Source organism: Schistocerca cancellata, chromosome 12 (assembly GCF_023864275.1).
Source record: "Schistocerca cancellata isolate TAMUIC-IGC-003103 chromosome 12, iqSchCanc2.1, whole genome shotgun sequence".
Classification (NCBI taxonomy): domain Eukaryota; kingdom Metazoa; phylum Arthropoda; class Insecta; order Orthoptera; family Acrididae; genus Schistocerca; species Schistocerca cancellata.
The window spans coordinates 33,785,340-33,929,518 of record NC_064637.1 but is presented as its reverse complement, the minus strand read 5'-3'; the positions used below and the strand labels follow the sequence as shown (position 1 = coordinate 33,929,518).

Genomic DNA, 144,179 nt, shown 5'->3' with positions numbered 1-144,179 from the left:
TATTGTATTTACAGGTAATCACGCTGTAACAGCATGCGTTCTCAGAAATGATAACTTCACAAAGGTACATGTATCACATTGGAACAACCGAAATAAAATGTTAAAACCTACCAACGGTCTGTATTTTAATTTAAAAAACCTACCTGTTACCTACTGTTCGTCTAAAATTGTGAGCCATATGTTTGTGACTATTACAGCGCCATCTGTTACAAAGCGAAAAATGTGGTCCAACTAAAACATTCATATTTCTTTACGTACTACACAAATATGTAAGAAAAAATGGAGGTTCCTATTTTAAAAAAACGCAGTTGGTATCCATTTGATCTATGGTAGCGCCATCTAGCGGGCCAACCGTAGCGCCATCTGGTTTCCCCCTTCAAGCTAGACGAGTTTCGTTCTTTGTAGTTTTTTCGTTTGATGCTTATTTCGTGAGATATTTGGCCCAGTCACTATCAATGGGCCACCCTGTATACTGTTAAGATTGAGATAAAATGTATAAGTCCTTGAATTGTTACTGGTACCTATAAGATGACTGCAGTTGAATATTATGTGTTATTCTTACTTGTTGCCTTTATAAATCAGTATTTTATTTCTAACTGGTAAGTTTCTCCAAAACATTATTCTGTAAGAAATTACTGATACAACCAAACACGTTAGGAGTTAATTCTTATATTTCTGAGGCTAGCAAAAATATGAAGAGCAAAAGTAACTGAACTTAATTGTTTGAGAAGCTCAGTAAGATGTTAAAAGAGCGATCACCTAATATCGCCTATTGAATCGAATACTGTTGTTGGCGGAGCAAAAACGTAAGTGAAGTTAAATGCAGACTGAGGAAATGAATGAGGGAGGATCATGCAAAAAATTCCTTGATTGTGGTAAAAATTTCTTCAAAGTCAATAACGAATTAAACACATTTAAGTAGGGACAGGCTGTGCAGAACTACGACATTCTTTTAAATATGTGAGGTGAATCAGCTGACTTGTTGAAAATCGTCGAGTGTATGGCAGTTGAGGCAGCACAAATGTAGACCAATGATTCCATTCCAGTTTCCACTACATATGTTGGCTCTCGAGTTCCATATCAAAAACACGTTTGACAAGACGCAAAAAAGAAGTGATAAGCAGCAACAGCCACTGTCAAAAGTCAATAAACTTCTCAAAAAGTGAAAATAGACAGCGACGACAAATGATGATGGACATTAAAAATTTTAAAATAAGATAAGAACACAAAAAGAAGCAGAATAATGAAGTTTAGGCAAATGTAAAAGAATGTGTAGAGAAAATGGCTAGTTGTCAAACTTCATACATATCATACTACCCTTCATTTGACTATTTAATATGGTCGCATTTTATGCAAAGTTATATTGTTGCTGCATGCTTCAAATTCCCTCTCTGCTGGCAGAAATTGAAAGCTAGGGGGAAAAAATCAAGTTTTCATCTGCAAATTATTGATCTCAATCATGTTTTGTGTCATCTTTCTGCAAGGTAACACTGTATGTCACTTTTCTTAGAACCTTAAAAAGAGTAAAGCAACAATTACATACATGGATAATGGATGGATGGAGAGGGTTGTATGGGCGCACGACGGCAAGGCCTTCAGCGTCCGCTCAGTAACAGAGTGAGACGGGTGTCAAGAAAATACTCAGAACAGTAAGATGAAACAGAACGTAAAACACGGGTAACAAGGTTGGGAAAATATGTGCCTACCCACACCGAAACATGTGTGTGTGTGTGTGTGTGTGTGTGTGTGTGTGTGTGTGTGTGTGTGTGTGTGGTTTGAGGTTTTCGGGCGCTAAACAGCGTGGTCATCAGCGCCCAAACGCAGAAATACAGGAACACATGCGGTGAAGGGACGAAGACGGACAGCGAACAAGGAGAACGGCTAAAAGACACAGACCTGACGCAGTTCCAAATCCTCACATACAGAGACAAAACTAGAGGAGAAGAAACGCAGTAAAAAAGGAAAGGAAACACAAGGAAAAGAGAACAGAAACCGAAGTGAAACAAGGAGGTAATCGTGACTGGCGGACCTCTTACCTAAAACCTGGGTGAGCCAGTCACCAGCAGCACACTAAAACCCTCTCCCTAAAATCCGAGGCAACAAATTGGACAGGACACAAAACCGTAAGACCTTAACCACAGTCGTTGCGTCGTCTTGCAAAATAGAGGGCAAATCCGGTGGCAAAGAAACCACCGCCCTCTGGTCAGAGAATAAAAGACATCAAGTAAAATGTGGCGGACAGTAATCTGCAGATTGGGGGGTCCTCCCGCCAGAGTAAAAAACCATGCGTTAAGGGACTGTGCCCGATGCGGAGGCGAGTGAGGAGAGCCTCATCCCGCCTGCATGACTGGTAGGACGTACGCCAAGGCCGCGTGGTGGCCTTGGCCAGACGCAGCTTGTTTTCACCGACTGCCAGCCACTCCTCTTCCCACTGACGCAGAACACGAAAACGCAAAAGGGAGGTAACAGCATGGAGGGGGACGGCACGTTCAACAACGTGAGGGAGGGAACATGCATCTTTCGCAGCCACATCGGCCAGTTCGTTTCGCCTAATACCCACGTGCCCCGGCACCCAGCAGAAAGAAACCTCCTTCCCCCGCCGTTGCAGGTGGAGTAGGGCATCGTGGATGTTCTGGACGACCGTATCCGCTGGGTACAAGTGTTGCACGGTCTGAAGGACACTCAGGGAGTCAGAACAGATGAGAAACTTAAGACTGGGAACACATCTCATCTGCTCCAATCCCGCAAGATCGCAAACAATTCGGCATCAAATATGGTAAACGCAGCAGGAAGCCATAACTTGACGACTCGGTCAGGGAAAACAGCACAACTGACAGAGTCCCCCTGTTTAGAGCCATCCGTGAATACTGGTACATGGTCGGGATGCTGGTTTAAAATATCGTAAAATAAGGAGGTAAAAACAAACGCAGGAGTGCAGCTCCTCCGGTACTCTGACAAGTCTAAAAGGCCGCTGGGCCTCTGGAGCAACTAGGGAGGCAGGCGGGTAAGACCTTGGAGTTGGGGTGCCACACGCTCCATACCAAGGGACTCGAGCAAATGCTTGGCACGAATCCCAAATGGTCTCGTTGCCCTGGGACGACTGGAAAAGAGACGTTCCATAGGCGGTCGGGCAATGGTGGGGCACGCAGGGGAGGTAGGACAGGCAAGGAATTGACACACCCGTCGCACCATGAGGAGTTTCCGCCGGATGGCGAGCGGTGGTTCCCCTGCCTCAGCACACAGGCTGGGGATGGGACTGGTACGGCAGGCACCAGTGGCCAGCCTGACACCCTCATGGTGTACTGCGTCAAGAATCTTCAGATAGGAAGGCCTCGCTGACCCATACACGGTGCAACCATAGTCAAGACGCGATCGGACGAAAGCCCTATAAAACTGCAGCAGACGCGCCCGATCTGCTCCCCAGGACCGATGACTCAGACACTTCAAAATATTCAGTGCCTTCAGGGCCCGCGCCTTGAGGTCTTTAAGGTGCGCCAACCACGACAACTTGGAATCAAAAGTGAGGCCCAGTAACCGCACAGTGTCTCTAAAAGGAAGAATGGTGTCCCTCAGACGCAATTCAGGGGAGGTAAAGAGGCGTCGAGAACGATTAAAATGAACACACACACATTTGTCTGCAGGAAAGGTAAAGCCCGTCTTCGCAGTCCATGCCTCTAATCGTTTTATCGTAAGCTGCAGCTGCCGACTAGCAGTGACGAGACCGGAGGAAGAACAGAAAACAGCAAAATCGTCCACAAACAAGGAGCACTGGGCAGGACTCCGGATAGTGGACGTGATACTGTTAATGGCGACGGCAAAGAGGCTGACACTTAAAACGCTTCCCTGAGGAACACCATTCTCCTGCACGTACAAATCAGATAGCACATTACCAACCCGATATCGAAAGAGGCGGCGGGAAAGAAAGGGCCGAATTAAGATGGGGAGACGGCCACGAAAGCCCCACTCATGGAGTTGATTGAGGATAAGGCGGCGCCAAGTAGTATCATACGCCTTATTAATGTCAAAGAATACACCTAGACAATGCTGGTTACGTAGGAAGGCCTGCTGGATGGCCGCCTCAAGCAGGGTCAAGTTGTCTATAGTTGAACGACATCTCCGAAAGCCACACTGAGAGGGGCTAAGGAGCTGCCTGGTCTCGAGCAGCCAAACCAGGCGACGGTTGACCATGCGTTCCAACGTCTTCCCCACACAGCTCGTCAAAGCAATACTTCGATACCTACTGGGATGCGTTCGGTCCTTCCCCGGTTTGAGGAGGGGAATCAAAATCGCCTCCCTCCACGAGTCAGGGAACGTGCCGGATAACCGTATCATATTAAAACAATTCAGGAGAACTTCCTTGGATGGCAGCAACAAGAGCTGCAGCAAGCTTGGAAAAATATGTGCCTACCCAGACCGAAACGTGGGACGAAGCATGCCGTCAACAGTAAAACACGGACAACACAAAAAGAAAACAATATAGCAGATGGAAGTGGCCGGCCGACGGCAAGGAAAAAGGGAGGAGCCAGTCACTTTGCAATACACTAAAACCTCCAGCCTAAAAGTTTAGGCCAGAGTCCAGACACACACGTCTCATCATTAGCTAAAACAGAGGGCAGATCCCCATCAACTTGTGCTTCTGCCCTTGCATCACGGTATAAAATGCAGTCTGCTAAAATGTGGCGGACAGAGATGTGCACACCACAAGCATCAGAAAACGGGGGACCCTCCCGCCGTAATAGAAAGCTATGTGTGAGGGAATACGCGTGAGGGTCACTTCCTCCCACCTGAGCAACCGGCAGGAGGAACGCCACGGCCGAGTTGTTGACTTCACCAACCGCAATTTATTGGCCGTCACCTCCAGCCATTCTTCGTCCCACAACTCCGTGCACTTCTTGTGGAGTGCAGAAATGACACACTGTAAGGAAATAGGACACTGGACCACATCCTGCTCTCTGCAGGCCTCCTTGGCAGCCCGATCGGCCTGTTCATTGCCCAATATTGCTACCCAGCAGGACGACACCTCCTTACCCCGCCGTTGGAGCAACTACAGTTGGTAATATATCAGCTGGACCATCTCCTCAGTTGGGTACAGATTCTGCAATGATTGAAGGCACTAAGAGAATCGGAGTGACGGAGAAATCGATTGCCCTGAACACGATTCATCTGCTCCAGTGCCTTCAGGATCGCGTGGAGCTCCGCTGCGAAAATGGCATATTCATCAGGGAGGCGAATCCGGGTAACATGGTCAGGGAACACTACAGAACAGCCAAGGAAATTCTCTTGTTTGGAGCCATCAGTGTAAACGACGGAAATGCACATCTAAAATGTTAAATAACTGAGGTTGGAATGTAAAATCTGGTGTACTATTTTTCTTAAAATTAGTCAAATCTAAAGTAAGTCTGGGTCTCCGCAGGAGCCAAGGTGGAAATCTGATCCAACCGCGACGGAAAACATGAAGACCAGTCATATCCATCGCAGTAAGTAACCTATAACTCTTAAAGCATAACTAGTAGCTGGTATTTGTAGCTGTATCTGAATGTTCGCAAGAATACTTGGAATACCATGTGACAAAGTACATTTGTACATACATAGTTTTAATAATCAGAGCTGAAGCAATCTATGTAAAAATACCAGTAACAATTCCATTTTTAAAAACTTACCTCAATATAGGCTATGTTTTCTCTCTTTGGGACAAAACTATCATTTTGGAGAAGATTGTTTCGTCTAATCACTAACACTTTGGACATGGATCTGGCTTTGGACAGGGATCTGGTTTTGGACAGGGATCAGGTTTCTTGCATGGGTCAGGTTTTGGACAAGGATCTGGCTTCTTGCATGGATCAGGTTTTGGACAGGGATCTGGTTTGGGACAAGGATCTGGTTTCTTGCATGGATCAGGTTTTGGGCAGGGATCTGGTTTCTTGCAAGGATCAGGTTTTGGACAGGGATCTGGTTTCTTGCATGGATCAGGTTTTGGACAGGGATCTGGTTTTGGACAAGGATCTGGTTTTGGACAGGGATCTGGTTTTGGACACGGAGGTGGTTTCGGAGGACAAGGATCTGGTTTCTTGCAAGGATCAGGTTTTGGACAGGGATCTGGTTTTGGACAGGGATCTGGTTTTGGACATGGATCTGGTTTCTTGCATGGATCAGGTTTTGGACATGGATCTGGTTTCTTGCATGGATCAGGTTTTGGACATGGAGGTGGTTTTGGAGGACAAGGCGGTGGTTTCTTGCACGGATCAGGTTTTGGGCAGGGAGCTGGCTTGCACGGCTCAGGTTTCTTGCACGGATCCTTTTTCTTAGCACAGTTGCTGTTCTTCTTCTTCGATGAGCAGCCTCCCGAGTATCGAGCTATGGTAGACTCGACAGCAGCCTGAAACAAATAAAAAATTCAGATCGCATTATAAGACACTAAAATGCCATTATATTCTCCTTAGTCTCAAAAAAGATATCGTTCAGTAGCTTTTTTACCAAAAAAATAAAGCACAGGAATCACATTGGTCACTGGTTTATTGAGACACGTTGCACCTGAAATGGGCAACGTTCGGTGACTCACGAGCCCGATTCATTTCCTTAGCTAAGCTCGCCGGCTACCTCGTCACATGACCTGAGCTCAGCGCTCCTATTGCAGAAAGTCAAGACTAAGGCGTTCGTAACTTTCATGTTTATGGGGTAACGCACTAATGACAATGCTGCTCCCTTCTCGACACAACACGTCAGCAAAATATGTCTCAAAACACACAGTTTTGAGAGTAAATTCATTTTATGTTCATCTCATCTTCAGACATTTACATTTACATACGCGTCGTGAACATTCTTTACTTCTGTTATATGTTTTGCAATAGGTATCTCAGAAACATCCGTTGCAAAATTCTACACCGCCATTAGTAAAGAAACAACATTCACGACATGTAATAAATGAGCGGCTGAGTGTACAAGTGATACAAGTGTAATTCACCAGAAAATGAGCTAAATGCACATCTAGAAAGCTAAAGTGTGTGTCTCATCCGAGTAAAAGAACTAAAAGCGAGTTCCCACATAGTGCTACACCCTGTGCTGATAAAGCTTAAGCTCTAAGCCAATGACTGGACTGTATTTTGAATATAACTAGTATAACTGAAAAGGCAGAGAGAAGGAGAATTCCTGTTGTCTTTAAAGAAGATTCAGGTATGTATTTTTTGAGAACATAGCAATAGTCTGATGTGTATGCTTTTAAGAGTACCTATATAATATTTAACGCATGTTTAAATGAGTCACATTTTGAAATACCGCTAGTACATCTCGACGCAAAATCCGCATACTGACACAACAGATCATAAGGTCCTAGGGCCTACAATATGTATATGGAATATTATGAAGATTTTGGTCTCTCTGAAAAGGCAAATAAGCGCATCAAACACGTATTTTTTACCCAAGACAGGATGGAATAAGGTGAGCAGAGAGTTTTCCGTAGTGGAATTGGAAACAGGAAATTTTCTTTCACTGAAAGCCATGAATGTCATAACATAGGATATAGTTCCTAAAGGCACAGAAGGAAACAAAATACAATAGATTAATATCAAGTGGACCTGAATCAGTGAAGAAAGTCCTGCAACAGCGCAGTTCAGTACACACTAAGCCTGATCTTGAGTTTATGGAAGCGGATTTTAGGAGGCCCAATATTGGTCCCCCGTCGATACCTCTTCCGTAGCCTTTGCATCAACATGAGTTTGAAAAAAAATCTGAGAAAAGGAAAAATCTGGAGTAGATGATGAATTACATCCCTCCACTTTGGCACAAGTATTATAACAATATTTCCCATCTCCAGTTACCAAGGGTGTAAGAAGATGGAGTGGAGGAAGAAGAAGATGTAGTCAAAGAAGGGCACGAGGAAGACTGAAAAATGCACACAACACAATGGCACAGCATCACGCGTGTTGCCTAGAAAGGGCATTCTTTAAGAAATACCACAGAAGGGCATAATTACGATTTTACAGACACTGTGAGAGATTTATAGAAAGTGACCATGAATAATCTCTTGTATGGTGTTAGGACCGCACCAATATATTTTCGTTTTGGTATTTCAATGTAATTTGCTATTTACGTATTGTTTTCAGCTTGTTACATTAATTTCGCGTTCATTACGCACATATCCTTCTTTTATAATGAATATGTATTGTACTATGTGTGTCATGTGTATTGTACCAAAAAATCTTGAAAATGTAGCACAGTAAATAAAGTTACGTCTTACTCTTGTACCAGAATTACTCTAAAAAGTTTTAAGAAGTAAGGAGGAAAAGTGTTTTTAATATATTGTAAAAAAATAATGCAGGAACACCTCAATCTCTAACCATGTCTGCAACTATACACAAACTTTGTCCTCGGCAGGCAAGGACAGTGGGGACGTGTGTGTGAGTTATATTCGCAAGAATATGTGTATATATGTTGTCTAATTCAGAAGGCCTTTTGGCCAAAAGCTTTCTTATTTAGCAGTTTTTTGTAGTACCTGTCTGAGACTCAACATCTCCATTATATGGTAAGCAGCGATCTACCATTTTCATAATGTTGTCGTTCTTCCATCCTGCATTTTCCATTGCATGAATAACGACAATGATGACCATAAAAAAATCAATAAATCTCAGCTTATACGTGGAACTGTGGCAGAAATATTCCACCTGAAGTGCAAGATATATGAGAGAGGCGAAATACCCTCAATCTTCAACAAGAGTGAAATAATTCAATTTCCAAGTGAGGCAAGTGCTTGAAGGGTGCGAAAATTATCAGACTATCAAACTGTGTTGGGAAAGTACCAGAGCTCCAAGCGCTAATAGAAAGCACTGATGCTCAAATCGTTAGAGGCACTGAAGCTGGCTAAAGCGGGATATAAGCTTAGCCGAAATTTTTGCGAAGAACCTAACGGTGTTCCGAAAAGATAGCCTAAACATGGTTGGCGGTGGGGTGTTTGTTGCTGTTAGAAGTAGTTTAACTTCTCGCGAAATTGAAGGAGATACTTCCTGTGAGTTAGTGTGGGCAGAGGTCATTGTTGGCAACCGGAATAAAATAATAATAGGATCTTTCTACCGACCTCCCAGTTCAGATGATACAGTTGCTGAAAGGTTCAAAGAAAACTTCTGTTTGATTTCAAACACGTACCCGACTCATACGATAATAGTTGGTGGTGACTTAATTTACTCTCGATATGTTGGCGAAAATACATGTTTAATTCCGGAGGTACGCATAAAATATCCGAAATTGTGCTCAACGCATTCTCTGAAATTATTTCGAGCAGTTAGTTCATGAGCCCACACGAACAGTAAACGGTTGTGAAAACACACTTGACCTCTTAGCAACTAATAAACCTGAGTTAATAACTAGCATCAAAACCGATACAGGGGTCAGTGAACACAGGGTTGTCGTAGCGAGATTGAATATTGTAATCCCCAAATCCTCCAAAAATAAGCGAAAAATATACCTATTCAAAAAATCCAATAAAAATTCGCTTGACTCCTTCCTGGGAGACAATCTCCACTCATTCCAAATTAATAATATATGTGTAGATCAGATGTGGCTTGAATTCAAAGAAATAGTGTCGGCAGCAATTGAGAGATTTATACCAAATAAATTAACAAACGACGGCCTGATCCTCCTTGGTAAACAAAGAGGGTTAGAACACTGTTGCAGAAACAACGAAACAAACATGCCAAATTTAAACTGACGCCAAATCCCCAAGATTGGCGATCTTTTACAGAAGCTCGAAATTTGGCTCGGACTTCAATGCAAATGCTTATAACAGTTTCCACAACGAAACTTTGTCTCGAAACCTGGCGGAAAATCAAAAGAGATTCTGGGCCTATGTGAAGTATGTTAGCGGCAAGAAACAATCAATGCCTTCTCTGCGCGATAGCAATGGAGATACTATCGAAGACAGTGCTGACAAAGCAGAGTTACTAAACACAGCCTTCAGAAATGCCTTCACAAAAGAAGATAAAGGAAATATTCCAGAAATCGAATAGAGAACGGTTGCCAATATGAGTAACGTAGAAGTAAATATCCACGGAGTAGTGAAGCAACTTACATCACTTGATAAAAGCAAGTCTTCTGGTCCAGACTGTATACCAATTAGGTTCCTTCGGAGTATGCTGATGCATTAGCTCCATACTTAACAATCATATACAACCGTTCGCTCGACGAAAGATCCGGACCCAAAGACTGGAAAGTTGCACAGGTCACAGCAGTATTCAAGAAAGGTAGTAGGAGTAATCCACTAAATTACAGCCCCATATCGTTAACGTCGATATGCAGCAGGATTTTAAAACATATATTGTGTTCAAACATTATGAATTACCTCGAAGAAAACTGTCTATTGACACACGTCAACATGGGTTTAGAAAACATCGTTCCTGTGAAACACAACTAGCTCTTTATTGGCATGAAGTGTTGAGTGCTATTGACAAGAGATTTCAGATCGATTCCGTCTTTCTGAATTTCCGGAAGGCTTTTGACACTGTACCACACAAGCGGCTTGTAGTGAAATTGCCTGCTTATGGAATAGCGTCTCAGTTTATATTTTATGATTTCCTGTCAGAGAGGTCACAGTTCGCAATAATTGATGGAAAGTCATCGAGTAAAACAGAAGTGATTTCTGGCGTTCCTCAAGGCAGTGTTATAGGCCCTTTGCTGTTCCTTATCTATATAAACTATTTGGGGGACAATCTGAGCAGCCGTCTTAGGTTGTTTGCAGATGACGCTGTCGTTTATCGAATAATAAAGTCATCAGAAGATCAAAACAAATTGGAAAATGATTTAGAAAAGATATCTGAATGGTGTGAAAATTGGCAGTGACCCTAAATAACGAAAAGTGTGAGGTCATCCACATGAGTGCTAAAAGGAATTTTTAAACTTCGGTTACACTATACATCGGTCTAATCTAAAGGCAGTAAATTCAAGTAAATACCTAGGTATTACAATTACGAAAAGCTTAAATTGGAAGGAACATACAGAAAATGTTGTGGGGAAGGCTAACCAAAGACTGCGTTTTATTGGCAGAACGCTTAGAAAATGTAACAGATCTACCAAGGAGACTGCCTACACTACGCTTGTCCGTCCTCATTTAGAATACTGCTGCGCGGTGTGCTGACGGAGTACATCGAAAAAGTAGAAAGAAGCGCACCACGTATTGTATTATCGCGAAATATGGGAGTGAGTGTCACAGAAATGATACAAGATTTGGGCTGGACATCATTAAAAGAAAGGAGTTTTTCGATGCGACGGAATCTTCTCACGAAATTTCAATCACCAACTTTCTCCTCCGAATGCGAAAATATTTTGTTGACACCGACGTACATAGGGAGAGACGATCACCACGATAAAGTAAGGGAAATCAGAGCTCGTACGGAAAGATATAGGTGTTCGTTCTTTCCGCGCGCTATACTAGATTGGAATAATAGAGAATTGTGAAGGTGATTCGAAGAACCCTCTGCCAGGCACTTAAATGTGATTTCCAGAGCATCGATCTAGATGTAGATGTAGAACTCGTTGTTGCGAAATACTGATACGACTGTTTACAGAATGGTTTTCTTTCTCATGGACGATATTAACGATGGCAGGGTATTTAAAGCATCGGGATAATTTTTCTCCCATACAATATATTGTTTCTCTGTACACATAAAAAAATTGTATACGCAACTATCTTACTTGTATCTCGGAATTATTTCCCAGTTCTCTAAATTATCGTAATCTAAACTGACTTCGTATTTAGACCTCAAAATATTACACGGGAAGCGACGCTATACGTTACGTCGTATGACACATGGTCAGTAGATCACTGTCCAAAACCCACCTTAGTGTCGTAATTTCCAATTTATTCTGTTTTATCCATCCATAAGTCGGCACAAATAACAATTTTGAAAATAATTGAAGTTGCCATAATACAGACGATTAGCAAATATCATTATATTCATGTGCGTGAACACCCAATTGAAAGTGATCTGTAATGTTGGAAATTTCACGCGCCATGCAGAGACAGGAATCGAGACGTAAATTCTGAGGGCCCAAAGAAATCGGCCAATCTCTAGCACGGGTAAAAAAAAGGCATACTAATTTAGAATAACAACGTAAGTGTAATTACATTTCATCCCGCTCGACGAAAGTTCCGTACTTAATGTTTGGAAGTTGCAGAGATCACACCAATACACAAGAAACCAAACAGAAGTAATTATAGAGCCATGTCACTGACATCGATTTGTAATAGGATTTCCGAACATGTACGCATTCAAACATTTCGAAATACCTGCATTGCATACTGCCCTTTATGCGACTTTGTGCTTGAAACTTTGAGCTGAAGGTGGCGCTAAGCTATGAAAAGCAACAACTACAAATTAAGAAGCCAGACAGGATATCTGGAAGAAAAAGCGTCGAACACATTCGCTATATTTTTTCTTTGACCCAATACAACACTCATGACTCTCTCCGTTATTTCTAATGAATTTTTTTCTGTTTGTGTGCGTAGATGATAAAGTATTTGTCTGTGGAAACAACAGTTCCCTTTAAAAATTTCTTTGCTCGCTACTAAATTAGGAGCCGTAGCCCGATTCTTAAGTACTCCAGTATGAAATTAAAACATAAAGAATGACTCTTAAAATAATTTTAAAAGAATTACACGAGAACAGTGTTATTCTGCTATCAATTTTCGTAATTCGTAATAGGACATTAATTCCTACAAAAGAATAAAATGTCATTTAGGTTTCAGACAGCTACGCTATCGGCTAAGCAAATAGCTAGACTTCGTCATAGGAACAAAACAGGTATGACGCGCTTGCAAACACAAATTGAGAATAAGAAATAATCATAATAAATCACACAACCCATATAAAATGTATCATCAACGTATGTTCTTCAAATTAGAACTTATGTCCAAGATAAAACTACTTGATGCTACTGTAAAAACGTAGAGTGCATTTCATATCCAAACTTAACGACAAGTAGGCTAAAAGACGGTATAGCACGGAAATAGGTACGGTATGTTTAATTAACACTTTACGTGGTGTACATTACACCAAGAATGGGATATTTATGCGGATCAACACAAACAAACATTGAACTACGTCCAATTGCTGTGTGAGTCATTGGGAAAAGAACTAGTAGCGAACAGAGAACTGTTGAACTGTTAGGTCAAGAGCAAAAAAATTTCGCTCACTTGTCAATTGTCGAAACACTCTAGATTGCTACTGCGTACCGTATTTTATATCAAGCGGTAAGCTACGTATGTGTGGCTGCCCATTCGCAACAGTAAGCCTAATAATAACGAATACATAATTTTTTACTTCACTGTCTTACCTCTTGAAATGCTGGATACAGTTTTAGTGCAAGATTGAAGAACCGTGACATTTTTTACTGAAATTTTGACAATAAAAATTAGGTCTAAAATGAATATCCTTGAAGACTGGGACTAACAGCGTAGCATTTGTTCCAGGCGTCTTCTGTTCCAAAGATAACTGTGCACGTCCACATTGTGCTTTGCTGTCCGTTGCACGCTGAATACAGTTCTTGAAATTTTACCGTCTGCTAAATAAATCATTCGTAATTCACTTCTTTCGTTATGCATGAATGGAGAGCGACGACAATGTGTATTCCATAATTAAAATCAAAAACAGCTGCGAACATGAGTAACTAGGAAGCAGCTTAATGAAGGCAATTCTTCTGGTCCAGATTGTAAGTCAGTTATGGTGCTTTTCGCCTTTGCTGATTAAATAGCTCCATTATCAGCAACCATGTTCAACCGCCCGCTCGACGAAAGTTCCATACTTAATATTTGGAAGTTGCACAGATCACACCAATACACAAGAAACCAAACAGAAGTAATTATAGAGCCATGTCACTGACATCGATTTGTAGTAGGATTTCCGAACATGTGCGTATTCAAACATTACGAAATACCTCGAAGAAAACGACATATTGACACATAACCAGTACGCATTCAGAAAATATCGCTCTTGGGAAACCGACTGCCTCTTTATCACACAAACCAATGAGTGCTTTTGACAGGAGATCTAAGTTCATGTTTCTAGATTAACGTAAGTATTTTGAGATCGTTGCTCGCAAACAGCTTCTCATTCAAGTGCGTGACCATACAATATTGTCCCAAATGTGTGTCAGGGTTCGTGATTTCCTGTCAAAAAGGTCGCAGTTCGTAGTAAAAACTAAACAATATCTGAGATTTTTCAAGAAAGTATTATAGGTCATCCGCTGTTTTTAATCTGAATAAACTGTTTAGAAGGTAATTTGAGCACACCTTTTAGATTTTTGCAAATGCTGCTGTCGTTTACCGTTCGGTAAAGTCGTCAAAAAACCAAACCCATATCATAGCTAATCATTTACACAAGATGACTACATGGTGCGAAATGTGGCAATTGACCCTAAACAATAAAAAGTGTAAGATTCTCCTGATGGGCTGTAAAAAAATTCCTTTAAATTTCGGTTACACGATAATTTAAAGACTGTCGACTCAATTAAATACCTAGGCTTTACAATTACAAACGGCTGAAATTGAAACCATCAAATATAAAACGTTGTAGGGAAGCCGAACTAAAGATTGCTCTTTATTGGCAGAACATTCAGAGGAGGCAACAAATCTATTAAAGAAACTGCTTACACTATGCTTGTCTGTGCTCTTCTGCAGTACTGCTGTGCGGTATGCTATCTTTACCGACTGGAATCAACAGAGGACATCGAAAAAGTTTAAATTACGCCAGCTCATTTAGTATTATTGCCAAACAGAAAACAGATTGTCACGGATATGATAAGTGATCTGAGGTGGCAATATTTAAAATAAAGAGGTTTTTTGGCTGTTGCAAGATCAGTTCACGAAATTTCAATCATCAACTTTCTCCTCCGAATTTCAAAATACACACTAAGACAAAAAAAGACGCACCACGAAAAAATGGGATGGAAATCGGTAGATGTTACGTACATGTACGGACAAACAAATTATTAGAATTTCAGAAAAACTGGATGATTTATTCAAAAGAAAGAGCTTCGCAAACTGAGCAAGTCAATAACGCGTTGGTCCACTCTGGTCATTATGCAGTGAGTTATTCGTTTTGACATTGATTGACAGAGCTGGTTGTCCTCCTGAGGGATGTCGTGCCAAATTCTGTCCAACTGACGGGTAAGATCGTCGAAATCCCGAGATAGTTTTAGGACCCTGCTCATAATGCTTTGTAGACTTAGAGAAAGCTTTTGACAATGTTGACTGAAATACTCTCTTTCAAATACTAAAGGTGGCAGGGGTAAAATACAGGGAGCGAAAGGCTATTTTCAATTTGTACAGAAACCAGATGGCAGGTATAAGAGTCGAGGGGCATAAAAGGGAAGAAGTGGTTGGGAAGGGAGTGAGACAGGGTTGTAGCCTCTCCCCGATGTTATTCAATCTGTATATTGAGCAAGCAGTAAAGGAAACAAAAGAAAAATTCGGAGTAGGTATTAAAATCCATGGAGAAGAAATAAAAACTTTAAGGTTCGCCGATGACATTGTAATTCTGTCACAGACAGCAAAGGACTTGGAAGAGCAGTTGAACGGAATGGATAGTGTCTTCAAGGGAGGATATAAGATGAACAGCAACAAAAGCAAAACGAGGGTAATGGAATTAAGTTGGGTGATGCTGAGGGAATTAGATTAGGAAATGAGACGCTTAAAGTAGTAAAGGAATTTTGCTATTTGGGGAGCAAAATAACTGATGATGGTCGACGTAGAGAGGATATAAAATGTGGACTGGCAATTGCAAGGAAAGCGTTTCTGAAGAAGAGAAATTTGTTAACATCGAGTATAGATTTAAGTGTCAGGAAGTTGTTTCTGAAAGTATTTGTATGTAGGGTAGCCATGTATGGAAGTGAAACATGGACGATAAATAGTTCGGACAAGAAGATAATAGAAGCTTTCGAAATGTGGTTCTACAGAAGAATGCTGAAGATTAGATGGGTAGATCACATAACTAATGAGGAGGTATTGAATACACTCCTGGAAATGGAAAAAAGAACACATTGACACCGGTGTGTCAGACCCACCATACTTGCTCCGGACACTGCGAGAGGGCTGTACAAGCAATGATCACACGCACGGCACAGCGGACACACCAGGAACCGCGGTGTTGGCCGTCGAATGGCGCTAGCTGCGCAGCATTTGTGCACCGCCGGCGTCAGTGTCAGCCAGTTTGCCGTGGCATACGGAGCTCCATCGCAGTCTTTAACACTGGTAGCATGCCGCGACAGCGTGGACGTGAACCGTATGTGCAGTTGACGGACTTTGAGCGAGGGCGTATAGTGGGCATGCGGGAGGCCGGGTGGACGTACCGCCGAACTGCTCAACACGTGGGGCGTGAGGTCTCCACAGTACATCGATGTTGTCGCCAGTGGTCGGCGGAAGGTGCACGTGCCCGTCGACCTGGGACCGGACCGCAGCGTCGCACGGATGCACGCCAAGACCGTAGGATCCTACGCAGTGCTGTAGGGGACGGCACCGCCACTTCCCAGCAAATTAGGGACACTGTTGCTCCTGGGGTATCGGAGAGGACCATTCGCAACCGTATCGATGAAGCTGGGCTACGGTCCCCCACACCGTTAGGCCGTCTTCCGCTCACGCCCCAACATCGTGCAGCCCGCCTCCAGTGGTGTCGCGACAGGCGTGAATGGAGGGACGAATGGAGACGTGTCGCCTTCAGCGATGAGAGTCGCTTCTGCCTTGGTGCCAATGATGGTCGTATGCGTGTTTGGCGCCGTGCAGGTGAGCGCCACAATCAGGACTGCATACGACCGAGGCACACAGGGCCAACACCCGGCATCACGGTGTGGGGAGCGATCTCCTACACTGGCCGTACACCACTGGTGATCGTCGAGGGGACACTGAATAGTGTACGGTACATCCAAACCGTCATCGAACCCATCGTTCTACCATTCCTAGACCGGCAAGGGAACTTGCTGTTCCAACAGGACAATGCACGTCCGCATGTATCCCGTGCCACCCAACGTGCTCTAGAAGGTGTAAGTCAACTATCCTGGCCAGCAAGATCTCCGGATCTGTCCCCCATTGAGCATGTTTGGGACTGGATGAAGCGTCGTCTCACGCGGTCTGCACGTCCAGCACGAACGCTGGTCCAACTGAGGCGCCAGGTGGAAATGGCATGGCAAGCCGTTCCACAGGACTACATCCAGCATCTCTACGATCGTCTCCATGGGAGAATAGCAGCCTGCATTGCTGCGAAAGGTGGATATACACTGTACTAGTGCCGACATTGTGCATGCTCTGTTGCCTGTGTCTATGTGCCTGTGGTTCTGTCAGTGTGATCATGTGATGTATCTGACCCCAGGAATGTGTCAATAAAGTTTCCCCTTCCTGGGACAATGAATTCACGGTGTTCTTATTTCAATTTCCAGGAGTGTAGAATTGGGGAGAAGAGGAGTTTGTGGCACAACTTGACAAGAAGAAGGGACCGATTGGTAGGACATGTTCTGAGGCATCAAGGGATCACAAATTTAGCATTTGGAGGGCAGCGTGGAGGGTAAAAATCGTAGAGGGAGACCAAGAGATGAATACACTAAACAGATTCAGAGGGATGTAGGCTGCAGTAAGTACAGGGAGATGAAGAAGCTTGCACAGGATAGAGTAGCATGGAGAGCTGCAGCAAACCCGTCTCAGGACTGAAGACCACAACAACAACAACAACAACAATTCATAATGCTCCAAACCTTCTCAGTTGGGAAGAGATCCGGTGACCCTGATGACCAAGGTAGGGTTTGGCAAGCACGAAGAAAGGCAGTAGAAACTATAGGCGTGTGTGGGCGGGCATTGTCTTACTTAAGCTTGGAATCTCATTCACTGGAGTGGAATTGTCTTGAGTGATGAGTCCCGCTTTTAATTCTACCCCGATGACAAGTGAAGGCTCGTCTGGAAACTCCCCAGACAGTGGTGGAATACCAAGGCGGCCGTCGCCCGCCATACGTATCGACACCCAGGAGTGATGGTCTGGGGTGGCATTTCTTTTCATAGCAAGACCCCTCTGGTTGTCATCCGCGTTATCCTTGCAGCACAGCGGTACGTCGACGATATTCTACGCCCCGTTTCTTTTTTTGTTGTCCTTTATGGTAAGTGTCCGCCCCCATAGCTGAGTGGTCAGCGCGGCGGTCTGTCACGCCAAGGGGCCCATGTTCGATTCCCAACTGGGTCGGAGATTTTCTCCGTTGGGGGACTGGGTGTTGTGTTATCCTCATTATCATTTCATCATCATCAGTGGAAGGCAACGGGAAACCACCTCTGGAATCACTTCCCTAGTCGCTCATGCGGTGGACCTCTCTGACGAGGCTTCCCCTGAAACATCCCCTCGGAAAAATGTATCATTTGATTTTCAAACAGCTGAGCAGAACTGAACGTACTCAGACATTTCTCTCTTTACTTATTCTGATCAACACTAAACTGACACAGAATATTTTTAACGCAACGCAATCTGACTTTCAATAATCCCTACAATAAAATGGCCCTGACTAACAATAACATATACCTTTCATGAATCACTTACCTCACAAAAATCTTCGTTACTCAGACTTCTGCAGTACAGCATGCGCCAATACTGCCAGCTGAATAAAAAGAGTCTAACTACTGAAGGCACTAACTACTGATAGGCATAGTTAGCAAATGAAAGATTTTGATAGAGAACAAACAATGTATTTACCTTAATAGTGTTGAAAAGTCAGTTCATGACATCCAGTCTTACAAATTTCGTTTTTCTGACGGACACACGTCCAGATTGTCCGCTCTCAAACCTCTGCCATCTCTCTTCCCACAGCCACCACTGCTGGCGGCTCACCTCCAACTGCGCAACGCTACGCGCTGTTAACAGCCAACTGTCCAACACTACAATGGCAAATATTCCAACAATGCCAACCAGCCACAGACTGCACACAGCACAGTCAGTGATTTTCATACAGAGCGCTACGTGGCGTTACCAACTCAAAAACCTAAACAGCCTACTTACACCCCCATGACATGACCTGCCGTAAGGCAGAATACAAATTTTTTTTTTCATGGTAAGTCACCCTGGACTTACATTTCAGCAAGATAATGCCCAATCACACGGCGAGAATTTCTATGGCTTGTGTGCGTCCTTGCCAAACCCTACTTGGACCAGCAGGGTCGCAGCGTCTCTCCCTAGTTTGGTGCAGTAAGGGCAGGGTCCTCCAACTAGCTCGGAATTTTGATAAACTAACGCGTCGATTGGGCAATATTTGGCACGGTATCCCTCAGAAGAAGAACCGGTAACTCTGTCAATCAATGCCAAGCCGAGTAACCACCTGTCTAAGGTCCAGAAGTGGACAAACGCGTTACTGACTTGATAAATTAGTTACGCTCTTTTTCTTCAAAAATCATTCAGTTTTTCTGAAACTGCAGTCATTTGTTTGACTGTAGATGTACATCACACATTTACGGAACTCCTCCCATTAGAATAATTCCTTCGTGCGGCGTCGGTACGTATACACTATGTGACCAAAAGTATCCGGACATCCCCAAAAACATACGGTTTTCATATTAGGTACATTGTGCTGCCACCTACTGCCAGGTGCTCCATATCAGCGACCTCAGTAGTCATTACACATCGTGAGAGAGCAGAATCGGGCGCTCCGCGGAACTCACGGACTTCGAACGTGATCAGGTGATTGGGTGCCACTTGTGTCATACGTCTGTACGCGAGATTTCCACACTCCGAAACATCCCTAGGTCCACTGTTTTCGATATGATAGTGAAGTGGAAACGTGAAGGTACACGTACAGCACAAAAGCGTACAGGCCGACCTCGTATGTTGACTGACAGAGACCGCCGGCAGTTGAAGAGGGTCGCAATGTGTAAAAGCAGACATCTGTCCAGACCATCACACCGGATTCCAAACTACATCAGGATCCACTGCAAGTACAATGAGAGTTAGGCGGGAGGTGAGAAAACTTGGATTTGGCTGCTCATAAGCCACACGTCATGCCGGTAAATGCCAAACGAAGTCTCGCTTCTACATCTACATCTACATGGTTGCTCTGCAATTCACACTTACGTGCCTGGCAGAGGGTTCATCGAACCATTTTCATACTACTTCTCTACCATTCCACTCTCGAATGGAGCGTGGGAGAAAGGAACACCTAAATCTTTCCGTTCGAGCTCTGATTTCTCTTGTTGTTTTATGATGATCGTTTCTCCCTACGTAGGAGGCTGTCAACAAAATATTTTCGCATTTGGAAGAGGGACTGAAATTTCGTAAATAGATCTCGCCGCAAAGAATACCGCCTTTGTTTCAGTGACTGCTACCCCAACTCGCGTATCATAACAGTGACACTCTCACCCCTATTGCGCGATAACACGAAACGAGCTGCCCTTCTTGCACTTTTTCGATATCCTCCGTCAATCCTACCTGGTAAGGATCCCACACTGCGCAGGAATATTCCAGCAGACGACGGACATGTGTAATGTAGGCTGTCTCTTTAGTGAGTTTGTCGCATCCTCTAAATGTTCTGCCAACAAAGCGCAGTCTTTGTTTCGCCTTCCCCACGATATTATCTATGTGGTCTTTCCAATTTAAGTTGCTCGTAATTGTAATTCCTAGGTATTTAATCGAATTGACAGCCCGTAGATTTGTGCGATTTATCGTATACCCAAAATTTATCGTATTTCTTTTAGTACCCATGTGGATGACCTTGCACTTTTGTTTGTTTAGTGCCAATTGCCACTTTTCGCACCATACAGAAATTCTCTCTAGATCATTTTGTAATTGGATTACTAGACGGTAAATTACAGCGTCATCTGCAAACAATCTGGGGGCTGCTCAGAATATCACCTAGATCATTTATGTAAATCAGGAACAGCAGAGGCCCTATGACACTACCTTGCGGAACGCCAAATATCACTTCTGTTCTACTCGATAATTTACCTTCTATCACTACGAACTGTGACCTCTCTGAGAGGAAATCACAAATCCAGTCACACAACTGAGACGATCCTCCATATGCACGCAATTTGATTAACAGTCGGTTGTGAGGAACAGTATCAAAAGCCTTCTGGAAATCTAGGAATATGGAATCTATCTGAGATCCCTTGTTGGACAAGAACAATTTTGTCTGAATCTGTCTTGGTTATGTAAGTCATTTTCTTCAAGGTGATTCATAATGTTCGAGTACAGTATATGCTCCAAACTCCTATTGCAAATTGAGGTCAGTGATATGGGTCTGTAATTCAATGGGTTACTCCTATTTCCTTTCTTGAATATTGGTGTGACCTGTGCTACTCTCCAGTATTTAGGAACAGACCTTTCGTCAAGTGAGCGGTTGTATATGATTGCTAAGAAAGGCGCTATTGTGTCTGCATACTCTGAAAGGTACTTGATTGGTATACTATCTGGACCGGAAGACTTGCCTTGCGTAAGTGATTTGAATTGTTTCGCAACACCTATGATACCTACTTTTATGTCACTCGTGCTAACAGCTGTTCTGTTTTCGAATTCTGGAATATTTATTTCGTCTTCCTTCGTGAAGGAATTACGGAAAACTGTATTTAGTAACTCCGCTTTAGTGGCACCATCATTGGCAACATTTCCATCGCTATCGCGCAATGAGCGGTATTGAATGTTTTTTCCACGACCAGAATCTCTTTGGGTTTTCTACCATATTTTGAGACAATGTTTCATTGTTGAAAGTATTGAAAGCATCTCGTACTGACGTCCGCACTAAATTTCGAGCTTCTGTGAAACTTAGCCAGTCTTGGGGATTTTGCGTTCTTCTGAATTGGCACGCTTTTTTCGTTGCTTCTGCAACAGTGTTCTGGCGTGTTTTGTGTACCATGGTGGATCAGTCGCTTCTCTTGTTAACTTATGCGGTATCAACCTATTTATTGCTGTCGATATTGTATCTTTCAATTTGAGCCGTATCTGGTCTACACTTACATAATTAGCTTCGAAGGAATTTAGACACTCTCTTAGGAAGGCCTCAAGCGAATTTTTATCTGATGTTTTAAATAGATACATTTTGCGTTTATTTTTAGTGGTTTTGTTTGATATGGTTTTGAGCTTCGTAAAGTAATTCTCAGAGAAAGCATTTAGTACAATTTCGGAAGATGTTTTCTGTCTACCACGGGCTTTCAAAAAAATATGGTTCAAATGGCTCTGAGCACTATGGGACTAAACATCTGTGGTCATCGGTCCCCTAGAACTTAGAACTACTTAAACCTAACTAGCCTAAGAACATCACACACATCCACGCCCGAGGCAGGATTCGAACCTGCGACCGTAGCAGCAGTCGCGCGGTTCCGGACTGAGCGCCTAGAACCGCGAGACCACCGCGGACCGGCTTTGAACATGTATTTTCGCCAACAACTCGAGGGTAGATTGAAGTCTCCACAAATTATAACTGTGTGAGTGGGGTACTTATTTGTAACAAGATTCAAGTTTTCTTTGAAGCGTTCAGCTATTATATCATCTGAGTCGGGGGTCGGTAGAACGAGCCAATTATTACTTTGGTACGGCTGTTGAGTATGGTCTACCCATAGCAATTCGCAGGAACTATCTATTTCAGCCTCACTACAAGATAAACTACTACCAACAGACACAAACACACCTCCACCTACTTTATTTAATGTATCCTATCTGAACTCGGTTTGCGCCTATAACGATTTCAGCATAAGTGCTTTCTATCAGCGCTTGAAGCTCTGGTACTTTTCCAACACAGCTACGACAGTTTACAACTACAATACCGACCGTTGCTTGGTCGAGTCCCGTCGTTTCTTTGCCCTGTACCCTTTGAGACTGGAGCCCTTTTTATCTTTCCCGAGACTGTCTAAGCTAAAGAAACCGCCCAGTCCACGCCGCACAGCCCCTGCTACCGGTGTAGCCGCCTCCTGTGTGTAGTGGACACCTGACCTATTTAGCGAAATCCGAAACCCCAGCACCATATGGCGCAACTCGAGGAATCTGCAGGCCACACGGTCGCAGAACCGTCTGAGCCTCTGATTCAGACCCTCCACTCGGCTCTGTACCAGAGGTCCGCAATCGGTCCTGTCGATGGCGCTGCAGATGGTGAGCTCTGCCTTCGTCTCGCTAGCAAGACTGGCAGTTTTCACCAACTAAGGCAGCCGCCGCAAACCAGAGAGAATGGTGTAAGGAGCGTAAACATTGGACGATTGAACGGTGGAAAAACGTAGTGTGGAGTGACGAATCACAGTACACAATGTGGCGACCCGTTGGCAGGGTGTGGGTATGGCGAATGCTCGGTGAACGTCATCTGCCAGCGTGTGTAGTGGCAACAGTAAAATTCGGAGCCGGTGGTATTATGGTGCGGTCGTGTTTTTCATGGAGGGGGCTTGCACCCTTTGTTGTTCTGCGTGGCACTATCTCAGCACAGGACTACATTGATGTTTTAAGCATCTACTTGTTTCCCACTGTTGAAGAGCAATTCGGGGATGGCGATTGCATCTTTCAACACAATCGAGCACCTGTTCATAATGCACGGCTTGTGGTGGAGTGGTTACATGACAATAACATCCTTGTAACGGACTGGCCTGCACAGAGTCCTGACCTGTATCCTACAGAACACCTTTGGGATGTTTTGGAACGCCGACTTCGTGGCGGTACTCACCGAGCGACATCGATACCTCTCCTCAGTGCAGCACTCCGTGAAGAATGGGCTGCCATCCTCGCAAGAAACCTTGCAGCACCTCATTGGACATATGCGCGCGAGAGTGGAGGCTGTCCTCAAGGCTAAGGGTGAGCCAACACCATACTGAATACCAATGGAGGGCACCACGAACTTGTAAGTCATTTTCAGCCAGGTGTCCGGATATTTTTATCACCCTTTTAGGATAGATGGTTACATGTACAAGGCGTGCTGCATATCAGATGTAATAAAATCGAAAACAAAACGCCATTTGTGTCCTACCGTGATCATCCTCCCTGACATGGAAAAAATATGAGAAAACACAGTCAGATACTCTGCAGAACTTGATAAAATCACGAAATTATAAGAAAGGTGTACTGGTAGCCGCCTTTACTGCCATTGAACCTAAATCTGCCGGCTGCCTTACCTGCGACTGAGCCTGTGTTGTCACCCCATTTTACAATCGGTATACATACAGGGTGTCCACCGCAGAAGCCCCTACGCCAACCAAGTACCGTAATATGGCGTAGGAAAAAAGAAACTACACAAATAGCAAAATCTGGCCCCAACACAGTTGTCGAAGACGTTTGTGGGTATATTCTGGTAAATTCAGAATGAGATTTTCACTCTGCAGCGCGGTGTGTGCTGATATGAAACTTCCTGACAGATGAAAGCTCTACTTGGAAAAGGGCACAGGTCATCCCCGTTTTCAAGAAGGGACGTCGAACAGATGTGCAGAACTATAGACCTATATCTCTAACGTCGATCAGTTGTAGAATTTTGGAACACGTATTGTGTTCGAGTATAATGACTTTTCTGGAGACTAGAAATCTACTCTGTAGGAATCAGCATGGGTTTAGAAAAAGACAATTGTGTGAAACTCAGCTCACGCTATTCGTCCACGAGACTCAGAGGGCCATAGACACGGGTTCCCAGGTAGATGCCGTGTTTCTTGACTTCCGCAAGGCGTTCGATACAGTTCCCCACAGTCGTTTAATGAACAAAGTAAGAGCATATGGACTATCAGACCAATTGTGTGATTGGATTGAGGAGGTCCTAGATAACAGGACGCAGCATGTTATTCTCAATGGAGAGAAGTCTTCCGAAGTAAGAGTGATTTCAGGTGTACCGCAGGGGAGTGTCATAGGACCGTTGCTATTCACAATATACATAAATGACCTGGTGGATGACATCGGAAGTTCACTGAGGCTTTTTGCAGATGATGCTGTGGTGTATCGAGAGGTTGTAACAATGGAAAATTGTACTGAAATGCAGGAGGATCTGCAGCGAATTGACGCATGGTGCAGGGAATGGGAATTGAATCTCAATGTAGACAAGAGTAATGTGCTGAGAATGCACAGAAAGATAGATCCTTTATCATTTAGCTACAAAATAGCAGGTCTGCAACTGGAAGCAGTTAATACCATAAATTATCTGGGAGTACGCATTAGGAGTGATTTAAAATGGAATGATCATATAATGTTGATCGTCGGTAAAGCAGATTCCAGACTAAGATTCATTGGAAGAATCCTAAGGAAATGCAATCCGAAAACAAAGGAAGTAGGTTACAGTACGCTTGTCCGCCCACTGCTTGAATACTGCTCAGCAGTGTGGGATCCGTACCAGATAGGGTTGATAGAAGAGATAGAGAAGATCCAACGGAGAGCAGCGCGCTTCGTTACAGGATCATTTAGTAATCGCGAAATCGTTACGGAGATGATAGATAAACTCCAGTGGAAGACTCTGCAGGAGAGACGCTCAGTAGCTCGGTACGTGCTTTTGTCAAAGTTTCGAGAACATACCTTCACCGAAGAGTCAAGCAGTATATTGCTCCCTCCTACGTATATCTCGCGAAGAGGCCATGAGGATAAAATCAGAGAGATTAGAGCCCACACAGAGGCATACCGACAATCCTTCTTTCCACGAACAATACAAGACTGGAATAGAAGGGAGAACCGATAGAGGTACTCAAGGTACCCTCCGCCACAGTTGGCTTGCGGAGTGTGGATGTAGATGTAGATGTAGATGCATGCTTCTGTAAAGTTTGGAAGGTAGGAAACGAGGTACTGGCGGAAGTAAAGCTGTGACGACGGGGCGTGAGTCGTGGTTGGGTAGCTCAGATGGTAGAGCACTTGCCCCCGCAAGGCAAAGGTCCCGAGCTCGATTCTCGGTCCGGGACACAATTTTAATCTGCCAGGAAGTTTCATTCTGGTAAACTGTTCGAAGATTTTGTAAGCCAGGGAATCTCTACTTTCACAATGAATGACTGCAGTTGCAACTCACCAATATTTTAGTCATGGCTGGCAGTGACGACCAATAAGCTGCGGTTGGTGAAGACAACAGCCGGGCCATGGCGTTGCTCCTGCCGGTTGCTCGTGCGAGATGAAGTCACACTCACTCGTCTTACAATAGGGCACTGTCCTCTCACACGCAGTTTCTGTTACGGCGGTCGGATCCCTCGTTTTGTGATGCTTGTGGTGAGCACATCTCTATCCGCCACATTTTAACGGAGTGCATTTTGTACCGTGATGCAAGGGCAGCAGCAAAAACTGGTGGGGATGTTCCCTCTATTTTATCTGATGATGAGACGAGTGTAACTAGGGTTTTAAAATTTTGCGTTGTGTCTGGACTCTGGCCTAAACTTTTAGGCTGGAGGTTTCAGTGTGTTGCAGAGTGGCTGGCTCCTCTTTTTTTGCGGTCCGCCAACCACATCCAGCTGCTATATTGTTTTAGCTCCTTCTACCCCTTTCGTCCTGTGTCGTTCTTGTTTTACTACTGACGCCATGCTTCGTCCCCTGCTTCTGTGTGGGTCCTGAAACCTGATAGTCAAGGAAGGCAGAATTCTGTTACGATTGTGGACGGGGGCGTAATCAGTTACTATTGGTTCCCTTTTGCAATTACGCACATTACACATTACACTCAGCAATAATAATCACACGTTATTAGTGAAGGAATGCCGGCCGGGGTGGCCGAGCGGTTTCAGGCGCTACAGTCTGGAACCGCGCGACCGCTACGTTCGGAGGTTCGAATCCTGCCTCGGGCATGGATGTGTGTGATGTCCTTAGGTTAGTTAGGTTTAAGTAGTTCTAAGTTCTAGGGGACTGATGACCTCCGAAGTTAAGCCCTAAAGTACTCAGAGCCATTTGAACCATTTGAGAGTGAAGGAATAAACAACTCTGTAATTAATAGTGCTTTCAGTGCGTTACAATTTACCAAATGAGCATAAAATACATACACAGTAAATAACATTTTAAAAACAATCCAATGTGATCCCAATTAGAATTTTAAGGCAAGTAACCACAGTCACGGCTGAAGGCCTTTAACGCCAAGAACGGCAATTATAAAAAAATTGAACAAATATACTTTAAAACAAAAATGCAATAGCAAAGGTTAATTTAAAAAGAGAGGCAACTGATCAGCAAGCGGGTGAGACAAAATGATGGTAAACTTAGTAGCATAACCATTTAAACCTGCTGTAACGTCAAGAATGGCAATTATATAAAAAATTTAAAAAACATACAGTAAAACAGCAAATACAATAGGAAAGATTAATTTAAAAGGACAAGCAGCTGATCACCAAACAGGTGAGACAAAATGATGGTAAACTTGGTAGCACAATTATTTAAACCTGCTGTAACACCAAGAATGGCAATTATATAAAAAATGAGAAACATACAATAAAACAGCAAATACAAGAATGAAACACAAGGGCCAGTCACAGACGGTGCAACCCTCTGAGTAGGTCCGGGAGAAAACACTTTCACGAGCGATGAGATAGGCAGCCGAGAGTTGCATTCACTCCACAAGTTGGTAACTCACACTAGTCTCAGTCTAATGAATGACTGATGATAATCTTGCTGAGGCTAGCTGACGTCCAATAAACTAAATGCAGAGATGTAAAAATACGCCAAAGCTGGAACTGGCAGTCTGGACTAAACCCAGGGAATACTGTGCCCGGAACGAGAAAGGAACCACTACCACCAGAGTAGAAGAATCGCCAACCAACCTACAATGAAGAAAGCTGTCAAAACTACACACTTCACCGGACAGCAGCGGCAAGGCGAGGAAACGTACACTGCCGTTACGTACACTAACCCTCCCAGGGCAGGTAACTGGGGCGTTAGTGGCCACCGGGCAGGAAAAATACCGCTGGTTGAACTTTGTAACCTCCCAAGAAAAATAGTTTGTTGATTGAAAATAATGAAAAATGGTAGCTTCCCACAGTAATAAAACTCAATGATAATAAAAATGTGCAAAAATGTTAAGTTCCCACAAAATTAACGTTAAGGTGAACCTGATAAATTTTATAAGACCAGCTGCGCTGACCTTAGGCCCTGTGCAATATTTAATATGATAAATTGATTCAGGGAGGAAAAGCATAGGAAATATTGTTTCAATTGTAATGATTCTTTTCTTAAAAACGATTGCTTTGAGAACGAAATTACACTCCTGGAAATTGAAATAAGAACACCGTGAATTCATTGTCCCAGGAAGGGGAAACTTTATTGACAAATTCCTGGGGTCAGATACATCACATGATCACACTGACAGAACCACAGGCACATAGACACAGGCAACAGAGCATGCACAATGTCGGCACTAGTACAGTGTATATCCACCTTTCGCAGCAATGCAGGCTGCTATTCTCCCATGGAGAAGATCGTAGAGATGCTGGATGCAGTCCTGTGGAACGGCTTGCCATGCCATTTCCACCTGGCGCCTCAGTTGGACCAGCGTTCGTGCTGGACGTGCAGACCGCGTGAGACGACGCTTCATCCAGTCCCAAACATGCTCAATGGGGGACAGATCCGGAGATCTTGCTGGCCAGGGTAGTTGACTTCCACCTTCTAGAGCACGTTGGGTGGCACGCGATACATGCGGACGTGCATTGTCCTGTTGGAACAGCAAGTTCCCTTGCCGGTCTAGGAATGGTAGAACGATGGGTTCGATGACGGTTTGGATGTACCGTGCACTATTCAGTGTCCCCTCGACGATCACCAGTGGTGTACGGCCAGTGTAGGAGATCGCTCCCCACACCATGATGCCGGGTGTTGGCCCTGTGTGCGTCGGTCGTATGCAGTCCTGATTGTGGCGCTCACCTGCACGGCGCCAAACACGCATACGACCATCATTGGCACCAAGGCAGAAGCGACTCTCATCGCTGAAGACGACACGTCTCCATTCGTCCCTCCATTCGCGCCTGTCGCGACACCACTGGAGGCGGGCTGCACGATGTTGGGGCGTGAGCGGAAGACGGCCTAACGGTGTGCGGGACCGTAGCCCAGCTTCATGGAGACGGTTGCGAATGGTCCTCGCCGATACCCCAGGAGCAACAGTGTCCCTAATTTGCTGGGAAGTGGCGGTGCGGTCCCCTACGGCACTGCGTAGGATCCTACGGTCTTGGCGTGCATCCGTGCGTCGCTGCGGTCCGGTCCCAGGTCGACGGGCACGTGCACCTTCCGCCGACCACTGGCGACAACATCGATGTACTGTGGAGACCTCACGCCCCACGTGTTGAGCAATTCGGCGGTACGTTCACCCGGCCTCCCGCATGCCCACTATACGCCCTCGCTCAAAGTCCGTCAACTGCGCATACGGTTCACGTCCACGCTGTCGCGGCATGCTACCAGTGTTAAAGACTGCGATGGAGCTCCGTATGCCACGGCAAACTGGCTGACACTGACGGCGGCGGTGCACAAATGCTGCGCAGCTAGCGCCATTCGACGGCCAACACCGCGGTTCCTGTTGTGTCCGCTGTGCCGTGCGTGTGATCATTGCTTGTACAGCCCTCTCGCAGTGTCCGGAGCAAGTATGGTGGGTTTGACACACCGGTGTCAATGTGTTCTTTTTTCCATTTCCAGGAGTGTATTATTGGGGCATTTCTTGAACAAATTAATTACAATTACCATACATTATTAGCTGAGAGCAACGCTGCTTCATTACCTTATTTAACAATATACCTCGTCCTGAATCGTGACCAGAGACCCATGTCGACGCCCGCCGACTCCTCACACACGACTCCGTCCGAGTACAACTCGCGACCACTACTCGCTCTGCCGGCTCCACACACTACTGAACTCGACTACTACTGTCGTCTCGCGCGGTCAAGCGCAGACTAGCAACGATAAATAACTCTCTGGTCAGAGATTCTGTCATGCCTCGCCATCGCTGTCAATGAATACACTGAATACATACGTGTTTCAACTTAACAAATAGTAACAAGCTGAAGGCAATAAACAGTAATTAGAAGTCCAGGAAAGCTAATCAAATCCGCCTTCCCCAAGCACTCCACTCGCTGCTCTTCGCCTCGGCGACACGACGACCAGCAACACGAACCCAAGTCACTGGAGAATCGCGAGATATCGCAATGGTGGAGGTTCCTCTACTCGGACTGAAATGCACTCAGAGCTTGCAGGATGGGGCTTACGACGAGGTCGTGCACCGTCGTGACCACAGGCCTTCCATTCGGCAGTCCACGCGCACCACCAGCGGTCCCAGTGTGTTCCCGCACTGCGCGGACCTGCCTCCCCCTGTGTCCCCAACAGAACTCGCACACTCACACGACCCAGAACAACAACGTCGCCCCAAAGATAGGGGCATAGTTACCACATATCTATAACCGCCGCTGCTGCCACTAGCGGACAGGCAACGCTTGCGAAACCGAGTGGCGCCAGGCAACACAAGTAGAAGACAAACAACCACAACCATGTCAACTAAACGATACGGTCTGGCTTCCAACAGAGGACGGAAACCTACAAACAACACCAACGCGAGCCGCAGCATGGCTGACGTTCAAATGGTTCAAATGGCTCTGAGCACTATGGGACTCAACATCTTAGGTCATAAGTCCCCTAGAACTTAGAACTACTTAAACCTAACTAACCTAAGGACAGCACACAACACCCAGCCATCACGAGGCAGAGAAAATGCCTGACCCCGCCGGGAATCGAACCCGGGAACCCGGGCGTGGGAAGCGAGAACGCTACCGCACGACCACGAGATGCGGGCCATGGCTGAGGTCCGCATAGTTTTCCACCCTTTGTTACATGCGTTTTACTTGCTGTTTTATCTTTCTGTGCTGGTTATTTTACTGACACTCGCCTCAATCTGTTTTCGCGCGGGCGCTAAAGACCTTGCTGCCGTGCAGCCTTAACACCATTTCCATCTATCCAAAGAAATCGCGTTCTCTAGGTACCACAAGGGAGTGCTGAAAAGTGATGTCTCCGCGTTTTTTTATATTAGAACTGTCAAAGATTTTTGGATAAAACAATCGCTACTCATGTTCTACATCTCTATTCTTCATATCTACATATTTGCAGCCCTCTGCCGTTAGACGGCTCGGAATTAAAGCGTGTAACATGGCGGTGTAACGTAACAATTTGGATTCGTGAGAACAGTCTGCTGTAATTTAGCTTCGAATTCTTAAAGTCCATCCGCACACGGAGCACGCTCTTCTTCAGCATGACAATGACAGCAATCCTACGACTTGGGTTCACTGCCATCACTGATCCTCCGTACAGTCTCGACTTCATCCCATCCGATTTTCCTTTATTTCCGTAACTTCTTCGAGGACTTCACTTCAGTAGTGATGAAGCGGTGATAGGTGAGGTTGGGCTGTGACTCCGTCAACAAAGTCAAACATTTTACAGTGACGGTATCGACCAATTGGCCTCGCGTGTGTGTGAAATCTTCTGGGGCTTAACAGCTAAGGTCATCAGTCCCTAAGCTTACACACTACTTAACCTAAATTATCCTAAGGACAAACACACACACACATTCCCGAGGGAGGACTCGAACCTCCGTCGGGACCAGCCGCACAGTCCATGACTGCAGCGCCCCTGACCGCTCGGCTAATCCCGCGCGGCAACCAAATGGCCTCCCGTTGGGACAAACGTGTTCGTCACTACGGTGGTTATGTTGAGAAATAAATTTGTAGACATGAAGAATAAAGACGTAGAATGTTAATAACGTTTGTTTTATTTACAGGGTGTTTCAAAAATGACCGGTATATTTGAAACGGCAATACAAACTAAACGAGCAGCGATAGAAATACACCGTTTGTTGCAATATGCTTGGGACAACAGTACATTTTCAGGCGGACAAACTTTCGAAATTACAGTAGTTACAATTTTCAACAACAGATGGCGCTGCGGTCTGGGAAACTCTATAGTACGATATTTGCCATATATCCACCATGCGTAGCAATAATATGGCGTAGTCTCTGAATGAAATTACCCGAAACCTTTGACAACGTGTCTGGCGGAATGGCTTCACATGCAGATGAGATGTACTGCTTCAGCTGTTCAATTGTTTCTGGATTCTGGCGGTACACCTGGTCTTTCAAGTGTCCCCACAGAAAGAAGTCACAGGGGTTCATGTCTGGCGAATAGGGAGGCCAATCCACGCCGCCTCCTGTATGTTTCGGATAGCCCAAAGCAATCACACGATCATCGAAATATTCATTCAGGAAATTAAAGACGTCGGCCGTGCGATGTGGCCGGGCACCATCTTGCATAAACCACGAGGTGTTCGCAGTGTCCTCTAAGGCAGTTTGTACCGCCACAAATTCACGAAGAATGTCCAGATAGCGAGATGCAGTAATCGTTTCGGATCTGAAAAATGGGCCAATGATTCCTTTGGAAGAAATGGCGGCCCAGACCAGTACTTTTTGAGGATGCAGGGACGATGGGACTGCAACATGGGGCTTTTCGGTTCCCCATATGCGCCAGTTCTGTTTATTGATGAAGCCGTCCAGGTAAAAATAAGCTTCGTCAGTAAACCAAATGCTGCCCACATGCATATCACCGTCATCAAACCTGTGCACTATATCGTTAGCGAATGTCTCTCGTGCAGCAATGGTAGCGGCGCTGAGGGGTTGCCGCGTTTGAATTTTGTACGGATAGAGGTGTAAACTCTGGCGCACGAGACGATACGTGGATGTTGGCGTCATTTGGACCGCAGCTGCAACACGGCGAACGGAAACCCGAGGCCGCTGTCGGATCACCTGCTGCACTAGCTGCGCGTTGCCCTCTGCGGTTGCCGTACGCGGTCGCCCTACCTTTCCAGCACGTTCATCTGTCACGTTCACAGTCCGTTGAAATTTTTCAAGAAGATCCTTTATTGTATCGCTTTTCGGCCCTTTGGTTACATTAAACCTCCGTTGAAAACTTCGTCTTGTTGCAACAACACTGTGTTCTAGGCGGTGGAATTCCAACACCAGAAAAATCCTCTGTTCTAAGGAATAAACCATGTTGTCCACAGCACACTTGCACGTTGTGAACAGCACACGCTTACAGCAGAAAGACGACGTACAGAATGGCGCACCCACAGACTGCGTTGTCTTCTATATCTTTCACATCACTTGCAGCGCCATCTGTTGTTGAAAATTCTAACTACTGTAATTTCGAAAGTTTGTCCGCCTGAAAATGTACTGTTGTCCCAAGCATATTGCAACAAACGGTGTATTTCTATCGCTGCTCGTTTAGTTTTTATTGCCGTTTCAAATATACCGGTCATTTTTGAAACACCCTGTAAAAAGCTTTAAGAGTTTTGACATAAAAATTCGACGGCATTACTTTTGAGCATGTCATCCTCAAAATATTACGAAAATAAAACCTTGCTGTCCCGTGCTCACAAAATAGAAACAGCTGATTTAGAGACACCATTCGTTTGAAACAACCGACACGGACGGCACATCGAGTTGTAGACTCACACGTAAGCAGGACAGCGAAAATCGATTTCTGTCTTCCGCAAGCTGTGTCGAATGTGAATACAGTGATTGAGCATATGCCTTGCACTTCTTTTAGACTCGTATGTCAGTCGTATGCTCTTACTGAAAAGGAGAAGATTATGTGAAGTAACTAGTTAGTTACGTGTCACTAACCGACGATAAATAAAATCTTTGCCGTTGTCTCATCCTAAATTTTAAGGATAGAGGAACAGGGCTATCGAAGTCTGGGGCTTGAATTTGTAAAATTTCCCGTTGTTGGAGGAGCCAGCTGCACGCCTTAGACGTTGGGTGGCCGAGTCCTGGATATTCGGGAGATTTCCTTGAATCCCCTCAAGGACGATGTAGCAGCGTGAGAAGGCTGCTACAGGTAAGGTGACCCCAGGCTGGGGTACGGCAAAGCGCCTTTTCAGAACTGTGCGAACTACGAGAGGTCCTTGTGGGGCAGCCACAAATGTTCACGGACTTTCCTAGAAGCATATCCAGATAACAAGCTATCGCCATTTTGATATACAGAGCATGGGAAACGAGTTGCATCCAGCGCTAAATTCTCCACCGACAGAAAAAAAATCGCAATCCCAGGAAGGAGTTTTGCGCCATAAACGAAAGTTGCTAGACCCGTTTCCATATCTGAAAGGAGATGTCTGTTCAAATTTCACGCCAGTGGCATAAGAGTGGCGCTAGTAGTGCCACTATGAAGATGCGAATCAGGTTTGCTTTAAATACCCGCTGTAAAGGACGTGACCGTTAGTTATCTTTCAGACTGGAAGTGGTGAGTTGATATTAGTCAAGAATGCGTTTAAGGCGACAAAGACGCCGTTATCAACACCTCGCTGAGTTTGAACAAGGTCGCGTAATGGGGCTACGAGAAGCTGGATGTTCCCTCTGCAATACTGCAGAAAGACTTGACAGTAATGTAGCCATTGTACGAGGGCAGTTCAATAAGGAATGCAACACATTTTTTTTCTCGGCCAATTTTGGTTGAAAAAACCGGAAATTTCTTGTGGAATATTTTCAAACATTCCCGCTTCGTCTCGTATAGTTTCATTGACTTCCGACAGGTGGCAGCGCTGTACGGAGCTGTTAAAATGGCGTCTGTAACGGATGTGCGTTGCAAACAACGGGCAGTGATCGAGTTTCTTTTGGCGGAAAACCAGGGCATCTCAGATATTCATAGGCGCTTGCAGAATGTCTACGGTGATCTGGCAGTGGACAAAAGCACGGTGAGTCGTTGGGCAAAGCGTGTGTCATCATCGCCGCAAGGTCAAACAAGACTGTCTGATCTCCCGCGTGCGGGCCGGCCGTGCACAGCTGTGACTCCTGCAATGACGGAGCGTGCGAACACACTCGTTCGAGATGATCGACTGATCACCATCAAACAACTCAGTGCTCAACTTGACATCTCTGTTGGTAGTGCTGTCACAATTGTTCACCAGTTGGGATATTCAAAGGTTTGTTCCCGCTGGGTCCCTCGGTGTCTAACCGAACACCATAAAGAGCAAAGGAGAACCATCTGTGCGGAATTGCTTGCTCGTCATGTGGCTGAGGGTGACAATTTCTTGTCAAAGATTGTTACAGGCGATGAAACATGGGTTCATCACTTCGAACCTGAAACAAAACGGCAATCAATGGAGTGGCGCCACACCCACTCCCCTACCAAGAAAAAGTTTAAAGCCATACCCTCAGCCGGCAAAGTCACGGTTACAGTCTTCTGGGACGCTGAAGGGGTTATTCTGTTCGATGTCCTTCCCCATGGTCAAACGATCAACTCTGAAGTGTATTGTGCTACTCTTCAGAAATTGAAGAAACGACTTCAGTTTGTTCGTAGGCACAAAAATCTGAACGAACTTCTCCTTCTTCATGACAACGCAAGACCTCACACAAGTCTTCGCACCCGAGAGGAGCTCACAAAACTTCAGTGGACTGTTCTTCCTCGTGCACCCTACAGCCCCGATCTCGCACCGTCGGATTTCCATATGTTTGGCCCAATGAAGGACGCAATCCGTGGGAGGCACTACGCGGACGATGAAGAAGTTATTGATGCAGTACGACGTTGGCTCCGACATCGACCAGTGGAATGGTACCGTGCAGGCATACAGGCCCTCATTTCAAGGTGGCGTAAGGCCGTAGCATTGAATGGAGATTACGTTGAAAAATAGTGTTGTGTAGCTAAAAGATTGGGGAATAACCTGGTGTATTTCAATGCTGAATAAAACAACCCCTGTTTCAGAAAAAAATGTGTTGCATTACTTATTGAACTGCCCTCGTACATGTATACTGGCAGTGGTGGTCAGGAGAATGTACGGCAGCAAGAAGACCGGGTTCTGCACGGCCACGTGGCCCTACCGAGAGATAAGACGGTATATGGCTCTGACGCAACATGCTGCATCTGCAGCAGCAATTTCAGACTCAGTTGCCACCACAGTGACACAGCAAGCTGTTGCTTCAAGGACAGTTCCGAACCAGACGACCTATAGCGTGCACTCCACTGACCTTAAACCACGATCATTTGCGACAGCAGTGATGCCAAGCGAGAGCTCATTGTACAGCTGGATGGAGGTCTGTTGTGTTTTCTGATGAAAGCTGGTTCTGCCTCCGTGCCGGTGATGGCAGTCATTAGAAGGAGGGCAATTGAGGGCCTGCAACCTCTGCGTACTATGAATGGCATACCAAGGGGTGTTTTCCAGCAGGATAACACTGGACCTACGCACATAGTTATTGTCTGGGGTGCGTTTTAATATGACAGCAGGAGCACTTGTAAGTAGGCTGTTTAGGTTTTTATATTGGTAACGCCACGTAGCGCTCTGCATGAAAATCACTGACTGTGCTGTGTGCAGTCTGAAGCTGGTCGGCATTGTTGCAAAATTCGCCATTGTAGTGTTGGGCAGTTGGCTGATAAAAGCGCGTAGCGTTGCGCAGTTGGAGGTGAGCCGCCAGCAGCGGTGGATGTGGGGAAGTGAGATGGCGGATTTTTGAGAGCGGATGATCTGGACGTGTGTCCATCAGAAACAGTACATTTGTAAGAATGGATGTCATGAACTGCTATATATATTATGACTTTTGAACACTATTAAGGTAAATACATTGTTAGTTCTCTATCAAAATCTTTCATTTGCTAACTATGCCTATCAGTAGTTAGTGCGTTCAGTAGTTTGAATCTTTTATTTAGCTGGCAGTAGTGGCGCTAGCTGTATTGCAGTAGTTCGAGTAACGAAGATTTTGTGAGGTAAGTGATTTATGAAAGGTGTACGTTAATGTTAGTCAGGGCCATTCTTTTGTAGGGATTATTGAAAGTCAGATTGCGTTGCGCTAAAAAATATTGTGTGTCAGTTTAGTGTTGATCAGAATAGGTAAAGAGCGAAATGTCTGAGTACGTTCAGTTCTGCTCAGCTGTTTGAAAAGCAAATAATGTAAGATGTTTATCAGCACAGTCATTCATTAATTTTTCTAAGGGGACGTTTCATATGTCGACCCTTAGCCGAGGATACCTCTCTGGAATCTTCTGATTTTTTCTTGTAGTTTGTGTAATTAGTGTAGCTTTTGTTGTTGTAGAGAGGATCTCCATTGTAGTTGCAGTCTTTCGTTGTTGTACAGTAAAACAGTTGTGGCATGCATGTAGATTTGCACCAAGTATTTTGCAACTGCGCTTGCAATTAACTAGATATTATTTTCAATGCTGTATTAATGTGTTTTCTTATTTTGCTCTTCAAATTGTGCTATCGTGTGAAATATTGTGACAATAATGGCGTGTGAAAAACGTAATACTAGGCTCCAAAGTAAACTGAGAAATGACAGTGAAGCCGAAAGCAGTGCGTCAGCGCCTCCGTGTAATGAATTAACTAATGTTCAAAGCAGTAATTTGGCAATTGTGCATAGGGAAATGGAGCGGGCTGCAAATAATGGTGTAAACAGTGAAACAATTAGTGAACAGGGAAGCATTATCGATCGATTGGTCGGCAACAGCTCGCCTCAGGAATCCGAAATGACAGGACACAATCTCGCAAATACTGTGGATTCAGGTTTTGGGTCCTCATCGTTTTCTCAAATAAGTCAAGACACATTTTCTGCTTTTCAAAATGCGAATATTGCCGGTTCAAATGCACTGCCGAATAGCACTGAGAAACATGTTTCAGACACCACTGCATTGTTATTACAGTTAATGCAACAAATGGGACAAAGGCTACAAAAGTTAGACACAACGCTTGACCAAAATCAGAAACAAATGGGACAAAATCTTCAAAAGTTAGACACAATGGAACAAAATCCGAGACAAATACAGCAAAAGTTTCAAAAGTTAGACACAGTGGAACAAAATCTTCGAAAGTTAGACACAATGGTACAAAATCTTCAAAAGTTAGACACAAGGAAACAAAATCTTCAAAAGTTAGACACAATGGAACAAATTTTTCAAAAGTTAGACACAATGGAACAAAATCTTCAAAGGTTAGACACCACGCTTGAACAGACACGTGAAGGTTTAACTGCTGAGTTACTTAAAATCGAATCGAAATGTCAAAAAGTCTGTAATGACGTAAAAACACAAATTTGTGAGCATTTTCAACCTGTTTTTTCACGTCATGAAAATGCATTACAGAGTCACGAAGCAGCCATAAAAGAACTGCAAACTATTGTTCATGAAAATCATGACACCTTGCAAGCTAAAATTAACTCAGTTGCATCTACCGATTCGGTTACGCAACTTGCAAAAACTAAGGAAAACTTAAAGGACATAGTAGATACGATTTCAACACAAATGGACACTCTGAAACTTGGTTCAGAAAAACACACTGAGGAAATCTATTCACTATCGAAGAAAGTAGCCGAACTTTCGGATCAGTTCACTAAATAATCTACAAAGGTAGATGATGATCTGAATGACACAAGACCCGTAGCCTTCACTGACACAGAAGAGTATGAACAAATTAGAAAATTCAAACATAATCAAAATCAAATCAATACACAGTAAAAAAGAGAAATCCGGGAAGTACAAGATCAGTTGACGCAGGTAATACAAGAATTACATATTTCAGAGGACACTCGCGCTCCAATACGGGAAGAGGGACATAGAAATACGGAACAGCCACAAAATAATAACACGAGGCACTTCGGAACTAATGAAAGAAATTGGCAAGGTACACCGAATTTTGAGGTGGAACCTCCGAAACGAAGTAACAATGACCGATATGCGACTCGCCGACATGATGATTTTGACTATAAGCTGTTTATTACTACACGTAAATTAAAAACATTTAAGAATTCCGGCAACGACATTCATCCACAAGCGTGGCTTCATCAATTCTCTCATTGTTTTCCTCCCAACTGGTCAATAGAACACAGATTAGAATTTATGTGTGGCTATTTAGAGAATGAACCAGCTGTAAGAATGCGAACCGTCATTCACGATTGCCACAGTGAAGGGGAATTTCATCATGCCTTCCTCTCAGCATATTGGTCTCAAGCTACACAAGACCGAGTAAAACATAGCATCATAATGATGAAACATTTCGAACAATCTGAATTTTCCAGTCTTGTGAAATACACTCCTGGAAATGGAAAAAAGAACACATTGACACCGGTGTGTCAGACCCACCATACTTGCTCCGGACACTGCGAGAGGGCTGTACAAGCAATGATCACACGCACGGCACAGTGGACACACCAGGAACCGCGGTGTTGGCCGTCGAATGGCGCTAGCTGCGCAGCATTTGTGCACCGCTGCCGTCAGTGTCAGCCAGTTTGCCGTGGCATACGGAGCTCCATCGCAGTCTTTAACACTGGTAGCATGCCGCGACAGCGTGGACGTGAACCGTATGTGCAGTTGACGGACTTTGAGCGAGGGCGTATAGTGGGCATGCGGGAGGCCGGGTGGACGTACCGCCGAATTGCTCAACACGTGGGGCGTGAGGTCTCCACAGTACATCGATGTTGTCGCCAGTGGTCGGCGGAAGGTGCACGTGCCCGTCGACCTGGGACCGGACCGCAGCGACGCATGGATGCACGCCAAGACCGTAGGATCCTACGCAGTGCCGTAGGGGACTGCACCGCCACTTCCCAGCAAATTAGGGACACTGTTGCTCCTGGGGTATCGGCGAGGACCATTCGCAACCGTCTCCATGAAGCTGGGCTACGGTCCCGCACACCGTTAGGCCGTCTTCCGCTCACGCCCCAACATCGTGCAGCCCGCCTCCAGTGGTGTCGCGACAGGCGTGAATGGAAGGACGAATGGAGACGTGTCGTCTTCAGCGATGAGAGTCGCTTCTGCCTTGGTGCCAATGATGGTCGTATGCGTGTTTGGCGCCGTGCAGGTGAGCGCCACAATCAGGACTGCATACGACCGAGGCACACAGGGCCAACACCCGGCATCATGGTGTGAGGAGCGATCTCCTACACTGGCCGTACACCACTGGTGATCGTCGAGGGGACACTGAATAGTGCACGGTACATCCAAACCGTCATCGAACCCATCGTTCTACCATTCCTAGACCGGCAAGGAAACTTGCTGTTCCAACAGGACAATGCACGTCCGCATGTATCCCGTGCCACCCAACGTGCTCTAGAAGGTGTAAGTCAACTACCCTGGCCAGCAAGATCTCCGGATCTGTCCCCCATTGAGCATGTTTGGGACTGGATGAAGCGTTGTCTCACGCGGTCTGCACGTCCAGCACGAACGCTGGTCCAACTGAGGCGCCAGGTGGAAATGGCATGGCAAGCCGTTCCACAGAACTACATCCAGCATCTCTACGATCGTCTCCATGGGAGAATAGCAGCCTGCATTGCTGCGAAAGGTGGATATACACTGTACTAGTGCCGACATTGTGCATGCTCTGTTGCCTGTGTCTATGTGCCTGTGGTTCTGTCAGTGTGATCATGTGATGTATCTGACCCCAGGAATATGTCAATAAAGTTTCCCCTTCCTGGGACAATGAATTCACGGTGTTCTTATTTCAATTTCCAGGAGTGTATTTTGAAGACATTTTGCACAAGAATCAGTACCTGACAAACCCATACAGCCCCTCAGAACTCATCCGCATTTGCTGCTTAATCACATTACCTGAACATTTACGACATATTATTTTGGCAGGACGTTGCAAAGACGACATTGAAGCTCTTCAGGGACTCACACAAGAGTTAGAAATTGACAATGACAATCGCGGAACGCGAAAACAGGAACACAGCAATTACCGGTCACATCCGTAACAATTCCGCGATGAAAGAAATAATAACTGGACACGACAAGGCTATTCTTACAATGTAAATTGTGACCAAAACAGACACCACCAGTATGACAACCGTTGGCACAGTAGTAAGAGTTACAGAGAATGATCGCATTTCCGTAGTAATGAATATAACACAGACAATCATAGAAACAGACAATATGGCCACCAGAATTATTATTATCGCGGGAGACAGAATAACTTCAGACGCAACGGTCCACCGTGCAGTGATAATTCAGGGAGAAATTCTCCACCGCTTAACCGACAAGAAAGAAACTACAGGAACTACCGACATGACGACACATGATATAATCGTAACGACAGACTTGAATTACATCAGAACTGGCGAGATTCAAACAGAGCAGGGCACTCTCGACAAGGTAAATTTGTAGAAGTTAGGTCTCCTCATCCTAATAACGACGAGCGCCAACAAAGAGATAGCAGACAATGACTCGCACCACAGGCAGCCACGTGCGCCGGTTGGCTAGACGCTAACCTTGAGAAAAATTTTAGCATTCCTTACCGATGTATACAACATATTTGCTTTGAAGTTAACTCTGAGCACTAGGAAGAGTAAAGGCTTGCACCACATTTCCCATGTAAAACCGTTTATTGAAAGATAATCTGCTTTTTAACTTAGTCTTTGCCATAAAATTTTTCACTTCACGCTACTAGTAGAATTTGTCACACTGAGAAACTGCTAACATGCAACAATGTTTTGAAGTTAACTATCCAGTCTATAACCTAGGGAACATATTTAGACAGTATTTAGGAGTGCATTGTCATAGTGAACAGATGACACAGTGTTATTGTGTGTGTACATTCTTGCTTGTTAGTTGCACGATTCGTAACGACTATAAGGCTCACATACTTCGAACATGTACCAGTACTGCTAATGAGATTTTAATGCAACATTTTGGTTTACTTGAAAATACATTCTGACTTTAAAGTACTTTCTGAGAGATACCAGATGACACAGTGGTTAGTTTATTTGACAGCTACACGATTATATCACGACGCTACTAATGTGTGACACAATTTACACTGTTGCTTTTGTGCTGTATCTGTTTTAGATCTGCACAGTTTTTCTGTAGTATTCTGGAAAGTAAAACATGTTTTAGTAGTAACTTTTGTGGTATATCTACAATGAGACAGCCTTTTCCATAGAACAACAATACGTTACAGCACAGTACTTTCTTCATCACGGCAATAAACGTAATAACTGCGATGTCTATACGCAAAGCATTTCACTTTTGTTTATAATGAAGTGAGTACATTGACTTCAGCAGAACTTTGCTTACAGAGGACGATAACTACGACACTTCCACATAATTATCTTACAGCAAGACGCACATTTAGCGCTACAGGACACGCATTTGAGTGATTAATTTTGTACTTAAACCATTTATTTTTAAAGATTTTTGAATTACAAAGAAAGTTTTCCGTGATACATTTCATTCCATAGCTGTAGTCTGTAACACCTGAGCGTATAATTACATTAATCCTCAGGGGGGGTACACGCTTACATTGTGTACCATGCGTTTGGCAAGCACAAGGAGCCCTAGCTAATATGGTATTTGCTTATGCAACTTTACACATCGGCACCATATTTCTCTAACACATAAATTACACAGCTACCTGATCATTTAACTGAGAGAGACAAACATTTCTTTTTACTACATCAGTGACAGATGTTTACGTAATTACACAGTTGGATAACTTCACACTTATGAAATTGTATTTTGTATGCACTTTGTGAACTGTTCATATTTTTTTGGAACCATTGTGATACTATGAGAGCTTTGAATGATATATTTGGTATGGGATCACGATTTTTAAAGTACGATTGAGGTAGATGACATTATTTAAATGAGCAGAGAATTTTTTTAGGTTTTGACATTATTGCAGAAAGCTACGACATTTTTAAGATTTGGTTGAGGTGCTATGATGTTATTGTTACGATGACTATGTGTATTATGCTGTTGAGGTATGTTTATGATGAATAAGCTGATGCTATATGAGGAATTTGATTATACTATGTATTTATTATGATGAAATATTGAAGTGTCGACGAATATGTATAAAGGTAATAAGGTAAGGAATAATGAGTAGTGGTTGGGCACTCTGATTTGAGAAAAAGGATGTTGGAAACCAAGAATCGTACTTTAACAGTTATGAAATGTGTGTAAATGCGTGAATGTATCACAATGCCGGCGAAAATTTTTAGGACACTGTTATATTTATAGGATTTTGTTTCTACACATTTCTACTATAACTTATCGACTTGTGAAATTTTATTTGTATCAAACTGTCACTGTAGCGGGAACTTCTGTTGTAAATTTCGGTAAGAAAGCTAAATGACCTCGACGTAATGTGTCGTTGACGCCCAGCTGTGCGTCGCCTGGAGAAAAAGCTATTAGGTGGAGAAAAAAAGAGGCCATTAACCTCGATATTGACAGTTCTTTGTAGAAAGTATCGCAAATATGACACGCTCAAACTTGAAAACATGATTACACTGTAGAGTTCTTAATTTATGGTATTTACTGAAATGAAATGATGAGAAACATTTCACGTCTATTGTCTTGCTAGTTGAAAGATTGTTTACTGCATTATAAAATGCCATATAGCTAGTGAATGACGTTTCACGCCTTGCTTTGCCTATTTTGTTTAATATCTAGTTTCTAGCTGCACTGCAGCATTGGTTAAAATAAAATTTAATAGATGTATTAATATAAATATTTTCTGTCTACAGATCCAGTAAATAATAATTTTATGATATACTTCCAAAAAAATGAGGGAGCACAAAAAGACATTTCCCTTCACAGGAACTGCATACATAATTTTCTTTTCAAGTACTTTGTAATTTTTTGTAGAATAAGTTTTTGTGGTGCACCGCTTTAGTTACATGGACATTAAGATGTGAATAGACATTTCCCTTATCTGCATTGTTGTCTTTAGTGTAATATTTTTCCTGCTTGAGCTTTGTCATGTTTAGATATAAGTTATTGGATTTGCTGCTGCTGTGTGCCAGGCATAGTGCTACTGAATTTCACGTTGTATTACTCTGTTAAGCCAGTTTTACTACTGATTTATTTTTCTTTTTGCTGCACATCGGTTCATATTAGTGATAATGTTGCATTTGCTTTGCTAATTTATATTTATTGCTGCTTGCTTTGCCAATTCACATTTTCTTGTCACTGCTGTTTGTGATAATTGTTTTGTGCTGCTGCATTGCCTCGTCCCTTAGTTTATGCATCTGAGCTCAGTAGATTTAAGCTAGCTTAAGAGGGGGTAGACTATATAAGAGAATGAGATGCGATGAATTGGAAGAAATGCATTGAGAAGTTTTACGAAAAAAGTACAGAAAGCAGGTATAGATAGCTCTTTTTGAAATAATGAAGAACGAAGGGAGATCTCCAAGAAGTAAAGAAAGTTTTGTTTGCAAAATACTGCAGTAAAACAAACCCTGTCCTTTCCTTGTGTTATCCCACTATGTGTTTGTGTACCCTCAGGTATTTGTGTTCTTCCTGTCTTTATGTGTTTAGCTGATGAGAGTTATGCAGTAGAATTTTTTTTTCTAATACTATGCTATTTACTTTGTAAAGATGTTTAGACATTATTTATCTGTTCTGTTTTGTTACTCATGTCTCAAGTTGATGTTTCAAAAGTTATTCTTATCTTTTATGTATGTACTTATATCATAATTCCTGTAACACTGATGTATATGTTATTTCGATTCTTTTGTAAAGCCCGTATTACTACAAATGTTATCTGTATTGTTATGTTCTTTAATGATGTATTTTGTACCTTTGTTATTGTATTCTCATGTTATAAAATTGTAATTGACACCAGTTCATCAAATTAAGTAACTTGTAAGCATTCATTTCACTGCACATATTTCTGTTGGTCATAGTATATGCACAATATGTAAAAAAAAAGAGGACTGTTAGTGTTTGGACGTGTGTTAATAACTCAGCAAGGGACTGGTTAACAGCATTGCTGGTTCTAAGGACAATTCCAAAAACTTTGCGAGTGCACAAGTGGTGGTTTATGGACTTGCGATACTGTCTGCAAGACTTCTAAGGACAATTCCAAAAACTTTGTGCGTGCACAAGTGGTGGTTTATGGACTTGCTATATTCTCCGCAAGACTCTTCGATGGTGATTGTGCACCTGCACAGTCGCAACAGATGGCTGCTGGCCGTCTCCACAAGGACTACAGTGGGTCTGCACCTTTGATGGCCCACCAATAGCATTATTTCTACAAGGACTGCACTGGGTCTGCACCTCTGGTGGCCCACCAATACCATAATGTCTACCAGGACTACAGTGGGTCTGCTCTGTGATGACCTACTTACCAATATTCTTCAAACCTTCGACTGACTTTGCTGTGGGTTTGCTCTGTTGTGACTATTACCTGTCTGCATGTCAAGAGTCAGCACTGTCTTTCCGTTGGAAGGACAACACTTCTTCTTCAAGACTGCATGGAAATCCACTACTTCCATGTGCATTTTCTTTTACTAATGAGACTTTGCGAAAAAAACTGTACTTACTACTGTGGTGAATGATTAGGACTGTCTTTACGGACTGTAAGAAAATTTTAGCTTTTGACCAACATTGTATCAATAAGTGTGTGCATATGATATCTTTGTTATTGTAATTATGAAAAAAATTTTCAAATCTGTATTGGCCAGTGCCCAAAACAATTTGTAAATTTTTTTGTGGGGAGCATGGGTGCTATGTAAGTAGGCTGTTTAGGTTTTTATATTGGTAATGCCACGTAGTGCTCTGTATGAAAATCACTGACTGTGCTGTGTGCAGTCTGAAGCTGGTCAGCATTTTTGTAATATTCGCCATTGTAGTGTTGGGCAGTTGGCTGTTAAAAGCGTGTAGCGTTGCGCAGTTGGAGGTGAGCCGCCAGCAGTGGTGGATGTGGGGAAGTGACATGGCGGATTTTTGAGAGTGGATGATCTGGACGTGTGTCCATCAGAAACAGTACATTTGTAAGAATGGATGTTATGAACTGCTATATATATTATGACTTTTGAACATTATTAAGGCAAATACATTGTTTGTTCTCTATCAAAATCTTTCATTTGCTAACTATGCCTATCAGTAGTTAGTGCCTTCAGTAGTTTGACTCTTTTATTTAGCTGGCAGTAGTGGCGCTCGCTGTATTGCAGTAGTTCGAGTAACGAAGATTTTGTGAGATAAGTGATTTGTGAAAGGTATACGTTAATGTTAGTCAGGGCCATTCTTTTGTAGGGATTATTGAAAGTCAGAATGCGTTGCACTAAAAATATTGTGTGTCAGTTTAGTGTTGATCAGAATAGGTAAAGAGCGAAATGTCTGAGTACGTTCAGTTCTACTCAGCTGTTTGAAAAGCAAATAATGTAAGAGGTTAATCAGCACAGTCATTCATTAATTTTTCTAAGGGAACGTTACACAGTCTCGTGGTTATCCCACGAACCCTCCAATGGTTCAAATGGCTCTGAGCACCATGGGACTTAACATCCAAAGTCATCAGTCCCCTAGAACTTAGAACTACTTAAACCTAACTAACCTAAGGACATCACACACATCCATGCCCAAGGCAGGATTCGAACCAGCGACCATAGCAGTCGCGCGGTTCCGGACTGAAGCGCCTAGAACCGCTCGGCCACACCGGCCGGCGCCACGCACCCTGACTACAAATTGGTATGTCAATCTGGTGATTCGACCTGTTGTGCTGCCATTTCTGAACAGCATACCAAGGGGTGTTTTCCAGCAGGATAACACTCGCCCACCTGCCGGTGTTGTAGCCCAACATGCTCTACAGGGTTTCGACATGTTGCCTTGGCCTACCCGGATCACCAGATCTGTCTTCAATTGAGCACATATGGGACATCATAGGACGACAACTCCAGCGCCATCCACAACCACCTACATCTACATGGATACTCTACAAATCACATTAATGTGCCTGGCAGAGGGTTCATCGAACCACTCTCACAATTCTCTATTATTCCAATCTAGTATAGCGCGCGGAAAGAACGAACACCTATATCTTTCCGTACGCGCTCTGATTCCCCTTATTTTATCCTGGTGATCGTTTCTCCCTATGTAGGTCGGTGTCAACAAAATATTTTCGCACTTGAAGGAGAAAGTTGGTGATTGAAATTCCGTGAGAAGATTCCATCGCAACGAAAAACGCCTTTCTTTTGATGATGTCCAGCCCAAATCCTGTATCACTTCTGTGACACTCTCTCTCATATTTCGCGATAATACAAAAGTGCTGCCCTTCTTTGAACTTTATCGGTGTACTCCGTCAGTCCTATCTGGTAAGGATCCCACACCTCGCAACAGTATTCTAAAAGAGGATGGTCAAGCTTAATGTAGGCAGTCTCTTTAGTAGATCTGTTACATTTTCCAAGTGTCCTGCCAATAAAACGCAATCTTTGGTTAGCCTTCCCAACAACATTTTCTATGTGTTCATTCCAATTTAAGTTTTTGGTAATTGTAATACCTAGGTATTTAGTAGAATTTATGGCTTTTAGATTAGACTGATTTATCGTGTAACCAAAGTTTAACGAATTCCTTTTAGCACTCACGTGGACGACCTCAAACTTTTAGTTATTTAGAGTCCACTGCCACTTTTAGTACCACTCAGATGTCTTTTCGAAATCGTTTTGCAATTTATTTTGATCTTCTGATGCGTTTATTAGCCGATAAACGACAGCGTCATCTGCAAACAACCGAAGACGGCTGCTCAGATTGACACCCAAATCGTTTACATAGATTAGGTACAGCAAAGGTCCTATAACATACCATGGGGAACGCCAGAAATCACTTCTGTTTTACTCGATCATTTTCCGTCAATTACCTCGAACTGTGACCTCTCTGACAGGAAATCGCAGATCCAGTCACATAATTGAGACGATATTCCATAAGTACGTACTATCACTACAAGCTGCTTGAGTGGTACAGTGTCAAAAAGCCTTCCGGAAATCCAGAAATACGAAATCGATCTGAAATCCGTTGTCAATAGCACTCAACACTCCATATGAATAAAGAGCTAGTTGTGTTTCACAGGAACGATGTTTTGACTATGTGTCAATAAACAGTTTTCTTCGAGGTAATTCATAATGTTTGAACACGATATATGTTCTAAAATCCTGCTGCATATCAACGTTAATGATATGGGCCTGTAATTTAGTGGGTTACTCCTACTACCTTCCTTGAATATTGGTTTGACCTGAGCAACTTTCCAGTCTTTGGGTACGGATCTTCCGTCGAGCGAAGGGTTGTATATGATTGTTAAGTTGAAACGTCCACTTAGAACAATTTATACACGACTGTGCTTAACCTGACACACAATATTATTTAGCGCAACGCAATCTGACTTTCAAAAATCCCTACAAAAGAATGGCCCTGACTAACATTAAACTATACCTTTCACAAATAACTTACCTCACAAAAATCTTCATTACTCGAACTACTGCAATACAGCGAGCGCCACTATTGCCAGCTAAATAAAAGATTCAAACTACTGAAGGCACTAACTACTGATAGAGATAGTTAGCAAATGAAAGATATTAATAGAGAACAAACAATGTATTTACCTTAATAGTCATAATATATATAGCAGTTCATGACAAATTACAAAAGTCCGCCATCTCTCTCCCCACATCCACCACTGCTGGCGGCTCACCTCCAACCGCGCAACGCTACGCGCTGTTCACATCCAGCTGCCCAACACTACAATGGCAGACAACAATACAAACTAGCCACAGACTGCACACAGCACAGCCAGTGATTACAGAGGGCTACGTAACGTTGCCAATAAGAAAACCTAAACAGCCTACTTACGAAGTATGGAGCTATTGCATCAGTATTAACCGTCGCCGTACTGACCGACCAAATGCAAAAGGCATGCAACTCCGTCCGGCAAACTCACATCCGGCACCTGTCGCGCGCGTTCGTATTCTTGCATTCAACACATTGGCGGGTACACCGGTTATTAATGTACCAGCTGGCCGAGTGGTTCTAGGTGCGTCAGTCTGGAACCGCGAGGCCGCTACTGTCGAATCCATCCTCGGGCATGGATGTGTGTGAAGTCCTTCGGTTAGTTAGGTTTAAGTAGACCTGAGTTCTAGGGCACTGATGACCTCAGATGTTAGGCCCCGTAGTGCTCAGAGCCATTTGAACCAATGTACCAGCATTTCACATTTGCAATGGCTTATTTTGCACTTACATTAACCTATGGTCTTGCAATGTTAGGCACTTAAATATCTTACCTAGACAAATAGATTCCCGAAGTTTCACTGCTCTACATTAATTACTTTTTGGTGTTGCGATTTTTTTTCACCACTGTAGCTGGTTTACGGAAAAACAACAAATGCTTGTTGAGGAAATTTTGCGCAGTTCCCCTGCATTTCGGAAACTGCGGAGAAATTCTCAGTTAAATTTTTAGTAAACATTTATGGGAAAGAGCGCTCTTGTACGCTTTTTAAAATTAGTTAAAAAACTGTCCAGATCACGATGGTTATTTTACTTAAAATGGCCGGTTTCGGCCTAGTCTTAGACCATCTTCAGAATAGCACCGTCAGCTGAAGTTGACGATGTCCAGAATAGTCGGCAGACCTCAGTCGCTGCCGGCCGCGGTGGTCTAGCGGTTCTGGCGCTGCAGTCCGGAACCGCGGGACTGCTACGGTCGCAGGTTCGAATGCTGCCTCGGGTATGGGTGTGTGTGATGTCCTTAGGTTAGTTAGGTTTAAGTAGTTCTAAGTTCTAGGGGACTTATGACCTAAGATGTTGAGTCCCATAGTGGTCAGAGCCATTTGAACCATTTTGAACCTCAGTCGCTGAAACTGAGCAGTGTCAGCGACTGAGGTCTACTGACTGTTCATCTACATCTACATCTACATCTACGTGATTACTCTGCTATTCACAAAAAAGTGCCTGCGGAGAGTTCAATGAACCATCTGCAAGCTGTCTCTCTACTGTTCCAGTCTCGAACGACACGAGGGAAAAACGAACACTTAAATTTTTCTGTGCGAGCCCTGATTTCTCTTATTTTATCGCGATGAACATTCGTCCCTACGTACGTGGGTGACAACAGAATGTTTTCGCAATCGGAGGAGAAAACTGGTGATTGAAATTTCAAGAGAAGATCTAGTCGCAACGAAAAATGCCTTGCCACTCCAATTCACGTATCATGTCTGTGGCACTATCTCCCCGTACTTCGCGATAATACAAAACGAGCGGCCCTCCTTTGTACTTTTTCGATGTCATCCGTCAGTCCCATCTGATGCGGATCCCACACCGCACAGCAATACTCCAGAATAGGATGGACAAACGTGGTGTAAGCAGCCTCTTTAGTAGACCTATTGAACCTTCTAAGTGTTCTGCCAATGAATCTCTACCCACAACATTATCTATGAGATCGTTCCAATTTAGGGTATTTGTAACTGTAATCCCTAAGTATTTAGTTGAATTTACAGCCTTCAGATTTGTGTGACTTATCGCGTAATCGAAATTTAGCGGATTTCTTTTAGTACTCATGTGAATAACCTCACGCTTTTCCTTATGCAGGGTCAATTTCCACTTTTCGCACCATACAGATATCTTATCTAAATCATTTCGCATATCGTTTTGGCCATCTGATGACTTTACAACACGGTAAATGACAGCATCATCTGCTAACAATCTAAGACGGCTAATCAGATTGTCTCCTCTGTCGTTAATATAGATCAGGAACAATAGAGGGCCTACAACACTTCCTTGGGGAACGCCGGATATTATTTCTGTTCTGGATATCGACAACTTCTGCTGACGGTGCTATTCTGAAGATGGCCTAAGACTAGAACGAAACTGTCCACTTAAAGTAAAATAAGCGTTGCGATCTATACTGTGTTTTCACTAATTTCGAATTCTCAATTGCCACGGTGGCAAAAATCAGCAAATCCTCCGCTCGAACCAGTGTTGTTCAGGAATAGGGTGGAACGTAGACAAAACACTACACTTGGTGTTTGGAATCACAGGGTGACGGTTTGTCACGGTCTCGAAAAATGTCTGGAAATCTGGAAACTTGTGATTAGGTCTTATGGGACCAAACTGCTGAGGTCATCGCTCCTTAAGAAATGTCTGGCCTCATCTTGGCGCTTCTTTCGCTGACTTTTGTTTAAATGTCGCGTTTAGCATTTATGCTAATTTTTATCTATGCAGCTCACAATTTCTGAGTTTATTGTGGTATGTGAGTTTCATTTTTGTAGAAAATTTTTTTGTACTGTGATCGTGAACTTCGCAGTATTATTGCTGTCTCCCTGGCACTAAAAAATACGAGATCCTGGAATTACATTCTGATTTTTAGATGATTGTATGTAAGAAAAAAATTAATTTTGAATATGCAAAATTAAAAACTCTGTTAATGATACAATTTGTACCATAAATGAATAACTATAGCTTAGTGATCTTACGGCCTTCTCAGGAGACTACAATAAAATTTTCAGTTTAATTGGATGATTAAACTTTGAGTTATAGCTTTTTATAAAAAAAGACAATAAAAATTCACATTTCTGGTAAAATATTAATCCTGCATATTTTATTCTATTTTTCCGTTAAATCACAGCTCCTTTGCTCTACACACGCAAAATCTTAGATTTGTACATTAATAAATATGGCTGTAATGATTTTTAAATAAATCTTGATAACCTGCCAGTGTAGCAGCAGTAACCGATCTAACAACTGCGGCAGTCACTTGTTGTCTTATGTAGGCGTTGCTGACCTCAGCGCCGTATTCTGGCTGTTTACATATCTCCGTATTTGAATACACATGCCTACACCAGTTTCTTTGGCGCTTCAGTGTATAATGAGTATTGTTTTTATTTCCAGTTTAGAATTTTATGAATAATGTTTTTGAGTCTGCTTCTTTTTTTGTTCCTCAGATGTTCTACATAGGCTATGAAATTGAGCAAACAATAAATTTCAAATGTCTCACACGTAATAAAAATGGAATTTAAATCAGGTTAAAATATTTTTAATTGCTAGATATTCGCTTTATATAGCGCAGATATACAGTGTGGATATTTTGTACTGTTCAGGAGATACAGAATTTATATTTATTACCACGTAAGTTTATCGATGCTGAAGACACAATAATTTTTCAGATAGATATGCTAGAACACTATGCATGATCAAAAGAGTGAATGTTATTTATTTTTGTCAGCTTCCAGCAAAACACATCTGGAAATCATCATCCAGCACGAACCAAGAATCATTTAACATGATAAGCATTATAATTGCCATAGGCTCTGAAATTGGTGAACTTTACAATAGATAAATTCATCTGTAAAAAAATCAAAATACATTAGTACACTGCAATGTACATATGTTGCATATGCCTTTTGGAACAACACAAAAACACAAACTTCTAGAAATATCAACTTTGTCATAATGAACATCTTTTATGCATAATAACTTATGAACAATATTTTTTGACAGATGATTGCAGCATGTCACTTAGGGAGTGTATGATGCGATATTTCCACTTTTCATAAAAATACTGTTGCCCACTCGTTAGGTACCTCTAATTATAAATACCAACCAGCAGGTAACTAAAACGAAACTCAGTTATTGTGTTCCATACATCCCACCATGGACATAAATTAAAATCAGAGAGAGGAAGCTCCAGTAACTATCACTTTAAGATATATCAACAATTAAATGTCTCCAAGAGCTGTCACACAATAAATAGTTTGGAGACAAGTTGCATTAACAGAGAAGAAAATTTTGCAAGACAAGAATTGAATGAAATTTGCAGACTTTTTATTGAGTAAAGGAACAATATTTTTTTTTAAAACTGAAGCTTCAAGAAACACATTAAAATTTGGAAAAGATATTTGCAACACATCTGCTTTCAACAGCTCATTTGTCAATTCAGACTTATGCAATTAGCTGAAAAGTATTATGTTTGTCATAACAGTTACTGAGAGTAATAATTAATGATTAGTATATTTGATATAGAAATTTGCCTGATATACAACGTTTATTTTTGGCCTTGCTTCATATTTCTGTTCATCACTTACATTTATTTTAAATTTTAAATGATATATTCATTGGAAAATTTGAAACTCTGTATAAAAAGTAATGAAAAGGATGCAAAATGTATAATACAGTATATGAAAGATTTAGAAAAATAAATTGTATTTCATTAAGAGATCTAATGACGTCGAAAGTGACATTTCTATTGCTGCCGTTGGAATGCATAGGAAAATGGTCAGTCAATGTAAAATTATCTCTTATTGACATTGGAAACGCCAATTTCTTTACCAATTTCTGGGCATATAACAAGAAAAAAAGATTTTTGGGTCATGATATGGTTGCACACACAAGAAGTATTTCCTCAATTATAAATCATCTAACATTCAGCACAAATTGCAACAGCAGAGTAAAAAGTCTCTGCCACATGATATTACTCATACTGTTACCAACATTCAACATTTTTGTACTATAGAGGAACATACTGTATACTACATCAAATCTTTGGTAAGTGGACTATCAGTTTACACTGTCGATTTATTGAACATATTTAGTCCACATTAAGAATAATTGGAAATATCAATTGTAAGTATTTCCACCAAAGAGTTACCAAGAAGTGCTAGGTAACATCAGCTTCACATCAGCTATTTAAGTGTGAGAAAGTCTTGAGGGTAACATGTCTTGAATGCAATACTATTTTCTGCATGACATGTATATTGACAACATCTTCCCTTCCTCAGGTGATATCCTCTACTTGCCATACGCATTGAAGTTCACAGCTCTATACCATGCTAAAGTTTCACATTGTGAAGTCGTATGTTTCTAACCCATTCAATGTAGTATGAATATGTTCCATATTCCAACGCACATACTAATGTTTACACCACCCCACAAACCGTATATTTTCATCATATACTTGTCAGTATGATGATGTGTCAGGTGATGTAAATATTCTCCATATGCTTTACACATGGATGACATTTTGAGACATGAGTAATGTTCTATACACACAGATGTCCTCAGCACATGCACTATTCCAGAAATATTTTGTCTCGAGCACATTCACTGTGTTAGTTTGTGATTCATAGTATTCGAATGTGCAATGCACTAGTACTAGTGTTCTATGTCATGACACGTATATCTTTAGCATACAACATGCACCAGCTTTATTTAGCGGACAATATAACATGTTTTTGTTTCTTGCACACAAAGACGTTGTTTAGTATGGTGCATGGCTATTCAGTTCTTGTGCTAATGCAATAAGACATTGAGAACAGGGAGACACACACACACACACACACACACACACACACACACACGCACACACACACACACACACACACAAACTTCATACTTGCACACTATGCCTATAGCAGGGTGATATTTTGCAGATAGCAACAGGACGAAGAGATACAGATTGCCTTGTCCTGTGTGCATGAATAGTTTCTCGCACACTCCACTATATAGCAGTCACAATCACACAATTATTCAACATGTCTGCCCAGTAGCTGCACTCCATGGCTGGCACCTGTCATTCTGCAGGTAGTAGAAGGTGCAAGACACGCAAATGGCAATTCTCCTTTGGGCTTTCTTGAGGCACTCCTGCCTGGTGGCGACCGTTTGGTGGAAGACATGCAGACAGCCCTGCCCCATGGGCACGGAAGGATCCTGGTGCACTCCACCAAGTGGTGGTCACATTAACACAATCTGAAGCCTGTCGCTGTAGCTTCACTTCAAGGCTGCCAACACGGAAGGATGATGTCTGCAGGGTGTATATAATATAAGACGTGCCAATGGTTGTTTGGTTAAAAGAGGGGGGAAAGGACCAACCTACTAGGTCATCAGTCCTGTGCTGATGGTAATTGTCCTTTGTGTATGGGAAGTCTCTGAAGCAGTTCACCAGGCAGTGATCACGATCACACTGTCGTCTCGAACACTTGCTACAGTAGTTGTGCTCCTGGGCTGTCACTACACCAGGATGAAGTTCTGCAGGTACTGGAGTTTCCTGAGACACCCCACCAGGCGACGGTAGCTTCACACAGTCGTTTGGCACCCCACCCCAGTAGCTCTAGTTCAAGGCTGCCAACATGGAAGAATGATGTCTGCCAGTTGAATACAGTTCCAGTCCCACAGTTCCTGTCGGCACAGGAAGTTCCCAAGGCACGCTGCTAGGCGGCGACAGCAGTCACGTTGTCAGCTGGAGCACCTGCTCCAGTGGCTCTGCTCCAGGCGTGCCACTACCCCAAGATGACGTTCTGCAGGTAGCGGAAGGTGGAGGAGGTGCAGACGGCCTTGCCCCGTGGACACGGGAAGTTCCTGAGGCACTCTGCGAGCCGGCGATCGCAGTCACACAGTCGCTGGGCGCACCTGCCCCAATAGCCGTGCTCCAGGGCTGCAGACACACCAAAATACCAGTTTGTTAACCAAACACAAGATTATTTTCTTTGAAACAGTAGAGAATGAAACAGCTTAGTCAGTGCCGCCGTCGAGTGCTCTGCAGATGAGTGGTCTCCAGCCAACTGATACACTACTAGCCATTAAAAATACACCAAGAAGAAATGCAGATGATAAACGGGTATTCATTGGACAAGTATATTATACTAGAACTGACATGTGATTACATTTTCACGCAATTTGGGTGCATAGATCCTGAGAAATCAGTACCCAGAACAACCACCTCTGGCCGTAATAACGGCCTTGATACGCCTGGGCATTGAGTCAAACAGAGCTTGGATGGCGTGTACAGGTACAGCTGCCCATGCAGCTTCAACACGATACCACAGTTCATCAACAGTAGTGACGTGTATTGTGACGAGCCAGTTGCTCGATCACCAATGACCAGACGTTTCAAATTGGTGAGAGATCTGGAGAATGTGCTGCCAAGGGCAGCAGTCGAACATTTTCTGTATCCAGAAAGGCCCGTACAGGACCTGCAACACGCGGCCATGCATTATCCCGTCGAAATGTAGGGTTTCGCAGGGATCGAATGAAGGGTAGAGCCACGGGTCGTAACACATCTGAAATGTAACGTCCACTGTTCAAAGTGCCATCAATGCGAACAAGAGGTGACCGAGACGAGTAACCAATGGCACCCCATACCATCACACCGGGTGATACGCCAGTATGGCGATGACGAATACACGCTTCCAGCGTGCGCTCACCGCGGTGTCGCCAAACACGGATGCGACCATCGTGATGCTGTAAACAGAACCTGGATTCATCCGAAAAAATGACGTTTTGCCATTCGTGCACCCAGGTTCATCGTCGAGTACACCATCGCAGGCGCTTCTGTCTGTGATGCAGCGTCAAGGGTAACCGCAGCCACGGTCTCCCAGCTGATAGTCCGTGCTGCTGCAAACGTCGTCGAAGTGTTCCTGCACATGGCTTTTGTCTTGCAAACGTCGCCATCTGTTGACTCAGGGATCGAGACGTCGCTGCACGATCCGTTACAGCCATGCGGATAAGATGCCTGTTATTTCGACTGCTAGTGATACGAGACCGTTGGGATCCAGTAGGGCGTTCCGTATTACCCTCCTGAACTCACCGATTCCATATTCTGCTAACAGTCATTGGATCTCGACCAACGCAAGCAGCAATGTGGCGATACGATAAACCGCAATCGCGATAAGCTAGAATGTGACCTTTATCTACGTCGGAAACGTGATGGTACGCATTTCTCCTCCTTACACGAGGCACCACAACAACGTTTCAACAGGCAACGCCAGTCAACTGCTATTTGTGTATGAGAAATCGGTTGGAAACTTTCCTCATGTCAGCACGTTGTAGGTGTCGCCACCGGCGCCAACCCTGTGTGAATGAAAAGCTAATCATTTGCATATGACAGCATCTTCTTCCTATCGGTTAAAAATTTCGCGTCTGTAGCACGTCATCTTCGTGGTGTAGCAATTTTAATGGCCAGTAGTGTATTTCCAGACTGAATATAATATCAGGTTAACATAAACACTTAAAATTATTTCGCTACCTTTGTAGTATCAGATAAAAATTATAAATACCGATAGTATCACAGGGTAATGATAGCTTATTTATGAGTGGTATTCAATAAGTAATGCAGCACACCTCTTTTCTGAAAGCAGGTTGGTTTTATTGAGAATTCCAATACACTATACTATTCCCCACTCTTATGGTTACAAAATTCTATTTTCCACATAATCTCCGTTCAGTGCGACAGTCTGACGCCAACCTATTGTGGAGGCCTGTCTGCCCACACGGTAACACCCTACTGGTCGACGTCAGAGCCAATGCCTTGTTCCATCAATAACCTCCCCAACGAAACTTCCTGGCAGATTAAAACTGTGTGCCGGACCAAGACTCAAACTCGGAACCTTTGCCTTTCGCGGGCAAATACTCTACCAACTGAGCTATCCAAGCACGACTCACGCCCTGTCCTCGCAGATAGGAGACGAGATACTGGCAGAAGTAAATCAGTGAGGATGGGGCGTGATTCGTGGTTGGGTAGCCCATTGGTAGAGCACTTGTCCGCGCAAGGCAAAGGTCCCGAGTTCGAGTCTCGGTCCGGCACACAGTTTTAATCTGCCAGGAAGTTTCATATTGCACTCCGCTGCAGAGTGAAAATCTCATTCCGAAAACCTCCCCATCATCTACGTACCGCTATCCACAGAGTGCATCTTTCACTGGGGCAGACAGATGGAAGTGGGGAGGTCCGAGATCTGTGTTGTATGGTGGATGAGGAAAACAGCCCAATGAAGTTTCATGCCGACCATAAGTGCTGCTTTACAGTTGTCAAGCTATTGCAAGCTGCTGACAATGAATGCATTGTAAGGGTACTGGAGACTTAGATTAGATTAGATTAGATTAGATTAGATTAATACTAGTTCCATGGATCATGAATACGATATTTCGTAATGATGTGGAACGAGTCAAATTTTCCAATACAAGACATAATTAAGTTAATTTGACAACATACTTAAGTTAATATAACAACTTTTTCATTTTTGTTTTTTATTTTTATTTTTTTATTTTTTATTTTTTTATTATTTTTTTTTAAATTTATATCTAAAAATTCCTCTATGGAGTAGAAGGAGTTGTCATTCAGAAATTCTTTTAATTGCTTCTTAAATACTTGTTGGTTATCTGTCAGACTTTTGATACTATTTGGTAAGTGACCAAAGACTTTTGTGCCAGTATAATTCACCCCTTTCTGTGCCAAAGTTAGATTTAATCTTGAATAGTGAAGATCATCCTTTCTCCTAGTATTGTAGTTACGCACACTGCTATTACTTTTGAATTGTGTTTGGTTGTTAATAACAAATTTCATAAGAGAGTATATATACTGAGAAGCTACTGTGAATATCCCTAGATCCTTAAATAAATGTCTGCAGGATGATCTTGGGTGGACTCCAGCTATTATTCTGATTACACGCTTTTGTGCAATAAATACTTTATTCCTCAGTGATGAATTACCCCAAAATATGATGCCATATGAAAGCAACGAGTGAAAATAGGCGTAGTAAGCTAATTTACTAAGATATTTATCTCCAAAATTTGCAATGACCCTTATTGCATAAGTAGCTGAACTCAAACGTTTCAGCAGATCATCAATGTGTTTCTTCCAATTTAATCTCTCATCAATGGACACACCAAAAAATTTGGAATATTCTACCTTAGCTATATGCTTCTGATTAAGGTCTATATTTATTAATGGTGTCATACCATTCACTGTACGGAACTGTATGTACTGTGTCTTATCAAAATTCAGTGAGAGTCCGTTTACAAGGAACCACTTAGTAATTTTCTGAAAGACAGTATTGACAATTTCATCAGTTAAGTCTTGTTTGTCAGGTGTGATTACTATACTTGTATCATCAGCAAAGAGAACTAACTTTGCCTCTTCATGAATATAGAATGGCAAGTCATTAATATATATTAAGAACAGCAAAGGACCCAAGACTGACCCTTGTGGAACCCCATTCTTGATAGTTCCCCAGTTTGAGGAATGTGCTGATCTTTGCATATTATGAGAACTACTTATTTCAACTTTCTGCACTCTTCCAGTTAGGTACGAATTAAACCATTTGTGCACTGTCCCACTCATGCCACAGTACTTGAGCTTGTCTAGCAGAATTTCATGATTTACACAATCAAAAGCCTTTGAGAGATCACAAAAAATCCCAATGGGTGGTGTTCGGTTATTCAGATCATTCAAAATTTGATTGGTGAAAGCATATATGGCATTTTCTGTTGAAAAACCTTTCTGGAAACCAAACTGACATTTTGTTAGTACTTGTTTGTTACAGAGATGTGAAGCTACTCTTGAATACATTACTTTCTCAAAAATTTTGGATAAAGCTGTTAGAAGGGAGATTGGACGGTAATTGTTGACATCAGATCTATCCCCCTTTTTATGCAAAGGTATAACAATAGCATATTTCAGTCTATCAGGGAAAATGCCCTGTTCCAGAGAGCTATTACACAGGTGACTGAGAATCTTACTTATCTGTTGAGAACAAGCTTTTAGTATTTTGCTGGAAATGCCGTCAATTCCATGTGAGTTTTTGCTTTTAAGCAAGTTTATTATTTTCCTAATTTCAGAGGGAGAATTGGGTGAGATTTCAATTGTATCAAATTGCGTAGGTATTGCCTCTTCCATTAACAGCCTAGCATCTTCTAATGAACACCTGGATCCTACTATATCCACAACATTTAGAAAATGATTATTAAAAATATTTTCAATTTCTGACTTTTTGTTCGTAAAGTTTTCATTCAATTTGATGGTAATACTGTCTTCCTGTGCTCTTGGTTGACCTGTTTCTCTTTGAATAATATTCCAAATTGTTTTAATTTTATTATCAGAGTTGCTGATTTCAGACATGATACACATACTTCTGGATTTTTAATAACTTTTCTTAATATAACACAGTAGTTTTTATAATGTTTGATAGTTTCTGGGTCACTACTCTTTCTTGCTGTCAGATACATTTCCCTTTTCCGGTTACAAGATATTTTTATACCCTTAGTAAGCCATGGTTTGTTACAAGGTTTCTTACGAATATATTTAACTATTTTCTTGGGGAAGCAGTTTTCAAATGCGTTTACAAAAATGTCATGAAATAAATTATATTTTAAATTGGCATCAGGTTCACGGTACACCTCATCCCAGTCTAACTGCTGTAGGCTTTCCCTGAAATTTGCAATTGTTAAATTGTTGACTGCACGTACTACTTTGGAGGACTGTTTAGTATTGCTGAATGGAGATATGTCATATATTGTAACTAGCTGTGCACCATGATCAGAAAGACCATTCTCAACAGGCTGAGCATTTATCTGGTTAAACTTATCTTGGTCTATAAAGAAGTTATCTATCAGTGAGCTGCTATCCTTTACCACACGAGTAGGAAAATCAATAACGGGTGTCAAATTGAAAGAACCGAGTAATACTTCAAGGTCATTTTTTCTATTACCCTCTTTCAGAGGATCTACATTGAAGTCCCCACAAATAATAATTTGCTTCCCCCTGTCTGACAGATAGCACAACAAGGAGTCCAAATTTTTCAGAAATAGATGAAAATTTCCTGATGGGGACCTATATACAGTTACAATTATAAATGTGCCTTTATTTAATTTAAGCTCACAGGCACATGCTTCTATATGTTTCTCTACACAAAACTTTTTTGTTTCTATACTTTTTGCACAATGATGACTTTTGACATATATGGCAACTCCTCCTTTCTCCATATTTTCCCTCATTACATGTGCAGAGAGCTTATATCCGCTTACATTTACCTTATCCATATCAGTAACAATGTGATGCTCAGACAGGCATAGTATATCTATTTCATCCTCAGCTTCTAAATCTTCTAAGCAAACCAGAAGCTCATCTATTTTATTCTTTAAACTCCCAATATTTTGATGAAATATACTTACATTATTTTTAATTATACTTTTATGAGAACCTTTCCTTATTCTAACATTTGCAGTACTCTCCTGTCTGAGTTTCTCATTGTGCTTAGACCTAGTTGCTATACCAGTGGTCACATGGTGTTCAGAGAGGCAGATTATGTCAACTGGGTTGGGTGACTTTAATTCATCAATGCAATTACCTAGGACTGAGATACAACTTGGTGGAGATAAAATTTCTGGTGATTGGTGAAAATTTATAATTGACAGCTGTGATTGGTGATCCAATGTGCTAGAATTGTGCTGTTTAATTTCTTTCCTAAACTGAAGATTTGTTTCAATCCTGACCTCTCGTAGAACTTGACATCTTTCTGTCTTACCTATCCTAAAAAAGGTGCTGCTCCAACACCTGTAACCACTGGTATTTTACCATTCATGGCAGTGCCTCCCCCCCTTAAATTTCCTGCTATTACCCCAGCCAGTTTCCCCTTCCCTTTCCTGTTGAGATGTGGGCCGTGCCTGGTATAGTCCCACCTACTGAGAGAATCAACAGGAACCACACCAATATGAGCCCCCGCACCCGACCCAAGCAGCCGTTCCAACTCCAAATTAACTCTCCCAACAGAAGAGTTCAAATGAGGCCGGTCATGGCGTCTCAGGACAGATACAAATTCAACACTGGTGTGTCTCGATGCCGACGCAATCTTTACCAGGTCACACTCTATACTGTACCCAGGATCTCTGTCGATGCTGTTCCCTGGCCCTCCCACAATAACCACGGTGTCTTCCCTGGTAAATCCTTTACAGAGTGAACCTAAATCCTCTGTCACCTGATCCAGACTTGGTTTGAAAAAATTTGTGACCTGGTTTTCTGGTCCTAATTCCTCCTGCAGAAGTTGGCCTACACCTCTGGCATGAGAACTGCCTAACAACAAAACTTTCTTCCTTTTCAATGGCTTTCCTACATTCTTTTTCAATTTCCTATTGAAAGTTTGTTGTGTCCTGTCTACTCCTACCTCTGCTAGAGGCTCATCAGTTTCTAACTGAAGCAACAGGTCAAACTTATTTTTGACATTCATCACAAGACTGTCAGACTTAGTTCTAGGCCTGTTCCTTCTGCTACCTGTTGCCACTTCCCACCTCTCTTTGCCCTTCTCCCTCCTTAACCTGTCCAGATCTTCCCTAGCCTGATCTAGCTCAGCCTGAAGGGCAGCAATTTTCCCCTCCTGTTCCACTATCTTCCTATCTCTGCTGCAAATCCTACAGAACCACTGATGAGCCTGATCCACTTTCCCAACACCCACGCCACTGCAGTCCCCCCAGTGAAAAAAACTACTGCATCCATCACACCAAATCCCGGAACTAACAATTCTACGGCAAGTCTGGCACTTCTCACTCATGGCAAAAATAATACTTTAGCTAGAATAAATCAATTAAATTACCAAAAATCAAAAAAAAGACGTTACAAGAATTAAGCCTATTCACAAATGTATATAAGCAAGTTGTAATACAGACTCCTAAGGGACCAAAGTGTTACTCTATGTTGTGAATAGTGCCTCCTCTCCAGAAAATGCGGGACCTCCCACCACTCGACAAGAAGACTGAGTGGTGAGTCAAGGCAGGTCTAGGGGTCTCGTGCAGAGGAGGCAGCGACCAGGAAAACTCAAGGTGCTGCGCGTAGCCCCTCAGCAATAGGTCTGAGATGGTGTCTTCAACTGAAACTGAACCAGCGTGATACATTTCAAGAATCTGAATATACTCTCACCCGAGAAGAGCACGCGACCCCAACTCTCGTTGGTTCAGTCCCTATGCTCTTGGTACCGTCGCAAATATTGCCCGCCCGAGCGGTTCTAGGCGCTTCAGTCCGGAACCGCGCTGCTGCTGCAGTCACAGGATTAGATTAGTACTTGTTCCATAACGCGAATTCTTTACAGACGAATGGAAAAACTGGTAGAAGCCGTCCTCGGGGAAGATCAGTTTGGATTCCGTAGAAATATGCGAACACGTGAGGCAATACTGACCCTACGACGTATCTTAGAATATAGATTAAGAAAAGGCAAACCTACGTTTCTAGCATTTGTAGACTTAGAGAAAGCTTTTGACAATGTTGACTGGAATAATCTCTTTCAAATACTGAAGCTGGCAGGGGTAAAATACAGGGAGCGAAAGACTATTTACAATTTGTACAGAAACCAGATGGCAGTTATAAGTCGAGGGACATGAAAGGGAAGCAGTGGTTGCGAAGGGAGTGAGACATGGTTGTAGCCTCTCCCCGTTGTTGTTCAATCTGTATATTGAGCAAGCAGTAAAGTAAACAAAAGAAAAATTCGGAATAGGTATTAAAATCCATGGAGAAGAAATAAAAACTTTGAGGTTCGCCGATGACATTGTAATTCTGTCAGAGACAGCAAAGGATTTGGAAGAGCAGTTGAATGGAATGGACAGTGTCTTGAAAGGAGGATATAAGATGAACATCAACACAAGGAAAACGAGGATAATGGAATGTAGCCGAATTAAATCGGGTGATGCAGCGGGAATTAGATTAGGAGGTGAGATACTTAAAGTAGTAAAGGAGTTTTGCTATTTGGGGTGCAAAATAACTGATAATGGTCGGAGTAGAGAGGATATAAAATGTAGACTGGCAATGGCAAGGAAAGCGTTTCTGAAGAAGAGAAATTTGTTAACATCCAGTATAGATGTAAGTGTCAGGAAGTCGTTTCTGAAAGTATATGTATGGAGTGTAAACACGTATGGAAGTGAAACATAGACGATAACTAGTTTGGACAAGAAGAGAATAGAAGCTTTCGAAATGTGGTGCTACAGAAGAATGCTGAAGATTAGATGGGTAGATCACATAACTAATAAGGAGGTAATGAATAGGATTGGGGAGGAGAGAAGTTTGTGGTACAACTTGACTAGAAGAAGGGATCGGTTGGTAGGACATGTTCTGAGGCATCAAGGATCACCAATTTAGTATTGGAGGGCAGCGTCGAGGGTAAAAATCGTAGAGGGAGACCAAGAGATGAATACACTAAGCAGATTCAGAGGGATGTAGGCTGCAGTATATACTGGGAGATGAAGAAGCTTGCGCAGGACAGAGTAGCGTGGAGAGGTGCATCAAACCAGTCTCAGGACTGAAGACCACAACAACAACAACCATAGATCATGAATACGACGCTTCGAAATGGTGTGGAACGTGTCAGGTTAGTAAAAGGTGCCTACAGAAGATATTACATTACACAAAATATTACATGACACTTAATATTTTTAATTTTTTTGTGGTGGTTGGGGAAATTACCCACTAACTATATCCAAAATTCATCTAATGAGTAGAAGGAGTTGCCATTAAGAAATTCTTTTAATTTCCTTTTAAATGCTATATAGCTATCTGTCAGACTTTTGATGCTATTAGGTAAGTGACCAAAGACTTTTGTGGCAGCATAATTTACCCCCTTCTGAGCCAAACTTAGATTTAACCTTGAGTAGTGAAGATCATCCTTTCTCCTAGTGTTGTAGCCATGTACACTGGTATTACTTTTGAATTCGTTCGGATTGTTAATAACAAATTTCATACGTATATATATATATATATATATATATATATTGCGAGGCTACAGTGAAGATCTCTAGCTCTTTTAATAAGTGTCTGCAAGGTGATCTTGAATGAGGTCCCGCAATTATTCTGATTACACGCTTTTCTGCAATGAACACTGTTTTACTCAATGATGAGTTACCCCAGAATATGATACCATACGAAAGCAGAAAATGAAAATAGGCGTGGTAAGATACTTTACTGAGATGTATATCGCCAGAATTTGCACTGACGCTAATAGCATAAGTAGCTGAACTCAAACGTTTCAGCAGATCCTCAGTGTGTTTTTTCCAGTTCAACCCCTCATCAATGGATACACGTAGAAATTTTGAATATTCTACCCTAGCTACCGATTTCTGATCGAGGTCTATATTTATTAATGATGTCATTCCATTTACTGTGTGGGACTGTATATACTGTGTTTTGTCAAAGTTTAATGAGAGCCCATTTGCAGACAACCACTTAATGATTTTCTGAAAAACATCGTTTACAATTTCACCAGTTAATTCTTGTCTGTTGGGTGTCATAGCTATACTTGTATCATCGGCAAAAAGTACCAGCTTTGCAATCCTGGCTCGGGCATGGATGTGTGTGATGTCCTTAGTTAAGTAGTTCTAAGTCTAGGGGACTGATGACCTCAGATGTTAAGTCCCATAGTGCTCAGAGTCATTTGAACCATTTGAACAAATGTTGCCAGCGACGTGCGATTGTCAATGGAACACAACGTACTGGTTGTCGGGCAACAAGACTACCCCTATGCTGTCGTCATGCCACTGTGGAGCACCAGATTGCGTCATTGCAGTACTGATAAACGTGGTTTCAATTGCACCCACTGCCTGACATGGATCCCTTCTCTGTCTTTCGCAATGTAGCCGTCATCCGCTGCTGTAGTTGACCATGGTCGAACACCTCATTTCCTTTGGGCATCAGTCATTATGATTCAGACTGCTCCCTATGCACGTGAAACAATGTTGCAGTCCAGGGGTAACGAAAATGATTACTACTCGAAACATCTTCAGTCGCGTTTTCAAACTCCATCACCGTCAGGAATGGCGGCCGAAGACTTCCGGCGTAAGAAATCATCGTCATTCTGCAAACGGCGTCGCTAAGGAGGAGGATACAGAAGTTCAGGGCACTCTATTGTACTTGGGGTGGGAAACTGCCCGTAAAGAAGAAAGAATCAGCAATGATCAGTGGTATGCGATGCACAAACACTGGACAACATGTAGGCATCCCCGCGTTGTAGTCTACGCTGCTGAGTCAGCCGCACCCCCACGCCTTTGACAGGTTGGTCCTTTACTGCTAACTCTGTTCGCAATACATTTCGAAACAAGTATTATCGTACGGCATATAGTTCAGGAGATATGACGTCATAAACACTGTGATGCATGAGAAATTGCAGCATCATCCATGACGCCTTAATTTATTACATCTTTACTACTCACTCTAATCACAATACATTTCGCAGAGAATAGGCACATATACCACTCGATGTACCTGCAAAATTATGCCATTGTCCAGGAGATGAGACGTCATAAAAATTGAATTGCGTCAAATTGAAACTGAAGGGCGAAATTCGCTACGCACACAAGTGAAATACGTGTACAAATACGTACGAAATATGTTATATATAATTGAAATACGTTTCACATACGCCTATGCGAGCAAAGCACGGTAAAAAACTCGTCCTGAACCCTCACAACGATTTCAATTGAATTTGGTACTCGTATTAGTCGTAGTCTAGAAACAAATACTGTGGGGACAAGAACACCAGACTCCTATTGGGGTGATGGATGGACAGATGGAGAGGGTTTTAAGGGTGCCCGACGGCAAGGTCTTCAGAGCCCGATCAGTAACATATTGAGACGGGTGTCAAGAAAAGACTCAGAACAATAAGATAAAACAGAACGTAAGACACAGGTAACTATCTTGGAAAAATATCAGCCTAGCCACACCGAAGCGTGGGACGAAGCATGCCGCCAGCAGTAAAACATGGACAACCCAGGAAGAAAGTGGTAGAGGGAGCTAAAACAATATAGCAGATGGTAGTGGCTGGCAAGGAAAAAGGGAGGAGCCAGTCACTTTGCAATACACTAAAACCTCCAGCCTAAAAGTTTAGGCCAGAGTCCAGACACATCACAAAACTTTAAAACCCTAGACGCACACTTCTCATCATTAGCTAAAACACAGGGCAGATCCCCATCAACTTGTGCTTCTGCCCTTGCATCACGGTATAAAATGCAGTCTGTTAAAATGTGGCGGACAGAGATGTGCACACCACAAGCATCACAAAACGGGGGACCCTCCCGCCGCAATAGAAAGCTGTGTGTGAGAGGACAGTGCCCAATCCGAAGACGCGTGAGGGTCACTTCTTCCCGCCCGAGCAACCGGCAGGAGGAACGCCACGGCCGAGTTGCTGACTTCACGAACCGCAGTTTATTGGCCGTCACCGCCAGCCATTCGTCCTCCCACAACTCCGTGCACTTCTTGTGGAGTGCAGAAATGACAGCCCGCAAGGGAATAGGACACTGGACCACATCCTGCTCTCTGCAGGCCTCCTTGGCAGCCCGATCGGCCTGTTCATTGCCCCATATTCGTACATGACCAGTGTGATAACGTGGAGAGAGAAGGGAGTTCGACTAGAAGCAACATCTCGTATATTGAAACTTCCTGGCAGATTAAAACTGTGTGCCGGACCGAGACTCGAACTCGGGACCTTTGTCTTTCGCGGGCAAGTGCTAGAGCACACTCCACTGCAGAGTGAAAATATCATTCTGGATCTCGTATATTATTTTCAATATTTTAACTCGGAATCATGTCAACGCAATTTCAAAATCCAAGACGTATATGAAGAACATGGCAAACGCTCAAAGACATATGAGGAGAATTCCAAATAACCACAACAAACAAAAATAGAAGAGAAATTTTGACTGTGAGGACACGCAAAGAATACTTCGACGGCGACCATCACCTGCTACAAGTAAATATAAGGTAAGCCCCAGGAAACAGAAAGACAGCACAGAACACCTGAAGATAAACAAAGACAAAATTATTCTAAAAAATTAATCAAAAAGCACCCGAAAATAGCGCAGATCTCGTGAAAACAGTTCAGAAGGCAGTGCTTTGGAATCAGCCTCCCAAGAAACCGAAATACAGATCGTGCAACGCAATTTGTGGTCAGGCCAGTGAACGTAGAACCTATGGTTCAAATGGCTCTGAGCACTATGGGACTTAACATCTGAGCTCATCAGTCCCCTAGAACTTAGAACTACTTAAACCTAACTAACCTAAGGACATCACACACATCCATCCCCGAGGCAGGATTCGAACCTGCGACCGTAGCAGCAGTGCGGTTCCGGACTGAAGCGGCTAGAACCGCTCGGCCACAGCGGCCGGCCCCTAGAACCCATGTTTGGATGAAGTTTAGCAATAACAGAACATCAGAAACACGGTGGGATTTCCGTGAAGTCTAGAAGTATTGCTCGAAAGATATTAGACCAGTGAAAAGCGCATAGGACACAAGAAGGCTAAATGAAATAGAGGAAGATTTAAAGAGAAATAAATTGAGGCACTTCTACAGAATATTCTGGGAAAATGTAATGGGTTGTCAGCCTATAAATATGTGCTTCAAAGGAACAAACGGCTCTGTAGAAATCAAGAAAAACTGCAAAATTCTAAAAATATAGTTTGTTTAGTTCCTCAACTGCGAGAAGCCTAAAGAAAAATTAAAATTCACGAAAAAGGTACAGAATGCTGACTCGAAACCGCGCACTATCACAGAGGAAGTGGAGAACGTAAAACAAGTAAAAAACAGCAATGCCCAGGAGAAAATGGCCTTATTGCCTAGATCTGGAAACTCAAAAACCAAAACATCACAAGGGAAATCCATAAAATTCTCACAGGAATATGGAGTACAGAGAAAATCCTACATAAATGGAAATGCGTGTTGATCCACCCGCTGCACAAAAAGCGCGACGATGCTGTGGGGATTATAATTACAGAGTTAGAAGTATCTTATTATTACCGGTCACAAAAGTCTCTTCAAGGCATTAATAATCAAGACATTCTATGGACACATGTATAAAACGAGAAACAGGAGCTGCACAAAGACGATATTAAATGTAGTAAACAGTTCAAATCAAAATATCAACCGGCTTCAAGAAATAGAAGAAGACATAAAAGAAACAGGTATCAATAAGAAAGCAATAATTAATGAAAGAGATAAATTCAGAAACAAAAGTGTGAACAAGAAAACTGATCTAAAAGAAAGGAAGAAAACTGGATAATATGGGCAGAACAATGGAATCCAGGTGCACAATCTATTAACAAAGAGATTTTGGGAACAGAAAAAGGGGGAAACAAAAAACTGAATAATCATTTGACTTTCAAGTTCAAACTATGTCTTAAGAGTAAATAAGTGTAATAATAATAATAATAATAATAATAATGTATGACGTAATGTACACTGAAGCGCCAAAGAAACTGGTATAGGCATGCGTATTCAAATACAGGGATACGCTCCTGGAAATTGAAATAAGAACACCGTGAATTCATTGTCCCAGGAAGGGGAAACTTTATTGACACATTCCTGGGGTCAGATACATCACATGATCACACTGACAGAACCACAGGCACATAGACACAGGCAACAGAGCATGCACAATGTCGGCACTAGTACAGTGTATATCCACCTTTCGCAGCAATGCAGGCTGCTGTTCTCCCATGGAGACGATCGTAGAGATGCTGGATGTAGTCCTGTGGAATGGCTTGCCATGCCATTTCCACCTGGTGCCTCAGTTGGACCAGCGTTCGTGCTGGACGTGCAGACCGCGTGAGACGACGCTTCATCCAGTCCCAAACATGCTCATTGGGGGACAGATCCGGAGATCTTGCTGGCCAGGGTAGTTGACTTACACCTTCTAGAGCACGTTGGGTGGCACGGGATACATGCGGACGTGCATTGTCCTGTTGGAACAGCAAGTTCCCTTGCCGGTCTAGGAATGGTAGAACGATGGGTTCGATGACGGTTTGGATGTACCGTGCACTATTCAGTGTCCCCTCGACGATCACCAGTGGTGTACGGCCAGTGCAGGAGATCGCTCCCCACACCATGATGCCGGGTGTCGGCCCTGTGTGCCTCGGTCGTATGCAGTCCTGATTGTGGCGCTCACCTGCACGGCGCCAAACACGCATACGACCATCATTGGCACCAAGGCAGAAGCGACTCTCGTCGCTGAAGACGACACGTCTCCATTCGTCCCTCCATTCACGCCTGTCGCGACACCACTGGAGGCGGGCTGCACGATGTTGGGGCGTGAGCGGAAGACGGCCTAACGGTGTGCGGGACCGTAGCCAAGCTTCATGGAGACGGTTGCGAATGGTCCTCGGCGATACCCCAGGAGCAACAGTGTCCCTAATTTGCTGGGAAGTGGCGGTGCGGTCCCCTACGCCGCTGCGTAGGATCCTACGGTCTTGGCGTGCATCCGTGCGTCGCTGCGGTCCGGTCCCAGGTCGACGGGCACGTGCACCTTCCGCCGACCACTGGCGACAACATCGATGTACTGTGGAGACCTCACGCCCCAGGTGTTGAGCAATTCGGCGGTACGTCCACCCGGCCTCCCGCATGCCCACTATACGCCCTCGCTCAAAGTCCGTCAACTGCACATACGGTTCACGTCCACGCTGTCGCGGCATGCTACCAGTGTTAAAGACTGCGATGGAGCTCCGTATGCCACGGCAAACTGGCTGACACTGACAGCGGCGGTGCACAAATGCTGCGCAGCTAGCGCCATTCGACGGCCAACACCGCGGTTCCTGGTGTGTCCGCTGTGCCGTGCGTGTGATCATTGCTTGTACAGCCCTCTCGCAGTGTCCGGAGCAAGTATGGTGGGTCTGACACACCGGTGTCAATGTGTTCTTTTTTCCATTTCCAGGAGTGGTTGTAAACAGGCAGAATACGACGCTGCAGTCGGCAACGCCTTGTCTTATAAGACAAGCGTCTGGCGCAATTGTTAGATCGGTTACTGCTGCTTCAATGACCTGTTATCAAGATTTAAGCGTGGTGTTATAGTCGGCGCACGAGCGGTGGGTCACAGGATCTCCGAGGCAGCGATGAAGTGGGGATTTTCCCGTACGACCATTTGACGAGTGTACCGTGAATATCAGGAATTCGGTAACACATCAAATGTCCGACATCGGTGCAGCATGAAAAAGATCCTGCAAGAACGGGGCCAAAGGCGACCGAAGAGAATCGTTCAGCGTCACAGAAGTGCAGCCCTTCCGCAAATTGCTGCAGATTTCAATGCTGTATCATCAACAAGTGTCAGCGTGCGAACCATTCAACGTAACATCATCGTTATGGGCTTTCGGAGCCGAAGGCCCACTCGTGCACCCTCCATGACTGCACGACACAAAACTTTACGCCTCGTCTGGGCCCGTCAACACCGACACTGGACTGTTGATGATATTGTAGATGTTGCCTGGTCGGAAGAGTCTCGTTTCAAATTGTATCGAGCGGATGGACTTGTACGAGTATGGAGACAACCTCATGGATCCATGGGCCCTGGACGTCAGCAGGGGACTGTTCAAGCTGGTGGAGGCTCTGTAATGATGTGGGGCGTGTGCAGTTGGAGTGATATGGGACCCCTGATACGTGTAGATCCGACTCTGACAGTTCACACATACGTAAGCATCCCGTCCGATGAGCTGCATCTATTCATGTCCATTCTGCATTCCGACGGCCTTGGGCAATTCCAGCAAGACAATGCGACACCCCTCACGTCCATAATTGCTACAGAAGGCTCCAGAAACACTCATCTGAGTTTAAACACTTCCGCTGGCCTCCAAACTCCCCACACAAGATCATTATTGAGCATAACTGGGATGCCTTGCAACGTGCTGTTCAGAAGAGATCTCCACCACCTCGTACTCTTGTGAATTTATGGACAGCCGAGCAGGATTCATGGCATCAGCTCACTCGAGTATTATTTGAGACATTAGTGAAGTCCATGCCACGTCGTGTTGCGGCACTTCTGCGTGCTCGTGGGGGCCCTACACGATATTAGGTAGGTGTATGAATTTCTTTGGCTCTTCAGAGTAAAACACTGGAAGTTCCATGAAACTTTTCAGGAATGATGGTATTGTGTAAGAGAAGTCGCAACGTTAGAAAATGGTAGGGAAAGTGGGTAAAATGGAGAGGATAGCCGCTTGGTGCAGGGAGTGACAGCTGAGCCTCAAGTTTTACAAATGCGCTTAAATAGGTAGAAAGACACATTATTGTATGATTTCTTGATTGCAGAACAATCACTGGAAGTACATCCGTAATATATCTAGGAGTGTGACTACAGGGCGATTTAGAGTGAAACGGCTACACATAACTAATCTCAGATAAGGCAGATGCCAGGCTGAGATTCATTAGGACAACACTCAGGAATTCAGTGTGTGTGTGTGTGTGTGGGGTTTGAGGTTTGCGGGCGCTAAACAGCGTGGTCATCAGCGCCCAAAAGCATAGACACAGGAACACATGCGGTGAAGGGACGAAGACGGACACCGAACAAGGAGAACGGCTAAAAGAGACAGACCTGACGCAGTTCCAGATCCTCGCATACAGAGGCAAAACAAGAGGAGAAGAAACGTACTAAAAGAGGAAAGGAAACACAAGGAAAAAGAGAACAGAAATCGAAGTGAAACAAGTAGGTAGTCGTGACTGGCGGACCTCTTACCTAAAACCTGGGTGAGCCAGACACCCAGCAGCACATTAAAATCCTCTCCCTAAAATCCGAGGCAACAAATTGGACAGGACACAAAACAGTAAGACCTTAACCACAGTCGTTGCGTCGTTTTGCAAAATAGAGGGCAAATCCGGTGGCAAGGAAACCACCGCCCTCTGTTCAGAAAATAAAGGACAGTCAAGTAAGATGTGGCGGACCGTAATCTGGACGCCACAAGCACTGCAGATTGGGGGGTCCTCCCGCCGGAGTAAAAAACCGTGCGTTAAGGGACTGTGCCCGATGCGGAGGCGAGTGAGGAGAACCTCATCCCGCCTGCACGACTGGTAGGACGTACGCCATGGCCGCGTGGTGGCCTTGACCAGACGCAGCTTATTTGCACTGACTGCCAGCCACCCACGAAAGAGGTAGCTTAGAAAACTCTCGTTCGACCTACACATGAATACTGTTCGTCAGTCTGGCGCACGTACCAGACATGATTGACTTAAAAAATAGAGACGATGCAAAAAGAAGCAGGCTCAGCACGCTCAGTGTGCAGACGCTGCAGGAGGGGCGCTCTCCACCACTCTGTGGTTTGCCGTTGAAGTTCCGGGAGCGTACGTTCCTAGACGACAGACGAGTCAGCCAATACATTACTTCGTCCTATGTATAACTCGCGAAAAGATCGTGAAGGTAATACTAGAGAAACTGCAGCTCACACAGAGTCTTACCACCAATCGTTCCCCCTCCCCCCCGCGAACTATTTGCGATTGGATCAGGAAAGCGGGGAAGTGATAGCATTACACAAAGTACACTCCTTCACACACCGTGAGGTGGTTCGCAGAGTACAGATGTAGACGTAGATGATGAGTGCAACTTTCTTTTTTGTGTGTTTGTCCTGCCACAGAGCGTAAATAAAGTTGCCGTTTTCTGAACATCCATCCATTATAACTAGAGTTGTACGAGGGCAGTTCAATAAGTAATGCAACACATTTTTTTTCTGAAACAGGGGTTATTTTATTCAGCATTCAAATACACCAGGTTATTCCCCAATCTTTTAGCTACACAACACTGTTTTTCTACGTAATCTCCATTCAATGCTACGGCCTTACGCCACCTTGAAATGAGGGCCTGTATGCCTGCACGGTACCATTCCACTGGTCGATGTCGGAGCCAACGTCGTACTGCATCAATAACTTCTTCATCATCCGCGTAGTGCCTCCCACGGATTGCGTCCTTCATTGGGCCAAACATATGGAAATCGGACGGTGCGAGATCGGGGCTGTAGGGTGCATGAGGAACAACAATCCACTGAAGTTTTGTGAGCTCCTCTCGGGTGCGAAGACTTGTGGAGGTCTAGCGTTGTCATGAAGAACGAGAAGTTCGTTCAGATTTTTGTGCCTACGAACACGCTGAAGTCGTTTCTTCAATTTCTGAAGAGTATAACAATACACTTCAGAGTTGATCGTTTGACCATGGGGAAGGACATCGAACAGAATAACCCCTTCAGCGTCCCAGAAGACTGTAAACGTGACTTTACCGGCTGAGGGTATGGCTTTAAACTTTTTCTTGGTAGGGGAGTGGGTGTGGCGCCACTCTATTGATTGCCGTTTTGTTTCAGGTTCGAAGTGATGAACCCATGTTTCATCGCCTGTAACAATCTTTGACAAGAAATTGTCACCCTCAGCCACATGACGAGCAAGCAATTCCGCACAAATGGTTCTCCTTTGCTCTTTATGGTGTTCGCTTAGACAACGAGGGACCCAGCGGGAACAAACCTTTGAATATCCCAACTGGTGAACAATTGTGACAGCACTACCAACAGAGATGTCAAGTTGAGCACTGAGTTGTTTGATGGTGATCCGTCGATCATCTCGAACGAGTGTGTTCGCACGCTCCGCCATTGCAGGAGTCATAGCTGTGCACGGCCGGCCCGCACGCGGGAGATCAGACAGTCTTGCTTGACCTTGCGGCGATGATGACACACGCTTTGCCCAACGACTCACCGTGCTTTTGTCCACTGCCAGATCACCGTAGACATTCTGCAAGCGCCTATGAATATTTGAGATGCCCTGGTTTTCCGCCAAAAGAAACTCGATCACTGCCCGTTGTTTGCAACGCACATCCGTTACGGACGCCATTTTAACAGCTCTGTACAGCGCTGCCACCTGTCGGAAGTCAATGAAACTATACGAGACGAAGCGGGAACGTTTGAAAATATTCCACAAGAAAATTCCGGTTTTTTCAACCAAAATTGGCCGAGAAAAAAATGTGTTGCATTACTTATTGAACTACCCTCGTATAACTACCCTAGACTACCGAAAACTATCATAAGGAAGCGTAGACTACAATAGGTTTCGTAGTAGGTTTGATCAGTTAAGGTCGTACCCACGTTACCTATATGTTACATGTGTTGCATAACTATCGGGCGTTATCTCATACCGAGCGTTTAACTTACATATGCGATCAGTGTCTTGCAACAGTCCCCTAGAAACTGCAAGCACTGAACCGTCTAGCAAATGAGTGAGGATAACGAGGGGCGTTTGCAAACACTGCGCAAAAATAAAAACTACTTACGTGTTTGGGGTAAACCTTTTTTTATTTTTCGACATAGTCTCCTTTTAGACTTTTACACTTCGTCCAACGCTGTTCTAATTTGATTGAATAATAGGAATTGTCCAAGTCTGCAAAATAGCTATTAGTTGCTGCAATCGCCTCCTCGTTTGAATAAAATCTTTGTCCCCCCAGCCATTTCTTCAAATTGGGGAACAAACAGTAGTCCGAGAGAGCCAAGTATGGAGAATAGGGGGATGTGAAACGAGTTGGAATCCTATTTCCATTAATTTTGCGACCACAACTGCTGAGATGTGTGCTGGTGCACTCTCGTGATGAAAAAGGACTCTTTTACGGTCCATTCGCCGTCGTTTTCTTGCAGCTCGGTTTTCAGACGGTCCAATAACGATGAATAATATGCACCTGTAATAGTTTACCTTTTTCCAGATAGTCGATGAGGATTACCCCTTGCAAATCCCAAGAGACAGTCGCCATAACCTTTCCGGCCGAAGGACTGGTCTTCGCCTTTTTTGGTGCAGATTCTCCCTTGGTAACCCATTGTTTAAATTGTTGTTTGGTCTCAGGAGTATAATAATGTATCCATGTTTCATACACAGTGACGAAACGACGCTTATAGTCCTGCAGATTGTTCCTGAACAGCTGCAAACCATCCTTGCAACACTTCACACGATTCCGTTTTCCGTCAAGCGTGAGCCATCGTGGACCCATCTTGCGGATAGCTTTGTCAAGTCCAAATGTTTATGCAAAATATTATCTATAAAGGACCATGTAACCTAAGGAACATCTTTGTTCTACACAGTTATCGTCCTGCCTGTTACTTAAAAATAAACCGTATTTATGGCAAAATTGAAACTGTCAATGCTTAATTCACGTTTTACTTGAAAATTGTTGATTTGTTACTTGAAACTGAGGGATGTTGTAGTAAAAGTAAAAGGCACATTACAGATGATGATGTACTGAAAATAAAGGAAACAATACAGATTTATCATATAGCCCTAGAAAACATAATTTCTAATAATGTAAAATAAAAAAAAGTAAAACAAAAATGTATCAAACATCGCTTCATGAAACATGATGCATTTCTTCATAAATAACTTCCACATTTATCAATAATAGCAGGAAAATCTTGCCATCGATCATATAGAAGAACGTTCTATTGAGTACAAAATAACAACAATCTTTATATATACTATTTATGTTTGTACATGTAAACTGTATTTGCATAAAAAGTAATTGCTTTGGTTATATAAAAAAGGAGAAGTAACACAATAAACTAATTTTCATTATGAAATGCAATTTATATTATGGAAGGACATAAAGTACACACTTTTATAACGCTGAATGATGTGCAGTTCTAATAATGTGCAAAGCAAACAATCACCCCGACAAACAAAGAAACAAAGAGAACTCGTCTGCTGCCATTTTACACTTCTTTCGCTCCAACGCTACCTGTAGTAGCCGTAGTTTCGGTAGGGCGCAACAATAATTATGAGATACTAAACCACAGTGTGTGATCTTCTTAGCTGTTGTGCGACAGTGAAGTCTGTTATAATTTCTCTGGTACAAGTAGATTTCTTTCTCTCGTCATTAAGGAGACTTTCGTCATATAATAGCGGCACAGTCTGATGCACGCGGATATGTAAAATAGCCTGAATACAATAAGGCCTCGCAAAACGCAAAGCTGTCGGAAGGAAAGCGCTATCAAAGGAAGCGTGCAGGTTATCTGGAAAAGGGATCGCTTACCTGACGCAACAACAGTGCGTTGTGAAAACGCTGGGAAATGGCAGCTTACAGTGAGAAACGCAGAAATATTCCAGTACGTTAGCTAGCTGCACAGCGGTTTGCTTTTAGAGCCCAGGCGCTACAACCATCAACATTGTTGGTAGTTGTTCAGAGCAGTGCAAGTAAAATTATTTCTTCGGTCAAGCACCATTTTATCAGGGGGGATTAAAAACAGTTTTACACCGGACTTAAAAATTGCATATTGTCGACAATGTAGCACATTGCAGCAACATATTCGGCAACATTGCCAGCTACAGTTTCCTAGCAACTACACTCCTGGAAATTGAAATAAGAACACCGTGAATTCATTGTCCCAGGAAGGGGAAACTTTATTGACACATTCCTGGGGTCAGATACATCACATGATCACACTGACAGAACCACAGGCACATAGACACAGGCAACAGAGCATGCACAATGTCGGCTCTAGTACAGTGTATATCCACCTTTCGCAGCAATGCAGGCTGCTATTTTCCCATGGAGACGATCGTAGACATGCTGGATGTAGTCCTGTGGAACGGCTTGCCATGCCATTTCCACCTGGCACCTCAGTTGGACCAGCGTTCGTGCTGGACGTGCAGACCGCGTGAGACGACGCTTCATCCAGTCCCAAACATGCTCAATGGGGGACAGATCCGGAGATCTTGCTGGCCAGGGTAGTTGACTTACACCTTCTACAGCACATTGGGTGGCACGGGATACATGCGGACGTGCATTGTCCTCTTGGAACAGCAAGTTCCCTTGCCGGTCTAGGAATGGTAGAACGATGGGTTCGATGACGGTTTGGATGTACCGTGCACTATTCAGTGTCCCCTCAACGATCACCAGTGGTGTACGGCCAGTGTAGGAGATCGCTCCCCACACCATGATGCCGGGTGTTGGCCCTGTGTGCCTCGGTCGTATGCAGTCCTGATTGTGGCACTCACCTGCACGGCGCCAAACACGCATACGACCATCATTGGCACCAAGGCAGAAGCGACTCTCATCGCTGAAGACGACACGTCTCCATTCGTCCCTCCATTCACGCCTGTCGCGACACCACTGGAGGCGGGCTGCACGATGTTGGGGCGTGAGCGGAAGACGGCCTAACGGTGTGCGGGACCGTAGCCCAGCTTCATGGAGACGGTTGCGAATGGTCCTCGCCGATACCCCAGGAGCAACAGTGTCCCTAATTTGCTGGGAAGTGGCGGTGCGGTCCCCTACGGCACTGCGTAGGATCCTACGGTCTTGGCGTGCATCCGTGCGACGCTGCGGTCCGGTCCCAGGTCGACGGGCACGTGCACCTTCCGCCGACCACTGGCGACAACATCGATGTACTGTGGAGACCTCACGCCCCACGTGTTGAGCAATTCGGCGGTACGTCCACCCGGCCTCCCGCATGCCCACTATACGCCCTCGCTCAAAGTCCGTCAACTGCACATACGGTTCACGTCCACGCTGTCGCGGCATGCTACCAGTGTTAAAGACTGCGATGGAGCTCCGTATGCCACGGCAAACTGGCTGACACTGACGGCGGCGGTGCACAAATGCTGCGCAGCTAGCGCCATTCGACGGCCAACACCGCGGTTGCTGGTGTGTCCGCTGTGCCGTGCGTGTGATCATTGCTTGTACAGCCCTCTCGCAGTGTCCGGAGCAAGTATGGTGGGTCTGACACACCGGTGTCAATGTGTTCTTTTTTCCATTTCCAGGAGTGTAGTAGCACCATCCTTAAATACGTCAATTCACTCACTGTAAAGTAAAATTAGATCGGACGTCATTTGTTACGTTATTACTACAATGATTAATTTTATTAGCAGTGGCTGCAGTTGTATAAATTTGTTCATAATCATAATGGTTATACAGCAGTTGCTGTTTCATACTATCTGAATCAAAAAATTTGTGAACATACAAAATATACAGGGTGTAAATTTTAAGTTGAGAAACCTGAATAACTCGAAAAATAAGCTTCTCACGAAAAAATGTGTAGAATCCAAAGTTGATTATTTTCGAGGGGGACATCTGCTGGTGATAAAATTAGCCAGCCCGCTTGGGGTGAGGCTAGAGGCATCTTTAAAATTTCAAATGAGACCCCCCCTTTTTTATTGCAGAATCAGATTCTACATAAGAAACGACGTATATTTTGTTATAAAAATTTGTTTTGATTGTTGGTAATTGGCGCTGTAATTCAAGAAAATCCATGTTCTCATTTTTGCGCGGAAAGCGGTATCGGATAAATAAAAAATACTTATTTACTTCGTAAATTTTGTTTCGCTGAAACTAAAACTCTCCCAAATATTTGGGTCAACATTTTTAAATATAGGGTTGGGTTTGAGAGAGAGGAATTAGATGCAACAGGTCTACTAAAGAGAATGCTTACACTACCTCGTCCATACTCTTCAGAAGTATTGTTGTGCGGTGTGGGATCCGCATCGAAAAAATTCAAAAGGGAGACGGAAGAGAGTGAAAGATGTGATACGCGAGTTGGGGTGGTAATCATTAAAACGAAGGCTTTTTCGTAACGGCTTTAACCTCTCACGAAATTTCAATCACCAAATTCCTCCTCCGAATGCGAAAATATTTTGGTGACCCCATCTAAATAGAGAAATACTGTCATATTAATACAATAAGAGGCATCAGAGTTCGCACGGAAATATTAAAATCTTAGTTTTTTCAGCTTACTGTTCGAGAGTTGATCGGTAGAGAAATAGTCTGGAGATGGTTCGATGAAAGCTCTGTGTAGCGGTGAAGTGTGAATCGCAGAGTAGTCACTTAGGCCCGTTACACACCATTTGAACCATTTGAACGGTTGACACGCACTGTAAGCGAGTGCTTTAATCAAGGGGACAAGCGAACAAACTTAACCGTTTCGGAAATGTTTCCACCCTTGGCCCAAAAGTCAATGATCGTGCCCTTCTGACCGTCAAATAAATCGGCGCGTTTCCGCATTACGACCACCAGTGCACTGTTTTCTGTTTCCCTAACACAATTTATATACACCCCCTCCCCCCCTCCCCCCCCTCCGCCCCCCCCCCCCCCCCACGCCCACTGTTAGTGCTGCTTCCTGCCGTCTGTGAGTGGTTATTGCACGTTCACGTCGAACATTGGCATTTTTCACATTAATGTGACTGGGCCCTGTATAGGAATTGAATCTAAACAGGTAAATGAAACAACTGTAATTGTACACTGAAGCGCCAAAGAAAATAGTGTAGGCATGCATTTCAAATACAGAGATATGTAAACAGGCAGAATACGGCGCTGCGGTCGGCAACGCCTGTACAAGACAACAAGTGTCTGGCGCAGTTGTCAGATCGGTTACTGCTGCTACAATGGCAGGTTATCAAGATTTAAACGAGTTTCAACGTGGTGTCATAGTCGGCGCACGAACGATGGGACACAGCATCGCCGACGATCGATGAAGTGGGGAATTTTCCGTACGACCATTTCACGACTGTACCGTGAATATGAGGAATCCGGTAAAACTTCAAATGTCCGTCGTCGCTGCAGCGGGAGAAAGATCCTGCAAGAACAGGACCAACGACGACTGAAGAGAATCGTTCAACGTCACAGAAGTGCAACCCCTCCGCAAATTGCTGCGCATTTCAATGCTGGGCCATCAATAAGTGTCACCGTGCGAACCATTCAGCGAAACATCATCGATATGGGCTTTCGGAGTCGAAGGCCCACACGTGCACCCTTAATGACTGCTCGACACAACGCTTTACGCCTCGCCTGAGCCCGTCAACACCGACATCGGACTGTTGATGACTGGAAACATGTTGCCTGGTCGACCGAGTCTCGTTTGAAACTGTACGGGACGGATAGATGTGTACGGGTATGCCGAAAACCTCACGAATCCATGGACCCTGCATGTAAGTAGGGGACTGTTCAAGTTGGTGGAGGCTTTGTAATGGTGTGGGGCGTGTGCAGCTGGTGTGATATGGGACCCCTGATACGCCTAGACACTGACATGTGACACGTATGTAAGCATCCTGTCTCATCACCCGCATCCATTCGTGTCCATTGTGCAATGCGACACCACGCAAGTCCACAAATGCTTCAGAGTGGGTCCAGGAACACTTCGGCTGGCCACCAAACTCAATAGACATGAACATTCTTGAGCATATCTGGGATGCCTTGCAACGTGCTGTTCAGAAGAGATCTCCACCCCGTCGTACTCTTACGAGTTTATGGACAGCCGTGTAGGATTATGGTGTCAGTTCCCTCCAGCTCTACTTCAGACATTAGTCGATTCGATGCTACGTCGCGTTGCGGCACTTCTGCGTGTTCTAAACGATATTACCGAGTTATACCAGTTTCTTTGGCACTTCAGTGTACAAACTAAATTTTTTAACTGAACACATGAAGCTACAGTAGATGAAACAGAGGAAAAATGGGAGCATGTGAGTGTGACGGGTAATTTACGAAGTGGTTTGGTTCAAATGGTTCAAATGGCTATAAGCACTATGGGACTTAACATCTGAGGTCATCAGTCCCCTAGACTTAGAACTACTTAAACCTAACTAACCTAAGGACATCACACACATACATGCCTGAGGCAGGATTCGAACCTGCGACCGTAGCGGTCGCGCCGTTCCAGACTGAGGCGCCTAGCACCGCTCGGCCACAGTGGCCGGCAAGTCGTTTGGGTGGAAATATTAGCAGTATCTACAGCTAGAAGTGGCGAGTAATGTCTAGTCATTCAGTACTAAAATTGGACAAGCAGACATATGTTTATTAACTTCCATTATTTCAAGGTAGTTCACCTTCCTCCCTTTATGGATTTTATGTAAGACCTCATGCAGAAACGTGTTATTGTGGCCTTCTTTAAGCGGCTGGTCAGCAGAAGTAAAGTCCCATTTCTAAGTCTCCAACTTCAATGGTGTTCCTCCATGTGGGTAGGTAGGTATTGCCCTGCTAAACTCGCTCTTTTCCAAAGGTGAAGTCTTTTCCAATGGGAAAAAAGGGTCCAATAGTGTTGTGCACAAAACAATATGTTTTAACGTTGCTCAATTAATCTTCTGGCCACATTCAGAGAGGTGTTTCCTAAATATGGAACCGTGCACCATTTATTAAAGTCTTGACATGTTGGGTCGAGCACATGGTAAGTATAGACTCCACCAAGACAGGAGTGTAGCCAAGACTTCATGCTGTTTGTTTGATTGTATTTAAGTCAGTTTGGAAGTTATCATCACTCATGGGATTGGATATTGGGTGATGTACCATGGAATCGAAGGCGCATGTTTGCAGGTAACTGGATGTTGAGTATCGACAAGTATTACAAGCCAGAGGTGGTGGTCTTCCAGTAAATTTTGAAAATACAGGTATGAATGTGATCACCAGTATCAATGGGTGTTGTTGTTGTTGTGGTCTTCAGTCCTGAGACTGGTTTGATGCAGCTCTCCATGCTACTCTACCCTGTGCAAGCCTCTTCATATCCCAGTACCTACTGCAGCCTACATCCTTCTGAATCTGCTTAGTGTATTCATCTCTTGGTCTCCCTCTACGATTTTTACCCTCCACGCTGCCCTCCAGTACCAAATTCGTGATCCCTTGATGCCTCAGAACATGTCCCACCAACCGATCCCTTCTTCTAGTCAAATTGTGCTATGGTTAGGGCTCAATAATTTATGGAGTTATCCCCGAACGCCACTGTGAATTTGATACCGCTGTGTTTATAATTTAACTGCCTGAGAAATTTTTGGAGTTGTCTACTCAACATACCTAAACCAGTATAATACCTTGGAAGAGAGTGTGTTATTTCCAAGAACTGCCCATGAAGAGTAATGCTACTACTGGATTGAGGGAGAACCCATAGCTAAATAGTCTATTTGTATGTCGCCACTGAAACGGAAATAGTTTTCTGTTAGACAAGAGTGTGTTGCTAACCGTTTACCATCTGTACAACTGGATTAACTCCTGGGTTATGAAGTACGTCTGTGAGATTTATTTCGTATATTTCTCTTAAATGCTATTCTGCAGCTACAAGTTGTATGAGAAACATTGTAATTCTTTATTGACACTGGTTTTGAGCATGGTTGATTTTCAAGTGGTGTATTACAAAGCTGTAAATACTATTTTTAAAATATGATGTGAAACGGGGATGAAGAAATAAAAGTCACGTCTTATGATGACGATGCAGTTCTACTGACAAACAGTGCAGATATATTTAATGTGGCAGCGAAAAATCTAAATATGGACATATACAGTAAGAAACCAAATGTATGACGACGTCTTAGAGCGACACAGGAAGTGGATGGGAAAAATATTCAACAGGCAATGACATTTAAGTATCTTGGTACTGAAATGTCCAGTAGCGGAAATGTCGAAGAAGCAACAAATGCAAACCAAGTGACAGGGTGTTTAAATTATACTCTTTGGTAAAACAACCATATAGGAAAAGATGCAAAGGCAAAGGCAAGACCCATTACGACATAAACAGGTGAGACAAGACTGGAAACATAAAGAGAAGGAGACTTTTGGAAACTATGGCAATGAAATTTCTGCGAAGGATTATAGGGAAGACACTGAGAGACAGAGAGGGAAGTGAAAGGATTAGAAAAGAATGTGAAGTAGACTCCATTCATAAGTGGGTAGATAAGAGACAGATGAACCGAAGGAAGACAGAGACAGAATGGATGAAAGGAATATTGTGAAAATTTCAAAATAAATAAATCACCAACTAGTAAAAGAAATACCGGCCGTCCAATGGAAAGATGGAGCGACAACTTCAGGATGGACTGAGGGCTACTGAGGGAAATGGGCTTTAGCCTAGGAAGAAAGGAAGAAGAAGAAAAAGAAGAAGATATGATGTACACTTTCGTCATTTCTGTGACATTGTTAGGCACTCCAAAAAGAGTATATTAGTGAATAAGCTGCTTACATCAAAAGCAACTAGCTTGGCACTAGACACTATTTGGAGGCCTTTTGGCTTTTTCACTAAGTCAGTTGAATTCAGGATGGCATGAGTAGGTTTAAAGTTGGTTTTGCTTGTTGATTAGGTCGTTTAACTCTCTGGCTAATTTGTAACATGGAGCTGAGAATGAACACACAACAGGACGAATTTGTATATTGCCTTTGTGGAGTTTGGAGAGGCCAAACTATTTGTGATCTATTGGTTTCATGCTGTCCAAAAAGGAAGCATCAGAGTCAGGTATTATACTTTTGTATAGTTTAATAACTTTTTATTTTATCATTATAAGATTGTGTGTGGTCTCTCTGTATCTGTTGGAAGCCATTTACAAAGCGTACATATGATGAACAGAGAGGCCTTCCTTCTGAATCAATCAGTTAGATACAGATAGAATGGTCTGTGATTTATGGAAAAGTAGATAATAAAATGGAATTATAGACCGATGAGCCAAAACATCATGACCACCAGCTTAAGTGCATGTTGGTCCGTCATTCGAACGTGGCACAAGGTGACTATGCACAGATTCGCAATTCCCATAAATTACGGGCTGGACTGGTAGTTTGTGGGTGGGACACTGGCGACTCATAGCGTCCCTGACAAGTTCCATCGGATTCAGATCAGGTGACTTTGGTGGCCAAGACATCGAGAGCACTACCATGATCCTCGGATTTTAGCAGGATTCTGGCCATCTAATACAGAAAGTTGTCCTGCTAGAAGATGCCATCTCAGTTGGGGAAGACATCTAGCACGAAGGGATGCAGGTGGTCGGCTGGAATTCTCACTTAGTCCACAGCTGTCATGATGCCTTCGATTATTACCAGAGGTCCTATGCAAGCACAGGTGAATGTCCCCCATTCCATATACCTTACACTTTGCACCCGCGGCACAGTGTGTGTTTCGAGCAGCTGTTTGTCTGCATGATGGCGTACCGCGACACGACACGGTGGATCAAGAAACTTCGACTCATCCCACCAGGAGACTCGTTTCCACTGATTCGCGGTTCGGTCTCAGTGATTCCGTGCCACGTGGAACGGTGACTGACGACGACGTTGGGTCAACAGGGAACACGTGTGGGTCATCTACTGACACGTGTGGGTCGTCTACTGCAGAGCCCTATGTTCAGCAATGTTCGCTGATAGGATGCAAAGCAACACTTGTCCCTTTAGTAGCATTGTCGGGATATCTGCCACAGACGGCCGCCTGTCCTGTTTTACAAAGCGGGTAAGCCCCCGGCCTCCACTTTCTGTGACAAGCCGTGGACGCCCAACATCTACTCGTGGCTCGGCCGTCGTTCAGCCACTCACTTTCCATGGATCCTCACGACAGGTGGACGCAAACAGCCGACGAGGTTCGCCGTTCCCAAGAGGCTCGTTCCGAGGTGCTGGGCCACTACAATCTGCCCTTTGTGAAAGTCGCTTACGTCTGTGGTTTTTCCCACTAAAATAAATGTAAATGTCGTGTGATTAAGGCCTCCCGTCGGGTAGACCGTTCGCCTGGTGCAAGTCTTTCGATGTGACGCCACTTCGGCGACTTGCTTGTCGATGGGGATGAAATGCTGATGATTAGGACAACACAGCACCCAGCCCCTGAGTGGAGAAAATCTCCGACCCAGCCGGGCTATCGAACCCGGGCCTTTCTTTTTCGATATTGTTCGTTGCATTTGTTGGGTGCGGATGTCCCGTGACATCCGTTAAACTTCAGTGTTGGGCCGTTCACTCAGTTTTTTACTGCAGAGGGCACCCAACCCTCTCACCGAACACGCTGAGCTGTCGTGCCGGTGGCCATTAGGATTGACATTCTGTCACACTGACCACTCACCTACTGGGGGCGGACATTTTTCCGATTATAAGGAAACAAAAGAAAAATTCGGAGTAGGTATTAAAATTCATGGAGAAGTAAAAACTTTGAGGTTCGCCGATGACATTGTAATTCTGTCAGAGACAGCAAAGGACTTGGAAGAGCAGTTGAACGGAATGGACAGTGTCTTGAAAGGAGGATATAAGATGAACATCAACAAAAGAAAACGAGGATGATGGAATGTAGTCAAATTAAATCGGGTGATGCTGAGGGAATTAGATTAGGAAATGAGACACTTAAAGTAGTAAAGGAGTTTTCTTATTTAGGGAGTAAAATAACTGATGATGGTCGAAGTAGAGAGGATATAAAATGTAGACTGGCAATGGCAAGGAAATTGTTTCTGAAGAAGAGAAATTTGTTAACATCGAGTATAGATTTAAGTGTCAGGAAGTCGTTTCTGAAAGTATTTGTATGGAGTGTAGCCATGTTTGGAAGTGAAACATGGACGATAACTAGTTTGGACAAGAAGAGAATAGAAGCTTTCGAAATGTGGTGCTACAGAAGAATGCTGAAGATAAGGTGGGTAGATCACGTAACTAATGAGGAGGTATTGAATAGGATTGGGGAGAAGACAAGTTTGTGGCACAACTTGACTAGAAGAAGGGATCGGTTGGTAGGACATGTTCTGAGACATCGAGGGATCACCAATTTAGTATTGGAGGGCAGTGTTGAGGGCACAAATCGTAGAGGGAGACCAAGAGATGAATACACTAAGCAGATTCAGAAGGATGTAGGCTGCAGTAGGTACTGGGAGATGAAGAAGCTTGCACAGGATAGAGCAGCATGGAGAGCTGCATCATACCAGTCTCGGGACTGAAGACCACAACAACAATTGTTGATAGAATGAGTCGCCGTTCGCACTGCTGCGCTTATTCTAAGGAACAAAAGAAACAAGGCGCACACCAAGCAGTTAAGTAAATTGGTCACAAACTGATATTTATACAGGTATCGACGGACGCTGTAAAATTGTAAACTCTGGCGTGTGATGGAGGAACGTGTGACCCTGTAGCACAATTTCACTGCACAGCTGGCAAGGATAGTAAAGAGGGAACATATCGATACCATCGCATTAAATCCTTGCGAATTTTATTTCGTGTACTCAGTGAAAGTGAAGAAGAATTAAATGATCTGCTGAACGGAATGAACAGTCTAATGAGTACACAGTATGGTTTGAGAGTAAATCGGAGAAAGACGAAGGTAATGAGAAGCAGTAGAAATGAGAACAGCGAGAAACTTAACATCAGGATTGATGGTCACGAAGTCAATGAAGTTAAGGAATTCTGCTACCTAGGCAGTAAAATAACCAATGACGGACGGAGCAAGGAGGACATCAAAAGCAGGCTCGCTATGGCAAAAAAGGCATTTCTGGCCAAAAGAAGTCTACTAATATCAAATACCGGCCTTAATTTGAGGAAGAAATTTCTGAGGATGTACGTCTGGAGTACAGCATTGTATGGTAGTGAAACATGGCCTGTGGGAAAACCGGAACAGAAGAGAACCGAAGCATTTGAGATGTGGTGCTATAGACGAATGTTGAAAATTAGGTGGACTCATAAGGTAAGGGATGAGGAGGTTCTACGCAGAATCGGAGAGGAAAGGAATATGTGGAAAACACTGATAAGGAGAAGGGACAGGATGATAGGACATCTGCTAAGACATGAGGGAATGACTTCCATGGTACTAGAGGGAGCTGTAGAGGGCAAAAACTGTAGAGGAAGACAGAGATTGGAATACGTCAAGCAAATAATTGAGGACGTAGGTTGCAAGTGCTACTCTGAGATGAAGAGGTTAGCACAGGAAAGGAGTTGGTGGCGGGCCGCATCAAACCAGTCAGTAGACTGATGACCAAAAAAAAAATCAGTTGGACAGTAACTATGTCCGTCAGACAGGTGCGTGAGCAATATACGCAGACGTCAGCATTTGAGAGAGGACGTGTAGCGGGGCTCAAAGAAACTGGTTGCAGTGATCGGCGAACCACTCGACATTTTAATAGCAGCGATGTCGTCATTCGACGATGTTCACAGGAATGGGTTAAGGATGATTCGAATGTCTCTGAGCACTACGGGACTTAACATCTGACGTCATCAGTCCCCTAGAACTTAGAACTACTTAAACCTAACTAACCTAAGGACATCACACACATCCATGCCCGAGGCAGGATTCGAACCTGCGACCGTAGCGGTCGCGCTGTTCCAGACTGAAGCGCCTAGAACCATTCGGCCACACCGGCCGGCTGTTAAGGATGACCTAACAATTAACAAGGAAGAAGTAGACGTAGAAAAACGACAGAACATAAGGTACGAGAAGTTATCAGGTGGGACTCAGAAGCCCAGATTCTTCATTAGCATCGGTTATACGTGCTACTGGTGACCACAAGGACCATTAATAGGCGCCTCATAGAAAGGGGGCTGAACTCATGGCACTGGCTGAGTCGACTAATATTGACCTCTGTCCACCAACAACCATAGGAGGAAGCAAAAGCGACCAAAGACACTACTAGCCAGGACATAGCCACCTATGGTAAACTAACATACACCAACAAGCGACAGACGTCGGCAAGCCCCTGCATATCAGCAACACTGACTGGAAATTACCAGCTGCTGTTAGAGCCGACCAACAGGCCACAGCAGGGACACCGACGAGCTCGCCCACTGACGCACAAACAAACCGCCAACGTTACCTTACACTGTGCATCCGATATATGACCTATCGGACACAAAAACGATAATAAACCTAACTGTTGCAGGTTGTTGACGCTGAACGAGAGCTCTACACCGGCACCCAGCGGCAGCCTCCGAGCAACACCACCGCACCACGCTAAAGGTATCGACGTGCACGATACCCACTACTAACAATGCCTACTCTTGCACGACCTGCCGCAGGCAGCAAGACATCCGCTACTGCTCTCACCACCCGACCTAACTATCGCAGATGTTTTTTTCCCCCCTTGGTTCTTGCCTTGGCACTTTCTTTCCTCTGCCCTTCAAACCGCTACCCTTCGTTCGACTGTGACCCAATCTATCTCCAGATGAGCGCGTATTAATGGTTAACCAGACGTACGCAAACATCGCAGTACCCACATCCTGCGAGACCTCACTGTAGTGAAAACTAACCCTTCTACAGAGATGGCAGTAGACCTTTTGAGTTGGTCATCATGCCGGTGTGGGCGTGGAGGGGCTCCACCCCTTTTTTTTAAAAAAAAAAAACAAGACCGTTTCCAGTGATGGAGGCACTTTCGGCCTGTAATCTCATTGAATGGAGTAAATTTGTCTTCAGTGATGAACGCGCATCGCAATGAGCCATGATGACCAGCGAAGGCGTGTCTAAAGATGTCCCGTACAGTCGTGGGACACCAACCTGCTTGTCGGCCGCCATACGGCAGGACGACGAAGAGTAATGGTGTGGGGTGCGATGTCTTTTCATAACAGGGCCCTATGGTTGCCATCCACGGCACCCTTGCAACACAGCGACACGTCGAAGATGTTCTACTCGCCGTTTTGCTGCCGTTCGTGGCAAGCCACCCTGGGTTCACATTTCAGCAAGATAATGCCCACTCGTACATGGCGCGAGTTTCTACTGATTGTCTTCGTGCTTGCCAAACCCTGCCTTGGCCAGCGAGATCGCCACATCTGTCCCCAATTGCGAACGTCTGGAGCATTATGGGTAGTGACCACCAACCAGCTCGGGATTTGGACGATCTAACCTGCCAGTTGGACTAGATATTCTTCACGACATCCAACAACTCAGCCAGTCAGTGTCAAACCCAATAACTGCTTTGATAACGGCCAGAGGTGGATCAACGCGTTACTGACTTGCTGTTTCTCTTCAATAAATGATGGAAGTTTTCTGAAATTGTAATCATTTGTTTGTCTGAAAATGTACATCATATCTACCGATTTCCGTGTCATTCGGATAACTTCTCCGTGGTGGGTCGTGCGTCTTTTTTTTTTTACACTGTACTTTGAGCCGTGCACGGCTCGTGTTCATGCCATTAATTGTTTGTTATCTTCTGTTACGGTACTGCCGCCTCGTTTTCTTATTCCATTTACTGGCGTCACTACTCGTAACTTCCTGCCTTGCTAGCCCGTGAGCGGCAGCAGCAGCGCGTGTCGATAAGTGCACTGTCGTACCATCTCTGGAGCGACCGATAGTGTTTCCGGGTCGTCGTGTGTCTGGCAGTCAGTTCGGGACGGACCAGCAGTGAAGTCGGGACGCAGCAGCAGTGAAGTCGGGGACGGAGCGCCGGTGAAATGAAATGTCGTGTGGCTAGGGCCTCCCGTCGGGTAGACCGTTCGCCTGGTGCAGGTCTTTCGATTTGACGCCACTTCGGCGACCTGCGCGTCGATGGGGATGAAATGGTGATGATTAGGACAACACAACACCCAGTCCCTGAGCGGAGAAAATCTCCGACCCAGCCGGGAATCGAACCCGGGCCCTTAGGATTGACAGTCCGTCACGCTGACCACTCAGCTACCGCGGGCGGACTTCGCCGACAGCCAGTGCTCGCCGACTGCTGGCGACACACGTGAACTGCCCGACGGAGGGAGACTGGAGCGGGACGACCGTTGGTTGGTCGTTCGGTTGGTCGTCTCATTTGCCGACGTATACTTGGTCCTTTCACCGGTTCCAGGCCTGGGAGTCGGTCCTTGGCGTGGAGTAGCGAGGAAGCCTACGCGGGACGTAGTTTGACCGGGCCTGCCGGCGGCGTCGGAGTGCGAGGGGCTGTTCGCATCTACGAGGTCTGTGGCTCTCCGATCCCGGACGAAAGTTGAGTTTTGACTTAATCTACCAGCCAGCCCCAACTGTTCACATGGGTGGAGGGGAAGTTTTCTTGTCGGTGAGTCCGTTGACTGTCTGTTGGTTGGGTTGTCGTCGGATCGACAACGGTTGGGCCGACTGCCTGTCTCACCTAAGCGAGCTTTAGTGTTTGAATCCCAGGCCGACCCTCGGAACTTCTGAGCGCCATTGGCTGTACTAGTTTTTCTTGTTGTTTGTACTTGTATTGCTTCTAGCTGGTTTTAGATTAAGGTTGTTCTGCCCTTAAGGCGTCAGATGGTTGGGGCCTTCAGCCTAATTTAAGAATTTTTTTTACGTAAAGCCTTTTGCATTTATTAAAATTAATGTTATTGAGTCTTAAATTTTGGGCCTTCAAACGATTTTGAATTTGTTTGCTCTTAAAGTGTCAGATTCTTTGGGCCTTCAGCCTAATTAAGGAATTGTTTTAAGTTAAGGCTTTGCCTTTTAAATTTCTGATTTTGGTTGAGCTTTAAGTTATTGGCTTTGAGCCGTTTTTAAATAAAAGTGGTCTTGCCCTCAGGGTATGAGATTATACGGCGTATTCAACCGCTAATTAAGTTCCAAAACTAAAGCTGTGTGTTTCTTTTATTTTAATTTTCTTGGCTCTTGTAATGTAATCTAATAAAAGGTTGTATGTTGGAGTGTAACTGACAGCATCTTATTTTGGCCACTTTCCACAACTTAAACTACCTGTCCCGTCCTGCGGGTTTAGCAGGGCGTCTCGTGCTTTCCTTACGGCGTCACATGCCGACAGCGCCACATTGTCTCGAGGTGGCAGTGGTCACAGTGTTTTGGCTCACCAGCGCATCGCAGTACGCAGCGTGCAGTACAGAGACGGAGAGCCGGTACTTACCGCAGACGGGCGTCGTGTAGAAGCACTGCCAGTAGTAGGGCACGAAGTACTCGAGGAAGACGGGGCAGTCGGCCACGTTGTAGCACCAGTCGTGCATCTTGCAGCACCTGCGGAGGATGCAAAGTGTTGTCGCAACAAGCAAGCAAACCACCACCAACAACAAATAATCCCAAGTTACGGTTTTGTTAACATTATTAACTGGAATACAGTGGAACACAATACCCTATAATACAGGGTTATTACAAATGATTGAAGCGATTTCACAGCTCTACAATAACTTTATTATTTGAGATATTTTCACAATGCTTTCCACACATACAAAAACTCAAAAAGTTTTTTTAGGCATTCACAAATGTTCAATATGTGCCCCTTTAGTGATTCGGCAGACATCAAGCCGATAATCAAGTTCCTCCCACACCCGGCGCAGCATGTCCCCATCAATGAGTTCGAAAGCATCGTTGATGCGAGCTCGCAGTTCTGGCACGTTTCTTGGTAGAGGAGGTTTAAACACTGAATCTTTCACATAACCCCACAGAAAGAAATCGCATGGGGTTAAGTCGGGAGAGCGTGGAGGCCATGACATGAATTGCTGATCATGATCTCCACCACGACCGATTTTCCAATCTCCTGTTTAAGAAATGCCGAACATCATGATGGAAGTGCAGTGGAGCACCATCCTGTTGAAAGATGAAGTCGGCGCTGTCGGTCTCCAGTTGTGGCATGAGCCAATTTTCCAGCATGTCCAGATACACGTGTCCTGTAACGTTTTTTTCGTAGAAGAAAAACGGGCCGTAAACTTTAAACTGTGACATTGCACAAAACACGTTAACTTTTGGTGAATTGCGAATTTCCTGCACGAATGCGTGAGGATTCTCTACCGCCCAGATTCACACATTGTGTCTGTTCACTTCACCCACTTCACCAGTAAGAAAAAATGTTGCTTCATCACTGAAAACAAGTTTCGCACTAAACGCATCCTCTTCCATCAGCTGTTGCAACCGCGCCGAAAATTCAAAGCGTTTGACTTTGTCATCGGGTGTCAGGGCTTGTAGCAATTGTAAACGGTAAGGCTTCTGCTTTAGCCTTTTCCGTAAGATTTTCCAAACCGTCGGCTGTGGTACGTTTAGCTCCCTGCTTGCTTTATTCGTCGACTTCCGCGGGCTACGCGTGAAACTTGCCTGCACGCGTTCAACCGTTTCTTCGCTCACTGCAGGCCGACCCGTTCATTTCCCCTTACAGAGGCATCCAGAAGCTTTAAACTGCGCATACCATCGCCGAATGCAGTTAGCAGTTGGTGGATCTTTGTTGAACTTCGTCCTGAAGTGTTGTTGCACTGTTATGACTGATGTGAGTGCATTTCAAGCACGACATACGCTTTCTCGATTCCTGTCGCCATTTTGTCACACTGCGCTCTCGAGCGCTCTGGCGGCAGAAACCTGAAGTGCGGCTTCAGCCGAACAAAACTTTATGAGTTTTTCTACGTATCTGTAGTGTGTCGTGATCATATGTCAATGAATGGAGCTACAGTGAATTATGAAATCGCTTCAATCATTTGTAATAGCTCTGTATTGCTCAAGTGTATGGGAACTGTACCAAGTTATGCGAAATGAAAGCAACTGTCAAAAGGTCAATGAGAGATTCTTTTAACGAATTTCAAAGCAATATCTTATCTGCAGATTTTAAAAATAACCCCAAAAAATTATTTGGTCGTACGTAAACTCTATGAACGCTACAAATAATTCAATACCTCCTCTTGCTGACAGGACGGATAATGTAAAGGATGATGATGGTAAACAGAAGGCCGAAACTCTAAACCTAGCTTTCAAAAACTCGTTTACGGCAGAGGACTGCAGCACCATTCCCCCTTTCAATTATCGAACAAATGCAAGGATGGCTGACATAGTGTTCAGTGTATTTGGGGTTGTAAAACAGTTAAGATCCTTAGACGCCAGGAAGGCATCTGGCCCAGACGGTATCCCCGTAAGATTATATGTTGACCATGCTACATACACTCCTGGAAATGGAAAAAAGAACTCATTGACACCGGTGTGTCAGACCCACCATACTTGCTCCGGACACTGCGAGAGGGCTGTACAAGCAATGATCACACGCACGGCACAGTGGACACACCAGGAACCGCGGTGTTGGCCGTCGAATGGCGCTAGCTGCGCAGCATTTGTGCACCGCCGCCGTCAGTGTCAGCCAGTTTGCCGTGGCATACGGAGCTCCATCGCAGTCTTTAACACTGGTAGCATGCCGCGACAGCGTGGACGTGAACCGTATGTGCAGTTGACGGACTTTGAGCGGGGGCGTATAGTGGGCATGCGGGAGGCCGGGTGGACGTACCGCCGAATTGCTCAACACGTGGGGCGTGAGGTCTCCACAGTACATCGATGTAGTCGCCAGTGGTCGGTGGAAGGTGGACGTGCCCGTCGACCTGGGACTGGACCGCAGCGACGCACGGATGCACGCCAAGACCGTAGGATCCTACGCAGTGCCGTAGGGGACCGCACCGCCACTTCCCAGCAAATTAGGGACACTGTTGCTCCTGGGGTATCGGCGAGGACCATTCGCAACCGTCTCCATGAAGCTGGGCTACGGTCCCGCACACCGTTAGGCCGTCTTCCGCTCACGCCCCAACATCGTGCAGCCCGCCTCCAGTGGTGTCGCGACAGGCGTGAATGGAGGGACGAATGGAGACGTGTCGTCTTCAGCGATGAGAGTCGCTTCTGCCTTGGTGCCAATGATGGTCGTATGCGTGTTTGGCGCCGTGCAGGTGAGCGCCACAATCAGGACTGCATACGACCGAGGCACACAGGGCCAACACCCGGCATCATGGTGTGGGGAGCGATCTCCTACACTGGCCGTACACCACTGGTGATCGTCGAGGGGACACTGAATAGTGCACGGTACATCCAAACCGTCATCGAACCCATCGTTGTACCATTCCTAGACCGGCAAGGGAATTTGCTGTTCCAACAGGATAATGCACGTCCGCATGTATCCCGTGCCACCCAACGTGCTCTAGAAGGTGTAAGTCAACTACCCTGGCCAGCAAGATCTCCAGATCTGTCCCCCATTGAGCATGTTTGGGACTGGATGAAGCGTCGTCTCACGCGGTCTGCACGTCCAGCACGAACGCTGGTCCAACTGAGGCGCCAGGTGGAAATGGCATGGCAAGCCGTTCCACAGGACTACATCCAGCATCTTTACGATCGTCTCCATGGGAGAATAGCAGCCTGCAGTGGTGCGAAAGGTGGATATACACTGTTCTAGTGCCGACATTGTGCATGCTCTGTTGCCTGTGTCTATGTGCCTGTGGTTCTGTCAGTGTGATCATGTGATGTATCTGACTCCAGGAATGTGTCAATAAAGTTTCCCCTTCCTGGGACAATGAATTCACGGTGTTCTTATTTCAATTTCCAGGAGTGTATATAGCACCATTCTTATCCATCATCTACCAGAGATCATTGGAACAGTGTAGAGTTCCACGGGACTGGAAAAATGCCCAGGTCATAGCAATCTATAAAAAGGGGAGAAAATCGGATGCACATAATTACCAGCCAATTTTATGACATCGATATGTTGTAGAGTCATGGAGCATATTTTGTGTTCAGAGAAATAATCCATTTCTAGACTCTGAGAAGCTCATCTGCAGAAACCAGCAGGGTTTTAGGAAACAGCGGTCATGCGAGACACAGCTGGCCCTCTTTGTGCACGATATGCAACAGGCTCTAGATACCGGCTCCCAGGTTAATACCATATTTCTCGGCTTTCGAGAGGCGTTCGACTCAGTTCCGCACTGTCGCTTGCTCCAAAAAGTGCGCGCTTACGGTCTATCCGATGACATATGCGGTTGGATAGAAAGTTTTCTAACAGACAGACAGCAGTATGTCGTCCTGAATGGGGTGACTTCAACAGAAACAAGCGTAACTTCAGGTGTGCCCCAGGGCAGCGTTATAGGTCCAAAGCTTTTTACGATTTACATAAACGATCTGGTTGATGGTATTGACAGCGGCATTAAACTGTTTGCCGATGGTGGTGTAGTCTACAGGAAAGTAGTATCACACGAAAGTTGTAAACAAATGAATGAGGATTTGAAGAAAATAAATGTTGTGGTGTAATGACAGGCAGTTATCTCTCAACATTAGTAAGTGTAGTGTAACCTATTGCGTATAACAAGGCGAAAATCCACATTAATATACGAGTACAAAACAAATGCCCAGTCTTTGGAAGCGGTATCTGGGTGTGACTATCCGAAATGATCTGAAATGGAATGAACAGATTACACAAGTAACGGGCAAGCCGGACTCTAGATTGCGGTTTATTGGTAGAATTCTGAAGCGATGCAGTCCTTCGACAAAGGAAATTGCTTACAATACGTTATTCGACCAGTCTTGGAGTACTGTTCGTCTGTATGGGACCCTTTCCAGTTGGGTCACATTCAAGAGACTGAGAAGGTCTAAAGAAGAGCGGCAAGATTCGTGACTGGTACATTTAGCCATCGCGAGAGCGTTACAAGACTCATAGACAGTTTTAAGTGGGACACACTTCCAGATAGACGACGCGCTAAACGGAAGGGGCTGCTCACTAAATTCCGAAATCCGATCTTCGGTGAGAATGTAGAGCATATGTTATTACCACCAACTTCAAATCGCGCAGTGATCACCATTCAAAGATACGGGAAATCAGAGCTCGAACTGAGTCGTTTTTCCCTAGCGCGATCCGCGAGTGGAACGGAGGGGGGGAAATATGACTTTGGCGCGAATTGTGCCCTCCGCCACACACCGATTGGTGGCTAGCGGAGTACATACGTAGATGTAGATGTAGACATAGAACTAGCAGGAGATAACGAGCGTATAAAAAGAAGGGCAGGTACCAGGTTTGTTCGACACATCGGAGAGCACCAAGAGGGTGGTGAGAAACCTGATCTGGTAGACGCTTTAAGGTAGGCGTCAACTACCCCGTTAAAATCTGCTTGCGAAGGTTGAAGAAGAATCATAAAGTACAGGACAGAAAATTGGCCGAGAGCGAGTAGGACTGGCGCACTGAGCATTTCGTACAAACTTAATTATGTATACAGGATCTAACAATACCACCACTTGTAAAGTAGGTTAGAGATCAGATTAATAATGTTGCTCACGCAGCATATGTTCGCTTTATCGGGCAACAACAAAGTTATTGACTGTGGATGGTATCGTCAGAACGGAAATAATGAAATCACTCTAAAAAAAAGTCATTAATTTTGGCACTTATTTTGAATGGATTACCACATAGATTTCGTCGAAGTTGTTACGGCCCATCTTGTTGATTCTAGGGTGATTCCACTTTGACTGCTAGAAGGTCCAGATCTGTATTTTAGCAATATTTGAAGACCCAACAGAAGCGTTTTTCAAGAATTCTTAATGATCAAAGAATCCCAGATCAGAACAATGGTATGGTAGATATAATTTTTGACTTCGTATTCACGATCCACATTTTTATTAAACTTCTTGTAAATTCACACATATTTCTTCTTAATTGTTACATCATCAGGAAAACAGTTTTGTATCAATCTTCATATATTTAATTTCCACTTTAACCAAACACAAGACTTGACTGTTCTTTTACAAAGCGAAATAACAACTTAACTACTGCTGCTCTGTGCGCATTCGCGCCAAAACGATTACAAGTAAGTCAAAGATTATGACAGTCTCACAGAAATGAATACACACAGGAACCATATCACTGTAATATATCGATACATCGGAGTACATATACATTAATAAAACCAAATGTGAATATTGTCACAAAAATATGTCTGTTACTTCGCAGAAAAGTAGTACGATATTACTGGTATCGAGAACTGGGGTTGGAGTGCCGTAATGGTCACGTAAATAAAGAACCATTACAAGGGTGAGTCGCCAACTATTGCCACCTAGAATAACTCCGAAAGTACAGGGTGTCCATAAAGTTCCTTTACAACATCCAAATTTTATTACAAAGGCAGTTGTTGAAATTTTTAACAAAATTTCTTTTATTGTAAGCACTGTTTATTAAAGTTTTTATATATACTAAAATTTTGTGTTTCAGAAACACCGTTGATGGAAGGAACTGAAATTCTATAAAATGGGAACTCCTCAAGAGAAGGCACAATGTGTGTCCTAGTTTATTGAGACAAAATCGGATGTTCAGACTCAACGAAACTTCAGAACGAAGCATGGAAGAGGTCCACCATCGCGCCCTTCAATCCGTGCATGGCACAAAAAATTTATGGAGACAGGGACAGTGTTGGATAAAGGGAGTAGCGGGTGACCAAGAACATCAGACGAAAACATCGATCGCGTTTGAAACGTCTTCACTCGTTCGCCTACGAAGTCCGCCCGCACTGCTGCCACACAGTTGCAACTAACACGTTCAGCTGTGCCTCCACAAGAACTTAGGGTTGTACGCTTACAAAGTGCAACTGTTACAGACACTTGATCCAAGTGACATGCCAAAACGGACACAGTTTGCACTCAACATGTTGGAACCCGTTTTGGAGGATGAAGCATTCCTAAAGCGAGATTGTTTCAGTGACAAGGTAACTTTTCATGTTTCTGGGACATTAAACAGACACAGTGTGAGAATCTGGGAATCTGAACACCCCCATGTGACTAGGGAGCTTCACCGGGTTGTCCAAAAATGAATGTGTGGTGTGGGATAGTTGATCCACTTTTCTTCAACGAGTCAACAGTTACTGCAGATGTTTACCTCTAGCTCCTGAGCTAATATGTAGCACCACAACTGATTGAGTTACAACCAATTATCATTTTCCAGCCAGATGGTGCACCAGCACATAGGGGACTGCATGTTCGTCGGTTCCTCAGTGAAGCATTTCCAGGATTGCGAGAGATGGCCGAATTCCTTGCCCACCGCGTTCGCCAGATATCACTCACTTGGACTTTTTTATGGGGGTATGTAAAATATATCGTGTATCAAACACGGATACGGGACATTGCTGACTTGAAGCAAAGGATTCGTAATGCCATTGTCACCATTGACACGCTATGCTACAGCGAAAATGACAAGAAATCGAGTACCGTGTTGATGTGCTTCGTGCAACTAAAGACGCCAATATAGAGGTCTATTAGACACTGATTACAATAAAAGAAATGTTGTTAAAATATTTCGACAACTGCCGTTGTTATAAAATTTTGAAGTTGTAAAGGGTCTTTATGGACACCCTGTATGATAGTAGCTGAAAAGTTTGTGGGAAAAAGTTGCATGGGACAACAGAGGCATGATATGACGTTCGTTTTTTGTTGGTAGGTGGGATCGCGTCAGAGATATGAAGGTCAACTGTTTTTTTTTTTAATGGGGTGCTATAGTTTGGTACTTATTTTCAGATAGCGGCTATCGACACGAATCCAATGATGTGTAACAGTAAGGTCTTTGAAGGTCAACGAAGGTCACAAAGATCGCATGAACGTCCATTTACAGAAGGTGTTCGAAGTGATGACCATTGGTATCAATGTAGTGCTGCAATCCTCTTATCATGGATTGAGTGGTATTCCTTATCACATCGGCACTTATCGAAATACATGCTGTGACAATTCTCTCTCGTATTGCAAATAGCAAATATTCGCCGAGCCCGGCGTATCCATCTAAAGTGCCATTGACATGTAAACACCATTCGACAGTTTCGCAATACAACACTAATAGGAACAGTTAGACTAGTATCGTCGAATCAAGCGAATGTGAATGATGTATTCCTTAGAAGAACAAGTCGATGTGCTTCTCATTTACGGAGAATGCCAACGAAATTCAGTGAGAGCTGGAGACTTATACGCTGAAAGATATCCGCAACGTACTCACCCTACACGTCCTATATTTAAATATTTGTATGATAAATTGAGAACAACTGGATCGTTCACGCATCGGAAACATATCCGATAAAGGAAAATTACTAACGAGGAAACGGAAATTGGCACTCTTCCACTGTGGTTCGAGATCCTTCTGTTGGTTTGCATCAAATTGCAAGGGAATCTGGCATGAGCCAGAGTAGTGTTGTTCTGCATGGCCATAAATATCATCCTTATCATGCTTCAGAACGAAGCATGGAAGAGATTCACCATCGCGCCCTTCAATCCGTGCATGGCACAAAAAATTTATGGAGACAGGGACAGTGTTGGATAAAGGGAGTAGCGGGTGACCAAGAACATCAGACGAAAACATCGATCGCGTTTGAAACGTCTTCACTCGTTCGCCTACGAATTCCGTCCGCACTGCTGCCAGACAGTTGCAAGTAACACGTTCAACTGTGCATAAGGTCCTCCACAAGAACTCTGCATGGCCATAAATATCACCCTTACCATATCAGTCTCCACCAAGAATTAACTGGTACGGATTGTATGTGTCGCGCTGAATTCTGCAGATGGGCTCAACTTCAGATTCAGAGGTATGACACATTTATTAACTTGATTTTATTTGATGGCGAGGCTACATTTACGAACCATGGAAATGTTAATTTGCGTAACATGCATTATTGGGCAACTGAAAATCCATGTCGGGTGCGGCAAGTTGCACACCAAAAACCGTGGTCAGTGAAAGTATAGTGTGGGATTCGGGAGGACAGAATTATAGGCCCCTATTTCATCGAAGGAAATCTTAATGGTAGGAGGTACACCACATTCCTGCAAGAAACGTTAGGTCTGTTATTGGAAGAAATACCTTTAGGAACAAGGAACAGAATGTGGTCTCAACACGATGGGTGTCCAGCACATTTTTCGCTGATGGTTAGAAATGAGTTGCAGAGACAAATCCCAAATCGTTGGATTGGACTCGTAGTAGATGTATCGTGGCCGGATCGTTCGCCAAACTTGACGCCTCTTGATTTTTTCTTGTGGGGATTCGTAAAAGACATTGTTTATAAAGAAGTTGAAACTATACCTGAATATATGCGAGAGAGAATCGTCAGAGCACGTGCTTCGATAAGTGCAAAAGTTATAAAGAATACCACTCAATCGATGATAAGAAGATTGCAGCACTGCACTGATACCAATGGTCATCACTTCGAACCACTCCTGTAAATGGACGTTCATGCCTTTTTTGTGACCTTCGTTGACCTCCTAAGACCTTACTGTTACATATCAATTGATTCGTCTACTCAGCTCCTATCACACTTCCGGAATTATTCTTGTTGGCAATAGTTAGTGATTCACCCTGTATACTGTATGTATATAGTTCATCCATCCTGGGAATCGAGAATCTCAGCGACTTTTGCCTGTTATCGATATCGATGCTGGCAAAGCACAGGGCCCGGAAATTGCAAGACTGTATCAAAATAATCTTTGCAGACTAGCGCGGCCGTACAAAAAGAAGTGAGCAGGGGACTTCAGCTTGTATACAAGGGCAGAGGTGATTTAATAAAAGCAGTTTTTTATTACTTACAAACACAAGACTACAACTTACGTTTTACGTTTCGTCTTTTATGCTTTTGACGGACAATGAATGCAATATATTTTCAAGTGGCAAATAGGTATCTTTTATGCGATATAATTAAAAATTAACGTTTCTCAGTTTTTTTCCTTTACTTGTACTGTGGAATCTTGCATCTTGGCGAATTTCATGATACTTTGTCAACGGGAGGTACCCTACAGATTTTGATGAGTGAGTTTGTTAGTTTCAAAATATGTGACATAACTGACCGGGTATTTTGATTATAAAGTAAAAGTTTGTACACTGCAGAAGGACCATACATCCTACTATGTAACATAAATATGAACCTGACACGCCAACTTGTCGTATTATCAGACCGACAGAAAAATAGACAGAAAAAAACGACAAAAATATTTTTTCGTCTTATATAATTAAAAATCAACAATTTTAGGTCTTGAGGCATCTGGCATTTGCGGAATTACCTGCAACCAATGCAATAAATATTATAAAGGCCAAACAGGCAGAAATTTCAGAACTCGGTTCAAAGAACATTTAGACTTCTACAGACTTGATAAATGCAACAAATCAGCAGTAGCAACTCACATTAAAGACACAGGCTACTCTTTAAATATCGAAGACAACCTCGAAATTTTACACATAATAGGAGAAAGCAAAAGAATGGCTATCAAGGAAGAAATGGAAATTTTCATCCATAATACAATACATGGAGTTAACCTTAATAAAATAACCGAATTCAAAAACTCAGAATTCTTCAACAGTCTCAAGACATTTCTAACTCAATAGATTCAAGGTGTGTCAATCTAAATAAACGACTACAAATCTGTCAGCAACAAGAATATCGCTACAAAATCTCGATAATCGATACTAACTCACATGCTACAAGTCTGTCATCTTGTACTAAGCGTATTTACATGTATGTCGAAACGATTTGTGCAGCGAATTACGAAGGAACAGTGACAAAATACAAAGTGCAATAGTGAAATGTTACTCAACAGCTCCGCTTTTACACCAACGACGCAAGCGATGGTACAAGGCGTTGAAATCGTTAGTGATCAACTGTCATATAAGAGCCTTTCACACGATTTTCGCAACACATCACTGATGCAAAACTGTCTGCATCTTATACAGGCTGTGATTTCATACATAACCAACAAGAAAAACCAGCAGAATACATCACTGATTTCTGGCCATCCACTGCTCCTCCTCCCCCCCCCCCCCCCTCCCAAATGCCACATGCCACAGCAGCCACTACAGTAATCAACAATGGACACCGAGTTCTATGTTAATTTAGTTTAGCACAATTTACTTTTAAGTAACATTTCTCTGTATGTATATGCGTATAAACGCATGACGATGAACAGAACATGTTCGAAAGTTGTTGTATTATGTTAGATTAAATATAAAACAAATAAGTGACTGGTAGCAGAAATTGCAAATAAATAATGGTCAGTTTCGATTCCGTAGAAATACTGGAACATGTGAGGCAATACTGACCCTACGACTTATCTTAGAAGAAAGATTAAGGAAAGACAAACCTACGTTTCTAGCATTTGTAGACTTAGAGAAAGCTTTTAACAATGTTGACTGGAGTACTCCCTTGCAAATTCTGAAGATGGCAGGGGTAAAATACAGGGAGCGAAAGCCTATTTACAATTTATACAGAAACCAGATGGCAGTTATAATAGTCGAGGGACATGAAAGGGAAGCAGTGGTTGGGAAGGGATTGAGACAGGGCTGCAGCCTCTCCCCGATGTTATTCAATCTGTATATTGAGCAAGCAGTGAAGGAAACAAAAGAAAAGTTCGGAGTAGGTATTAAAATCCATGGAGAAGAAATGAAAACTTTGAGGTTCGCCGATGACACTGTAATTCAAAACGAGGATAATGGAATGTAGTCGAATTAAGTCGGGTGATGCTGCGGGAATTAGATTAGGAAATGAGACACTTAAAGTAGTAAAGGAGTTTTGCTATTTGGGGAGCAAAATAACTGATGATGGTCGAAGTAGACAGGATATAAAATGTAGACTGGCAATGGCAAGGAAAGCGTTTCTGAAGAAGAGAAATTTGTTAACATCGAGTATAGATTTAAGTGTTAGGAAGTCGTTTCTGAAAGTATTTGTATGGAGTGTAGCCATGTATGGAAGCGAAACATGGACGATAAATAATTTGGACAAGAAGAGAATAGAAGCTTATGAAATGTGTTGCTACAGAAGAATGCTGAAGATTAGATGGATAGATCACATAACTAATGAGGAGGTATTGAATAGGATTGGGGAGAAGAGAAGTTTGTGGCACAAGTTGACCAGAAGAAGGGATCGGTTGGTAGGACATGTTCTGAGGCATCAAGGGGTCACCAATTTAGTATTGGAGGGCAGTGTGGAGGGTAAAAATCGTAGGGGGAGACCAAGAGATGAATACACTAAACAGATTCAGAAGGATGTAGGCTGCAGTACGTACTGGGAGATGAAGAAGCTTGCACAGGATAGGGTAGCATGGAGAGCTGCATCAAACCAGTCTCAGGACTGAAGACCACAACAACAACAACAACAACAGCAATTTTAGAGTTTTTCCTTTGGTTGCATTGTGAAACCTCGCTTCTTGGGAAATTTCTTGATCCTAGGTTAATCGGAAGCACTCTACAGGTTTTGGGGAGTGCAATTTTGAGTATCAAAATATGTGACATAAATGGCCGCATCTTTTGACTACAGTGACTCAGAATCTTTAACTTTTTAACACCGACAGGGGAACGTACATCTTAGTATGCGACGTAAATTTGAACTTCATACGTCTACCCGTTCCTGAGGTAAAGGGTTTTATATCGGACGGACGGACAAACATGGCGATCGTAAAGCGTTCCATTTTCACAGATTGAGGCACGGAACCCTAAAAGGAACATTTTGGTCTGGTGCGCCGCGCCATTCTCTCCTCAGTCCCGCTGCCTGTCACAGACCTCCCTAATCCTTCGTACCAGTATGCCACAACAGCGAGCAGCGGAGGTCATTTACCAACTATTTGAGCGTTTTTAAAATGTGTGACAAAATCAATGATCCTGCTAAGTCACCCTGGCACAGAGGTTCAAACCCCTGTGCGGATTACCCTGGCACGCCTCCCTCCTCGATCCAAATTCTCGCTACAGCCGCAGTCTACCTCAAATTCCCCCCCTGACACACGAACAGAATTGCTGAGGCTCTCCATGTTCTGTAACAGCGCCTCAGCATTGGGCGTACATACCGCATCCAGCCTGAAACCCAGGTGCAGGTTCAGTTTCTTCCTGCCCTTGTTGGTCCTACAATTTTTCCGTCAGGCAGTTTCTTTAAACACTCTTTACTCCACGTATAACGTTTCCTCTCGTGTTTCCTCATTTGTTTTTATCGTAACACAAGCAAAACGGCTGCCACAACCAGCACGTCATCGTCTGAGGTCGACATACACTACTGGCCATTAAAATTGCTAACCACGATGATGACGTGCTACGGACGCGAAATTTAACCGACAGGAAGATGCTGTGATATGCAAATGATTAGCTTTGCAGAGCATTCTCACAAGGTTGGCGCCGGTGGCGACACCTACAACGTGCTGACATCAGGAAAGTTTCCAACCGATTTCTCATACACAAACAGCAGTTGACCGGCGTTGCCAGGTGAAACGTTATTTTGATGCCTCGTGTGAGGAAGAGAAATGCGTTTCCCACTTTCATAAAGGTCGGATTGTAGCCTATCGCGGTTGCGGTTTATCGTATCGCGACATTGCTGCTCCCTAGCAGAATATGGAATCGGTGGGTGCAGGAGGGTAATACGGAACGCCGTGCTGGATCCCAACGGCCTCGTATCACTAGCAGTCGAGATGACAGGCATCTTATCCGCATCGTTGTAACGGATCGTGCAGCCACGTCTCGATCCCTGAGTCAACAGACGGAGACGTTTGCAAGACGACAACCATCTGCACGAACAGTTCGACGGCGTTTGCAGCAGCACGGACTATCAGCTCGGAGACCGTGGCTGCGGTTACCCATGACGCTGCATCACAGACAGGAGCGCCTGCAATGCTGTACTCGACGACGAACCCGGCTACACGAATGGCAAAACGTCATATTTTCAGATGAATCGAGGTTCTGTTTGCAGCATCCCTGCGAAACCCTACATTTCAGCAGGATAATGCACGACCGCATGTTGCAGGTCCTGTAAGGGCCTTTCTGGATACATAAAATGTGCGACTGCTGCCCTGGCCAGCACATTCTCCAGATCTCTCACCAATTGGAAACGTCTGGTCAGTGGTGGCCGAGCAACTGGCTCGTCTCAATGCGCCAGTCACTACTCGTGATGAACTGTGGTATCGTGTTGAAGCTGCATGGGCAGCTGTACCTGTACACGCCATCCGAGCTCTGTTTTTCATTGCCCAGGAGTATCAAGGACGTTATTACGGCCAGAGGTGGTTGTTCTGGGTACTGATGTCTCAGGATCTATGCACCCAAATTGCGTGAAAATATAATCACATGTCAGTTCTAGTATAATATATATGTGTCCAATGAATACCCGTTTATCATCTGCATTTCTTCTTGGTGTAGCAATTTTAATGTCCAATAGTGTACGATCACTTTGTTCTCTGTCTGTCTGTCCGTCCGACTGTTGAAATTTTTTTTTCGAGAACGGGAACAGGTACGAAGCTGAAATTTGTGTCACATATTAAGGTTTATGCTTCCTTGGCGATGTAAAAATGCGAAGCTTGTAAGTCAGTGCAATCAAAAGATACGGCCATTTATGTCACATATTTTGATACTCGCAAATTGACTCATCGAAACCTATATGGCACTTCCCGTTGACCTAGAATTTTCAAATATCTCAGGAAGCAACGTTTCACGCTACAACCAAAGGAAAACATCCGTAATTATTTATTTTTAATAATATCACACGAAGAAAAATTATTGTTATTTATCTGTCCGTCGGTCCGTCTCTTAAGGGGACTTTTCTGAGGAACGGGTAGACGTGTCAAGCTGAAACTTTGTGCCACACAGTAAGCTCTACAGTCTCATGGAGGTATAATAAACATTAATTTCTAAGTCAATGCAACCAAAAGTACGACCATTCATGTCACATGTTTGCTACTTGCAAACTCATCAAAACGTATGGGGTACTTCCCATTAGTGTAGAAACATGAAATTTGGCAGGAAGCAAGGTTTCACTGTACAACTAAAGGAAAAATAGGAAAATTTTTAATCTGTTATTAAAGCACATGGAAAAATATTTTTTTGGTTACTTGCTATTCGACTACCAACGCGAAACTTTCATAAGCCTCGGGATTCCGGGGAACGATACTTTGCCAATAATCAGTGTCGATCATAGACAAAATTCGTCGAAATTCCCGGAATGAATGAACCATCTACACAGGGGGAACGTAAATAAAACCGACAAACAGCAAGGACAGATCCCTGACTGGAAATGGAGGAAAAAAGGTCCTCTTAACTTGTGTCTGGAAATGGACGGCGTGTGTTCAACGACAACTAATCGTACCAGAACACAGTACAGAGCCGGCCGGTGTGGCCGAGCGGTTCTAGGCGCTTCAGTCCGGAACCGCGGGACTGCTACGGTCGGAGGTTCGAATCCTGCCTCGGGCATGGATGTGTGTGATGTCCTTAGGTTAGTTAGGTTTAAGTAGTTCTAACAACGAAACCTCCCCATCGCACCCCCCCTCAGATTTAGTTATAAGTTGGCACAGTAGATAGGCCTTGAAAAACTGAACACAGATCAATCGAGAAAACAGGAAGAAGTTGTGTGGAACTATGAAAAAAATAACTAAAATATACAAACTGAGTAGTCCACGTGCAAGATACGTAACATCAAGTATAATCTGAGGTCAGGAGCGCCGTGGTCCCGTGGTTAGGGTGAGCAGTTGCGGAGCAAGAGGTCCTTGGTTCAAGTCTTCCTTCGAGTGAAAAGTTTACTCTTTTTATTTTCGCAAAGTTATGATCTGTCCGTTCGTTCATTGATGTCTCTGTTCACCGTAAAAAGTTTAGTGTCTGTGTTTTGCGACCGCACCGCAAAACCGTGTGATTAGTAGATGAAAGGACGTGCCTCTCCAATGGGAACCGAAAACATATTGCCCACGGAATACATCTCACGTATTTAATGCACTCTCGTCCAAAGTAGCGAACAGTCAACTGCCTGACAGGGAGCCTCGTTAGCAAGAATACTCTCTCTTCCGTGCGCTGTAGTCGACTGACGTCGTGTGTTTCGATGTTTGTTAAAGTGTAGCGTCCCCATACTACGGCGCAGTTACCTCGCATCGGACGGACGGACGGACAGATAATAATTGTCTGAAAATAAAAAATTAAAATTTTTCACGCGAAGGAAGGTTTGAACCAAGGACCTCTCGTTCCGCCGGTGCTCACGCTAACGACGGGACCACGGCGCTCCTGAACTCAGATTATCCTTGTTGTTGCTTACCTTACACATGGACTACTCACTTTGTATATTTTGCTTATTATTTTCATAGTTCCACACAACTTCTTCCTGTTTTCTCGATTGATCTGTGTCCAGTTTTTCAAGGCCTATCCACTGTGCCAACTTATAACTAAATCTGAGGGGGGTGCGATGGGGAGGTTCCCTTGTAAGTTCTAGGCGACCGATGACCTCAGATGTGAAGTCCCATAGTGCTCAGAGCCATTTGAACCACAGTACAAAGCTGCATCGCATCCACGCACAACAGATGTTTAAACTGGCCGCCATAGGATGCAGTACGAGCGTTCACCCCTTCGCACGTTTCGGCCTCTCTCTGAAAAGCGCCACAGGCTTCGTGAACACGCTGTTGATGAGTCTGCGCTTCAGAAACTGTTTCAGCGTACAGAACGCTTTTCAGGTGTCGCCATAGGTGAAAATACAGAGGGTTTAAGTGTAGTCATTTAGCAGGCCATGCTGAAGGGCCTCCGCGTCCTATCAAACATTCGCAGAAGATATCGTTGAGGTGTCGGCAAATTCTAATGCGAAAGTGGGGTGGTGCTCCGTCATGCAGAAACCACGTAACTTATCGTGCTGCCAAACGCACGTTCTCCAGCGGTTCAGGCAGAGTATTCTGCAGGAAGTCCAGGTACGTTCCTTCGTCGAGGCGTTGTGAAATAGTAACCGGTCCATGTACGAGGGTGACTCAAATGAAAACCTTAAATATTTTTAAAAATATTATTTATTGTGCAGAAGTGGTACAAAACTGTATCACTTTTCAACATAATCTCCCCCACGCTCAATGCAAGTCCTGCAGCGCTTACAGAGTGCATAAATTCCTTTAGAAAAAAAATTCTTTTGGTAGTCCGCGCAACCACTCATGCACCGCGTGGCGGACCTCTTCATCAGAACGGAACTTCTTTTCTCCGATTGCGTCTTTCAGTGGTCCAAACAGTCACTTGGGGGCAAGGTCTGGTGAGTATGGTGGATGAGGAAGACACTCAAAATGCAGGTCTGTCATTGTTGTAACTGTTTCGTCCCCAGTAACGATTCTTGCAAGGGAGCCATCACCCTCTCGTTCAAAGCGCCGAAGAAGTTCTTCACAAGCATCAACACGTCGTTCTCTCGTTTCAGGAGTCAGCTGCCGCGGCACCCATCTTGCAGACACTTTGGGAAACTGGAGCACATCGTGCACAATGTGGTGTGCTGACCCATGACTAATCTGTAAACATGCTGCAATGTCATTCAGTGTCAGTCGGCGGTTTTCCTTCACTATGGCTTCAACTGCTGCAATGTTCTGTGGAGTCACAACTCGTTGTGCCTGACCTGGACGAGGAGCATCTTCCACAGAAGTCAAACCATTTGCGAACTTCCTACTCAATTCGTAGACTTGCTGCTGTGATAAACATGCATCACCGTACTGAACCCTCGTTCGCCGATAAATTTCAATAGGTTTCACACCTTCAATACGCAAAAACCGAATAACAGAACGCTATTCTTCCCTGATCCAAGACGCAAGTGGGGCGGCCATCTTTATACTGATACTGCGACGGTATGTTTGCATCTGCACTATGCTGCCACCTACAGGCCATTCTGCACGCTGCTTCTAGCACGCTTACCAACTTACAGGATAACGCCGCGAAATTTCGATTTCTTATTACAAATGTAAGGTTTTCATTTGACTCACCCTCGTATGTGGTCGCCGAGAATCCTGCCCACACACCGATGCTGATGAGGCTCCTCAACCATTCCCCGAGGATTTTTTGCAGCCCAGAGACGACGATTAAGCAGATTGATGATGTCAATTCTGGTATAGGTTGCTTCGTCGGTAGAGAGAACTGGCGACAGATAATCCACAATTGTGATGGTCTGATGTAAAAACCATCGGCAGAATCCTTACCGTAGAGGGAAATTTGGTGCTGATAATGTTTACACTCGCTGAAGGTGACAGGGATAGGAGCGGTTGTCGTGTATGATACACACACCGTACTTTGGCTTACACCATTCTGGCAGGCCACTGGCCTGGAGCTTGTACCAGGGTTCGCCGCGGTATCCTGCAGAACCCGGTCCTGCAAATCTGGTGTACGCACAGTCCGCCGCCTCCCAGCACGTTCGTGTGTCCAAAAGGACACACAATTACACAACTGTCTAAAAAGGGCTTAAAATATCGCGTAATGTGTTAGTGGGAGGGTACTTGTTTTGGTTTAGCCGTGCTGTTTCTTGACGGCTATACGCAAACACCATCTCGAGATGCTCCAGACATGAATATCGGACTGTTCTGCAGCTTAAGGTACGCTGCGTCAATCACACAGCGTGCAACGCACAAGAACACACGGCACGTGGTCAGAGGAACTGTCATTCGTCAGTGCCATCTACTGTGGCAACAATACATTTCCATACATATTGTCAGAGGACCTTTTCCTACGTTTCCACTCAGGAATCCGTCCCTGAAGTTTGTCGGTGTTTCACGGTAAATGGTAACAACCAAACAGCTGCAGGATAAAGATTTATGGAAAGCCTTGACCACGGTTTCGGTATATCTAAATATTCCTTCATCAAAAGCAAAAATACACCTGAACAGGAAGACAAAAATGGTTCAAATGGCTCTCTGCACTATGGGACTTAACTTCTGAGGTCATCAGTCCCCTAGAACTACTTAAACCTAACTAACCTAAGGACATCACACACATCCATGCCCGAGGCAGGATTCGAACCTGCGACCGTAGCGGTCGCGCGGTTCCAGACTTTAGCGCCTAGAACCGCTCGGCCACTCCGGCCGGCGAACAGGAAGACACCTTCATCAACAAAAGACTTAGCAACATAACTGAGATAGAAGAAAAAGAAACAAACACTTATAGCTGTAACTAACCATGAAAATTACCAAAGTATTACAGGCAAAAAAACTTTGAGGCACTTACTAAAATCACATCCTGCAGTGGAGACGCATAAAACAATCGTGCCAAAGACGTCGTCAGTAGTCAAAATTAAAATATCACCTCCATCTGTACAGCATCATTATGAAGAAATGTTTTTTATTCCAATCTTTGATCACAATCTCAATTATTTAGACGATGACCGGTTTCAGTCCGCAATGACCACCCTCAGATCTTTGAGAAGCCAGCTGCAATAATCATCGTGTGGACGATGTGACCTATTCTACACCTTATTTTAGATCTGTATGACGATGGTCGTTTCTGAATGTATTTGTATGGAGTGTAGCCATGTATGGAAGTGAAACATGGATGATAAATACACTCCTGGAAATTGAAATAAGAACACCATGAATTCATTGTCCCAGGAAGGGGAAACTTTATTGACACATTCCTGGGGTCAGATACATCACATGATCACACTGACAGAACCACAGGCACATAGACACAGGCAACAGAGCATGCACAATGTCGGCACTAGTACAGTGTATATCCACCTTTCGCAGCAATGCAGGCTGCTATTCTCCCATGGAGACGATCGTAGAGATGCTAGATGTAGTCCTGTGGAACGGCTTGCCATGCCATTTCCACCTGGCGCCTCAGTTGGACCAGCGTTCGTGCTGGACGTGCAGACCGCGTGAGACGACGCTTCATCCAGTCCCAAACATGCTCAATGGGGGACAGATCCGGAGATCTTGCTGGCCAGGGTAGTTGACTTACACCTTCTAGAGCACGTTGGGTGGCACGGGATACATGCGGACGTGCATTGTCCTGTTGGAACAGCAAGTTCCCTTGCCGGTCTAGGAATGGTAGAACGATGGGTTCGATGACGGTTTGGATGTACCGTGCACTATTCAGTGTCCCCTCGACGATCACCAGTGGTGTACGGCCAGTGTAGGAGATCGCTCCCCACACCATGATGCCGGGTGTTGGCCCTGTGTGCCTCGGTCGTATGCAGTTCTGATTGTGGCGCTCACCTGCACGGCGCCAAACACGCATACGACCATCATTGGCACCAAGGCAGAAGCGACTCTCATCGCTGAAGACGACACGTCTCCATTCGTCCCTCCATTCACGCCAGTCGCGACACCACTGGAGGCGGGCTGCACGATGTTGGGGCGTGAGCGGAAGACGGCCTAACGGTGTGCGGGACCGTAGCCCAGCTTCATGGAGACGGTTGCGAATGGTCCTCGCCGATACCCCACGAGCAACAGTGTCCCTAATTTGCTGAGAAGTGGCGGTGCGGTCCCCTACGGCACTGCGTAGGATCCTACGGTCTTGGCGTACATCCTTGCGTCGCTGCGGTCCGGTCCCAGGTCGACGGGCACGTGCACCTTCCGCCGACCACTGGCGACAACATCGATGTACTGTGGAGACCTCACGCCCCACGTGTTGAGCAATTCGGCGGTACGTCCACCCGGCCTCCCGCATGCCCACTATACGCCCTCGCTCAAAGTCCGTCAACTGCACATACGGTTCACGTCCACGCTGTCGCGGCATGCTACCAGTGTTAAAGATTGCGATGGAGCTCCGTATGCCACGGCAAACTGGCTGACACTGACGGCGGCGGTGCACAAATGCTGCGCAGCTAGCGCCATTCGACGGCCAACACCGCGGTTCCTGGTGTGTCCGCTGTGCCGTGCGTGTGATCATTGCTTGTACAGCCCTCTCGCAGTGTCTGGAGCAAGTATGGTGGGTCTGACACGCCGGTGTCAATGTGTTCTGTTTTCCATTTCCAGGAGTGTAGTTTGCACAAGAAGAGAATAGAAGCTTTTGAAATGTGGTGCTACAGAAGAATGCTAAAGATTAGATGGGTACATTACATAACTAATGAGGAGGTATTGAATAGAATTGGGGAGAAGAGGAGTTTGTGGCACAACTTGACTAGAAGAAGGGATCGCTTGGTAGGACATGTTCTGAGGCATCAAAGAATCACAAATTTAGTATTGGAGGGCAGCGTGGAGGGGAAAAATCGTAGAGGGAGACCAAGAGATGAATACACTAAGCAGGTTCAGAAGGATGTAGGCTGCAGTAGGTACTGGGAGATGAAGCAGCTTGCACAGGATAGAGTAGCATGGAGAGCTGCATCAAACCAGTCTCAGGATGAAGACCACAACAACAACAACAACAACAACAACATGACGATGCTGTGCTGATTATATTTAAATGTTTTAACGATGCCAATATGGCCTTAGCACTTTAGGACATGGTGTAAAAAGATCTGCGGGTAGTCATTACATACTGAAAGCGGTCATCGTCTAAAGAATTGAGATTGTGATCAAAGACTGGAATAAAAAACATTTTACAGTATTGGATCACTGTTTGTATAAGCGACTATGTCACAGTTGGTGTAATTATGAAGAGATGGTCGATCCGAACGTAGCATACTATCAGTACTTAGCCTGTGAACTAGCGTGAGCCGGCCGGAGTGGACGAGCGGTTCTAGGCGCTGCAGTCTGGGACCGCGCGACCGCTACGGTCGCAGGTTCGAATCCTGCCTCGGGCATGGATGTGTGTGCTGTCCTTAGGTTGGCTAGGTTTAAGTAGTTCTAAGTTCTAGGGGACTGATGACCTCAGAAGTCCCATAGTGCTCAGAGCCATTTGAACCATTTTGAACTAGCGTGAAGAGGGTGTGGAAGCACTAGGGCAGAAATTTTCACCGAGAGAGGTCACTTGTGGTATGCCCGAGACACTCGCGCACATTAAAACCCGGGATACATACTCATGCTCGTCAAAATTTTTAAAGGTTGTGCTAATTCAAACCCTCTGTCTTAATAAATAAAACATACCACAACCAATTAAAACACCTACGTACAATAGAAAACATAAACACCATTTGCCTGTGTCCTAGTGCTAAGCAGGTGAAGCTTTCGCTAAGGAACATATCCAACGAGAGAGGGCACTAGTGTTATGCGCGAGAATCTCGCGTAAATTAAAGACTGGGATACACACTAGCGAAATCCAACAAAATGTTGTAGTAGATCGAAGCCATCTGTTGTCATGAATAAAAAACATAATAGATCATTTAAACCACACATACACATAGAAAACAGAGAACAACAATCATTTCCAAGATCAATGCGAGACGCCTATAACAGTTTCCACAACGAAACTTTGTCTCGAAACCTGGCAGAACATCCAAAGATATTCTGGTCGTATGTGAAGTATGATAGCGGCAAGAAACAAGCAGTGCCTTTGTAAGCAGGCTGTTTAGATTTTTATATGGATAATGCCACGTAGCGCTCTGTATGAAAATCACTGGCTGTGCTGTGTGCAGTCTGTGGCTAGTTTGCATTGTTGCCTGCCATTGTTGTCATGAACTGCTATAGCTGGATGTGAACAGCGCGTAGCGTTGCGCAGTTGGAGGTGAGCCGCCAGCAGTGGTGGATGTGGGGAGAGAGATGGCGGAGTTTTGAAAAATGTCATGAACTGCTGTATATATTATGAATATTGAGGTAAATACAGTGTTTGTTCTCTATTAATATCTTTCATTTGCTAACTATCCCTATCAGTAGTTAGTGCCTTCAGTAGTTTGAATCTTTTATTTAGCTGGCAGTAGTGGCGCTCGCTGTATTGCAGTAGTTCCAGTCACGAAGATTTTTGTGAGGTAAGTGATTTGTGAAAGGTATAGGTTAAAGTTAGTCAGGGCCATTGTTTTGTAGGGATTATTGAAAGTCAGATTGCGTTGCGCTAAAAACATTGTGTGTCAGGTTAAGCACAGTCGTGTATAAGTTGTTCTAAGGGGACGTTTCATATGTCGACCCTTAGCCTAGGATACCTCACTGGAATCTTCTGATTTTTTCTTGTAGTTTGTGTATTTAGTGTAGCTTTTGTTTATTGCTAGCGCGTAATTGTAGAGAGAATCTCCTTTGTAGTTGCAGTCTTTCATTGTTGTACTGTAAAACAGTTGTGGCATGCATGTAGATTTGCACCAAGTATTTCGCAGCTGCAATTAACTAGATATTATTTTCAGTGCTATATTAATGTGTTCTCTTATTTTTGCTATTCAAATTGTGCTTTTCTGTGTTATCGTGTGAAATATTGTGACAATAATGGCGTGTGAAAAACGTAACACTCGGCTCTAAAGTAAACTAAGAAATGACAGTGAAGACGAAATCAGTGTGTTGGCCCCACCATGTAATGAGTTAACTAATGTTCAAAGTAGTAATTTGGTAACTGTGCATAGGCAAATGGAGCGGGCGTCAAACAATGGCGTAGACAGTCAAACAGGTAGTGAACAGGGAAGCATTATCGATCGATCGGTCGGCAACAGCTCGCCTCAGGAATCCGAAATGATAGGACACAATTTTGCAAATACTGTAGATTCAGGTTTTGCGTCCTCACCGTTTTCTCAAATAAGTCAAGACACATTTTCCGCTTGTCAAAACGTGAATGTTGCCGGTGCAAATGCACTGCCGAAAAGAGTAGAGGAACAGATTCCAGACACTAATGCATTGTTATTACAACTAATGCAACAAATGGAACAAAATCAGAGACAAACACAGCAACAGTTAGACACAATGGGACAAAATCTTCAAAAGTTAGACACAATGGAACAAAATCAGAGACAAACACAGCAAAAGCTGCAAAAGTTAGACGCAATGGAACAAAATCAGAGACAAACACAGCAAAAGCTTCAGAAGTTAGACACCACACTTGAACAAACACGTAAAGATTTAACTACTGAGTTACATAACATTGAATCGAAATGTCAAAAAGTCTGAAATGACGTAAAAACACAAATTTGTGAACATTTTCAACCTATTTTTTCGCGGCATGAAAATGCATTACAGAATCACGAAGCAGCCATAAAAGAACTGAAAACTATTGTTCATGAAAATCATGAGACCTTGCAAGCTAAAATGGACTCAGTTGCATCTACCGATTCGGTTACGCAACTTGCAAAAACTCAGGAAAACTTAAAGGACACAGTAGAAAGACACATGGAGGAAATTAGTTCATTATCAGAGAAAGTAGCCGAACTTTCGGATCAGGTCACTAACTTATCTACAAAGGTAGATGATGATCTGAATGACACAAGACCCGTAGCCTTCACTGGCACAGAAGAGTATGAACAAATAAGAAAATTCAAACAAAATCAGAATCAAATTAATACGCAATACAAAAGAGAAATGCGGGAAGTACAAGATCAGCTGACACAGGGTATACAAGAATTACGTAATACAGAGGACACTCGCGCTCCAATAAGGGAAGAGGGACATAGAAATACGGAACAGCCACAAAATAATAACACAGGGCATTTCGGTAATTATGAAAGAAATTGGCAAGGTACACCGAATTTTGAGATGGAATCGCCGACACGACGTAACAATGACCGATATGCTACTCGCCGACACGATGATTTTGACTATAAGCTGTTCATTACTACACGTAAATTCAAAACGTTTAAGAATTCTGCCAACGACATTCATCCACAAGCGTGGCTCCATCAATTCTCTCATTGTTTCCCTCCCAACTGGTCATTGGAGCACAGGTTAGAATTTATGTGTGGCTACTTAGAGAATGAACCAGCTGTAAGAATGCGATCGGTCATTCACGATTGCCACAGTGAAGGAGAATTTTACCATGCCTTCCTCTCAGCATATTGGTCTCAAGCCACACAAGACCGTGTAAAACATAACATCATAATGATGAAACACTTCGAACAATCAGAATTTTCCAGTCTTGTGAAATATTTTGAAGACATGTTGCACAAGAATCAGTACCTGTCAAACCCATACAGCCCCTCAGAACTCATCCGCATTTGCTTAATCAAATTACCTGAACATTTACGGCATATTATTTTGGCAGGACGTTGCAAAGACGACATTGAAGCTTTTCAGGGACTGTTACAAGAATTAGAAATTGACACAGTCGAGGGATGCGAAAACAGGAAAACAATCACTACAGGTCACATCCGTCACAATTCCGTGACGACAGAAACGATAACTGGACACGGCAAGGCTATTCTCACCACACAAATCGTGACCAAAATAGACACCACCCGTATGACAACCGTTGGCAGAGTAGTAATAATTACAGGGAAAGATCACCTCTCCACAGTAATGACTATCACAGAGACAATCAGAGAAACAGACAATATGGGAACCAAAATAATTATTATCAAGGGAGACAGAATAACTTTAGACGCAACGGTCCAGCGCGCAGTTACGATTCAGGGAGAAATTCTCCACCACGTGACCGACACGAAAGAAACTGTGTAAACTACCGACAAAACGACAGACCTGAATTCTATCAGAACTGGCGAGCTTTAAACAGAGCTGGGCCCTCTCGGCAAGGCGAATTTGTGGAAGTTAGGCCTCCTAATCCCAGTAACGGCGCGCGCCAACAAAGAAACAGACAATGACTCGCACCACAGGCAGCCACCTGCGCCCGCTGGCTCAGGGTAAAATAACATTGACGCTAACCTTGAGCAAAATTCCAGTATTCTTTACGGACGAATACCGCATGATAATTGCATTCAAGTTGAAACTCTGCGTACTAGGAAGAGTAAAGGTTTACACCACATTTCTCATGTAAAACCATTTATTGACAGATAATCTGCTTTTTAACTTAGTCTTTGCAATTTTCACTTCACATTTCTAGTATGCTTTGTCAGACTTAAGAAACTGTTAACATGCAACATTTTGGTTTGCTTGAGAGTGGATTCTGGATTTGAGGTGCTTTCTGTGAAATGCCAGATGACACAGTGGTTAATTTATGTGACAGCTACACGATTTTATCACGACGCTGCTAATGCGTGACAATTTCCAATGTTGCTTTTGCGGTGTATCTGTTTTATATCTGCACAGTTTTTTCTCAATTCTTCTATAAAGTGAGACATGTTTAATGGTGACTTTTGTGCTATTGCTACAAGGAGACAGCCTTTTCCGTAGGACAACAATACGTTACAGCACAGTACTTTCCTCATCACAGCAATAAGCGTAATAACTAAGTTATCTATACGCAAAGCATTTCACTTTTATGTATCATGAGGTAAGTACATTGACTTCTGCAGAACTTAGCTTTCGGAGGACAATAACTACGACACTTCCCAGAGATTATCTTACAGCAAGACGCACATTTAGCGCTACAGGACATGTATTTGAGTGATTAATTTTGTACTTAAAACATTTATTTTTAGAGATTTTTGAATTACAAAGAAAGTTTTTCGTGATACATTTCATTCCATTGCTGTAAGCTATAATACCTGAGGATACAATTACAATAATCCTCAGGGGGGTACACGCCTACTTTGTGTACCATGTGTGTGGCAAGCACAAGGAGCCCTAGCTAATATGGTATTTGCTTATACAATTTAACACATCGGTACCATATTTCTCTAACACATAAATTACACAGCTATCTGATCATTTAACAGAGAAACAAATATCTTTTTTACTACGTCAGTGACACATGTTTACGCAATTACAGAGTTGGATTACTTCACACTTAAGAAATTGTATTTTGTCTGTATTTTGCACTGTTCATATTTTTTTTGGAACCATTGTGATACTATGAGAGCTTTGAATGATGTATTTGGTATGTGATCATGATTTTTAAAGAACGTTTGAGGTAGATGACACTTTTGACATGAGCAGAGAATTTTTTTAGATTCTGAAATTATTGCAGAAAGCTACGACGTTTTTGAGATTTGACTGAGGTGTTATGATGTTACTATTACGACGACGTTGTGTATTATGCTGCTGAGGTATGTTTATGATCAATAAGCTAATGCTATATGAGTTATTTGATTATGCTACGTATGTTATGATGAAATATTGAAGAAGTGTTGACGAATAAGGTAAGGAATAATGAAAGAAGTTAAGGACTCTTGACTTGTGAAAAAGGATGTTGGAAACCGAGAATCGTACTTTAAGAGTTATGAAATGTGTGTAAATGCGTGAATGTATCACAATGCCGGCGAAAATTTTTTGGACACTGTTATATTCATAAGATTTTGTTTCTACAGATTTGTAACGCAAATTCTTGACCTGTGAAGACTGTCACTGTAGCGGAAACTGCTGTCGTAAATATTTCCGTAAGAAAGTTAAGTGACCACCTGCACGTGCATCGTCGGGACACAGCTGTGTCAAACACCTGGAGAACAAGCCATTAGGGTGTGCCTTTCATCGCTAATGCGACACCCTCGTTACTTGAAAACATATGATTTTTGTAATGCGTTGTGGGCACACAGCTGTGTCAAACACCTGGAGAACAAGCCATTAGGGTGTGCCTTTCATCGCTAATGCGACACCCTCGTTACTTAAAAACATATGATTACTCGCACTTTGTGCTAATTATTGAAATGCTTATGAATTGATGGGAAATATTCGTACATCTGTACACCTGATTATGACAAGTGTCTTTCTCCGAGAGTTGAGTGCTACTGACTTACGAAATGCCACATGACTATTGAATGATATTTTTATGCTTTGCTTTTCATAGTTGCTTATTTCATTTAATATCTGGTTTCCAGCTGTGTTGCAGCATTAGTTTTATAAAATAAACTTAGATGCATTTGCTAATGTGAACTCTTTCTGTCAACAGATCTATTAAATAATTATTTTATGATCCACATTCTTTAAAAAAGGAGCACTTGGAAAGGAAAGAACAATAAGAAGGAACTAGTAACAGTAACACATAATTTTCTTTTCAAGTACATGGTAATATTTTTTTACAATAAGTTGTTTTGGTGCACCACTTTAATTACATAGACATTAAGATGTGAATAGACATTTCCCTTCTCTGCATTGTTGTTTTTACTGTAATATTTTTTCTGCTTGAGCTATGTCATGTCTAGGTATAAGTTGCTGCTGTTTGCCAGGCATAGTGTTATTGAATTTGACTTTTGCTAATTTCTTAATGCTGCTTGCTTCGCAAATCTGCGTTTTTTTTCATTGCTGTTTATATTAACTGTGTTATGTGATGCTGCATTGCCTCGTCCCTTGGTATATATATCTGAGCTCAGTAGATTTAAGTTAGCTTAAGAGGGGGTAGACTATATAAAAAACTGACTATGGAGAATAGGTAAAGAATGCATTGCGAAGTTATATGAAAAAGATTTGGGCCCCAATGAGTATTGTACAATCAGAAATAATTAGTTTGAAAGAAATATGAATAGAATACAGGAAGGAGGTATAAATAGGACTTTTGGGAATAATGATGAACGAAGGGAGATCTCCATGCAAAATACTGCAGTAAAACAAACCCTGTCCTTTCCTTTTGTGTCATCCCTCTATATGTTTGTGTACCCTTGTGTATTTGTGTTTTTCCTGTCTTTATGTGTTGATGTGTTTATGTGCTGATGAGAGCTATGTTGTAGAATTTTTCTAATACTCTGTTATTTTCTTTGTAAAGATGCTTAGACATTATTTATTCTGTGTTGTTTTAATGCTCATGTGTGAAGTTGACGTTTCAAAAGTGATTCTGATCTTTTATTTTTGTACTCATGTCATCATTCCTGTAACACTGGTGTATATGTTTATTTCTATTCTTTTGTAAAGCCTGTACTACAAATGTTATCTGTATTGTTATGTTTTTAATTATGTATTTTCTACCTTTGTCATTGTATTCTTATGTTATAAAATTGTAATTGACAGCAGTTCATCAAATTAAGTAACTTGTAAGTTCCATCTCACTGCACACATTTCTGTTGGTCATAGTATATGGACAATATGTGAGAAGTAGGGACTGATAGTGTTTGCACATGTGTTAATAATTCAGCAAGGGACTGGATAACAGCATTGCTGGTTCTAAGGACAATTCCAAAAACTTTGTGAGTGCACAAGTGGTGGTTATGGACTTGTTATATTAACTGCAAGACTCTTCACTGGTGATTGTGCACCCGCACAGTCGCAACAGATGGCTGCTGGCCGTCTCTACAAGGACTACAGTGGGTCTGCATCTCTGGTGGCCCACCAATACCACAATCTCTACCAGGACTACAGTGGGCCTGTCCACACTTTCTACAAGGACTGCAGTGGGTCTGCACCTCTGGTGGCCCACCAATACCACAATCTCTACCAGGACTACAGTGGGCCTGTCCACACTTTCTACAAGGACTGCAGTGGGTCTGCACCTCTGGTGGCCCACCAATACCACAATCTCTACCAGGACTACAGTAGGTATACTCTGTGATGACCTATCTACCAATCTTCTTCAAAACGTCGAATGACTCTGCTGTGGGTTTGCTCTGTTGTGGCACATTACCTGTCTGCATGTCAAGAGTCAGCACTGTCTTTCCGTTGGAAGGACCACACTACTTCTTCAAGACTGCATGGAAATCCACTACTTCTGTGTGCAATTTTTTTTACTAATGAGACAATCTGAAAAAAAACTGTAATTACTATTGTGATGAACGATCAGGACTGTCTTTATGGACTGTGAGAAAATTTTAGCTTTTGACCAACATTGTATCAATAAGTGTGTGCATTGGATATCTTTGTTAGTGTAATTATAAAAAAATTTTCTCAAATCATTATTGGCCACTGGCCGAAAAAAAATTGTAAAATTTTTTGTGGGGAGCATGGGGGCTATGTAAGCAGGCTGTTTACATTTTTATATGGGTAATGCCACGTAGCGCTCTGTATGAAAATCACTGGCTGTGCTGTGTGCAGTCTGTGGCTAGTTTGCATTGTTGCCTGCCATTGTTGTCATGAACTGCTATAGCTGGATGTGAACAGCGCGTAGCGTTGCGCAGTTGGAGGTGAGCCGCCAGCAGTGGTGGATGTGGGGAGAGAGATGGCGGAGTTTTGAAAAATGTCATGAACTGCTGTATATATTATGAATATTGAGGTAAATACAGTGTTTGTTCTCTATTAATATCTTTCATTTGCTAACTATCCCTATCAGTAGTTAGTGCCTTCAGTAGTTTGAATCTTTTATTTAGCTGGCAGTAGTGGCGCTCGCTGTATTGCAGTAGTTCCAGTCACGAAGATTTTTGTGAGGTAAGTGATTTGTGAAAGGTATAGGTTAAAGTTAGTCAGGGCCATTGTTTTGTAGGGATTATTGAAAGTCAGATTGCGTTGCGCTAAAAACATTGTGTGTCAGGTTAAGCACAGTCGTGTATAAGTTGTTCTAAGGGGACGTTTCACCTTCTCTGCGCAATAGCAATGGACATACTATTGAAGACAGTGCTGCCAAAGCAGAGTTACTAAACACAGCCTTCCGAAATCCCTTCACAAAGGAAGACAAAGTAAATATTCCAGAATTCGAATCGAGAACAGCTGCCAACATGAGTAACGTAGAAGTAAATATCCTCGTAGTAGTGAAGCAACTCAAATCGCTTAATAAAAGAAAGTCTTCTGGTCCAGACTGTATAGGAATTAGGTTCCTTTCCGAGTATGCTGATGCATTAGCTCCATACTTAACAACCATATACAACCGTTCGCTCGACGAAAGATCTGTAGCCAAAGAGTGGAAAGTTGCACAGGTCACACCAATATTCAAGAAAGGTAGTAGGAGTAATCTACTAAATTACAGGCCGATATCGTTAACGTCGATATGCAGCAGGATTTTAGAACATATATTGTGGTCGAACATAATGAATTACCTCAAACGAAACGGTCTATTGACACACAGTCAAGATGGGTTTATAAAACATCGTACTTGTGAAACACAACTAGCTCTTTATTGGCATGAAGTGTTCAGTGCTATTGACAACGAATATCAGATCGATTCCGTATTTCTGGATTTCCGGAAGGCTTTTGACACTGTACTACACAAGCGGGTCATAGTGAAATTACATGCTTATGGAATTACATGCTTATGGAATATCGTCTCAGTTATGTGACTGGATTTGATATTTCCTGTTAGAGAGGTGAGAGTTCGTAGTAATTGACGGAAAGTCATCGAGTAAAACAGAGGTGGTTTCTGGCGTTCCCCAAAGTAGTGTTCTAGGCCCTTTGCTGTACCTTATCAATACAAACGATTTGGGAGACAATCTGAGCAGCCGTCTTCGGTTCTTTGCAGATGACGCTGTCATTTATCGACTAATAAAGTCATCAGATGATCAAAACAAACTGCAAAACAATTTAGAAACCATATCTGAATGGTGCTAAAAGTGGCAGTTGACCCTAAATAATGAAAAGTGTGAGGCCATCCACATGAGTGCTAAAAGGAACTCGTTAAACTTCGTTACACGATAAATGAGTCTACTCTAAAAGCGGTAAATTCAACTAAATACGTAGGTATTACAATTACGAACACCTTAAATTGGAAAGAAGACACAGAAAATGTTGTGGGGAAGGCTAACCAAAGGCTGCGTTTTGTTGGCAGGACACTTACAAAATGTGACAGACCTACTAAGGGGACTGCCTACACTACACTTGTCCGTCGTCTTTCAGAATACTGCTGCGCGGTGTGGGATCCTTACCAGATAGGACTGAAGGAGCACATCGAAAAAGTTCAGAGAAAGGCAGCACGTTTTGTATTATCGCGAAATATGGGAGAGAGTGTCACAGAAACGATACAGGATTTGGGCCGGAAATCATTAAAAGAAAGGCGTTTTTCGTTGCGACGAAATCTTCTCACGAAATTCCAATCACCAACTTTCTCCTCCGAATGCGAAAATATTTTGTTGACACCGACCTACATAAGGAGGAACGATCACCACGATAAATAAGGGAAATCAGAGCTCGTACGGAAAGATATATGTTTTCTGTTACGTCTGCCACAGACGGCCCCTACCACGCAGACTACACGCAAGACACCCCTGTGTACCATATAACACACACAAGCCCTTGCAGGCGCAACCAAGAGGAAAACAATTCTTCAAAATGAACAGAACTTGCTAGAGACTAATGCGAACGTTTTTCTGCAGAGGTCGCCTCACAGACACAGGGAAAGTTGGAGTGTTCCGACGACCTCCGCCGGCTTTATAAGGCCAGCGCAGCAGCAGTACAGTTCCCCCTCCACCTCTTGTGCCTCCTTTCAGTGTCTCTGCGCTCCCTCCTGCCCTGTCTTCCCTCTTCCTCTCCCGCCCCACGTGTCTCCTGCCTCTTCGTGAACCCACGGTTGCCCCTCCTCTCTTCATCCCGCCGCTTCCTCAGCTGCCCCATGCTCTTTCCTCCTTTTCCATCCTCTCTGACCTTTCCCTCGGCAGGTCCCACCTTCGTCGTGTGTGCTCCAAGTGGGTTTTAAGTGTGTTGTTTCGGAGTGTTTTTAATACTGTGGCCAACTTTTAACCTGTGCATGCGCATTCAGTGTCTTCTCTGTGTTTCAAGAATCGCCAACTGTGTTTTTTTAACTTTCTGGTGACTTTTTTAACTTTCTGGTGACTTTTTTAACTGTCCCCCATGAACGTCTACATGTCCATGTCTTTTTATCTCCATTTTCTCCCCTTACTCTGTTTTATGTTCCCCTTTTTTATCTCCTTATGTATGTATCATTTTATTCTGTTTTAGTTGTTGTTTGTGTCTCTCGGCTGAAGAGCGGCGGATTGTGCCGCTGACAGTCCTCCCCTGCCCATATGGGGCAGGGGAATGAAATCACAATAAAGGAAAAAAAAAGCAGTACAGCCAGTTCCTTGCCGAGCTAGGACCAGCTCCGACAGACCTCACCGACACTCTTAAGGAATAGTCGTCTACATGTTATTTGTTTTCTTTGTGTGTATATAGTGATATTTCGAGAAGTGTAGTTCAGTTTCAATAAACGACATTATACTGAGTCTTGTACAATACTGAGTATTCTACATTTTCATTCTCTCCGCCCGCTATACGAGATTGGTATTAGAGAATTGTGAAGGTGGTTCGATGAACCCTCTGCCACGCACTTAAATGTGTTTTGCAGAGTATCCATGTAGGAGTTGGTCATCGGTCCCAAAGCTTACACAGTAGTTAATCTTAAACTAAGTGACGCTAAAGGCAACACACACACTCGCACACACACACACACACACACACACACACACACACACCAATGGTCGAGGGAGGACACAAACCTCTGACGAGGGGCAGCCGCGCGAACTGTGGCAAGGCGCCCCGGACCGCGCGGCTACCCCGCGCAGCCCTGGTCGAGGCTGTGTGCTCATCCTGTGCACGTAATGTAATGTGAGACATCTCCGGCACGACGGGACCGACGTGCTCTAGAGTAGGAGGTGGTGTACTCACTTGTCGATGGGGTCTACGGGGTATCCGGAGCCGAGGAATCCGCAGTAGCAGCCGTAGCCCTTGTAGCGCAGCGGGTCGCAGCCGGTGGCGCACTGCACCATCGAGTACAGGTTGAAGACGCCGCGCCGCGGCCGCCGGTACGAGCCCTGCTGCTGCTGCTGCTGCTGCTGCTGGCCCTCCAGGGCGAGCGCCACGGAGGGCAGCCACGGCCGGCCGCCGCGGGCCAGGTACACCGGGCCGGTCGCGTTGCCGCCAGCACCGCCACAAGAGCCTGCAGGCGTCACCAGGGACAGGGACTAGAGTCCTGCATGACCGAGTAAGCGAGCACAAAATACGAGATGGGGCGAGCACACCCTAACTGGATAGGCTGCCCGCACTAGTTCTAGTGACCGAGCATAGAAGCCGTGACCGAATACGTAGCACATAACTTCAAACACTTTATACGTTTCATTACCCGTGTGAGACTGCAGCCAGTACGGGTTTCTCATTTGTGGTCTCTCTCTCTCTCTCTACCGAGCGAGGTGGCGCAGTGGTTAGCACACTGGACTCGCATTCGGGAGGACGACGGTTCAATCCCGCGTCCGGGCACCCTGATTTAGGTTTTCCGTGATTTCCCTAGATCACTTCAGGCAAATGCCGGGATGGTTCCTTCGAAAGGGCACGGCCGATTTCCGTCCCCATCCTTCCCTAATCCGAGCTTGTGCTCCGTCTCTAATGACCTCGTTGTCGACGGGACGTTAAACACTAATCTCCTCCTCCTCCTCTCTCTCTCTCTCTGCAATCATGCAGCGCGAGGAAGCCAGTGCAGTTAAGACGTAAGATTGAAACCAATGTTTACACATTGAAGAAAGGGAAGGTCTAAAAAGCCAAGTATGGAGTACATTTCTGTTAGTTGTAGACGAAAACAGTGCGTCTACTGGGTACGTATCGTGCATAAACTGCTCAACATTAGTGTGTTTCCAGTTGGAAACCACTCATTTAAAGAAACATAGTTGCAAGAAACCTCACAAAGGTACAGCTCCTTCAGGGATACCGGCAGTAATAAAAAAATAGTATTACAGCAAAGTGTGTTGCAATCTGTGCTAACGATGTGAGACCTTTTAATGCTGATTCCAGTGAAGGTTTCAGAGAACTAGGCAAAGAATTAATACATCTAGGTGCGCATTATGGAGAAGTTAACGTGGCAGATGTCAGCCAGCTAAATCCGGGACGCGTTAGTGATTTACTGATCAACAATAACTATAATTTTATTTCTGTTGCAAACAATTGAAACGTATGACAAGTTACATCTGTAAATGTTTAATGTTCTTTGTATGATTTCTTTATGAAGATGGTTGTCTTTTAGATTACAGGGACAGCACTTATTGAATGTTTCCTGTTAATGAAAGGAAAAATAGATCTTCTGTTTGGAAATGACACTCGTCTTCTATCCGCGATTGTATTGAAATATCATTTTGCTTTCCAAATGCTTTATGAATTTAGCTGTGTCACGTACCCGTTCTTGGAAACGTTACTTTTGTCTTAAAAGACAGAGAGAGAGAGAGAGAGAGAGGCGTTGGAATTGTACAGTACAGCGCAGCGAGCCGGGGCGAGGGTAGGTGAGACGTCGGCGGTGACCGGTCATGCTCGGTTATCCGCGTGTCCGGAATCCGGACATCAGACATGGGGCGAGTACGCGACCGAGCCGAGTCGTGTGGGGCCGGACACGAGCGGCTCGGTCCCCCCGTCAACAGGCGAGCCGTGACCGGTCAAACATGGAGCGTTGCAGCACTCTAACAGGGACATCGTCAGCAAGAGTGATAGGACCGCTCTTCTTCTGTGTATACGAGCGGACCTCAAAAAGTACATTACACACTCCACTGAGGTCAGAAGAGTCATGGGACAGCCTTACGCACATACACAGAAGGTAGTAGTGGCGGCTGGCCGGGGTGTCCGAGCGGTTCTAGGCGCTATAGTCTGGAACCGCGCGACCGCTACGGTCGCAGGTTCGAATCCTGCCTCGAGCATGGATGTGTGTGATGTCCTTGGTTAGTTAGGTTTAAGTAGTTGCAAGTTCTAGGGGACTGATGACCTCAGATGTTAAGTCCCACAGTGCTCAGAGCCTTTTGAGCAATTTAGTAGTGGCGTGTACACAACGTATAAAAGGGCAGTGCGTGGTGCAGCAAGCGACCGAAGTGGCGCGGTAGTTAGTACACTGGACTCTCATTCGGGAGGGCGGTGGTTCAATCCCGCGTCCGGTCATCCTCATTTAGGTTTTCCGTGATTTCCCTAAATCCCTCCAGGCAAATGCAGGGATGGTTCCTTTGAAAGGGCACGGCAGACTTCCTTCCCCGTCCTTCCCTAATCCGATGATCCAGATGACCTCGCTGTTTAGTCTCCTTCCCGAAACAACCCAACCCCAACCCATGGTGCTGCTGTCATTTGTACTCGGTGGATACGTGTCAATAGGATTCCGACGTTATTATGACCGCACGACGGGTATTAACAGACTCTGGACGTGGAACAGTAGTTGGAGGTAGATACACGGGTCACTCTGTTTCGGAAATTGTTACGGGATTCACGACCCCGAGATCCACAGTGTCAGGAGAGCTCAGAGAGTGCCAAACTTCAGGCGTCGCCTCCCACCAGGCACAGTGCACTGGTCGACGGCCTTCACTTAACGGTCGAGAGCAGCGGCGTTTGCGTAGAGTTGTCAGTGCTGACAGACGAGCAACATCGCGTGAAGCAACCACGGAAATCAATTTGCGACGTACGGCGAACGTATCCGTTAGACAGCGCTTATGGGATTCGGCAGCAGACGACCGACGTGAGCGCCCCTGCTAAAACCACGACATAGGCTGCAGCGCCTCACCTGGACACGTGACCGTATCGGTTGGACCCTAGAGGCCTGGAAAACCGTGGACTGGTCAATTGAGCCCTGAGTTCTGTTAATAAGAGCTGGCGGTAGTGTTCGAGTGTGCCGGCCAATGTGGCCGAGCGGTTCTAGGCGCTTCAGTCCGGATCCGCGCTGCTGCTGCGGTCGCAGGTTCGAATCCTGCCTCGGGCATGTATGTGTGTGATGTCCTTAGGTTAGTTAGGTTTAAGGAGTTCTAAGTTCTAGGGGACTGATGACCTCAGATGTTAAGTCCCATAGTTCAAAAATGGCTCTGAGCACTATGGGACTTAACATCTATGGTCATCAGTCCCCTAAGAACTACTTAAACCTAACTAACCTAAGGACAGCACACAACACCCAGCCATCACGAGGCAGAGAAAATCCCTGACCCCGCCGGGAATCGAACCCGGGAACCCGGGCGTGGGAAGCGAGAACGCTACCGCACGACCACGAGCTGCGGACTAAGTCCCATAGTGCCCAGAGCCATTTGAACCATTTGTTCGAGTATGACGCATACCCTGCCATGGTCCCAAGTTGTCAACAAGCCGCTGGGGAAGCTGTTGGTGGCTACATAAAAGTGTGGACTGAGTTTACGTTGTCAGCTCGTCCAACTAAAGAGATCATTGTCTGAAAATCGTTACGTTTAGCTACATGGAGACCATTTACAATCATTCATGGGCTTCATGTGCCGGCCGCTGTGACCGAGCGGATCTGGCGCTTCAGTCTGGGACCGCGCGACCGCTACGGTCGCAGGTTCGGATCCTGCCTCGGGCATGTATGTGTGTGGTGTCTTTACGTTAGTTACGTTTAAGTAGTTCTAAGTCTAGGGGACTAATGACCTCAGATGTTAAGTCCCATAGTGCTGAGAGCCATTTGAACCATTTTTTTGACTTCATGTGCCCAAACAACGATGGATTTTAATGGATCACGTCACCGAGCCACAGTTGTTCTCTTTTAGTCTGAAGAACATTCACGCCAATTCGAGAGCATAGTTTGAACACCCGGATCACCAGTCGTGAATCCCATCGAACATTTATGGGTCATATGCGAACGGTGAGTTCGTGCACAAAATGCTGCACCGCAACGTTTTCGTAATCTGCTGTAATGACTCGATGAGTCGATGCCACATCGACTTGCTCCTCTACACTGTGCTAAATAAGGTCTAACGCGATATTAGGACGTATCCCATCACTTGTGACCTGAGTGTACATCCTCGTGCAGTAAAGCGATACCTACAGCGAAAGCTCCGTGAACCTGCAGCGTTTTGATGTTTATGACTCGCCCGGTCACGTGGCACCCCCACCAAACACAGCTCCAATACGAAACATATTCTTAGTGTGCTGCATCCTACCTGCGAAAAGGCACTTACCTCATCAAGAGCCCTGGGCTGTACACAAAAGTCTGCGTTCCAATTCCCTTGGCTCGTTTCTTCCTTTCCCCGTAACCCACTCTGACAAGTTACAAACTTCACAGTTAACAGACAGTACACCAGCTAACCTGAGCGTGTTTTTTAGACGGTTTTCGACACCCGTTTTGGGCAAATGATGGTCGGGTCCCCGATCTCCACTTCAGGAAATACGATACACAACAATGTTCACACGATTCAGAGTGAAATTGTGTACATAAGTTCCCCCTCTCACGCCAGCCGGCAGCTGCAGGGACAGCAAAGCCAGAAATGAAATATTGTAATTTACCAGATCATGCAAAGAGTGGAGCCTGAAATGACGGTCTTTCCAAAACTACGTAAAGTTCTTCCAATTTTCAACGATATTATGTACTTCTGTTGCCATTATAGTTGCTAATTTAGTGTATTTATAAACCAAGGAAAACAAAGTCATTCATAATAATACTTGATGAATTTGATGTCGGAAGATAAATACCCATCTTTTCTTTGTAGAGTAATTATGGGGTGAATAGGCCCACAGGATGTTGACTTGGCAGTAAGGACAGAATTTATTCATATTTCATATCTGGAATGTTACGCTTAGTAAAACAAAACACACATTTTTAACATAAAAAAGATCTCTTTGAGCGTAATTTTTTATAACAGAACCCATACTACGCACGATGTGTTACATACGTATGCTTGACAAGAACTGAGATGTCCCGTTTGGTGGGGAAGCGGTAATATATGTAACTTAACAGTACTTTCCAAAATGTTTAGAAATGTTATAATGGCATCCTGTTTTTATAATAGTGAAGAATTTAAGAAAATTTTGTTTTTATGATTGAAAAACCTGAGAATCAAAACAGTGACAAAAGAAATTTTATGTAATTCTAAAATGAAATTCAAAACGTTCAAATTACGCCAAGTCACAAAATTCGTTTACATAACGTAATATTAAACTTCTACATCAAGAGAAATTATTTCTGGCGGAGTTAACTACGTTTTTTTCAATATACTGATGACTATTTGTCTGAAAAATAATAGGTTATGATTTTACATAGCTCATTTGAAATTTGGAATTTTTTATAAGTTACATAAATGAAATGAAAGCTCATTACCATTTTTGGAGGTACCAACTATTCTGGGTATAGAGCTTCGCAACGTCAAATCTATAAGACGACGAATTTTCGTAATACGACACTTCCACATAGTAACATGCAAAAAATGTTTTTCTGCATTATGGAGAAGTTTTAAATGAAAAATAATTTCGTAAATGTTTCAGAGTATCAGTTACTTATGTGAAAGTCATATATTCCATACTTCATGATCAAAAACGGAATAAATGTTACTATACTGGGGGTGGAATCACAGTTTCAGCTGACAAAGAATGGTAGCGTAAACTTCGGTTGACCTGGAAACCCATAAATGTTGGTTTTATTATAACCCAACACACCAGGATAAACGTTACGAGAAAGATTTTTAAAAAAATTATTTTGCAACCTGAGAAGAATGTACAGGACAGAAATGTGGAGGCGTGTACAAAATATAGCTAACATATCAAAATTGTTTTTAACGATGGAAGGAGGGCGATACTTCCTTCCATTCTCGAGAACATACGTGAGATGTATTGGAACTTGCTCGTAACGAGGTTCGCAGCTAAGTGCTACACGTGAGGCTATTGCTGCCTGCTGTGTCGTGCTGTGTTGTGTTTCCCTTTTTTGCGTGCTGTCGGTACAAGCAAATTCTGCAAATGAAGAAAGCTCAGTAAAATGAAAAGATACCTCTACGCAGGGTTAAGCATGCACTGCTACACCATCTATGGTGACTGAACTCACTTCAAATCCAGCAACCTGAACGCTCTGCAAACTGAACCATATACCAGGTACTACTCTGCGAAACTGAACAGTTGCAGAAATATTATGTTAGCTGCATCAGTCTGTAACCATTAATTATAAAAGGGGCGATCAAAAAAAGGCCGCACTAGCCCCTTGCCTACGTGTTGTGCTTGGATACCCGTATCGGAGTCGCGCTGGGTTGTACGAGGGTCACTCCAAAAGAAATGCACACTATTTTTTTAATCCATCTTTTATTCCACATGTTTGAAAGTTTTACAGTGTGTAGATACATCCTTTAGGAACAATATTTTCATTTTTCCACATAATTTCCATCGCTCTCAACTGCCTCACTCCATCTTGGAACCAGCGCCTGTACACCCGCACGGTAAAATTCTGGACCAACCTGTTGGAGCCACTGTTTGGCAGCGTGCACAAGGGAGTCATCATCTTCAAAGCATGTTAGACGAAGAGAATCTTTCAGTTTCTCAAAGAGATGATAGTCACATGGAGCCAGGTCAGGATCGTTTCCATGGTTTTTTGACTGACATGTGGCCGTGCATTGTCGTGCAACAGCAAACTATCCTGCTTTTGCCGATGCGGTCGAACACGACTCAGTCGCGCTTGAATTTTCTTCAGTGTCGTCACATATGCATCAGAATTTATGGTGGTTCCACTTGGCACAATGTCCACAAGCAAGGGTGCTTCGGAATCGAAAAACACCGTAGCCATAACTTTTCCAGCAGAAGGTGTGGTTTTGAAGTTTTTTTCTTGGGTGAATTTGCATGATGCCACTCCATTGATTATCTCTTCGTCTCTGGTGAAAAATGGTGGAGGCATGTTTCATCACCTGTCACAATTCTTCCGAGAAATTCATCCCCACCATTCTCGTACTGTCCCAAAAGTTCGCTGCATACCGTTTTTCTTGTTCCTTTGTGAGCCACTGTCAGCATCCTGGCACAAACCTTTTTTAACGCCAACACTTTCAGTATTCTGCAAACACTTCGTTCCCCTATCCCATCGTGGCGTGACAATTCGTTCACTGTGATGCGTCTGTCAGCAGTCACCAATTCGTTAACTCTCTGCACACTGTCTGGAGTGTGTGCAGTATGAGGCCTGCCGCTGCGAGGACAATCCTCAAAGTTGCCGTGCCCGCTTTCATCACGTGACCTGCTCGCCCACCGACTAACTGTACTGCGATCGACAGCAGCATCTCCGTACACCTTTTTCCACCACTTGTGAATGTTTCCCACTGTCTCGTTTTCACAGCACAGGAAATCTATGACAGCACGTTGCTTCTGACGAACGCCAGGTATAGCAGCCATCTTGAAGACATGCTGTGACGGCGCCACTCACGGGAACAGGTTGAACTAAGTTTGAAAACAAGCGGGAAGGATGTATCTACACACTGTAAAACTTTCACACCTGCAGAATGAAAACTGTAATTTTACAAAAATAGTGTACATTTCTTTTGGAGTGACCCTGGTATACATGCTGCAGCAGCACCCTCAGACCGAAACTTTTTGATCGCCCCTTACACACACACACACACACACACACACACACATACACACACACACACACACACACACACACACACACACACACACAATTTACGTAAGCTGAGTAGTTTCTCAGCAGGAGACATAGCAAGTCGAAAATTTGTGCCCCACTTTGTCAGAGTAGCTGATACTGGTTCCTCCAAAAGTGGGAACTGTCTAGATTCATTCTCTAGACTTTGTGGAACTTGTGTTCGTGCTGAGAGATCTCACGAGAAGTCACAGCCGGACTAGATTTGATATTTACAGAATTATACGGATACATCAAACACATTCTTTTCTTTTTCTGTCTTTTTCAGCTTTAAATAATGATAAGTCACAATAATGTGTTCTCCAGAAAATCTCATGCTTGTAACTGAAACTGAAACGAATGTGATTCGTGCTGTCTTGGCACTTGTATGGCGAATCGTATAGTGTAACGCACTACATATAGGGATGGCAAAAGCCGACCAGTTAAAACCGCTAGCGGTATTTTAGTTACAAATTACCAGTACTTTTTGTTATTTTTTCGGTCTCGTTTATAACAGACCTTTTTGTTTTTGGTAGCAGCCGACTTAAGAAAACGCTGCACGCTGCGGATGCGCAGAAACGGGGGACTCTGGCAGCGTCTGCTGAAACATAAACGTAACCCATTCTGGCCGAGCTGACGCCTCTCATAGAAATGGATTTTGTACTTTCGTGTGTCCTTAATCTTTATTGAGTCGTTTACTTTGTTTTCGTGACACAGTGAAACGTTACATAAGGTCCTGGTATTTTTTCCTACTAGTGTTCTCTTATTAGATATATGCAATAGCTGGAACCAAAAAGCTATTTACGTATTACAGAGAGAAATCCTATACTATTCAGAAACAGCAACGTAAATAGGTAAAGTCTTTTAATGAAACATATTTAAAGCCTGAAAAGGTCAGAATGATTTGACGAGAAAAACAATTTCGATGTTGTTTGGCACTTGACAAGAAGACAAGATATAAAGAATAAAGCAAAAGACGCTGTTTACTGTGTTCTGGATATCGTTTGTGTACAATGTGATCCGGCGGCAAATCCGTGAAGACTGTTTACAATACATCCACCGGGAAAGCTTGAAGAGTCACATCCTTTGATGTGTTTGTACTAACAAAAAATTTATAAATAAATGTATACCGGTATGTTCTGAAACGTTTGCATGACGCTTTTCCTATTCTTGAGCAGCGTAAACAATTTTTTATATTGGACAAGAACTTAGACTATGAATTCAGCACTGCACTGGAAAATTCCAAACAATACTTGTAAGTAGGCTGTTTAGGTTTTTTTTAATGGTAACGCCACGTAGCGCTCTGTATGAAAATCACTGGCTGTGCTGTGTGCAGTCTGTGGCTAGTTTGCATTGTTGTCTGCCATTGTAGTGTTGGGCAGCGGCAGCTGGATGTTAACAGCGCGTAGCATTGCGCAGTTGGAGGTGAGCCGCCAGCAGTGGTGGATGTGGGGAGAGAGATGGCGGAGTTTTGAAATTTGTAATACTGGATATTATGAACTGCTATGTATATTATGATTTTTCAACACTATTAAGGTAAATACATTGTTTGTTCTCTATCAAAATCTTTCACTTGCTAACTATGGCTATTAGTAGTTAGTGCCTTCCGTAGTTTGAATCTTTTATTTAGCTGGCAGTAGTGGCGCTCGCTGTATTGCAGTAGTTCGAGTAACCAAGATTTTTGTGAGGTAAGCGATTTGTGAAACGCATAGGTTAATGTTAGTCAGGGCCATTCTTTTGTAGGGATTTCTGAAAGTCAGATTGCGTTGCGCTAAAAATATTGTGTGTCAGTTTAAGCACAGTCTTGTACAATTTTTCAAAGGGGACGTTTCATACTATCGCCATCTATGACAAGTGTCATACGGCGGACAGAGCGCGCGTGTAGTGCTATATATCTGACTACTGCCACATCGAAATGTAATTTTATCATATATGGCAGAATTTGTTGTTAAATATACTGTTACGGGGGCCGTTCAATAAGTAAAACCCCACATGTTTTAAAAAAAGACGTTAATATACGTAGACAAACGTCCTCGTTGGTGCTTCACGTTTGATGTTTGTTCTTTGTGCCGGTGAAGCTTCGAAGCGTTCTGGCAGATGGCAGAGCCCTAGTACACAGTCGAAACGGCACCTGCATACGAATCACGTTAGAAGTGTTTCATCGTCAATGTGAAGGTCCAAGGGATACAGTAAACCTAAAGTGAAGCATCGGAATCTAAAACTGGTCTCACAGGAAAGGCTCAAATCATAGACGGAAAGAAAACTCAGTCTTCTTGTACTTAAGTCGGCATTGTGCCTTTTGTATTTAATTCCAATGCAATTTCTGTGTTTCATCGTCAAAGTGAAGGTCCAAGGGATACAGTAAACCTGCAGTTGTGCATCGGAATCTAAAACTAGTGACACAGGAAAGGCTCAAAACATAGACACTAAGAAAAGTCAGTCTTCTTGTACTTAAGTCGACATTATGCCTTTTGTATTTAATTCCGATGCAATTTATGTGTTTCGTCGTCAAAGTGAAGGTCCAAGGGATACAGTAAACCTGCAGTTGTGCATCGGAATCTAAAACTAGTGACACAGGAAAGGCTCAAAACATAGACACTAAGAAAAGTCAGTCTTCTTGTACTTAAGTCGACATTGTGCCTTTTGTATTTAATTCCGATGCAATTTATGTGTTTCGTCGTCAAAGTGAAGGTCCAAGGGATACAGTAAACCTGCAGTTGTGCATCGGAATCTAAAACTGGTGATACAGGAAAGCCTCAAAACATAGACACTAAGAAAAGTCAGTCTTCTTGTACTTAAGTCGGCATTGTGCATTTTGTATTTAATTCCGATGTAATTTTTGTGTTTCATCGTCAAAGCGAAGGTCCAAGGGATACAGTAAACCTGAAGTGAAGCATCGGAATCTAAAACTGGTCTCACAGGAAAGGCTCAAATCACAGACGGTAAGAAAACTCAGTCTTCTTGTACTTAAGTCGGCATTGTGCCTTTTGTATTTAATTCCAATGCAATTTCTGTGTTTCATTGTCAAAGTGAAGGTCCAAGGGATACAGTAAACCTGCAGTTGTGCATCGGAATCTAAAACTAGTGACACAGGAAAGGCTCAAAACATAGACACTAAGAAAAGTCAGTCTTCTTGTACTTAAGTCGACATTGTGCCTTTTGTATTTAATTCCGATGCAATTTATGTGTTTCATCGTCAAAGTGAAGGTCCAAGGGATACAGTAAACCTGCAGTTGTGCATCGGAATCTAAAACTAGTGACACAGGAAAGGCTCAAAACATAGACACTAAGAAAAGTCAGTCTTCTTGTACTTAAGTCGACATTGTGCCTTTTGTATTTAATTCCGATGCAATTTATGTGTTTCATCGTCAAAGTGAAGGTCCAAGGGATACAGTAAACCTGCAGTTGTGCATCGGAATCTAAAACTAGTGACACAGGAAAGGCTCAAAACATAGACACTAAGAAAAGTCAGTCTTCTTGTACTTAAGTCGGCATTGTGCCTTTTGTATTTAATTCCGATGCAATTTATGTGTTTCGTCGTCAAAGTGAAGGTCCAAGGGATACAGTAAACCTGCAGTTGTGCATCGGAATCTAAAACTAGGGACACAGGAAAGGCTCAAAACATAGACACTAAGAAAAGTCAGTCTTCTTGTACTTAAGTCGGCATTGTGCCTTTTGTATTTAATTCCGATGCAATTTATGTGTTTCGTCGTCAAAGTGAAGGTCCAAGGGATACAGTAAACCTGCAGTTGTGCATCGGAATCTAAAACTAGTGACACAGGAAAGGCTCAAAACATAGACACTAAGAAAAGTCAGTCTTCTTGTACTTAAGTCGACATTGTGCCTTTTGTATTTAATTCCGATGCAATTTATGTGTTTCGTCGTCAAAGTGAAGGTCCAAGGGATACAGTAAACCTGCAGTTGTGCATCGGAATCTAAAACTAGTGACACAGGAAAGGCTCAAAACATAGACACTAAGAAAAGTCAGTCTTCTTGTACTTAAGTCGACATTGTGCCTTTTGTATTTAATTCCGATGCAATTTATGTGTTTCATCGTCAAAGTGAAGGTCCAAGGGATACAGTAAACCTGCAGTTGTGCATCGGAATCTAAAACTAGTGACACAGGAAAGGCTCAAAACATAGACACTAAGAAAAGTCAGTCTTCTTGTACTTAAGTCGACATTGTGCCTTTTGTATTTAATTCCGATGCAATTTATGTGTTTCATCGTCAAAGTGAAGGTCCAAGGGATACAGTAAACCTGCAGTTGTGCATCGGAATCTAAAACTAGTGACACAGGAAAGGCTCAAAACATAGACACTAAGAAAAGTCAGTCTTCTTGTACTTAAGTCGGCATTGTGCCTTTTGTATTTAATTCCGATGCAATTTATGTGTTTCGTCGTCAAAGTGAAGGTCCAAGGGATACAGTAAACCTGCAGTTGTGCATCGGAATCTAAAACTAGTGACACAGGAAAGGCTCAAAACATAGACACTAAGAAAAGTCAGTCTTCTTGTACTTAAGTCGACATTGTGCCTTTTGTATTTAATTCCGATGCAATTTATGTGTTTCGTCGTCAAAGTGAAGGTCCAAGGGATACAGTAAACCTGCAGTTGTGCATCGGAATCTAAAACTAGTGACACAGGAAAGGCTCAAAACATAGACACTAAGAAAAGTCAGTCTTCTTGTACTTAAGTCGACATTGTGCCTTTTGTATTTAATTCCGATGCAATTTATGTGTTTCATCGTCAAAGTGAAGGTCCAAGGGATACAGTAAACCTGCAGTTGTGCATCGGAATCTAAAACTAGTGACACAGGAAAGGCTCAAAACATAGACACTAAGAAAAGTCAGTCTTCTTGTACTTAAGTCGACATTGTGCCTTTTGTATTTAATTCCGATGCAATTTATGTGTTTCATCGTCAAAGTGAAGGTCCAAGGGATACAGTAAACCTGCAGTTGTGCATCGGAATCTAAAACTAGTGACACAGGAAAGGCTCAAAACATAGACACTAAGAAAAGTCAGTCTTCTTGTACTTAAGTCGACATTGTGCCTTTTGTATTTAATTCCGATGCAATTTATGTGTTTCATCGTCAAAGTGAAGGTCCAAGGGATACAGTAAACCTGCAGTTGTGCATCGGAATCTAAAACTAGTGACACAGGAAAGGCTCAAAACATAGACACTAAGAAAAGTCAGTCTTCTTGTACTTAAGTCGACATTGTGCCTTTTGTATTTAATTCCGATGCAATTTATGTGTTTCATCGTCAAAGTGAAGGTCCAAGGGATACAGTAAACCTGCAGTTGTGCATCGGAATCTAAAACTAGTGACACAGGAAAGGCTCAAAACATAGACACTAAGAAAAGTCAGTCTTCTTGTACTTAAGTCGACATTGTGCCTTTTGTATTTAATTCCGATGCAATTTCTGTGTTTCATCGTCAAAGTGAATGTCCAAGGGAGACAGTAAACCTGCAGTTGTGCATCGGAATCTAAAACTGGGTGACACAGGGAAGGCTCGAAACATAGACACTAAGAAAAGCCAGTCTTCTTGTACTTGTGCTGTTATTCAATTCTTGTGTGCAGAAAGAGAAACCGTGGTGAACATCGATAAACGTTTGTGTGCAATGTATGGCGATGCTGCAGTTTACGGTAGTTGGGCGATGGGTAAATAAAGTCACAGCCTCAGGAGATGCAGACACAGAGCCCCACGGTCAGCCACGCTTGGGACGTCCTCTGACAGCCACTGCTCCAGATGTGCTGAATGGTGCGGATGTCTTTATTCGTGCCGACGGGCGCGTCACAACTCGACAATTAGCTCACTGGAAGTGCGTCTGCAATGATGGAGACTCTCAGATATCCAAAGAGATGTTCACGATGGGTTCCACGAATGTTCATGGCACACCACAAGATTTAAAGAAAGGCCGTTCCATCTGAATTCTTGGAGCGTTTTGAGACGGACAGAGAGAGATTCTCTACGGGGAACGCACTTTGAAGATGTCGAGAGTGTCAGTCATGCACTGAAAATATGGCTACGCCTACAGGACAAGAGCTTTTACCAGCAGGCAATACATGCTCTTCCACAACGTTGGCGTACGGCCATAGAACGTTATGGAGACTACGTAGAAAAGGAGGACACGGACAACACATGTTGATGTATATATTGTCACCAAATTCTGACTCTTAACAATAAATATGTTGTGAGAAAAAAAAAATTGGGGCATTACTTATTGAACGACCCTCTTAGATTTACTACAAGTAAACTTTTTACCGTTTCAAAAATTGTGAAGTGAGGGGAGTGTTTCGAAATATATCAAAACGTTTAAAGATGTGATTGCGCAATTGTAAAGTACATTGGCAACGATGGAAGTTATGTGTCGACATTTTTGTTATATCGACTACTGTTTCGACGATGTGTGCTCAGAAAGATAACAACCGCGCTTTCTTCGGGACGGTTTTCACTTCAACGGCCGTATGGGCACGTATAAAAAATACGTGTGTAATGTTTTGACATAGACTACTACTCTTAGGCGCCTTGGTACGGTCCGTACGGCTCCTCCCGTAGGAAAAAAATGGTTCAAATGGCTCTGAGCACTATGGGACTATGGTCATCAGTCCCCTAGAACTTAGAACTACTTAAACCTAACTAACCTAAGGACAGCACACAACACCCAGCCATCACGAGGCAGAGAAAATCCCTGACTCCGCCGGGAATCGAACCCGGGAACCCGGGCGTGGGAAGCGAGAACGCTACCTCCCGTAGGAGGTTCGAGTCCTCCCCCGGGCATAGGTGTGTGTGTGTTGTCCACAGCGTAAGTTAGTTTAAGTTGGATTAAGGAGTGTGTAGACTTAGGGACCGATGATATAAGTCGGCCGCTGTGGCCGAGCGGTTCTATGCGCTTCAGTCCGGAACCGCGCTGCTGCCACGGTCGCAGGTTCGAATCCTGCCTGGGGCATGGATGTGTGTGATGTCCTTAGGTTAGTTAGGTTTAAGTAGTTCTAAGTCTAGGGGACTGATGACCTTAGATGTTGAGTCCCATAGTGCTCAGAGCAATTTGAACCATTTTCGATTACCTAAGTAGTTTGGTCCCATAAGACCTTACGAGAAATTTCCAGAGAGGTACTACATATTCGAATTGTATCGGAATCGGCGAATGACACTTGGGATGTGTCACTTGTCAGTACGGGAATAAAACGCCAGGGACGAAGCAGTAGACTCACTTCCCTCGAATGCTCCACCGAGACAAGAAAACATACTGCGCAAAGGAGGCTTAAGGGAGCGAGGGGAAGGACTGTACTTTCCTGCTGGCAGTCCGCCCCTCGGAGAACGTCTTCGTGGCCCTTGCCGCAGCCGCTGACGGAGATGCAGAAAGCTGCGAGAAAGCACGCCTCAGGGCCGTGCTTAAGATCAATGAGCACGCGCAGCCAGCAGTGTAGTCGCATCGGCGCCGTACAAAGCGACTGCCCGGAGCGCCAACTTAACCTTCAGGGGTAAACACGAGGGCGGGACGGCGTGGCGCAGCTTTCGTAACCCCGAGGCTCTCAACTGCTCGCCCGCAAAGTGGCACAAGGCGAGATTCCTCGTATAGCAGTGTGCACAACCACTCGTCCACATTTCAGTCAGTGAGTGGACGGATGAGGGGAGACACCGCCATTTACAACTGAACCTACTGGGTGATGAAGACGTCAGTATAAATTTGAAAATTAAAAACCACGGTATAATCTAGACAGAGAGATAAAAATTGACACACATACTTGGAATGACATGGGGTTTTATTAGAACCAAAAAAAAAAAAAAACAAAGTTCACAAAATGTCCGACAAATGGCGCTAGACAGCAAAATGTCAGTGGGTGCGCATGACAATCGTGTATAAAAGGAGCTGTAATGAGAGAGAGAATCAGATGCGCCAGCAGTCGCAGCATGTTGACCTCACCTGAAAAGACGCCTTTAGTGAAGTTGTATTATCAGAATGCGGAATGTGCTAGTTCAGCGTTGCGATCCCATTGCCATAGGAAGGGGATTCGAACGGGTAAAGGACCGTTGACAAATGCAGATGTGGCGAGAATGATTTCGAAGTTCGAAGCCACGGGTTGTTGAGGCGATAGACCCCGTAGTGGCCTACCGAGCACAAGGCGTGATGCTGCTGAGACAGTTCAGGACGAAATGGAGACTGTAGCGGGTTCGTCTATGCACGGGGAAGTCAGCGCTCGTGCAGTCGCACGTCGCACCGGCATTCCATACACTACTGTTTGGTTGGCACTGAGGCGTACCCTTCTATGCTATCCGTACAAAATCCATCGGCATCACGAGCTGTTACCTGACGATTTAGTGAAGCGGAGGGCATTTGCGGCGCGGGCGTTTCAAAAGATGGCGGAAGATGACGATTGGGTGAGTAACGTGTTGTGGACCGACGAAGCTCATTTCACGCTCCGAGGGTCTGTCAACGCCCACAACTGCAGAATTTGGGCTACCGAAAATCCTAGAACTGTTGTGGAAACTCCATTGCACGATGAGAAAGTCACGGTATGCATTGGATATACCACATCTACCGTTATCGGGCCTTTTTTCTTCAAGGAAATGCGTGATTCTGGTTTTGTAACTGCTACCGTGACTGGTGAGAGGTACGCCGATATGTTACTGAATCGCATCATCCCCAGCCTGGCTGATAAACATCTGCTGGAACGTACAATGTTTATGCAGGATGGCGCTCCACCCCATATTGCTAGACGCGTGAAAGATCTCTTGCGCGCGTCGTTTGGTGGTGATCGTGTGCTCAGCCGCCACTTTCGTCATGCTTGGCCTCCCAGGTCCCCAGACCTCAGTCCGCGCGATTATTGGCTTTGGGGTTACCTGAAGTCGCAAGTGGATCGTGATAGACCGACATCTCTAGGGATGCTGAAAGACAACATCCGACCCCAATGCCTCACCATAACTCCGGACACGCTTTACAGTGCTGTTCACAACATTATTCCTCGACTACAGCTATTGTCGAGGAATGATGGTGGACATATTGAGCATTTCCTGCAAAGAACATCATCTTTGCTTTCTCTTACTTTAAGCTAATTATTCCTATTCTGATCAGATGAAGCGCCATCTATCGGACATTTTTTGAACTTTTGTATTTTTTTGGTTCTAATAAAACCCCATGTCATTCCAAGCATGTGTGTCAACTTGTATCTCTCTATCTACATTATTCCGGGATTTATTCAGTTTTCAAATCTATACTGACTTTTTGATCACGCGGTACACACACATCTATACTCTGCAAGAGGCTGCGAAGTGCTTGGAAGAGGGTATTCCCCGTGGCACCGTATATAAAAGGGCTTCGTTCCGTTCTCGTATAGCGCGCGGGTAGTGTGACTGGTACGGCATCAGCACCTACACTGGCGTGACAAAAGTCATGGGAGCGCGATATGCACGTATACAGATGGCGGTAGTAACGTATACACAAGGTATAAAAGACCAGTCCATTGGCGGAGCTGTCATATGTACTCAGGGGATTCATGTGAAAAGGCTTCCGACGTGATTACGGCCGCATCCTTAGGGAATTCAATATTTCGAGATACACAGTGTCAAGAGCGTGCCGAGAATACCAAATTTCAGGCACCACATCCCACTAAACTCTGTGGCCAACAGTCTTCACTTAAGCCGGCCGCTGTGGCCGAGCGGTTCTAGGCGCTTCAGTCTGGAACCGCGCGACCTTTACGGTCGCAGGTTCGAATCCTGCCTAGGGCGTGGATGTGTGTGACGTCAGGTTAGTTAGGTGTAAGTAGTTCTAAGTTCTAGGGGACTGATGACCTCAGATGTTGAGTCCCATAGTGCTCAGAGCCATTTAAACCATTCTTCACTTAACCCGCGTCCTTCCATCCTGATTTAGTTTCACAAGCTGCTACACGGTCGCGAATTGAACAGTGACCCGAAATTAGAATGAATTTACCTTACTTCACGTCTATGGTCATCTATGGTCACAAATTTTTATGTCATCACACTACCAGTTTCGGTCTATAATGACTATCTTCAGATCTATTGTTTTGAACAGTAGTTCTGCTGACAAGATGACTCTTGTGTATACCATTATTTATATATGTTTCAAATGGACACAACCCCCTCAAATGGTTCAAATGGTTCTGAGCACTATGGGACTTAACATCTAAGGTCATCAGTCGCCTAGAACTTAGAACTACTTAAACCTAACTAACCTAAGGACATCACACACATCCATGCCCGAGGCAGGATTCGAACCTGCGACCGTAGCAGCAGTGCGCGTTCTGGACTGAAGCGCATAGAACCGCTCGGCCACAACGGTCGACTATATATGTTTGACGATGCCACTATGGCTCCAGTATATTAGGACACGTTTTTATAAAATAGATCTGAAGATGGTCATTACTGGCCGTAACCGGTAGTCTCATGACATAAAAATTTGTGACCATAGGCGTCAAGTAAACGAAATTCATCCTGATTTAGGTTTTTCGTGATTTCCCTGCACCACGTCTGGCAAATTCCGGGGTGGTTCGTCTGAAAAGGCACGGCCGATTACCTTCCCCAGTCTTCCCCAATACGATGGAATCGATGAGCTCGCTGTTTGCTCCCCTCGCCCAAATCAACCAACCGACCAGCCTTCTACATCTACATCTACATCCATACTCCGCAAGCCACCTGACGGTGTGTGGCGGAGGGTACCTTGAGTACCTCTATCGGTTCTCCCTTCTATTCCAGTCTCGTATTGTTCGTGGAAAGAAGGATTGTCGGTATGCCTCTGTGTGGGCTCTAATCTCTCTGATTTTATCCTCATGGTCTCTTCGCGAGATATACGTAGGAGGGAGCAATATACTGCTTGACTCTTCGGTGAAGGTATGTTCTCGAAATTTTGACAAAAGCCCGTACCGAGCTACTGAGCGTCTCTCCTGCAGAGTCTTCCACTGGAGTTTATCTATCATCTCCGTAACGCTTTCGCGATTACTAAATGATCCTGCAACGAAGCGCGCTGCTCTCCGTTGGATCTTCTCTATGTCTTGTATCAACCCTATCTGGTACGGATCCCACACTGCTGAGCAGTATTCAAGCACTGGGCGAACAAGCGTACTGTAACCTACTTCCTTTGTTTTCGGATTGCATTTCCTTAGGATTCTTCCAATGAATCTCAGTCTGGCATCTGCTTTACCGACGATCAACATTATATGATCATTCCATTTTAAATCACTCCTAATGCGTACTCCCAGATAATTTATGGTATTAACTGCTTCCAGTTGCTGACCTGCTATTTCGTAGCTAAATGATAAAGGATCTTATCTTTCTGTGTATTCGCAGCACATTACACTTGTCTACATTGAGATTCAATTGCCATTCCCTGCACCATGCGTCAATTCGCTGCAGATCCTCCTGCATTTCAGTACAATTTTCCATTGTTACAACCTCTCGATACACCACAGCATCATCTGCAAAAAGCCTCAGTGAACTTCCGATGTCATCCACCAGGTCATTTATGTATATTGTGAATAGCAACGGTCCTATGACACTCCCCTGCGGCACACCTGAAATCACTCTTACTTCGGAGGACTTCTCTCCATTGAGAATGACATGCTGCGTCCTGTTATCTAGGAACTCCTCAATCCAATCACACAATTGGTCTGATAGTCCATATGCTCTTACTTCGTTCATTAAACGACTGTGGGGAACTGTATCGAACGCCTTGCGGAAGTCAAGAAACACGGCATCTACCTGTGAACCCGTGTCTATGGCCCTCTGAGTCTCGTGGACGAATAGCGCGAGCTGGGTTTCACATGACCGTCTTTTTCGAAACCCATGCTGATTCCTACAGAGTAGATTTCTAGTCTCCAGAAAAGTCATTATACTCGAACACAATACGTGTTCCAAAATTCTACAACTGATCGACGTTAGAGATATAGGTCTATAGTTCTGCACATCTGTTCGACGTCCCTTCTTGAAAACGGGTATGACCTGTGCCCTTTTCCAATCCTTTGGAACGCTACGCTCTTCTAGAGACCTACGGTACACCGCTGCAAGAAGGGGGGCAAGTTCCTTCGCGTACTCTGTGTGAAATTGAACTGGTATCCCATCAGGTCCAGAGGCCTTTCCTCTTTTGAGCGATTTTAATTGTTTCTCTATCCCTCTGTCGTCTATTTCGATATCTACCATTTTGTCATCTGTGCGACAATCTAGAGAAGGAACTACAGTGCAATCTTCCTCTGTGAAACAACTTTGGAAAAAGACATTTAGTATTTCGGCCTTTAGTCCGTCATCCTCTGTTTCAGTACCATCTCGGTCACAGATTGTCTGGACATTTTGTTTTGATCCACCTACCGCTTTGACATAAGACCAGGAACACCTGCATTTGCGTAAATTTACCAGTGCTACGAGGCAAGCAACACTGCGACAATAACCGCAGAATTGAATGTCGGATGGGCGATGAACGTATCGGGTAGGACAGTGCGGCGAAATTTGGCGTCAATGGGTTATGGCAGGAGACGACTGACGCGAGTGCGACAGTTAGACAGCACGACATCGCCTGTGGCGCCTCTCCTGGGCTGGTGACCATAGCGGGTGGACCCCACACGACTGGAAACCCTTGGCCTGGTCAGGTAAGTCCCGATCTCAGTTGGTAGGGATCGAGTGTGGCGCAGACCCCACGAAGCCGTGGAGCCAAGTTGTCAACAAGGCGCTGTGCGAGCTGGTGACGGCTCCGTAATGGTGTGGGGCGTGTTTACACAGAATCGAGTGGATCCTCTGGTCAAAGTGAATCGATAATTGACTGAAAATGGATATGTTCGGCTACTTACAGAGCACTTGCAGCCATTCGTGGAATTCAAACTCTTAAACAAAGATGGAACTTTTATGGATGACAATGCGACATGTCACTTGGCCATAATTCTTGGCAAGTGGTTTGGAGATTATTCTGGACAGTTGGAGCAAATGATTTGGCCACCCATCCAGTATTTATGGGGCATAATCGAGAGGTCTGTTCGTGCACAAAATCCTGCACCAGCAACAGTTTCGGAATTATGGACGCCTATAGAGGCAGTATGGTTCAGTATTACTGCAGGGGACTTATTACGTCGAGTTGCTGCACTGTGCCGC

At 44.0% G+C, this 144,179-nt stretch overlaps 2 protein-coding genes across 2 annotated transcripts; both read right to left on the bottom strand.

Annotated features, from left to right (window-relative positions):
* Positions 1–5,731: 5,731 nt before the first annotated feature.
* Positions 5,732–13,368, bottom strand: LOC126109423 (keratinocyte proline-rich protein-like). Its single transcript, XM_049914457.1, has 2 exons — positions 13,318–13,368; positions 5,732–6,376 (listed from the first exon to the last, which is right to left on the bottom strand). Exons 1-2 carry the CDS (start codon positions 13,366–13,368, stop codon positions 5,732–5,734), a joined length of 696 nt encoding a protein of 231 aa, XP_049770414.1.
* A 41,479-nt stretch (positions 13,369–54,847) lies between these two features.
* On the bottom strand, positions 54,848–138,523 carry LOC126109421 (phospholipase A2). The gene is made up of 4 exons (XM_049914456.1): positions 138,379–138,523; positions 123,427–123,697; positions 90,536–90,642; positions 54,848–55,002 (listed from the first exon to the last, which is right to left on the bottom strand). Exons 1-4 carry the CDS (start codon positions 138,521–138,523, stop codon positions 54,848–54,850), a joined length of 678 nt encoding a protein of 225 aa, XP_049770413.1.
* Positions 138,524–144,179: the final 5,656 nt, after the last annotated feature.

Bases quoted from the DNA above. Each gene is read 5' to 3' on its own strand.
- LOC126109423 (XM_049914457.1), bottom strand. From the start codon at position 13,368: ATGTCACGGTTCTTCAATCTTGCACTAAAACTGTATCCAGCATTTCAA. The intron at 6,377-13,317 runs GTAAGACAGTGA...TATTTGTTTCAG, and splicing joins TGTATCCAGCATTTCAAGAG to GCTGCTGTCGAGTCTACCAT.
- LOC126109421 (XM_049914456.1), bottom strand. From the start codon at position 138,523: ATGCGACTACACTGCTGGCTGCGCGTGCTCATTGATCTTAAGCACGGC. The intron at 123,698-138,378 runs GTACAGTCCTTC...TGACGCCTGCAG, and splicing joins GGCGGACTGCCAGCAGGAAA to GCTCTTGTGGCGGTGCTGGC. The intron at 55,003-90,535 runs GTAAGTACCGGC...GTGTGTCTGCAG, and splicing joins CTACACGACGCCCGTCTGCG to CCCTGGAGCACGGCTATTGG.